The sequence below is a fragment of the Monodon monoceros genome, unplaced genomic scaffold (assembly GCF_005190385.1).
Source record: "Monodon monoceros isolate NGI ecotype Baffin Bay Population unplaced genomic scaffold, NGI_Narwhal_1 Super_Scaffold_18, whole genome shotgun sequence".
Classification (NCBI taxonomy): Eukaryota; Metazoa; Chordata; class Mammalia; order Artiodactyla; family Monodontidae; genus Monodon; species Monodon monoceros.
Window position 1 is genome coordinate 135,547,918 of NW_021703774.1, and position 142,235 is coordinate 135,690,152.

The window sequence follows — 142,235 nt, forward strand, 5'->3', positions numbered from 1 at the left end:
TACAAGATACCCAGTAAATGTGAATTTCAAATAAACAATTTTTAGTGAAAGTATGTCTCAAATATACCAAAAGGTATTTACCTTTTATCTGAAATTCAGATTTAACTGGGTGTCCTATATTTTTATTTGCTAAATCTGGCAATACTAATTTGGTGTATACTATTCCTGTCCCTAAGACTGATCATCAACATGGCTTATATCACCTTCATCTATCACTCAGGAGGTCTGAGTGGTTCCTGGGCAGCAGGGGAAATCTCCTAGGGGCTAAATCTTTGCCCCAAATGCTAAAGAACAAGAAGAGCAGGGACACCAGCCATATCCCCAAAGGTTGAAACTAATAAGATGAGCCTTGTAGGGATGGGGAAAAAGGAAACTCTATTTGGCAAGTACCTATAATATGTGGAATGAGCTGGTCTTTTTACATATATGATCTCATTTAATCTTCCAAAAAGCTTGTGAGTTATATCCTATTGTGTCCTTTTTTACAAATGAGGAAATCTAGGCCTTGACAAGAAAAATACTTGCCTAAGGTCACACAGCTAGGAAGGGCCAGAGCTAGGTCTTGTACCCAGGTCACTCTGCCTCCAGAGCCAGGGAAGTTTGAACAATGTGCCAAGGTTCCTTGGTTTGGAGCAGAGTTGGGACTCTGGAGAAAGGAAGGAGGCAAGTAACAGTTGATACTGCACACCTCTAGGTGCAGTCCCAGCTGGGTTTCTGTGGCAGCCCATACCATATCGCGAGCTCCCTGCAGCTGAATCCAGAGATGTACTCCCACCTACAGGTTTTAGCAACTCCAGATTCCAAGATAGGATCTGCTCTTTGTTCATTCATCCAATAAATATTCACTGAGCACCCACCATGTGCCAGGCCCAGGGCTAGATCTTGCGAATACAGTGGTGAACAAGACACAGACTCAAATGAACTTATAGTCTAGTGGGGGAAGACAGACCAAAACCCAGGACACTGGGGCTGTTATGCCTGGGTGTACACGGTGGCATGGGAATGTGAAAACGAGTCACAAATTAAACTTGGAAGAATGAGGAGAAGCTTACATAGAAGCATTGCTTAAGTCAAAACGGCTTTGTTTGTCACCTCTGTCTCCTAGTTCTGTGGGGACTAAGCCTTCACACTGATTTCCAGACCCCATTGGACTCTGTGTTGGTCTCTTCCATATCCCCCCAGTGCCTTGTTGCCATGGCTCCATTCAATTCCTAGGCTGAGTACCTGCTCAAAAGCCTTGTATTAGAGGCACTCCAAAGGGCTTACGTTTTTGAAGCTCCAAGATGGTGTAGAGGATGGTGATGCCGTCCAGAGCCTCCCGGCCAATCTCCTCATCAGGATCCCCGACGTGAATGATGAGCCTCCCCAGCGGAAGCCCCAGTGCCGGGAACCCCGAGGACATCTGTTTGTGTCATAATCTTAGGGATTGAGACTTATAGGTTTCATAAGGCTATACCGTAAATGGTGAACTGAGCTAGATGGTCTGGCCCTGAGAGTTGAGCCCTCTGAGGATAGTGGGGACCACCTGGAATCTCTGGATGGATGCACAGGCTCCCTCAGAGCTGGGAAGATTCTCCCTAGGAGTGCCCCTCCCCCCTCCCAGGGCCACTCACAAAGAAAGGCAGGGTCAGAAGCGTGTGGTTCAACACAGAGACATTGCTTTTCACAGCCCGTGCTCTCTCATGGGCCTTCCCAGAGTTCATCCAGGGCCCCAGAGGCTGTGGGGAAAACGGCAAGACTCAGAGCTACAAGCTGGATGCCAGCGTCTACTGCCTGGACGGGCAGGCCAGCCTTCACCAATCATCAGGAAGCTTCTAGGGAGACAGCATAAAGACAACCCACTGTAGCCCTCCTCCTTTTCTTAGAGCATGGGGAGACATGGGGTCCAGAAGCTGAGGACAGGACTGGGAAACCAGAGGGAGGACAAAGGTCAGTGAGGAGAGAGATGAAAGGTGGAGAGTCTCGAGGATAGGAGAGAGAGACAGGAACAGGAATTTGGAAAGCAAGGATATGGGGACAGCTGTAGCAGGAGTATGGGGGATAGGGAGAGAGTGAAGGGGCAGGAGTATGGGACGTAGCCTGTGAGAGGGGCAGGGAAGCAGAGACCTGGCACAAGATGACGTCCTGAAGTAAAATCACTCTTTCTGGGTCCAGTCCCCACCCCCAGATCTCCCGAGTCAATTCTCCATTGTCCTCCGCCTTTGGTCTCCTCCCGGCCTCTGTACCTCCAAGATGCTCTTCAGCCCAGCAGGAGTGGGGTCCTCAACAAAGAGGGCATTGAGAAGTGTCTGCAGGGCATCCAAGGTCTGACGGTAAAGTGTCTGTGGACAGGAGGAGGACCAAGCCACTAGGGAACCTCTGGAGCAGACCCCAGCCCTAGGCGACCCCTGGTGTGGGTCAGGGGAAGAAGGGGTACTCGGACCCAGGAGAGCTGCTTTCTTGTCTCGCCTCTTAGACTAACCTTGGTGTGTGATATTGGACAGATTACTCTCCCCCCATGGGTTACAGTTTCCTTATCGACAAATTGGTAATTATTATCTCTGTCCTTCTTGGCTTACAAGGGGAGGAATCAGAGGCCCCGCATTTACTGAAAATCTACCACGGGCCAGGTGCGTGCCTCGTGATTTGCACAACCATATCATTTTGTCCTCAAAGTGTTTTTCTCATTCTACCAATAAGGAGACACCTGTCCAAGGTCACAGAACAAGGAAGTTTCGGTTTGTGAGGAGCATGAGAAGATGGGTGGGAAAAAGCTCTGGAACCGTGAGAGCTAGATCAACGGACGACCAGCGTGACTTATATTACTGTCTCTGGGGAAGTGTTCTGATTCTTTTTTAAATTACTACTCCTAGATCCAAATAGATTTTCTAAGTTGCCCCTTCCAGGAGCCATCTCTCTTCTGCCCAGTTGTTTCTTCCTTCCTCAGCCACACCACAGTCCTGAAATTATCTTAGGAGGGTGCAAGCATTACGCACACACAAGGCTGAGCAGTGCTCTGAGACCCGCCCTCCCCTGCCTCCCCTCTTCCCACCGCTCTCCACATCTACCTTCCAGGTTGTCTCTGTCCAGGCTTCCTGAGTCTGTGCACACCAGGCTTACACTCTGCCACCACCAAGCAAGCCTCATTCACCGACCACCTCCTCCTTCCCTCCCGTCTGGGGCCCATCACTGTGAAGCACTGCTCTCTTCACACCCAGCAGGGGGTCCCCCCTCTCCTTTGGGTCTTCTCTCAAGTGCACCACCTCCGGGACTCAGAACCTTCACGCTGGGGCTGGTCTGGCCCCCAGGGCTCTCTCACCTCACCCTCTGGACTCCAGCCACACTGCCTCCTTATCGTCCTTGGTCACCATGTTCTCTCTGTCCTCAGGCTGCTCCCTCTGCCTGGCACACTCTTCCTTCTGCCATCCCCTTCAACTAGTTAGCTCTTCTGTAACCTCTCACCTCCAGCACCACGAGCCCTGACCCCCAACACACTCAGGCTCCGCCAATTCCAGGTTCTTCATAGTTTTCATAGCATCAAGTACTTCTCGCTTGCGACACGTACCACTGTTGTAATTTTGCATTTATTTGTGTGATACTTTGATAATCTGCCCTCAGCCCTACTGTATCCTTCCCTCGTACTTCTGGATTGGGCATCAGTTAGTATTTGCTGAATGAAAGGATGCGTACAAGTGCCTCACCCAGAGCTGAAATCCCTCTCCCTAACCTCCCCCACCGACCCCATCCTACATGAAGGGTCGCCTCTGATCACTCCTCCTGGGACTATCCTGCAAGGGTTTGAAGATGCTCATGGGAGCCCCTTGAGGTTCCACTTCCAGGCCTCAGCCCCAACTCGCCCTGTCCTCAGGCCTTTTCCTCTCACTTCTGGCCATCTCCTGAGGCCATGCCAACGTCTGCCCACATCCTCCTCATGGGGCAGAGCCCAAAGTGGACAGTGCTTCAGATGAGGGATTCTTTATTCTGCAGATTCATACATTCCCCCAATGATTATCGAGTGCCTACTCAGGCCAGGAGAGGGGAGGTGAACTGCCCAAGCTACTTGAGGAGCAGTGTGAACATCAAATCTACCTCCCAGGGGACTTCCCTGGTGGCACAGTGGTTAAGAATCCGCCTGCCAATGCAGGGGACACGGGTTCGAGCACTGGTCCGGGAAGATCCCACGTGCCGCGGAGCAGCTCAGTCGGTGCACCACAACTACCGAGCCTGAGCTCTAGAGCCCGTGAGCCACAACTACTGAGCCCACGTGCCACAACTACGGAAGCCCGCACACCTAGGGCCCGTGCTCCGCAACAAGAGAAGCCACTGCAATGAGAAGCCCACGCACTGCTACGAAGAGTAGCCCCTGCTCGCTGCCTCTAGAGAAAGCCCGTGCGCAGCAATGAAGACCCAATGCAACCAAAAATAAATAAATAAAAAATTTAAAAAATCTACCTCCCAGAACACCTTCCTTTCCCTGCTGGGAGTCCAGGAATGTGCCTCGCTCTGAGGACACCAGGCAGCCCCGAGACCCCACTGGGGAGGGCCCTGCCTCACCTGTATGGCCTCAGCCCTGTCTTCGTCTCTCTCCTGCATGGCCTGCACGGAGGGCAGGGAGAACACACTCTTCATGCACGTGTTCACCAGCTCCGACCGTTCCTGCACACCCAGGACAAGCTGGGAATGACTGAGGAAGAGACAGAAAGCAAGGGCATGGAGCGAGGCGGGGTGCGGGGGGGTGGGCCTGGGGCTGGAGGCAGGAAGCGAAGGATTCGGAGCTGGCATGAGGGCTAAGATTCAGATCTACAAAAGCGCGAGATGAGGAGGGAGGGTAGGAGGAGGGAAGTGGGGTGCAGGGCAGACAGCCCCAGCAGGCGCTGGGCAAAGGGAAAGGAAAAGGCCCGGGACTGGGCTGGGGCCCCACACAGCAGAGTGGCCCCAGAAGATACAGGTGGAGCCCGTGGGTAGAGGGAATGGGGAGGGGGTTCGGGGAAGGGGCCGTGGTCACCTCAGCTGGGTCAGGGTCTCCATGACTTGCTGGCGGACGGAGCTCAAGAGAGAATCCAGCGGCTCCTCCTGGATCTGCTTCTGGACAGGGGACCACGGAGGTGTCAATGAGGGCACAGGCCACCGCAGACCACCAGGGCTGAGGCCATTCCTCCTCATGGAGCAGGCCGTGGCAGCCCCTCGGCGTGGGCAGCCTCCACAGCCTGCCTGGCCTCTAGTGGGGGGAGTCAGCTGACTGCTCAAGCCCTGTCCAGAGCCCTAAGGTCAAGGCCACCAAAAACGTGACAAGCCCTACCCTGCTGCACGCCCCCCATGTAGGGCTCCGGAAGAACTGTTTCAACAGCCCCACGGTGGGGAAGTATACCTAAACCGTGGACCGACCCAATGCAGAAAACACCATGCTGGCCCTCGAAAGTGGTCCGGTTGAATTCCTTTAAAATGTCCTTCTAATTCCTCACTTTTGATCTAGCACCAACGACCTGTAGGTGCTCAATTAACATTAATTAAATGGAAGTATCAAAGGCAAGGATTTTTTCTCTCTTTATAGCTAAATATAATTCTGGAAACTTCAGTGGTTATCCCAGCACAAACATTCTGGTGGTTAACTGAGAAGTGACTGTATTTAGCAAAGAGAAAAGGAACGTTCCTTCAGAGGTTCCCCATCAGAAGGAATTTTGGGGGAAATAATGTATAAAATAATAACGACTGCTCCCAGGTGCCTAAGGCTTTACAGTGAACTAACCTTTGGGTTCTGTCCTCCCAACAAGCCAAGGACACAGGTTTTATCACAGTCATTTGTGAGGTATTAAGAGCGAGGCTCCGAGAGGGGAAGTGACTTGGCTGAGCTCCCCCAGGGTAGGTGGGGGGCAATTAGAGGTGGAGCCGAGACTCAAGCCCAAGTGTCTGTGCCTCGACTGTCCTCTGCCCATCGCACCCCACTCCAGCCTCATCAGTGGGTGGACTCGGGACGTCCACCCCCTCCCCACCAGGATGTCACAGACCTCAAGTTGCTCACACACCGTCATCTTCTTCTCTTCTTCCACGTCCAGCACATCCTGGCTCTTCTGGAGGCTGAGGGCATTCTCGACCTCGGGGGCAGCAGAGGGCAAAGCCGCAGGGTGAGAGCCACACTGAACCCAGCCCTCAGGGGCTGTCGCTACACCCCCCTTAGCCACCTGCCACCTGCAGGCAAGCCGGCCTGCTCCTCCCCAGCTGCCAGCCCCCAGTGTCAGCTCAACACAAGTGAGAAACCACAGGGGAACTTGAGGGGGCTGAAGACTTGAGAAGATCGTGGTGGCAGCGGGGAGGTTGGGGATAATCCCTGTAGGCTAGCATTTGGGGGAGGACCAGATATCAGGGACTGCAAAGCATTCTCTCCTCTCCAAGCAAGGGAGAAGAGGCAGGAGCCAATGGGACAGAAAGGGTCCCAGCACCTCAAGCTGAAATGCCATCATAAGTGATAAGAGCCTTCTAATATCTACCCTTCTTAAGGGCACACACTAGTCGGATTAAGGTATTCTGCAACCTGAGAGAGGGAAAACATTAACCAACATCTAATTAACCTATTAGTTCTCATTATCGTAAGGCAGAAGAAGAAAGAAACATGAAACAGATAAAATATATAGTAAAGGAAGCAAAACAAGAAAATCTAATGGACAGTGTGGTGGGTCAAAGATGCCACAAGCTCTTTCCCACCCCTCCCATCAAGAGAACAGGTTGCACGGCCTGGCCTGGGTGGGCCCCCTGCCTCCAGACTCTGTCCACCAACCAGGCTCACCCACACTCCGTGTGTCACACTCACATCCACCAGCCTGTCCAGTCTGCCCCCACTGGCCCTCACCAAGGCCTGTAGATGCTGGCTTTCTCTGGCCTCCCGAGGCCTGCTGCATGGCTAAGACCTGGGTTGGGCTTGTGTCCTGAAAAAGGTCATATCTAGCTTTTCTCCCCACCCCACCCCCTTTTTTTAAATTTGGCCACGCCACACAGCTTGCAGGATCTTACTCCTCCGACCAGGGATCGAACCCTAGTCCTAACCACTGGACCACCAGGGAATTCCCTTTTCTTCCGCTTTTAGAAACCCTCTCACAATTCATTCCATGGTTTAAAAAACTGTTATCGAGCGCCTAGGATATGCCAGGCACTGCTCTAGATGCTAGGAATGCAGCTGGGAATAAGACAAACAAAAATCCCTGATTTATGGAGGATGCATCCCAGTGCGAGAGAATAACAAGAAACAAGATAAACTTATAAAGCCTGTTGTGCTTCAGATGATGGGTACCAAGGAGGAGAGAAGAGCCAGGCAGAGAAACAAGGAATGCTGGGGGTGGGGTGGGCGCGGGGGGAGAGGGCATCCCAGAAAAGTCAGGTGGGTGTTAGCAGGAAGCATACCAGAGCCACTTTGTTGCCATCCTCTCTGCCCTGGCACCTTCACCAGACATGAGGCTACTTCATCGAAGGCTCCTGCGGGTCATAGTTCCATTGAGGAGAGGAGAGGGAGGGTAAAGATATGGTGTAGCAGAGTCCCTTCCCACCTCCCACACTGGGCCCCTCCAATCCTTACTCCGCCAGCAGCCAGACTGAGCTCCCATCCCTACAAGCCTTCAGGGGCCCCATTTCACCCAGCATAAAGCAAGCATCCTCGTTAGTGCATCCCTACAAGCCTTCAGGGGCCCCATTTCACCCAGCATAAAGCAAGCATCCTCGTTAGTGCCTTCAAGGCCCTGCCAGGTCAGTCTCCCCTGCCCACCTCCCCAGCCTCACCTCCCCCTGCTCTCCCCTCGCTCACCATGCGCCCACCACACTGGCCTCCTTCCAGGCCCAGCAAGCTTCCCCCTCAGGGCCTTTGCACAGGTAGTTTCTTCTACCTGGGCCGCTCCACTGCCACACCCCCTTGCCCAGGTAGAGCCCCATCCTTCAGGTCTTTGCTTGCCTGCCACTCCTCAAAGAGGCCTCCCCTGACCTTCAGGCTAATGAAAGGCCCACTGTGATCCTCTTGTGCATCATCCTATTCTCTTCTTTCAGTTGTTATCACAATTTATAGTTAAACTCTTATTTGTTATAGTAGATACATGTTATTTTGTCAGCCCCAAAGTTCCTCATCTTTCTTCTGGTGAAAAAGCCTCTGTCTTCCATGTAGGCTACTCATTCCATATAGCTAGGTGAAGCTGCAAATCACACCCATCATCCCTCTTCAAATAAGGGTGGGCTTTACACCTGAAACTAATATAATATTGTCAATAAACAAACAAATGAATAAAGGTGGACCTGGAACCCACGCTTGGCCAGTAAGAGAGTCCTGTGCCCCCAGACACAGTGATTGGTCCAGCTATGGGCTCTATTGGCTGAGCAGGGCCAATAGAGCCCTTGACTTAAGGGGGGCTGAGGGGAAGCCCAAGGAGAGAGACCCTGGAACTTCAGGGGTAACTTGGCCACCAGAGGCTACCAGAGGATGGAGTCAATAGTGAGAAGCGGAGACACCTCAATAGTAGTGAATAGAGCTAGCACCAAATCTTGGCTTGTAAGTACTAAAGGAACAAGTCTCCTTGGAGAAATGGCTGATTCTAGGACTTGGGCAGAGAAAGTGCAGGATGAGCCTGAGACATCTTGTACCAGAAAACAAGGAAGAGAGCCCAAGGAAGTATGGAAACACGTCAAAGAGATACAAAGCTTGCTCAAAAGGGATTCCTTGGTTAAACTCGGGAAAGTTTGAGTATCACAATAAATGGTGGTAGCAACAGATTATGGTCCATCGAGTAAACTAGGAAAACGTAAGTCCATACTAATATAAATAAGTAAATAGCTAAATTGAAAGTTTGATGAGGAATGGTATATTTACATAGTTTCAAAGTACCTCCTTAATATTTTTACATAATATTTATACATAATATTTACTAAAAAGGGGTAAATAATGACTTTACAGTGGAAAACCTCGGCAGCAACCGTTGTACTCAAGTGATCAAAGTGAACACCGCCAGTAATGGAGCAAATCAGAACCATGCACCACCAGATAGGATGCAGTGAGGAAAACCAAGCATCACGCCTGTGCTACTCCTGCCAAAGATGTATGACATGAATCTGATCATGAGGACACATCAGATAAACCCAAAATGAGGCACATCTTATAAAATAGCTGGCCTGTAATCTTCCAGTGTATCAGGCACATGACAGCCAAGGAAAGTCTGAGGGCTGGGGGAAACAAAACAGATGAGACAAAAAAGAGCAATGAATGATTCTGACCTGGATCGTTTTTTAATAAAGAACATTACTGGGACAATTGGTGACATTTGAATGGGGCGTGATGATTAGATGGTAGCAGTGTATCAGTATTAATTTCCTGATTCTGATGGTTAACTTTTATCTTTTATTGTAAGAAACACATATTAAAATTCAAGATGGGTAGGATATCATTTGGCAACTTATTATCAAATTATTCAGAAAAAATTTTTATACTGTACTTTCAACTTTTCTGCAAGTTTTTATTGTTTTAATTTTTTTTAAAGAATGAGGGATAAATAGAGGCATTTTCAGACAAAAATGGAAAGAGTCGGCCATCAGCAGAATTCACTAAAGCAAATTCTAAAGGATGCACTTTAGGCAAAAGGGAATTAATCCCAGATGGAAGGTCTGAGATGCAACAAACAAATAAGAAAAAGGTTAATATTTTGGTAAATATAAGAACATTAACTACATAAAATAATAATAATGTTTACAGGGTTAAGAAAAAGACAGAATTAATATACATTACCAGGAGAGCATATAAATTGGTGGTGAGGGGGAGATTAAGTGGGGTTAACATGTTTCTAAGTCTTAAACTGTCTGGGAGGAAGATAAATGCATTGATTAGTTGGACTTTGTGATAAATTAAATATGCACATTGTAACTTCTAGAGAATCACTAAAAGACTTAAAACAGTAACTTCCCACAAGTAACAGAGAAAAGAGGGAGGAAGAAACACCCCCAAAACCAAAAAAGGAGTAAAAAAGAAATATAGAGCAAGCAGAACAAAGTATACAAACATAAGATGATAGATATCAAGCTACCCATAATTGTAAATCAACTACATTTCAATTTAAAATTAAAAAAAAATTTTTTAACTATCCATAATTACATTAAATATAAATGGACTATGGGTTGGAAAACACAGTTTATACAGAAGACAATGCTACATAAATTGATTTATAAATTCAATGAAATTCCAATGAAAATCTAACAGATTTTTATTATATTTTATGGAAATAGACAAGCTGTTTTTAGAATCTGTATGGAAAAGTAAATCACCTAGAATAGACAATCTTGAGAAAGGACAAAGTTGGAGGACTTACAGTAATAAATATCAAGACTTACTCTAAAACACAGTAACTACGGCAATGGTTAAGGATAGACAAACAAAGGAACAGAAAGAGTCCAGAAATAAACCTATGCATATACAGTCACTTGACTTACCTCAAAGGTGACACTGCAATTCAGTGGAGAAAGTAGGTCTTTTCAATAAATGGTCTGGAGCAATTAGATATCCACATGGGGGGAAAATGAGCCTTAAGTCCCTCTCTCACACTGTTTTCCAAAATTAATACATGATGCATTATAAATTTAATGTGAACAAAAAAACAATAAGACTTCTGGGGGAAAATATGAGACTATTTTCACAACCTTTGAGTACACATATCTGGATTATATCAATATAAAGAACTTCCACAAATCTATAAGAAAAAGACAACCAAATTTTTTAAATGAGCAAAAGACTTGAACAGGCACTTCATAAAAAAGGATATACAGAGACTTCCCTGGTGGTCCAGGGGTTAAGAATCTGCCTTCCAATGCAGCAGACGCAGGTTCGATCCCTGGTCAGGGAACAAAGATCCCACATGCTGCAGGGCAACTAAGCCTGAACACCATAACTACTGAGGCTGCAGGCCATAGCTAGAGAGACTGTGCACCACAACTAGAGAGCCCGTATGCCACAACTAGAGAGCCTGCGCACTCAGGAGCCCACGTGCTACAGCTAGAGAGAAGCCTGCACGCTGCAACAAACAGCCTGTGCGCAGCAACTAAGACCCAACACAGCCAAAAATAAATAAATATATTCTAAAAAAGGATATACAAATTGACAATAATCATATTAAAAGATGCTTAACATCAGTAGTCATCAAAAAATGCAAATTAAAATCACACCAAAATATCATTAGACACCAAACAGAATGGCTAAAGTTTTGAAAACTAACAATACCAAACGTTTGTGAGGATATGGAGTAGTTGGAACTCTCACAGGTGAGATGGTAAATTAATTCAACCACTTTTGAAAAATTGGCAATATCTACTAAAGCTAAACATATGCTTATGCTATGACCCAGAAATTCCTCTTCTAGATAAATAAATGTATCTGTGTACCAAAAGACATGTACGAAAATGTTCAAAGTAACTTTATTTATAATATCCAAAATGTAGAAAAAATCCTAATGTCCATCAGCAAAGAATGGATAAACAAACTGTGGTATGTTCATAAGATGGAATACTGCAAAACAATAAAAAGAATCGACTATGATACATGCAACAATGTGGATGAATCTAAATGACATCATGGTGGGCTAAAGAAGCCAGAGTCAAAACAGTATATACTGTAGTATCCTATTGATAAGAAGTTCAAAAACTGGCAAAACTAGTCTATGGTGATACAAATCAGAATTGTTCCCTCTATGGCTGTTGTTAGCTGAGGGCAACTTGTGAGGGGGGATGTTACTACTAGCATCTACTGGGCAGAGACCAGGGGTGCATCTTACAACGCATAGAACAGCTCCCCACGCACCCACACTCACACAACAAAGATCTATCTAACACAAAATGTCAATAGTGCCAAGACTGAGAAACCCTGCCCCAGAAGAAGGGGTATTGATTGGAAAGGATCACAAGGGAAGGTTCTGGGATGCTGGAAAAGATCTGTGTCTTGATCTGGGTGGTAGTTACCAGTGTGTATAGGTATGTAAATATTCATCAAGCTGTACACTTAAGGTTAGTAGTGCACTTTACGTATTTTACTGATATATGTTATATACCTTGAAAAAGTTTTTAGAAGACAAATACAGTTTGAAAATACATTGCTTTTAAAAATCCAAATGGACAAAATGCTCCTATTAAAAAACAAAAATTGACCCTAAATAGCCAAAACAATCTTGAAAAAGAACAAAGTTGGTAGACTCATATTTTCTGATTCCAAACTTACTACAAATCTATAGAAATCAAAACAGTGTGGTACTGGCATAGGACAGACATAAAAACCAATGGAATAAAATAGACATAAACCCTCATATATATGGTCAGTTGATTTTTGACAAAGGTCTCAAGACCATTCAGTGGAAAAAGGATGCTCTTTTCAACACATGATGCTAGAAAAACTGGATATCCACATGCAAAAGAATGAAGTTGGACCCCTACCTCATACTACATACAAAAATTAACTTAAAGACTAAACTTAAAAGCTAAAACTATGAAACTCTTAGAAGAGAACATAGGGGGAAATCTTCATGACATTGGATATGGCAACAATTCCTTGAACATAACACCAAAATAACAGATAATAAACAAGTAGACAAATTGGTTCTCATCAAAATTAAACACTTTTATGCATCAAAGGACAATGTCAAAAGAATGAAAAGACAACTCACAGAGTGGGTGCCAATATTTACAAATTGTACATCTGATAAGGAATTAATATCCAGAATGTGTAAAGAGCTCCTAAAACTCAACAACAAAAAACAACCAAATTTGAAAATGGGTAAAGGATTGAATAATTATTTCTCCCTAAAAAGATATACAAATGGCAAATAAGCATGTTAAAATGCTCAACATCATCAGTCATTAGGGAAATGCAAATTAAAATCACAATAAAATACTACTTCACACTCTTTAAGATGGCTATTATAAAAATGTTCTCTAAAAAATGGAAAATAACAAGTGTTGGCAAGGAGAGATTAGTAGTGCAGAAATTGGAACCCTTGTACTTTAGAACCCTTGTACATTTCTGGAGGGAATGCAAAATTGTACAGCTGATATGGGAAATAATTTGGCTGTTCCTCAAAAAGCTAAACATAGAATTACCATATGATCCAGCAATTCCACTCCTAGGTATATACCTAAAGGAATTGAAAGCAAGCGTTCAAACAGATACTTGTGTGCTGATGTGTATAGCGGCATTATTCATAAGAGCCAAAAAGTGGAAACAACCCAAATATTTGTCCATGGACAAATAAAATGTGGTACATACATTGGAATATTATCCAACCATAAAAAGGAATGAAGTACTGATGCATGTTACAACATGGATGAACATTATGCTAAGTGAAATAAACCAGGTACAAAAGGACAAATGTATGATTCCATTTCATGAGTTACCTAGAGTAGGCAAATTCATAGAGACAGAAAGTAGATTAGAGCTTACGAGGGACTGGGGAGAGAGGAATGGGGAGTTATTGCCTATGGTGAGACCTTCTATTTGGGATGATGAAAAAGTTTTGGAAATAGATAGTGGTAATGGTTACACAATATTGTGAGTGCGACTAATGCCACTGAATGTTTAAGGGCTTCCCTGGTGGCACGGTGGTTAAGAATCTGCCTGCCAATGCAGGGGACACAGGTTCAAGCCCTGGTCCGGGAAGATCTCACATGCCACGGAGCAAAAAAGCCCATGCGCCACAACTACTGAGCCTGTGCTCTAGAGCCCGCATGCCACAACTACTGAAGCCCACGCTCCTAGAGCCCATGCTCCACAACAAGAGAAGCCACCGCAATGAGAAGCCCACACACCGCAACGAAGAGTAGCCCCCGCTCGCCACGACTAGAGAAAAGCCCACGCACGGCAACAGACACCCAGCACAGTCAAAAATAAAATAAACAAATTTATTTTAAAAAATGTTTAAAATGGCATATGTATGTTATATATATTTTACTACAATTTTTAAAAGATTAATAATATACCAAAAGCCATTGAGTTGTTCACTTTAAATGGGTAAATTGTATAATATGTGAATTGTATCACAATAATAACTGGACTCCACATGCAAAGGAATGAAGTTGGACCCCAATTTCACACCATATACAAAAGTTAACTCAAAATGGATCAAAGACCTAAATTTCAGAACTAAAATTATAAAACTCTTAGAAGAAAACATAGGCATAAATTTTCATGATCTTGGATTAGGTAATAATTTCTTACATATGACACCAAAAGCACAAACAATGAAAGAAAAAATAAACTGGACAGGATTGAAATTTAAAACTTTTGTGTTTCAAAGGACACCACGAAAAAAATAAAAAGACAACCCATAGTTTAAAAAATATTGGCAAATTATATATCTGATAAGGTATATATCTTATCTGGGGATAAGGGATATAACTTATATTTAGAATATATAAAGATCACTTACAACTCAATAATAAAAAGACATGCCCAATTTTTTAAGTGGGCAAAGGATTTGAATTGACATTTATCCAAATAAGATATAGAAGTGGCTGAGAGCATATGAAAAGTCGTTCAATATTACTACCCTTCAGGGAAATGCAAATCAAAACCACAATGAGATACTTCACACCCACTAAGATGGTTATAAAAAAGACAGACAAGTGGGAGGTACAAACTATTGGGTGTAAAATAGGCTACAAGGATGTATTGTGCAACATGGGGAATATAGCCAATAGTTTGTAATAACTGTAAATGGAGTGTAACATTTAAAATTGTATAAAAATAAAAGATAAAAATGATTTTAAGAAATTCAAAAGGATTCCTAGCTTTTTGTTAAAAAAAAAAAGACAGACAAACAATAACAAGTGTCATATACTGCTGGTGGGAATGTAAAATAGTTCAGTCACTTTGGAAAATGTTCTAAAATTGATTGTGGTGGTGATGGTTGCATAATTCTATGCATATTTTAAAACCATTAAATTGTACACTTTGAGTGACTTTTATGATATGTAAGTTTTATCTCAATAAAGCTGTTTAAACAAAAAGACCAACTTGTGTAAACAAAGTTCCTCTACATCATCGGCATCGTCAGTACAAAATAAGAATTGTATTAGAAAATGAGGTATGATTCATGGTAGCAATAAGAACTGTAAAGTACCTAAGAATTAACCTATCCAAAAATGCACTAGTCTTTTATGGAGAATTTTTAAAATTCTAGTAAAGGATATATCCCATATAAAGTAAAACTTGGGACTTCCCTGGTAGCGCAGTGGTTAAGAATCCACCTGCCAATGCAGGGGACACGGGTTCGAGCCCTGGTCTGGGAAGATCCCACATGCCGCGGAGCAACTAAGCCCATGCGCCACAACTACTGAGCCTGTGCTCTAGAGCCCGCAAGCCACAACTACTGAACCTGTGCACCTAGAGCCCGTGCTCCGCAACAAGAGAAGCCACCGCAATGAGAAGCCCACACACCGCAACGAAGAGTAGCCCCCACTCGCCACAACTAGAGAAAGCCCACGTGCAGCAACGGAGACCCAGCGCAGTCAAAAATTAATTTAAAAAATTTTTGCTTAAAAAATAAAGTAAAACTCCAATAGATGGATAGATTAATAACATTCCAATAAAAATGCCAGAAAGATTTTTTGAGGACCTAGACAAACGCATTTTAAAATGTATATAGAAGAACGAGGGTGTTCAAATAGCCTCCAGGGCATGGTGTGGATGCTGTTGTCCTCAGAATAGTTTTGAGAACTTTAAAGAGGGGTTTTCACCCTACCAGATATGAATGCATACTTGCAAAGCCATGGTAAATTTTTTTTTTTTTTTTTTTTGCAGTACGCGGGCCTCTCACTGCTGTGGCCTCTCCCATTGCGGAGCACAGGCTCCAGATACACAGACTCAGCGGCCATGGCTCACGGGCCCAGCCACTCCGCGGCACGTGGGATCTTCCCGGACCGGGGCACAAACCCGTGTCCCCTGCATCAGCAGGCGGACTCTCAACCACTGCGCCACCAGGGAAACCCATGGTAAATTTTTTTTAATTGCAATATGGTATTGGTGCATGAACAAACAAAAATATTTGGAGATATAAATAATAGGGAGAAGATCTTCACAACATCAAAAACTGGTGGGGGATTCCTTTACAGAACTCTTGCACATCAGAAGTGAGCCACAGGTTCCAGATTGGACCCCAAGGCTTCACTTAGGTGGGGACCTCAAAAACTCAAGCCTGCCTGCTCCACTGTTCAAACTTTGACTTGAGAAGACAGACCTGAAATTTCTCAATAAGGAAAGGAAGGTATAGTTAGTTAGTTGACTTGTAATTTGGACAGAATGAAAGTATGATTGTATGGAGATATTATATTACAGTTAAGAAAATTGAAACTCAGAGAGATTAAGTAACTTGTCCCAAATCACACAGCAAGCACTAGATCTCTCATGTATAATTAATATATTGCATGTTATTCATTGCATGCTGTCCCCTTCTCACGTATAGTTAATATATTGCCTGCTATCCGTTGCATACTCTTCCCTTCCTTTCCCCTCTCCTCTCCCTTCCCTGCCCTACAAGTCTGAATAGGGTTCTTCCAGGTCAGTGTCCTCTCTAGGGCTGGCGCTCTGGCCTTACTCACCCTGAGGGATGCTCTGGAAGGCTGTGGAGTCCTTGTTCATGGTGTCACTGGTGGGGAACCCCAGTGGGAACTGGCCCACCTCGACACTAGTCATCTTGCCCCAGCTCCCCGGATTCCCCTCTATGGGCGCTGTGTGGATGCTCTTGTCCTCGGAACAGTCCTGCTGGCTGCTCAGTGTCAGGGTGGAGGTGTCACTGAAGATGAGGCTGGAGACCAGGCTCAGAGTCTCATTGGAGCCCAGGATCGGGGTCATGCATGAGGGTGGAGAAGGGGTGGAGTTGGGTCCCTGGGTGCTGGAGTGCAGGCTGATAGCCCCGCTGGGACCAGGAAACCGGGTCAAGCATGAGGCCCGAGTGATGGTCATGTTCAAATCAGACTTGGGATTGTCATTTGAAGCCATGTTGATGGTTCCCTTGGAACTCGTGTTCCAGGCTGCACCAGAGGTTCTTTTTGAAACAGATCCAGAGATGTTATGTGAAACCAAAGTGATGGTCTCGTTCATGTCTGGCATTAGGGACCCAGGAGAACTTGGAGCTGCATTCAGGTCCAGCTTGGAGATGTTTCCTGAGCCCACACTGAGCAGCTTATTGGAATCAGGATCCAGAGAAGAGTTTGGGGCTGGAATAAGGAGAGTTTTTGAGCCTGGCCTGGAGATGCTTTGGCCCAGAACAAGGGTTTCTTTTGAATAAGGCCTTTTAAATGGGTTTGATTCAGGCCTGGAAGGATTGGAGTTACTCTGACCCAAAACAAAACTCTTGCTTGGGAGGGAGCTGAAGGCCTCCTCAGAATCTGGCCCAGAGTGGCTCCCCAAACTCAGACCCTGGGCTTCCGTAGAGCCAGGGCTCAGAACGAGGTTTGAGGCTGGACTTAGGGCCCTCTGTGAGTCAGCTGTCGAGATGTGATTGGAATCCAAACCCAAAGCTTCACCAGAGTGGGCAGTGGTGATCTGGAGGGAGGCTGGAGCTGCGGCCCTGCTGTCATCAGGTCTGGGGGTGTTATCAGATACCAGGCCAGGGGCCTCCTCTGAGACAGGACTCAGAGTTGGATTAAGGTCTGGAACAAGAACCAAGCCAGGACCCAGGGGTGGATTCAAGACAGGAACAAGGTCTGTATCTAGGTTGGGCCCAGAGATGGTGTCAGAGCCTAAACCAGGGGCCTCAGTGGAGTTGAGAGTGGGTATCATCTTTGTGTCTTCACGGAGGACCAGACTAGCCCCTGGATTCATGGCCATGCCTGGTCTGGAGTTCTCTCAATGCCACTGCTCCCTTCTGTCCAATAGCCTACTGTTGAGCTCCTGAGAGGGAGAAAGGCAAATTGAGCCTCACCTGTTGAAACCCTTCCATGGCTCCCCACCATCCTTAGCATGAAGTTTCTGGGGTGACTTACGAGGTCCTTCATGACCACATCCAGCCCACCTGTCCGGTCCTGTCCTGCACGGCTCTCCCCTGGCTCTCTCAGTTCCAGCCCCATCCCCTGTGTTCCCTTCTTTGACCACACCCTGCTCCCTTGCAGCTCACGGCCCTTACATGCAATTGCCTTGTCCTGGAACCTCCTCCTACTATCCTTGCCGATCCCACTCTTCTGAGCAAATGATTCATGGCACTTTATTCCAATGACTTGTTTAGTGGTCCAGCCCCTGCTAGAGATGAGCTCCCCACTGGAGAGAACTATGCATATCTTAGTGCCAGGGGCATCCCCAGCACCTAACACAATGCCAGGTCCACAGTAAGAAGTCCACAAATACTAGACCAATGAGGATCCCCCTTAAGGCAGAAAAAGGGAAGGGGGAGCCTCCTTACTTACCCTACTTCCAGCCAACCGCTAAGTTTCTAGAACTATTCTGTGAATGACTGTGGTTCTAGATTCCCAAAGCAGCCTTGACAGAGCTGCCCACGGCCCTTAGCAGTTTGCTCTGGGTGCGGCAGGCACCTGGGGCAATCAACCAAAACAGAGCCTGTCTCAGCCCAGCAATCTGACTGCTGGGTGAACTCCCCAATCCTCCCACTCTATCCTACCCCCATACCTGGGCCACCCTTCCTACGGGAATTGTAGGGACAGCTCACCTGCGTGCATGGTGTTCTTAAGCAGGAGTTGGTCCCTGGGAGGAGATGCAGAAGGAGAGCAAGTCAGGCAAGAGTGGCTTTTCCAACACGTACTGAGCAAAGTCTAAAGGCCAGGCATGCACATCTGCTAACAAAATCTCCCTGCACACACACACAGTCCCAGAAGTTAGGTGTGACTACTGCATTATATACTTAAGGAAGTGGAGGACAAGGGGAGGAAGATGACCCACCCCACTGGCCCTCAGGGCAGCCAAGACCACCTCTTTATGCCACCTGACTTCCTACCCTCAATGGCTTCCCATTATCTTCAGGACAGCATCCCCAATCCTTAGCAGGACCTAAAAGGCCCTTCTGTGTCTGGCCCCAACTCTCTTTTCTCCTTTCTTGCCCCTCCATACTCCCTCTATACCCCACCCCTTCATTCCAACATCCCTCAACTCCTTTGAGTTTCTCCGAAGAGCCAAGCTCCCAGGTTAATTCTGGCCCTCCATAGGTTGGGCACCCCCTTCTCCAGCTGCATTCCCTGACTAACACCCACAGTTTCACCCCTTCAGATTTCAGCTTATATGTTATGAGCCTTCCAGGTCCCCCAGACAGGTGAGGTCCACTTATAAGTTCCCAGGGCATCTTATCCACGTCCCCTTTCTTGGCACACAATATCTGGTTTCCTCACTAGACAAGAAGATCCCTAAGAATCTAGCACAGCACCTGGCACACAGTGAATTTTCAATAAGTGAGCTTGTTATTTCGTATTTTTATCTCTTCATTCATTCATCCATTCTGTCACTAGTTCATTTCAACACGTATTCATTTATTATTCATTTATGCACTAACTCATTCACTAAGTCATTTACTCATCCCATAAATTTTGCTGTGCATGTTTATGGCTTGGCTTTGGAAAAACATAGATCTGGAGTCATGTAGTCCTGGGTTCAAATCTCAGCTCATCCTCTTAGTAGTGTTAGTAAATCTGGGAAAGAGACACTCCCACTCTGGCTCTCACCCTGCTCATCTCTAATTTGGGGAGCATAAAACCTGCCACCCAAGAGTAGTTGAAGTCTCAGTGTCTGGCATGCAGCCCACGTGGCCCACTGAAGGTCTTCTCTAAATGTTAGTACTTGTTCTGCTGCTCTCTGCGAGGCACTGTGGGCAGAGGACAGTAAGGTGCTCAGAGCCCAGCAGGACCTGCCGTCACCCCCAAGCACGCAGTTCATGCAGAGCTTTGCAATCTGCCTCAGAGGAAGGAAGCGTTCACCTACCATCAGCACCAGAGGTGATTTTAACCTGAAGCTAATGAAATTGAAAATATCAAGGCTCCTTTCTCATATAGTTCTTTTCCAAAGGGACTGTCCTTAATTTTGTGTTCACATTTTGTCTTCTTCTACTTAAAGAGGAGCCTCCAAATTATAAAAAGCCTCAGGCTCCAAAAAACCCTGGATCACCCCACCCGAATTCTCCTCTTGTGAAACACACACACACACACACACACACACACACACACACACACACACAGGCTATAGTTAACAAAGGGAGGCATTTTCAACCTGGAAAAAAATATGAGTCAGGTACAGCCTATGAGGCAGTCAGCGGGATTTTGTAAGGCCTCACCGGTTTAGCCTGTGAAAGAGAATAATTTCTACCCCTCTGATCCAGCAGATGCACGATACTGGTCACTGGGCAGGAAGGCACATGTCCAAGCTCTGGCTGACCCTCCTTCATCCATGAGAAAAGAGTGATCTCCCCCACTTTCTCCTGTTCCCTCAGTCTTCCTCCTCCACGCTGCAGCAGACAGGCAAGGCTTCAGAGCTGCCTGACAGTGGGGGGTAGCCCACATCTTACCCTCCACCAAAGGGAAGTTGTACACTGGGAAGAGTGATGGCTGCTGAGGGGCTTGGGTGGGACCCAAGAGAGCTAAAGGAGGTCACTGCACAGCTACCTATTGGCCTTTGCCCCCAGGCTCTGGGGCCCCAAATAAGGGGAGTAGAGGGAGGCCACAAAACACCTAGTCCAGTCAGAGACCGACAGAACCATGGACCGATTCCCATCCCCTCTCCTCCACTTCTGTGAACATTTCCAGGCCCTTAACAGGGGTTTCTGGAGCTCTCCGGAGGAGGAACTATCAGTGGGTCTTCCAGTTCCTCTTTGAGAACACGTTTATCAGTCGTATAGGCCTGGAATGTGTTAGGCACTCATGTGAGTATGTGTGCACACACACCTGACACTGAGGTACCTCAGACCTAGAGAATCCGAAACAGAACATGCCAGCTTTCCTCCATATCAGACCCTCTTACTCTCCTACGTTGCAAGAAACTGGCACCATTACCCAAGCCAGAAAAAATATTATCCTTGACTACTCTCTTCTTCACTTGCTGAATCCAAATTGGGCCAAGCTCTGCTAATTCTGGCTCCAGAAAATCTCCCAAATATCTCCCCACATCTCCATCACCACCGCTAAACCCAAGTACAGCTCCCATTGCTTTGGGGCTCTGTCTTCGAATTGCCCTCTCAACAAGGGTCTCTGTGTGTAAGGGCAGCTCCCAATAAACCATTTTCCAAATTGAGCCACAAAGATCTTCCTTTAAAATTACATTCAATAATGTGCTACTGGCAAAAGGATAGACATTTAGGCCAATGGAATAGAACTGAGAGTCCAGAAATAAATCCATGCATCTATGGTCAATTGATTTTTGACAAGGATGCCAACTCCCTTCAGTGGGGAAAGAATAGTCTCTTCAACAAATGGTGGTGGGACAACTGGAAATCAATATCTAAAAGAATAAATTGGACCCTTTTCACACTAGATACAAAAGTTAACTCAAAATGGATTAAAGACCTAAATATAAGAGGCATAAATACATAGGCAAAAACATAGGCATAAATCTTCATGACCTTGAATTTGGCAATGATTTCTTAGATATGACACCAATAGCATAAGCAACAGAAGAAAAAATAGGTAAACTGAACATCAGCAAAATTAAAAACTTGTGCATCAAAAGATACTATTAGGAAGTGAAAACACAACTTACAGGATGTGAGAAAATATTTGTAAATCATGTATCTGATAAGAGTCAAATATCTAGAACATATAAAGAACTCTTACAACTTAACAACAAAAAGACAAACAACCCAATTTAAAAATGGGCAAACAGGCCTTCACTGGTGGTGCAGCGGTTAAGAATCCACCTGCCAATGCAGGGGACACAGGTTCGAGCCCTGGTCCAGGAAGACCCCACATGCCACGGAGCAACTAAGGCCGTGAGCCACAACTACTGAGCCCGTGTGCCACAACTACTGAAGCCCACACACCTAGAGCCCATGCTCTGCAACAAAAGAAGCCACGACAATGAGAAGCCCACGCACCGCAACAAAGCGTAGCCCCCACTCACCACAACTAAAGAAAGACCGCGTGTAGCAACGAAGACCCAACACAGCCATAAATAAAATTAATTAATTAATTAATTAAATTAAAAGAAAAAAAAGAAATCCATACCAAAATACATCATGAGTAAACTTCTGAAAACTAAAGGCAATGAAAAAAAAATCTTAAAAGCAACCAGAGAGAATTACCTATGGAGAACACCAATTCAAATCACAGCAATTTTCTCATCTGAAGCCATGGAGGCCAGAAAGAAGTGGTACACATTTTTTAAGTGCCGAAAAAAAAGAACTGTCAACCACAAATTCTATAACTGGCAAAGTTATTCTTCAGGGGTGAAGGAGAAATAAAGAAACTCTTAGATGGGACTTCCCTGGTGGTCCAGTGTTTAGGACTCCATGCTTCCACTGCAGGGGGCATGGGTTCAATCCCTGGTCAGGGAACTAAGATCTCACATATGCCTCACAGTGTGGTGCCCCCACCAAAAAAAAAAAAAAAAAAGATACTCTTAGATGAAGGAAAAATGCATGCAAATTCAACCATGCCAATCCCCTCTTAGAACCTCTGTGTGACTTCTTATGGCTCTTTAGACTGTGGGGTGTGGGTTATATTATATGTCCTAAAAGACAGATTCCCAGGCCTCACTCTTAGAAATTCCACTTTGCAGCCCTGAGGAGGCTCTGAGGGGGCCTTTTATCAAGCTCTCCCCCTCCAACCCTCCCCAAAGTGATCATCACATAGCTGGTGGACGGGCCACAAGGGGAGACCCTCTAATCTTCAGTCTGATGTCTGTTTCTTTTGCCAGGACCCTCAGCCCACAGGCCTTGCCCCTGCATCTCTCCAGCTACATCCATCCCCTTCCCCAGCCCTATGCTTGAGTCACTTTCAACTTCTCCTAGTGCTTCAAATGGGGCCTTTGCAAATACTCTTTCCTCTTCTTGTAAACTTCCCCAAGACTACTCACCTAAACCTCCATCACTTCCCCTGGTTAACATCTAGTCACTTTCCAGATGCCAGCTTAGGTGTTTTTCCTCCTGGAAGTCTTCCTGGGACCCTCAAATGTGGGTAAGGTGCCCACCTCATGTGATCACCCTGTACCAGAGGATTGCTCTGTTTACTTGTATGTCTCCACTTTAGAAAATGAGCTTGGTGAGTGTCTATTACCCCTGTTTCCCCAGGACATGGCATAGTGCCTAGCACACAGAGAAGGTTCAGAACACTTTAACGGAATAAGGGGATGAATGGATGAATGACAACTCTTCAAGACAGGTATCATTATCCTCATTTACTGGCATGTTAATTCAGACTGATCAGGGACATAAATAGATTTTTGCAAAGTCTCCAGAAAGTGGCAGAGGAAGGATTCAAACCCAGGTATTCTTAGCTCACAGTTTTCCCTACAAGATCCCAGAGATTCCCAAGGTACGAATCACTCAGCGAAGCCGCGTCTTCCCGTTTCCCCCATTCCCTCTGCCACTCTTAGGCCTCTACCCTAGAGGAAAAGTCCAGTGAAAACAACGCGCCTCTCCTGATGCCCAGTTATAATGCACAAATCCAGGGCTTTGGAGTCAGCTGGACTTGAATTTGAAACCTGCTCTGTCTCTCACCAACGGTATGAACCTGGGAAGGTTAGCCTCGCCACACTGCATGTCTATATTAATACTCAATCCACAAGGTAAGGTAGGGAATAAAATGTGATAATGCGCATAGGGATGATCGTAGCGTCTGGCCCCCAGCAGTTCCCCACATAAACGTCCATCCTCACCGTCCCTTCCTCCCCCTGGGTGATGGCTGGGTGGGGGCCGTGAGAAAAGGATCAAGTCTGGCTTTTAGCTTCTCAGCCTCCTCTTCCCCCCAGGCTGTGGTAGTCCCTCCTGAGTCTTCTGACTCTCCCTCTCCTCCCCCAGACTCCCATCCCCCGCATTCTCAGAACTTGATAGCCTAAACTCTTTGTCCACGAGCCTTAAGTGCTGATGTAAAAGTTCAATGTGTTACCTCCACCTGGGGCATCCACATGGTAACAGAAATTCAGCCGTTAGTCAAAGATATGAAGTTCTAACTGTGGAATTACAGCCAGAGCGGGAAGACTTTTACCCAGGGAGGGGGTGTCAAGGTGGTAACTGCCTTGTGGAGGCTGCCTCCAACCCTGGGACTTTCCCAGAGCCACACTGAAGCTTACCTAGGCTCCCCCCAACTCCAGGCAGTGTCGTGGTCTTTGTGAGGTCACCATGACTCAGAGTTTCCAGCCAATGAGGCCCCTTCTCATGCCTACACAGTGGGAAGAAGCAGGAAGATGTCCTTTCAAAGAAGGAGCTATCGGGCTTCCCTGGTGGCACAGTGGTTGAGAGTCCACCTGCCGATGCAGGGGGTGCGGGTTCGTGCCCCGGTCCAGGAAGATCCCACATGCCGTGGAGTGGCTGGGCTGGTGAGCCATGGCCACTGAGCTTGCATGTCCGGAGCCTGTGCCCCACAACGGGAGAGGCCACAACAGTGAGAGGCCCGCTTACCGCAAAAAAAAAAAAAAAAAAAAAAAAAAGGAGCTATCTTCTGACCCTCTACCACTACCTGGAAATGACCTAACTCAGGGACTTCCCTGGTGGCACAGTGGTTAAGAATCTGCCTGCCAATGCAGGGGGCATGGGTTCGAGCCCTGGTCCGGGAAGATCTCACATGCCATGGAGCAACTAAAGCCCGTGTGCCACAACTACTGAGCCCATGTGCCACAACTACTGAAGCCCACACGCCTAGAGCCCGTGCTCTGCAACAAGAGAAGCCACTGCAATGAGAAGCCCGCGCACTGCAACGATGAGTAGCCCCCGCTCGCTGCAACTAGAAAAAGCCCGCGCGCAGCAAAGAAGACCCAACGCAGCCAAAAATAAATAAAATAAAATAAATGAGTTTTTTTAAAACATGAAATGAGCTAGCTCAAACGAAGTCTGACTTCCTTGCCTGGCATTCAAGCCTCCCCATAAAAGCCCCTCACACTGTGACCTTATGCCTCCATTTATTTTCGGTGACAGACTGGTTCCAAGGAACAGGGCAGGTTTGGGGCACAGCAGACCTGAGATGGAATCTCATGGGTAGTGCTGTGTGTGCAAAGCGCTTGTAATCAGACAACCTGTAACTAGGAAACCAAGACCCACAGAGGGAAAAGATTAGCCCAAGGTCATGAGCTAGGACGCTGCATGTGTCCTTTGTCTCTCTCGGGCTCCACCCTGTTTCCGCAGGCACAGATAACAGTGTGGAGCTGGGGCAGGCCAGGAGACCCAGAATGTGAAACCTGGATCCTGTGATAAGGAAATGAAGACAATGCTATTATCTTCCTAAAGACAAGCTGCTTAACGATGAGCAATAACTAAGCTAACTAAGACAACTAGTGACTTCAAACTTCAAAACAGTAGTGGAACTGTCCTCTAAGCTCTATTCCCACTTACCCAGATCATTAGACCCTAGGAGAGTCTGTGTATGTCATGTGATGTTCTGAGTTCTATGGCCCGGAAACCTGCCTCCTCACACGTAGTCCCCACCCCCAGGTGTGTCAGCTCTGGAGAGTGGGTTCCCTTCTGTCTACCTAGGATCTCGCCTTTGCGGCCCCCTCCCCCCCCCTCTGCTTCCCCACTCCTGGCCCTGCACCTCCCACTCCCCCCCGCTGCTTAGCTGCTCCTCCACCTGTTTGTTTCCGTGGCCTCCCAACATGGCCTCTCAGAAAAAATCCTCCAGCAAACTTGCTTCTTTCCCCGCTCTTTACCTGCAGTGACAAGAACCCTTTCTGACTCCTCCGTCTCCTCCCCTGGCCTCAAGCACCCAATTAATCACCAAGTCCTTCTGCTTCCAAATCTGTCCTGTCCCTCCAACTCCATACCCTCCATCCTGGCTGAGGTCCTCATCATCATTGGAAACCCAGATTCTGGCCACAGTCTTCTGAATAAAATCCAGCTCCATCCTGCAGCTAGGGAGCATCCCTGACAACTCATTTCCCCTTAAGCCCTCCCACTTCCCACAAGGTCACATCCACACTCCTTGGTCTGGAATTGAGGCCCCTTCACAGTCTGCCTTTGCCTACCTACTTGCCTTGTTTCTGCTCCCTTTTCAATTTTTTAAGTGTGTACTGAAGCACCATATACATACAGAAAATTGCACATACCATGTCAATTTTGATGAATCTTCACCGAGTGGGCGCACCCACGTAACCGGCACCCAGATCTAGAAATGGAACCCACCAGGGTCCCAGAAACCCTCCAGTCACTATCCCCGCCCCGGGGAGGGTAAGTGCTATCCTGACTCCTAACAGTACTGTTTAGATTTGCCTGTTTCTGTACTTTATACAAATGGAATTCTCCAGCACAGACTCTTGCTTCTGGCTTCTTTGGTTCAATATTAGATTTGTGAGATTTTACATATTTTTGCATGTGTTGGCTGTTCCTTCTTCTAAATGTTGGCTCCCCTCTAGTCTCTTCCTGATCTTGATCTCTTTCCAGAGCCTTCAGGAAGTTAGTTGTTCTTCATATTTTGTCCAGAGTTCATAATTGCTATCTCTAGGAGGGTTGGTCTGATAGGAGCTACCTTGCCATTACCAGTAGAATCTGTCCTTTTTAATTTTTATCTTATTTTTCTTCCTTTTTCCTTTCTTTAGGATTACTGAATTTGCCTTTCTTCTCTCACTCCTTTTTTCCCCTTTTCTATCCGTATGGAATTTACATATTTTGTATCTATTCCTTAGGGTTACTCTAGCCATTTTAATGTGCATGCTTTACATAGAAAAATCTAAAATTAAGTAATACTGTTATCCTCCTCCAGAAAAATCAAAAAACAAAAGACATAAGGACCTGAGAAGAGTTTAACCCTAATCAGCCAACTTATATACCATCGTTTTCCTTTATTTTAGTCCTGTTCTGATTTTTAAATCCTACCAATTAGACATCATTGTTTTATGCAATCAGTGTTTGTTTAGATTTAACCAATATCTCACCAATATTTTGTCTGATCATGTAACCAAGCAGGACTCTATGGGGCCTTCCTAGACAGAACACCCCTCCTTTTCCTCCACCTGTCTCTTGTTTGTAGAAAAACTTTAGCCTCCTAGGCCTTCCCCAAGTTCTAAAGAATAAATTTAATCAGAGGAGTGAGAAAATGCAGAAGCAAAGGAAAAGAGTCAGAGTTAAGCAAGACAAAATAATAAGTGTAACCATTAAACAAAGTCAAGAACCTTTAGTTCCTCCTCAAGGGCCGTAGATAATATCCTGAGTCATGTCCTTTGAGCTGTTTTTCAGATACTGAAAGCCCCACCAGGTGGAAGATGTTAACGGTATACCACCCACAGCACTTAGACCTCAGACCTCTTGGAACCAGAAGGTTGATGATGTTGACTCCCTATTACCTCACCACCAACCAATCAGAAGAACGTCCACCAGCTGATCACACACCCCACAACCTCCCTCCCTCACACTGTCCTTAAAAACCTTTCCTTAAAGCCATCAGGGAGTTCGGATCTTTTAAGCACTAGCTGTGTAAACTCCTTGCTTGCCGCCTGCAATAAATGCTGCATTTTCCTTTATCACAGCCCGGTGTCGGTAGATTGGCTTTACTTCACACGGGCGAGCAGGTGGACCTATGTTTGGTTCGGTAGCAATCATTTTTTTAATTCAATCTCAGACCTTCCATCTGGGATCCATTTCCTTCTGCCTAAAGAATAGCCTTAAAAAAAAAAAAAAAAGAATAGCCTTGATAAATTCCTTAATAAGAGTTTACTAGTGATAAGCTCTTTTAGTTTTTGTTTACAAAAAAAATTTTGTCCTCATTCTTGAAAATATTGTCACTGCCTGTAGAATTCTAGGGTGTCTGTTATTCTATTTTAGCACATCAAAGTGAATATCCCACTGCTTTCTGGCCCCCATTGACGTTTCTAGTTCATTATTCCACTGGAATCATTCCCCAGTCTCATCTCCTACCATTTCCTCCTACACAATTTCTGCTTTAGCAACACAGTGTTTTCCCAGAACTCACAGTGATGTTTCTTGCCTCTGTGCCTTTTCTCATGCTGTTCCTTCCATGCAGAATGCTGTTTCCCTCCCATTCCTCCCCATTTCATCTGCATAACTCCTACTCATCTGTCAAAACCCAGTGGTATCTTCTCTAGGAAGTCTGTCATGAACCCCTCCCCACAGCTGTTTTAGGACTTTCTCCTCTGCTCTTGCAGCATTATTACACCTCATTACAGTGTGCTATAAATTTCTTGTAACTTGATTATTTCCTCCATTAATCTGAGAATGCTTTAAGAACAGAGATGTTGTCATATTCATCTTTGCATGCCTGGTACCCAAGGCCTGACCCATACCTGGTACCAAGTATACTTGGGTCAGAATTTCAATACTTCAGTAAGTATTTCCTGAAGAAATGTCTTATTCTCACTTTGGCCTCCTCCACCTCACTCCCTGCCCTGTTCTTAAACATTTAATCTCTGCCGCCTCCTCTCCACTGAGGTTCTGCCTCTGAGGCCATGGCTGACTTGAAAGGCTTGTCCTTCATCTTCATTCTCTGCCTTCTCTGGAACATGTACTTTACGATGATCCAAACTTAAGACTTTCTCCTTCCTTGGCCCCTAGGGCACTTCACTCTGCTGGTTCTCTCCCTGCCCCAGATTCTTTTTCTCCTGTGTCCTTTTCAGAGCCCCCACCCCCACCACTCCCTACATCTGTGTCCCCCAGGATTCTGGCTTTGGGTCTCCTCTCTCTCACTTGGGACCTCTTCCACACTCCTTGCTTTCATTATGGCATCCACGCAGTTGGCTCCTAGATCAGTCAGGGTCCAACCAGGAAAGCAAGAAACCATACTGAGTATTTAAAACAGAGGGAATTTATTCCAGGGACATGGCTCCACAGTGAAAGCTGAGAAGCCAAATGGGCAGTAGGAAGGGACACAGGACCCCAGGTTCCTGGGTCACCTGGCCGAAGTGGGTGCCATAGGGAGACAGAGCAATTCATTGCTGGACACGTTCTCTGAAGCAGAGGGAGAGAGATGACAAAATACACTGCCTCTCCCCTTCCACCCGCCATGCTCCTGCCAGTGCCTCCCATTGGCTGAAGCAGCTGGAAGGCAGTGAGAAGGGAGGCAGGGGTTAACGCAGTGCAGGGCAAGGGAAGAGCCAGGAGTGGATCTGAGATTAACACAGCCCCCTACCTATACTTCCTGCCCCAGCTTGGTCACAATTTGCATGCCCCACCACTTACGGGACACTTGTAACTCAGCATGTCTCAGCTGAATCTCCTTCCCACAAAACATGTTCCTCCACCCAGCGTCCTTCTATCAGTCGTCCCTGATTCTCCCAGAGGCAGGCTGAAAGCTTTCAGCAAGGCCTCTGACTCCTCCCTCCTTCTCCCCCCTCCTCCATGTGGTGTCAGTTTCCAGGTGCAAAAGGTTCTTTGAAGAAAATGCCCATACCCTCCCCCCTTTCCATTCTTACCACCCCCATTTAATTCAGATCTCCTCTTCTCTTGCTTGGCTTCTAACAAGAGCCTCTTCATTGGGTTCCCCGCTTCCATTAACATTTCCCTGAATCATCCTACACCACTGGTGAATCAAACATGACTCTTTCCGCCCTGCAGCCTTATGCCCTACCACTGCTCACTCAGACCTCATGACCAGTCAGTCTTTTTTCCTGTTCCCCTAGGGCGTCCTGTGCTCTCTCACTCTGAGCCTTGGGTCGTCCTGCCCGTTATCTGGAATGGCACTTTCTCTTTGCATCTCCTCCAGTGGAAACCCCACCCAGCCCTGCAGCTCCACATTGATGTAAATCTTTTGGAATGAAATTTTCTTTTTTATTTTTGGCCGCACCATTCGGTGTGTGGGATCTTAGTTCCCTGACCAGGGATCGAACCTGCGCCCCATGCAGTGGAAGAGTGGAGTCTTGACCACTGGACCACCAGGGAAGTCCCTGGAATGAAATTTTAACAGCAGATTCCAAAAGCCTTCAAAATGTGCTTACTCTCTGACCAAGCAATTCCACTTCTGAGGATCTGGCCTAAGAACATAATCAGGAATGTGGCCAGAGATCCTCACTGGAGCATTTGCCTGTTAGTAAAAGATTGTAAACAATCCAGGTATCCAACATGGAAGGCAATAGCTCCATAAACTATGGAAACAACCACTGAATGAGATTTTATGCATCTATTAAAAATGAAAGTTACAGGGACTTTCCTGGCAGTCCAGCAGTTAAGACTCTGCACTTCCAGTGCATGGGTTGCTGGTTCGACCCCTGGTCGGGGAAATAAGACCCCGCATGCCGCATAGCCCAGCCTAAATAAATAAAATAAAATTTAAAAATAAAATAAAATAAAAATGGAGAAGGCTGACTGACACTCAGGTTCAGCTCCTGAGCCCAAAATACAACACTGGGCTGCATATTAGACGACACTAGTAATTAAAAAAAAAAAAAAAGTCTGGCCAAAGACCAAAGGGGGGACAAAATGAAATGAAAATTACAATCGTATAGGGAAAGGCTCATATTATATATGTGAAAAAAAGCAGAATACAAACTCATATTTTTTAAATTGTATATACACGTGCAACAGCACATCATCTTTATCAAGCATTTGGTTTGTACTGGGTACTGTCCCGAGTAATTTACATGGATTTACTCATTTAAGCTTCACAACAGTCCTACAAGCTAATAAATGGAGAAACTGAGGCACAGAAAGCCCTAGATCACACGGCTCGTGGGTGTCAGGGCTGGAAGGGAGTGCAGGCAGCCCAGGGCCTGTGCACTTAGCCATGCTGCCCCCCACAAGGAGTGGAACCCCAAAGACTGAAAGGGCAGTAACAGCCAAACCTTGCCATAGTAGGTAGAATAATGGCCTCCCAAAGACAGTCACATCCTAAGCTCCGGACCTGTGACCGTGTTAGTTTATATGCAAAAGGAATTACGATTGCAGATGGAATTAACGTTAATAACTAGCCGACCTTAAAATGGGGAGATTATTCTGGATTATCTGGGTAGGTCCAATGTAATCACAGCGTTCCTTATAAGTGGAAGAGGGAGGCAGAAGAAAGTGAGACCGAGAGATGATAATATGCCCAACCTTGCTGGCTATGGAGATGGAGGAATGAGGCCAGGAGCCACGGGATGCAGGCCAACTCTAGAAGCTGGAAAAGGCCGGGAAACAGATTCTCCCCTAGAGCCTCCAGCCTCCAGCCATACCAACATGTTGATTTTGGCCCAGAGAAACGTATCTCAGACTTCTGACCTCCAGAACTGTAAGATTAAAGATGTGTTGTTTAAGCCACTAAACTTGCGGTAATTTGTTACAGCAGCAACAGAAAACACGCCCACCAAAAAAGCAAAACAAAGCAAAAGTTCCAGTAATAAATGTGCATTGAAAAAGATTGGACAGGTCTTCAATAGAATAAAAACAATCAGTTAAATCTGGTTGGTGAATCTCTTTATTTTTAAAGAATGATAATTTCTTTTTCCATATTTCCAAATTTTCCAATATCTTTTTTGTCCCATTTTTATAAGGGGAAAACTCTCCCTAAGCAATCATACCCATCCTTCAAGGTCCAGGTCAAATGCCGCCTCCCCCAGGAAGCCTCCCAGACACTTTACCCGTGGTTAGGGGTGGCATCTCTTCTCCCATGGCCTTAACACTACATCTGGATTCTAAATGCCTCAGGTGGGATTCTCCCCCGAGCTCAGGGGCCCTGGATAGTGCTAGGGGGGCCCTGGATTCAGGAACAATCAATCATTTTTCCTGACTGAGGTACTCAAGGCTGTATTTACCGACACTCTGATGGGATTCTGGGCGGGCAGGGTGGGGTTGTGTGGGGTGACACGGCCTCACAGAAGCTCTTAGGGCGCAGTGGGCAGAACTTCCTGCAGCACCAGCTCTAAAGATTCTAAAGACCGCTGCTCCATATCTGAAATGTGGGTGCTTCCTAATAACCTCTATTTTTTCTCCCTATCATATAGGTGGAGGATATAAGCAGATAGGTGAGGGCAGCCCCAGAGAAACAGAACCAGGCATGGCTTTCTTTTTCTTTTTCTTTTTTTGCTGTACGCGGGCCTCTCACGGTTGTGCCCTCTCCCACTGCGGAGCAGAGGCTCCGGACGCGCAGGCTCAGCGGCCATGGCTCACGGGCCCAGCCGCTCCGCGGCATGTGGGATCTTCCCGGACCGGGGCACGAACCCGCGTCCCCTGCATCGGCAGGCGGACTCTCAGCCACTGCGCCACCAGGGAAGCCCAGGCACGGCTTTCTTGACATAAGAGAAGCCATCTTGGCCTAAGCCATTTTGTGATCTAAGCCTGGCCACAATGCTTGCCCTTGAACAGGTCTCAGTAATCAACAATCTTAAGGGAAGTAAGGGAATGCAGGAACAAAGGAAAAACAGTCAGGAAACAGGCTGGGTCGCTTTGCTGCGTACCTGAAACTATCACAGCGTTGTTAATCGGCTATACTCCAATGTAAAATAAAAAGTTAAAAAAAAAAAAGAAACAGTAGTTCAGATAAAACAGAGTCCTAGTTCCTCCTCAAGGGATACAGTAACAATCTTTGAGTTCTGCAGGAACTAAGGCCCCCACCCAGGTGGAGGATGGGATGATGTTGACCTTTCCTGACCTTCATGACTTCAAACAGTTTAAGCTTGGACTCTGTTGACCTTTGCCCCAGTTCAATGCTGAATTCTCCTCTGCTCAAGCCCCTCATGAATATGCATGTACCCTTAGCCTAACACTCCTTTGGGAAAGCAAGTGTTCTCCTTGCTGCAAGTAATAAATCCTTCCTTCTCCAGATGTTTGGCTTGGTTGTGTCTTTTGACTTGACACCGACAAGAGGTGAACCCAGTTTTCAGGTAAGGGCAGGGGGATTGAAGTAATCAGGTAACAGAGGCTGGGCCTCTGTGGGCCTGTGGTTGTTCTGAGGAGAATGGCATGGGAAGTCTTGTGGCTCCATGCAGGGAATGGAGGGATGGGGAGGTATAGGGGGTGCTAAAACTGGATGTCCCCGGTGCTAGGGACAGTCAGGCCTTCTTCAGCCACATCTCAATACCAACTTCAGAATCATTCTCCAAAATCAAAGCTGAGCGTATCTCTCTCATGCTTGTCCCACAGGTGCCCTCCAGGTGCCAAGCTCTTTATCAGTGACCCAGCCCTGCTCGCCTCCCCAGCCTCCCCTCCCGAGCACCCCTGTCTCCCACCTGGCGGGATCCAGTCCCACTGCACTACTGCCCTCCCAAGCAAGTCCCTCTCCCACTTGACTTGCTCGCTCCGCACACGCTACCCCCTTGTCTAGAACATCCTTCCCTAGCCCAAGTCCCGCATGGCTCTCCAAGTTCTCCACGCCTCCCCTGAAAACCACCTGGCCCACCCAGGAGGTCGGGGCTCCTCTGCTGTGCTCCCAATCCCCTTGTGTCTCCTGATCCATCATGCCCCGCCTTGGAGGCCCTGCTATTAATAGCACATCTTTATAGGCTGTGAGCTGCGCTCCTGCAGCGCCAGCTGTAGAACAGCGGCTCCACCTCTCAGATGCTGGAGCCCCTGACAACCCCCGGGTTCTCCTTTCTTACTATATGTCATGGGGGGCCAGGGGGGTCCCCAGAGCTAGCACAGTGCCGGGCACAGAGTGGGGCATCCTTTATCTGTCTTATAAGAAGTGTCATGGGCAGTAGAGTCCTTTGCAGCCTGGAGTCCATCCCAGAGCTCTTCCTCCTGCCAAAAGCCAGAGCTGGATAAAGTTCCTCTTCTTCCAAGGCAGCCTGCAGAGGCCTCAGAGCCGAGAGAGGCAGCAAAGCTCAGTGCCTCCTAACTCACCAGCATCCTTCCCAGGGGCAGGCAACACACAGCCTGCTGGGCGGAAAGACCCAGGCTCATATCCCCCAGCTCTTCTGCTGACCCACTCCCGCTCCCTTATCTGAGAAGTGGGGGTGATGCTTCCCCCATAAGAGTGTCACAAAGACTAAATAAGCACACAATTCTAAAACGAGGGCTGTTTGTATGTGGAGAGCCCTGGTCAATTGTAAGAGCTAAGTTCTGGATTTTTCTTTCAAAAAAGAGATTTGTCCAGCATTGGCATTAGATACTGTAATCAAAAAGAGTGACGATCCCGTTGTAAATGGAGTCCGTGGACACTGCCCTCTCCAATATCACCGTTACTCTTCTTATTGTTGAATCTGGCAGCACCTTGCTGTCCTTATGGACCTCCATCTCCAGGCACAGATGACCACCCCTTTCTTCTCAAAGTGACCTTTCCATTGGCTCCCGGGACCCCTCCCCAACCTCTCGCTGGTTCTGTCCCACTATGCTTGACTGATTTCTCTTCCGCCATCATCCCTAAAGTCAGTGGTCTCCAAAGGTCTACCTCCACCCCGTTCTCTCTTTGCCTTGGGCAGGAAATGGTGCTCACACCTTCATGTTTGGTCCAGAGCCCCAGACCTCTCTATATCTAGTTCCTTCCTGGACAGCTCTTCAGGGATGACACAGAGCCCCCAGGACTCCAGGAGGCCTGAACCAAACTCCCTCCTGACCTGCTGCTTGCTTCCCAGATTCCCTCCATCTGCCCACCTGGGCATCCTTCCAGTCACTCCTACACACATACACTCGAGTCAGTCACCAGGGACCCTGCTGGATTTCTCTGTGCACCTCTCTAAGCCCAAGTCCCTGTGCACATTACAGGTGATTCTTGGACTCATTTAAACTCCAGGGTCCCTGAAATAGGGACAGTCTCTAACTGCCTTCCCACACTGGGGCCCACAGGACACCCTCTGTGCCAGGTGGTGACTCAGTCCCTTCCCTGTGGACTCAGGAGTGGCCTGCAGCAACCCAGGCCAGCATGCCAGGCCTATCCCTTTCTTTTCATTTTATTTTCCTACCAACTTCCCCTGCCTTTTTTCTTTTTTCTTTTTTTTTGAATTTTATTTAATTTATTTTTTTTATACAGCAGGTTCTTATTAGTTGTCTATTTTATACATATTAGTGTATACATGTCAATACCAATCTCCCAATTCATCACACCACCCCCCTTACCACCACTTTCCCCCTTGGTGTCCATACGTTTGTTCTCTACATCTGTGTCTCAACTTCTGCCCTGCAAACCAGTTCATCTGTACCATTTTTCTAGGTTCCACATACATGCGTTAATATACAATATTTGTTTTTCTCTTTCTGACTTACTTCACTCTGTATGACAGACTCTAGCTCCATCCACATCTCTACAAATGACCCAATTTCGTTCCTTTTTATGGCTGAGTAATATCCCATTGTATATATGTACCACATCTTCTTTATCCATTCGTCTGTCAATGCACATTCAAGTTGCTTCCATGACATGGCTATTGTAAACAGTGCTGCAGTGAACATTGGGATGCATGTGTCTTTTTGAATTATGGTTTTCTCAGGGTATATGCCCAGAAGTGGGGTTGCTGTGTCATATGGTAATTCTATTTTTAGCTTTTTAAGGAACCTCCATACTGTTCTCCATAGTGGCTGTATCAATTTGCATTCCCACCACCAGGGCAAGAGGGTACCTTTTTCTCCACACCCTCTCCAGCATTTGTTGTTTGTAGATTTTCTGATGATGGCCATTCTAACCGGTGTGAGGTGATACCTCACTGTAGTTTTGATTTGCATTTCTCTAATGATTAGTGATGTTGAGCAGCTTTTCATGTGCTTCTTGGCCATGTGTATGTCTTCTTTGCAGAAATGTCTATTTAGGTCTTCTGCCCATTTTTGGCTTGGGTTGTTTGTTTTTTTCATATTGAGCTGCATGAGCTGTTTATATATTTTGGAGATTAATCCTTTGTCCGTTGATTCGTTTTCAAATATTTTCTCCTATTCTGAGGGCTGTCTTTTCGTCTTCTTTGTAGCTTCCTTTGCTGTGCAAAAGCTTTGAAGTTTCATTAGGTCCCATTTGTTTATTTTTGTTTCTATTTCCATTACTCTAGGAGGTGGATCAAAAAAGATCTTGCTGTGATTTATGTCAGAGTGTTCTTGCTATATTTTCCTTTAACAGTTTTATAGTGTCTGGTCTTACATTTAGGTCTCAAATCCATTTTGAGTTTATTTTTGTGTATGGTGTTAGGGAGTGTTCTAATTTCATTCTTTTACATGTAGCTGTCCAGTTTTCCCAGCACCATTTATTGAAAAGACTGTCTTTTCTCCATTGTATATCCTTGCCTCCTTTGTCATAGATTAGTTGACCATAGGTGCATGGGTTTATCTCTGGGATTTCTATCCTGTTCCATTGATCTGTATTTCTGTTTTTGTGCCAGTACCATATTATCTTGATTACTGTAGCTTTGTAGTATAGTCTGAAGTCAGGGAGCCTGATTCCTCCAGCTCTGTTTTTTTCCCTCAAGACTGCTTTGGCTATTCGGGGTCTTTTGTGTCTCCATACAAATTTTAAGACTTTTTGTTCTAGTTCTGTAAAAAATGCCATTGGTAATTTGATAGGGAGTGCATTGATTCTGTAGATTGCTTTGGGTAGTATAGTCATTTTCACAATGTTGACTCTTCCAATCCAAGAACACGGTATATCTCTCCATCTGTTTGGATCATCTTTAATTTCTTTCATCAGTGTCTTATACTTTTCTGCATACAGGTCTCTTGTCTCCCTAGGTAGGTTTATTCCTAGGTATTTTATTCTTTTTGTTGCAATGGTAAATGGGAGTGTTTCCTTAATTTCTCTTTCAGATTTTTCATCATTAGTGTATTGAAATGCAAGAGATCTCTGTGCATTAATTTTGTATCCTGCAACTTTGCCAAATTCATTGATTAGCTGTAGTAGTTTACTGGTGACATCTTTAGGATTCTCTATGAATAGTATCATGTCATCTACAAACAGTGACAGTTTTACTTCTTCTTTTCCAATTTGTATTCCTTTTATTTCTTTTTCTTCTCTGATTGCCGTGGCTAAGACTTCCAACACTATGTTGAATAATAGTGGTGAGAGTGGACATCCTTGTCTTGTTCCTGATCTTAGAGGAAATGCTTTCTGTTTTTCAACATTGAGAATGATGTTTGCTGTGGGTTTGTCGTATATGGCCTTTATTATGTTGAGGTAGGTCCCCTCTATGCCCATTTTCTGGAGAGGTTTTACCATAAACAGGTGTTGAATTTTGTCAAAAGCTTTTTCTGCATCTGAGATGATCATATGGTTTTTATTCTTCAATTTGTTAATATGGTGTATCACATTGATTGATTTGTGTATATTGAAGAATCCTTGCATCCCATGGATAAATCCCACTTGATCATGGTGTATGATCCTTTTAATGTGTTGCTGGATTCTGTTTGCTAGTATTTTGTTGAGGATTTTTGCATCTATGTTCATCAGTGATATTGCTCTGTAATTTTCTTTTTTGTAGTATCTTTGTCTGGTTTTGGAATCAGGGTAATGGTGGCCTCAAAGAATGAGTTTCAGAGTGTTCCTTCCTCTGCAATTTTTTGGAAGAGTTTGAGAAGGACAGGTGATAGCTCTTCTCTAAATGTTTGATAGAATTCACCTGTGAAGCCATCTGGTCCTGGACTTTTGTTTGTTGAAAGATTTTTAATCACAGTTTCAATTTCATTACTTGTGAGTGGTCTGTCCATATTTTCTATTTCTTCCTGGTTCAGTCTTGGAAGGTTATACCTTTCTAAGAATTTGTCCATTTCTTCCAGGTTGTCTATTTTATTGGCATAGAGTTGCTTGTAGTAATCTCTTAGGATGCTTTGTAGTTCTGTGGTGTCTGTCATAACTTCTCCTTTTACATTTCTAATTTTATTGATTTGAGTCCTCTCCCTCTTTTTCTTGATGAGTCTGGATAATGGTTTATCAACTTTGTTTATCTTCTCAAAGCACCAGCTTTTAGTTTTATTGATCTTTGCTATTGTTTTCTTTGTTTCTATTTCATTTATTTCTGCTCTGATCTTTATGATTTCTTTCCTTCTACTAACTTTGGGTTTTGTTTGTTCTTCTTTCTCTAGTTCCTTTAGGTGTGAAGTTAGATTGTTTATTTGAGATTTTTCTTGTTTCTTGAGGTAGGCTTGTATTGCTATAAACTACCCTCTTAGAACTGCTTTTGCTGCATCCCATAGGTTTTGGATTGTTGTGTTTTCGTTGTAATTTGTCTCTAGGTATTTTTTGATTTCCTCTTTGTTTTCTTCAGTGATCTCTTGGTTATTTAGTAACATACTGTTTAGCCTCCATGTGTTTGTGATTTTACGTTTTTTTCCCTGTAATTGATTTCTAATCTCATACCATTGTGGTCAGAAAAGATGCTTGATATGATTTCAATTTTCTTAAATTTACTGAGGCTTGATTTTGTGACCCAAGATGTGATCTATCCCAGAGAATGTTCCATGTGCACTTGAGAAGAAAGTGTAATCTGCTGGTTTTGGATGGCAAGTCCTATAAATATCAATTAAATCTATCGGGTCTATTGTGTCATTTAAAGCTTGTGTTTCCTTAGTAATTTTCTGTTTGGATGATCTGTCCATTGGTGTAAGTGAGGTGTTAAAATTCCCCCACTATTACTGTGTTGCTGTCGATTTCCTCTTTTATAGCTGTTAGCAGTTGCCTTATGTATTGAGGTGCTCCTATGTTGGGTGCATATATATTTGTAATTGTTATATCTTCTTCTTGGATTGATCCCTTGATCACTACATAGTATCCTTCCTTGTCTCTTGTAACATTCTTTATTTTAAAGTCTATTTTATCTGATATGAGTATTGCTACTCCAGCTTTCTTTTGATTTCCATTTGCATGGAATATCTTTTTCTGTCCCATCACTTTCAGTCTGTATGTGTCCCTAGGTCTGAAGTGGGTCTCTTGTAGACAGCATATAGACGGATCTTGTTTTTATATCCATTCAGCGAGCCTGGGTCTTTTGGTTGAAGCATTTAATCCATTCACATTTAAGGTAAATATCTACATGTATGTTCCTATTACCATTTTCTTAATTGTTATGGCTTTGTTTTTGCAGGTCCTTTTCTTCTCTTGTGTTTCCCACTTAAAGAAGTTCCTTTAGCATTTGTTGTAGAGCAGGTTTGGTGGTGTTGAATTCCCTTAGCTTTTGCTTCTCTGTAAAGCTTTTGATTTCTCCATCTTATCTGAATGAGATCCTTGCCAGGTAGAGTAATCTTGGTTGTAGTTTCTTCCCCTTCATCACTTTAAATATATCACGCCACTCCCTTCTGGCTTGTAGAGTTTCTGCTGAGAAATCAGCTGTTAACCTTATGGGAGTTCCCTTGTATGTTATTTGTCATTTTTCCCTTGCTGCTTTTAATAATTTTTCTTTGTCTTTAATTTTTGTCAATTTGATTACTATGTGTCTCAGTTTGTTTCTCCTTGGGTTTATCCTGCCTGGGACTCTGCACTTCCTGGACTTGGGTGGCTATTTCCTTTCCCATGTTAGGGAAGTTTTCAACTATAATCTCTTCAAATATTTTCTCAGGTCCTTTCTCTCTCTCTTCTCCTTCTGGGACCTCTATAATGCGAATGTTGGTGCATTTAATGTTGTCCCAGAGGTCTCTTAGGATGTCTTCATTTTTTTTCATTCTTTTTTCTTTATTTTGTTCCATGGCGGTGAATTCCACCATTCTGTCTTCCAGGTCACTTATCCGTTCTACTGCCTCAGTTATTCTGCTATTGATTCCTTCCAGTGTATTTTTCATTTCAGTTATTGTATTGTTCACCACTGTTTGTTTGTTCTTTAATTCTTCTAGGTGTTTATTCTTTAATTCTTCTAGGTCTTTGTTAAACATTTCTTGCATCTTCTCAATCTATGCCTCCATTCTTTTTCCAAGGTCCTGGATCATCTTCACTAACATTATTCTGAATTCTCTTTCTGGAAGGTTGCCTATCTACACTTCATTTAGTTGTTTTTCTGGGGCTTTATCTTGTTCTTTCATCTGGTACAAAGTCCTCTGCCTTTTCATTTTGTCTATCTTTCTGTGCATGTGGTTTTTGTTCCATAGGCTGCAGGATTGTAGTTCTTGCTTCTGCTTTCTGCCCTCTGGTGGATGAGGCTACCTAAGAGGCTTGTGCAAATTTCCTAATGGGAGGGGCTGGTCGTGGGTAGAGCTGGGTGTTGCTCTGGTGGGCAGAGCTCAGTAAAACTTTAATCCACTTTTCTGCTGATGGGTGGGGCTAGGTTCCCTCCCTGTTGGTTGTTTGGCCTGAGGCAACCCAACACTGGAGCCTACCTGGCTCTTTGGTGGGGCTAATGGTGGACTCCAGGAGGGCTCACACCAAGGAGTACTTTCCAGAACTTCTGCTGCCAGTGTCCTTGTCCCCACTGTGAGCCACAGCCACACCTGCCTCAGCAGGAGACCCTCCAACAGTAGCAGGTAGGTCTGGTTCAGTCTCCTATGGAGTCACTGCTCCTTCCCCTGGGTCCCAGTGTGCACACTACTTTGTGTGTGCCCTCCAAGAGTGGAGTCTCTGTTTCCCCCCGTCCTGTTGATTTGCAATCAAATCCTGCTAGCCTTCATAGTCTGATTCTCTAGGAATTCCTCCTCCCGTTGCTGGACCCCCAGGTTGGGAAGCCTGATGTAGGGCTCAGAACCTTCACTCCAGTGGGTGGACTTCTGTGGTATCAGTGTTCTCCAGTTTGTGAGGCACCCACCCAGCAGTTATGGGATTTGATTTTATTGTGATTGCGCCCCTCCTACCATCTCATTGTGGCTTCTCCTTTGTCTTTGGATGTGAGCTATCTGTTTTGGTGAGTTCCAGTTTCTTCCTATTGATGATAGTTCAGCAGTTAGTTGTGATTCCGGTGCTCTCATAAGAGGGAGTGAGCGCTTGTCCTTCTACTCTGCCACCTTCCCCCCTGCCCTCCAGGCCTACCACTCTCAATCTCAGGTAGATAATCTATCTGGGATAGAAGGAAAATTCATATTCCTCAGGCAGATCTAATCTGTCCTTGTCTCCCACCCTTTCCTGACCTTTGTGACTCCCTGGGGCAGGGCAGAAAGAAGGAAGAACCATCTAGGTGTCTCCTTTTATGCAGGGGCAGAAAACCTCCAGGTCTTCAGGAAAGCAAAGTCAAGCTGGATCTAGATCCCTGGTCCCCCAACTCCCAGGCAGGGGCAGACAGGCAGCAGGTGGGGCTCAGTCTAACATCTTCTGCTGACTCTTAATGTGCTCAAAGGTCATTTTGAAGGTGGCAGGATTTTCTGCTTGACCCGTTAAGATCCTGGGAGAGAGAGAGGAGGAGGAGGAGGGCGGGAAGGTAGGAGGGACTTCGGGAACTGTCTTCTGGGACATTTTCCTGGCCGGCCAGGGGACAACTAGGTGCTGCTAAGGCTCCTGCCTCCCATCCGATCCTAGCTCTGAGAGCCTCAGGAGACTGCACCGCGAGGAGTGTGGGGCATTTCCCAGAGAGGGTCATCATGGCCTACAAGAAGGGGTGCTCGAAGTGGGCCCTTGTCAGCAGTGCCAGTGTGGCTCTGGTGTTCACCATCGGGATGATCCTGTGCTTCTCGCTGCAGCAGGGCATCCTGCCAGGTAGGAGCTTCCCAGTCATGCCATCTGGTCGGCTTCCCCCATCCCTCACTCCTTGCCCCCAGAAGGTTCTGTCCCCATTGACAGCCCTGATGGCCTCCTCTCCCCTCCCTACGAAGACTCTCCTCCATCCACAGCTCTACCTGCCCCTCCCATCACCAACCCCACCAAGACTTGATTCCCAACAGACAGTCCCATTAACATTCCCTTCCTTCTTTACCAGGCTTCAGTTACCTGAGGACCAATGAACCTTGGTCTTCAGCCCAGACCTCCTTCTGTGCCCCCAGATGAACATTCCTTCTTGGAGGGTCATGCAGGCATCTCATATTCAGCTGACTGAGCTAAACTTTCCCTCTCCCTTCTGCGCCGTCTCCTGGTGAAGGGTCCTCCATCCACATGGGGACCTGGGAGCAGCCTCCTCTCTTCCTCCTGCCTCATGCCTGTATCTTCAGTCCTGTGCCTCGAGGCTCTTCCTTCCCATCCTCTACCCTCCATCCCTGCCCACCATGACCTCTCAAGCCTCTGTCTCCTGCTGGACCCCTGCAGCAGCCCTCCCCCTCCCACACAGTCTCCGCTGCCAGCCTGCTCACACCAGCCCATGCTCGGTCTGCCACCAAGGAGATCTTTCCTTTTCTTTTTTTAATATTTATTTATTTATTTATTTTTGGCTGTGTTGGGTCTTCATTGCTACGCATGGGCTGTCTCTAGTTGTGGCGAACAGGGGTTACTCTTCATTGCAGTGTATGGGCTTTTCATTGCAGTGTATGGGCTTCTCATTGCAGTGGCTTCTCTTGCTGCGGAGCACAGGCTCTAGGCACACAGGCTTCAGTAGTTGCAGCACGTGGGCTCAGCAGTTGCGGCACGTGGCTCAGCAGTTGTGGCACGCGGGCTTTGTTGCTCCGTGGCATGTTGGATCTTCCTGGACCAGGGCTCGAACCCGTGTCCCCTGCGTTGGCAGGCAGATTCTTAACCACTGTGTAAGGAGATCTTTCTAAACATAAACCTAGTTTGCTGTCTCCAGCACACACCCAACTCCTTTGCTGGCGCCCAGAGCCATTTACAACTGGATCACAGCCCTCTTCCAATCTTGCCCTATTCCATTTCTCTGCATTCTGTACCAGGCCAATGGCCATTCCTTTAGGCAACCATATATTTCCTACAGTCAAACCTTTGCTTATACTGTTCTCTCTGTCTGAAATAACCTAGTCCCCTATTTTGGTCAAAGTTACACACCCATCCTTCTAGGTCTCCCTTAAATGTTCCCTTATCAGTGAACTTCCCAACATCTGCAGGCTGGTTCAGAGCATCATTGTGCCCAGGACCCCATGTATTTCTCCCTCTCCCAGCTCTGATGAATCTGGGGTCCACTGTCTCTGCTAGATGGTGTGCTAGATACTCCCTGGGGCCCAAGAAGGGTTAGTAGGATGTACGGATGAGAGTCTTGGTCTGAGGCAAGAGCTGATGTTGACAGTTCCCTTCGCCTTGATTGCAGGCTGTGAGCAGGATGCGGTCTGCCGCTCCGACGCGGACATGCTGGACTACCTGCTGAGCCTGGGTCAGATCAGCCAACACGATGGCCTTCTGGTCACCTGGTACCATGCTGCCAACAGCCAGAAGGAGATGAGGGCTGCCCTCAGCAGTAAGTCCAGTTGCCAGAACTGGGGCAGGCCGGGGCAGAGGTGGAGGCAATGGAGGGAGAGCAGAGGTGGGGCTAAGACAGCACTACCTATGAGGTGGCATTAGGATGGGTATCGCCACATTCTTGCCATCCTCCACTTGAGAAAGTGGGGGCTCAGGGGTTAAGTGACTGGCTCAGGTTGTGCAGAGATGTCTGGTTCCAAGGTCACATCCTGCCCTTCCTCCCAGGCCTTGTCAGGAGACAGCTTCCCTGCTAAGGAGGCCTTTGTCCTCAAAGTCTAAAGAGCCAGAAGATGTTTGAGTGCCAGCGCTACCAAAAACGAGCTGTGGAAGCCTGAGCAAGTTGTGTAACTCCTGAGCCTCTGATTCAGAATGATTACGGCAGCCAGTGGGCAACCACTCCCTGTGGGGACACACACTCACATTCCACGTGGGTCTCCTGGGACTACCAGCAGCCTGTTTTGTGGGTGCCATTCGACAGGAGAAAAATGGAGGCTCAGAAAAGTTAGGTAACTTACCTAACTTCACTAAGGTCACACTGTTTGAAAGTGGCTAAGCCAGCATTGGAGCACCCAGTGGTCAGCTCCCACGCTCTAAACCACTGCATTACACCTGGCCCTGTTCAAAAGGGAAGATCTCACTCTTCCAGGGCTATGGGGAAGCTCGTTAGATCATGTTCATGTATGTGCTTGTAAACTCTAAGGCAGTGACTATTCCAGATGAAAGGAAGGGTCCCCAGATTCGAGTGTGCTTCAGAAAACACATTGCTAGCCCCACCCCTGGAGTTTCAGATTCAGTGGTTCCGGGGTGGGGCCTGAAAAGTTGCATTTCTGATAAGTTCCCAGGTGACATTGATGTTGCTGGCCCCAGGATCACACTTTGAGAACCACTGCTCAACCAAAATCCCTCAAGTTTAGGAAAGTGAGATCCAGAGGGTCTTGTCCAAGGTCACACAGTAGGTCTGAAGCAGAGGAAGACCTAGGCGCCAGGCCTCTGGCTCTTACTCCAGCAGAGTCACCAGCAGAGAGCCTGGGAATGAGCATCTGGGAAAGGTTTGCTGAATGAATGAATGAGTCCTTAGGGAGACTTCCTGGAGGAGGCAGGCTTGGTGGTCAGCAGAGGAGAGGCCACCACAGGCTGGGTGGAGCCAGTTTGCTGCTGCTTCAGGATCGGGAGGCTAATGGCCAGACTTGGGTGATAAGAGGCCAGAGAACTCCCCGGCAAGAGGGAGGGCTCTTATCTGGCAGATAAGGCCTGAGGGAAAGCAAAGAGGATCTGCCAGCCCCAGGCTCATCCCAGGTCAGCCCTGGGGCAGCAGGTAAGGGATCAGGCCCCACCAAGTTGGGACCTTGGCCAAGAAGAAAGCTAAGGGCCCCAACCAGGCAGTGCCCAACAGCATGGAGCGTGCAGAGGCACCCCTTAGCATAGCTGCAGGGGTGTGGAGGACCCCAGGCCCAGTCTTCTCCCTGAGGGTCCTGCTAGGTCCCTGGGGTAGGTCTCTGGGAGGAGGGTGGCTCCACAACTGAGGTGGGGACCCTCGGGGGGAGCCAATGGTAGGCCAGGGTTAGGCCGGTGAAGTCACCTTGAACGTGACTGGACACCCATGTGGAGGGGAGGGGCCACAGCAAAGGCCTAGGAGGCAGACAGACTGGGTTCAAATTCTACCTTTTATCATTTACCAGAGGAGTGATTTGGGGCAGGTGACTTCACCCATCCCATCTGCAGCTCAGTTTTTCCCTCTGCAAAATGTGGGCTGGTAGGGTGACCATATCATTTATCATCCAAACCAGGGCACTTTTGATAGTGAAAGAGGTCATTATTAATAATTATGCTGAAACAACAGGAATACACCAGACTATCCCTGGCAAATGGGGACATGTGCTCACCCTAGTTAAGTGAGCTACTCCACGTAAATGATAATTAATACTTAGTGAATGCCTAACAAAGGATATTTTATTATTTACTTCTAGTAAACGAGGGGACAGGGAGCACAGAGAGGTCCAGCAACCTGCCCAAGATCACACAGCTTGCAGGGGTTAGAGCTGGGACTAGAAGCTAGCAGCCTTGGGTTCAGGATCTGTACACTCAGCCACAGCGCTCTCCTGCCCGACGTGATGCATAGAGCTCCTGGCATGTGGGGGAGGGGAAGGAGGGTCTGGTAACTTCCTGTGGGCTCCCTCTGGAGAGCATCACTCCTTCCCACCTGACTGCGCCCCTGAGGACAAGGACTCTTACTGTGGCTGCAGAAACCTCATCCTTTCCTCATCTCCTGTTCCTTCACACCCCCAACCAAGCGAGTTGGCCCCCCAGATTCAGCATCTGGAAGGCACACAACAGGTGTAAATGACAAGGGAGAAGACTTCGGGAGGAAGCTGGATCCAGGTGGCGATCGCAAGGAGGCAGGTTAGGTCCATCAGTCTTTAGTCCACTTCACTGAGCGTTTGCTGGGCGCCTACTCTGCACCCAGCTCAGGAGGAGGTTTAGAAATGAGTGAGATGTGGCACTGTATTCAAGGGGCTCACAGTGTCTCAAGGAAGGCAGCTGGTGAAAGTCAAGCAAGGCAGCAGCATCGGAGGTTCACCGGGCCTCAGAGACCTGGGTTCCAGCCCTAGCTCCCGCCCAGCGTGCCCCCACCCTCCCCAGACCGGAACTGGCTCCCGTTAGATGGGGAAGAAGACCCCTCAGTATCCATTCTCTTTTTTTTAAGCAGTTTTCTTTTTCTTTTTTTTTTTTGCGGTACGCGGGCCTCTCACTGTTGTGGCCTCTCCCGTTGCGGAGCACAGGCTCCGGACGCGCAGGCTCAGCGGCCATGGCTCACGGGCCCAGCCACTCTGCAGCATGTGGGATCTTCCCGGACCGGGGCACGAACCCGTGTCCCCTGCATCGGCAGGCGGACTCTCAACCACTGCACCACCAGGGAAGGCCAGTATTCTTTCTCTTGAACTACCCTCTTATCTGCCCAGCTGCCCCCTCGGGCCTGGCTTCTCTGGGCCTTGATGGGCCCCAAACTCTTTGGACCCCTCTCTTTGCATTCCCAGGTAACCGAAAGTTAAGAAAAGAAAGTGCTTTGTGTTCAAGCCATAAAAATAAAGGCTACCTTCATATAGCCCTTCACAGTTTACAACATGCCTTTATGTCCATGTCCTGTAGTCACGGTCCAGGGAGGCTCATCCCCATCTTGCCAGTGAGGACTCCAGGAAGTCCAGAGCTCTGGGCAGGAGGTATAATATGAGGATGAAGTGGGACAATGCAAAGTGCCTGGCTCAGTGCTGGGGACAGCCTGGCACTCAGCTTCCTCCCCCTCCTGGAAATCCAGACACCTAGATTTTAAAGAAATCTGCAAAAATTCTCTGCGACTTTGGGCAAGCGCTATCACCTTTCTGAACCTGCGCTGGTTGACCTTAACTTTTCTATCACCCATTCATTCAGTCTTTTATCATCCAACAAACATTTTTGAAGCTCCTTTTTTAGGCCTATTATTGTCTTGGCACTGGAAATCCAAGTGATGGGCAACACAGACCCGGACCCTGCTCCCTGACACTTACACTCAGGAAAGCTTGTGCTAAATGAGTGATTACATGGGGGCTGAGCACTCAGAGGAGAAGCTGGCAACCTAACTTAGACTGGATGTGTGGTTTAGGGATGGCCTCCTTGATATTTTAAGCCAACACCCACGGATGAGCTGGAGGTGGCCTAGTAAAGCTGCGGAGGGAAGTGTTGCCAAGACAACAGCCATGTGTAAGAGCCCAGAGAAGGGAAGACAAGATATTTGAGCATCGATACTCAAAGTGTGGGCCACGGACCAGCAGCATGGGCATCACGGGGGAGATTGTTAGACATCTTGGGCCCCACCCCAGACCTACTGAGCAGAACTTGCATTTTAACAGTTCCTGGGCGATTCGTGTGCACATTAATGTTGGAGAAACAGGAGTGGCTGGAAGCTAGAGATTGAGGGAGAGAGGGACTCGAGATGAGATGGGAAAGGCCTGGTCATGCAGGACCTCACAGACTATGGTAAGGCATTTAGCTTGGACTCTTAGGACAACGGGCAGGGACGTTTTGATTTTTTAACAGGAGTGACACGATCAGGTACGTGTTTGGAATACTCACTCTAGTGGCCGTGTGCAGAATGGACTTGGAGGGGAGCAGAGCTCAAGTCACGAGGCTGCGAGTGTCAAACACAAGAGGCCCTCTGATGCCAACTGTCTGTAATGGGGCAGGAGCTGAGAGCGACCCGCCTGCCCTCCACTCCATTCCTTAGACAGAGACCCTGGCCGGCTATTCTGGCCTGCTTCTCACTGAAAGGCCTCAGCTCCCTCCTGGACTGAACTCTCGGAGCAGGCGTCACACAGCCACCTGATGGAGTTAACTGTGTGCATTTAAAAGATAAAAATAACGATGCTCAGTGCTGTAAGTGTGCTGGAGATGGGCCAGCTTACGTATTTCTGGCAGGAACATGAGTCAGAAGAATTTTTCTAGACAGTAATTTGTTAGTATGGGCCTTAAAAACACCCTGCATGGCCCTGACTCAAATTCCTTGTCAGGATAAAAAATAATCAGAAAATCAGAATAAAACATGCATCATTATTTGTTAGTAGCAAAAATTTAGAAACTACTAGGATGTCTCAGGAATGGGAGAGTGGCTAACTAAAGCAGGGTGAGTGCCCTCAATCGGGTTTTTTGCAGCTTTTTTTTTTTAATGAAACATAGAAAAGATTGTAAAAAATGTGTCACTATTGAAAGAAAAAGATCAAAATTATAAATGCAGAGTATTCCCAACTGTGTAAAAACTATAAATAGATAAAAGTGGAAGAAAATACATCAAAAAATGAACTATGATGGAAATGCTTTCCTCAAGTCAGGATAAAAAATAATCAGAAAATCAGAATAAAATATGCATCATTATTTGTTAGTAGCAAAAATTTAGAAATGTGGGCAAATATTTCTTTCTGCTTTTCTGTATTTTCCAAATGTTCTATAATAAATGTGTAATACTTTGATGATGAGAAAAATTGCTTTAAAAAAGGAAATGATCTGGGAATTCCCTGGTGGTCCAGTGGTTAGGACACGGCCCTCTCACTGCCGGGGCCCAGGTTCTATCCCTGGTCGGGGAACTAGGATCCCACAAGTTGTGCAGCAAAAAAAAAAAAAAAAAGGAACCAATCAAGATGGAGTTTGTCCTCTTGCACAGGTGACGCTGTGGCCCTGGAGGCAGACATCACGGTAGAAGGGCTCGGCACAGTCAATGAGACAGGGGTCCCCATCATGGCGCACCCCCCAGCCATCTACAGTGACAACACCCTACAGCAGTGGCTGGAGGCCGTGCTGGCTTCTTCCCAGAAGGGTAAGGACCTCTCTCAACCCCTCCCCAGCTGCCCAGCCCTCTGGTCCTCAGGCTGCATGTGCAGAGGTCCTTCCACTAGGAAGCTAGTCCAGTGCTCGTCAGGAGTTGCTCGTTGCCTTGGCTTTCCAGCCCACCGCTCTAGAGGCCTGGGCTCGGGGAAGATCAGTGAGACGAGGGATAAAAAAGTGCAGGGTAAGCTGCAAAGGGCCAAACATGTTTGGGCCCTGAATCCATGGAACTGGATATAACATGCTCAAAAGCCAAATTCCACCTTCCCCTCCCATGTCTCTTTGCCAGTTATAGTCAGAATCCAGGCATCACCCTAATGTCTCTCCCTCATCCTCCACATCCGCTCAGCTGCTGCACCTGCCAATTCTAACCCTGAAGCCTACCCCCTGATCCAGTCCCAGTCACATCATCTTTCTCCTGGACCTCCTTCCTCACTGGCTTCCTGCTTCCAAACTCAGCCCCTACCTGAGTGAGCTTTCCAAAATGCCAGTTGTCACGTCACTCCCCTGCTTTAACCCTCCATGGCTCCCCATTGTCCTCAGGACAAAGTGTGATCTCCTTGGCCTGTCTTGCAACATCCTGCTCTAACTTCTCAGCCTCATCTCCTGCTGTTCAGGCTCAGGTGGCTTAGGACCCTCTGAGCCTGCCTGTCCAAGAATCACAGTCCCTTTTCATCCGACGCTTGACAACCCCTGAACCTGCCCCAAGTCCCAAGCCCTTACCCGTCATCTGCTTCCTTCCCTTGGTGATGGGGGACGGGAGCTCATTCCTACAGAGGCAAGTCCTTTCTCTCCAGGTTAGCTCTGCCTGTTTGAAAACCCTTCTTCACACCCAGCGAGAATCTGGTCCCTGTCTTCCCTCCCTGCCCCCAACACACATACCATACCTGCTCTCTCTGTCCCAGGAAGTCATGTCTTCTGTTTCCTTCTTCCTTGAGCATGAGGGACCAGTTCCCCAAGCCCTTGGCCCTCTCCCCACAGGCATCAAACTAGACTTCAAGAGCATCAAGGCCGTGGGCCCCTCCCTGGACCTCCTGCGGCGGCTGACTGAGGAGGGGAGAGTTCGGAGGCCTGTGTGGATCAATGCCGACATCCTGAGGGGCCCCAACATGGCCATCCCGATAGAAGTCAATGCTACACAGTGAGTGTTCGCCTCTCTGCCCCAGCTGTGTCCAATCCTCTTCCGTCAACATCTGGCACAGTAGGTGCTCAGGGGACCCTTGCTGAGTTTGCTTCCAGCCACACCATGTAGTCTGACTTCTGAGCCTTCACACGTGCTATTCCCTCTGCCTCGAATGCCTTTCCCCCATTTCCTGATGAACCTTTGCCCAGTCATTACCTGTCCCAGAAACTTCCCTGACATCCAAGGCCGCTGAGGGCCTTCACTCACACTTTCTCCTAACAGTCCTGATTTCGTTGGACTATCACCGTTGGATTACAGGTTTGTCACCCTTACTACAGTGATTATTCCTGGAGGGCAAACAGGGCCTGGTCCAGTGACAAGGGCAACACTTGGCCTGCTAGAAAAGTCTAAAGCACTGACTCCTTCCTTAGCCCCCCATGAAATCCCAGCACTGCCACCAACCGCCCTCATGTAACACCAGCTTCATGGTGTGCTCCAGTTTACAAAGGGCCACTTAAAAGGAGAGCATACATCTGAGTTAATCTTCACATAGCAATGCCAGGTTAGGAGCATTTTTTCTCACCATTTTGCAGATGAGAAAGCTGACAATAATTGAGGCACAATCTGTTGAATGTTTATTATGTGTCACAGGCACTGTTTTAAGTACTCTAGTTGTAGAATACCACTTAACTCTTACTTGAGAATGAGGTAGGTAATATTATTTTCATTTTATTAATACAGGAAATATCTCACTGAAGTTAAATGACTTGCCTAAATCTAGTAATTGGCAGAGGAAAGATTCAAAACCAGGCCTATCTGACTCTAACCTCCATGCTCTTTACCGTCCATCCATCCATCCATCCATCCATCTTTCCAGGCAGTCAGCCAACAATCCATCCGTCCAATATTTATCACGATTCTCAAACTGAGGTGCATTTGGAAAGCAGCAGTTTGAAAATGTAGTCAGTGGCCCAAGATAAATAATGGTTCACCTTCTTGGAGTGAAGAAAATTACTCAATAATTTGGGGAGAGGGAGAGGGTAACATTATTTGCCTATTAAAATTTGCATCAAGGCAAAATCTGAATGAAATTTTTAAATAAAATATGAAAGTTCAGAGACTCTCACAGCTGGGAGAACCCACATCCCACACCTGGGGCTTTAGATCCCCCCGTCCATGTGGGTATGTTTACGAAGGCCTGTCCTGCCTGAAAGGATGCCATCTTTGAGAATCAAAGGGGCTGGGTGAGCTGCCCAAGGTCACAGAATCAGGACCCAAACCCAGACCTCCCCAACACCAAAGTCCATGCCCTACTCTGGGACTTTGAGCAAGCCATTTCTGTTCTTTAGGACTGTGCCCTTATATCATAGATGCAAGAGATCCTGTCTCTTCTTAGCACTGTGATGGGAACCTGGGAGATGAGGAAGGGGCTCTAAAAGACCAGCATCTCTGATTCTCTGCAGGTTCCTGGCCTTGGTCCAGGAGAAGTATTCTAAGGCAACCCTGTCTCCAGGCTGGACCACCCTCTACCTGCCCCTGTTCCCAAACGGGACATATACCCGAGCCATGGTAGAGAAGATGCAGGGGCTGGTGGAAGGACTGCCGCAGAAGGTCACCTTCCCTGTGCGGGCTGTCATGGTACGGGCTGCCTGGCCCCACTTCAGCTGGCTGCTGGGCCAATCTGAGAGGTGAGGACTCCCAGGCCCCTGCCACAGCTCCCACTCCCTCCAAACCCGCTCCCAGGCACTGATGCCCCCAGAAGATCCCAGAGGCTCATGGCTAGAAGGATCTTATTGATCACCTGGTCCAACCTCTGCTGGTGCTCACAATGTCCCTGCTTTCTCCTTGTATGCCTCCGGTAATGGGGAGCTCACTAGCATCTGAGGCAGCCCGTCCATTGACAGACAACTCTCTGCCCGTTGGAAAGTGTCTACACTGAGACACAATTTGCCTCCCACAGCTTCCTCCCATGGAAGCCAGCTGTTCCCTGGGGCTACACAGATTGCACCTACAGCCTCTGCCCCAAGATAGCTCTGTAGGGATTGAGGAAGCCCCATCCCCACCCCTGCACTCTGTCCCCAGCTGCCCCACCTTCCTCAGCCTCTCCCCACTGGAGGCCGCCCCCTTCCCCTCTTCATACCTGACCTCTAGCCCCACCCCCTGCGCCTGTCTCTTCTGTCCTTGTCTCCTTCCTAAGACAGGACCCAGAAATAGACACTCCAAGTGAGGAGGCAGGGCAGTCCATCTCCCCTCCTTCTCAGCCTCTACTCTCAGTCATCGTTCCCGAGGCCTCTGTGGCTTCTTCTGCCCCCAGGAAGCAGGGTAGTGTTCCCCCCCTGCCCAGCTCGGGTCCAGCTCTGAGCACAGGAGTGGGGCTGAGGGCTGCTGGGCCCAGGCAGGCACTGAGCTGGCTCTCTGGACCCCAGGTACAGCCTGACGCTGTGGCAGGCCACCTCAGACCCCGTGTCAGTGGACGATCTCCTCTACGTCCGGGACAACACCGCCACCCACCAAGTCTACTATGACCTCTTCGAGCCTCTCCTGTCGCAGTTCAAGCAGCTCGCCAGTAGGGAGGGGTCTGGGCAGCGTGGGGAAGGGCGGTGGGGCCGGATTCTGCACAGGGCAGCACTTGGTAGACACGGCAGCAGAGTTAGGTGGGATGGGGCCCTGGAAGGGGAAAATCCTAGGAGGGATGGGGGAAGGGATCGTTTTAAGTGTCAGTTGTATGCCAGACCCCAGCACAGTATGCTAAGCTTTATAGATCTGTGAAGCAGGGATTCCATTTTACAGATAGGGAAACTGAGATTCAGAGCAGTTAGGTAATTTATACAAAGTCATTCAGCTTGAACGTGGCACAGCTCCTACTGGAACCAGCAAATTCCAAACCCCATGTGCTTCCCCTTGTAATACAGTTCCTCTAAGGTTTCCTCTAGCGTTTCAGAGAACGGCCCCTCCACTGTACCTGCTAATCAGTGATGCAGACGCTACCTTGTCCAAACATCCACTCCGCTGACTCCAAACCTAGGACAGCTGGCAGTTAGGCCATCTCAAAGGGGACCCATCAGACCCAACACTCCTGCCTTGGGAGCCATCTTGGTGAGGGGGAGGAATACCAGCTTTGGGGCCAGACGGACCTCGCTCCATCAGGTTCCAATCCCAGCAACCCTGCCTACTGGCTGTAGGACTTTGGGCAAATCACCTGTAATCTAGAAAACAGGGAATTACAGCTCCCAGGAAGCTTGCTGTGAGGCTTAGAGAGGATGCGCGGTGCACAGAAGGGCTCTGTGACCAGCGGCCTCTTCATCCTGGCAATTTGCCCCACAGTGAACGCCTCACGGAAGCAAAGCTACTACACAGGAGGCAGCCTGATCCCCTTTCTCCAACTCCCTGGGGATGAGGGGCTGAGCGTGGAGTGGCTGGTTCCTGACATCCAGGGCAACAGGAGCACAGCGACAATGCGACTCCCAGGTAAGGTCCACCTGCAGCCCCTGTGCTCCTAGCTCAACCACAAGTTTCCTACACTTGGGGAAGCTGCCTCAGATCTCCGTTACCATAGCAACACGGCTGCAAGGTAGGGAGTACAGCGCTGTCAAAAGTGCGGGGCTCCGGGCCTTCAGCACCTGTGAGCCCTCAGTCACATCACGCTGCAAGAGAGGCGGGCATGGGACCCAGGGCTGAGCCACAGGCAAGGGCCCAGAGCCGAGCTAGCAACTCACTGTATCATTCTGACGAGCCCCGGGCACATTCATAAAGCAGCCCTTCCACCTGGAACCCAGATCTGATCGACAGATCCCATTGCCCCGCTGCTGCCTCCATTGCCTCTTCCAGACAGAGAAGGCATGATCCTGCTGGAAGCTGGCCTCCTGGAGCCTGCAGCTGGGGACCCCGTGCCCATCATACGTGCCCCAGATGGCCGTGTCCTGACACTGGAGTTCTGCCTGCTGCAGCTGGCCACGCGCGCCAGACGCTGGGGCATCCATGTGCACATAGCAGAGCCCACGGCCCTCCGGCCATCCCTGGCCACACTGGCCACCCTCTCCACCCTTGGCCACCTGCCTAGGCCTGTGTGGGTCGGGGCCACAATCTCCCACGGGAGTTTTGTGGTCCCTGGCTACGTGACTGGCAGGGAGCTGCTTACAGCTGTGGCCGAGGTTTTCCCCCATGTGACGGTGGCACCAGGCTGGCCCGAGGAAGTGCTGAGCAGTGGCTACAGGGAACAGCTGCTCACAGATATGCTGGAGCTGTGCCAGGGCCTCTGGCAACCCGTGTCCTTCCAGCTTCAGGCTGGGCCGCTGGGCCAGAGCACGGCTGGAGTCGTGGCCAGGCTGTTGGCAGCCTCCCCCCGGGCCACTGTCACAGTGGAACACAGTCCTGGCTGGGGCAGCTATGCATCTGTGCGGGCAGTGCTGCTGGCAGCCAGGGCCGTGGAGAGGACCCGAGTCTACTACAGGCTACCCCAGAGTTCCTACCAAGACTTGCTGGCGGATGTTGGCAGAAAGTGACCACCCAGGGGTGCTGGGCTGGTGGAGCCACGGGGGTGGCAGGAAGGAATAAATGTCTCTGCCTCCCTCGGTGCCCTGCGTGTGTGTCCTCAGGGCCACATGGAGCGGGAGCTGGGCGTGAGGTGGCCACTGAAGATGCCTAGAGGGTCTGGAGGCTGGGGGCCAGATCGTGCCGGTTGTCCAAGAGGAACTGCTCACAAGCCTTGAAGGTGGTGTAGAACTCAGACGAGAGGCCAGTCACATTGGTGGTCACGTACTTGAGAAAGCCTGGGGTGGCCTGGTTATAGTAGGACACCTGCAGGATGGGAAGCCACACTCAGGGAGGCTGGGCAGTGGGAGGGGTGGGAGCTGAGCGGACATGAGGCGGGCGGGAGGCAGCCTTGTCGCCTGCTAGGAAGGCAGCAAATACCAGTCAGCACTTGAGGCCTTAGAAGACTGCGTGACTGGCGGGTGTGACCTCCTCCACCCCTCACCCCCACCCCGGGTGCTGACAACCCTGGCTTCCCTCTGTCACCACACACTACTGTCATCACGTGTCTCCCCTGTCAGCTGGGGGGCCCTGGAGGACCGGGGCTGGGTCTCCAGAGCCCAGCACGGAATCCCTTTTAAATGAAGGTGCTCTAGGGCCATCCGCAAGTTAGAATAAGCCCAAGGATTGCCCTGAGGAGCTTGTCAGTTTAGATGTGTTAAGTTAGCTAGCACTGTCCAAGTCCCTACCTGGGGGGGAGTCTCAGAGCCACTGTGAGCTGAGGAAGGGGCAGTGGGCATCCCCAGCCCAGCCACTCTCAGCCTTCTCCCCTACGCTTTAGTTAACACCGACTGCCCTGCTGAGTTTTATGGGCGCTGAGAGCCATATAAATCCTTCCTAGACAATAAGTAAATGAGGAGATAGAATTTTAGATCAGAACCCAGGGCCTCTGCCCTCTGTGTCCCGTGCTTTTTCCAAGACCCTGCAGTGGCCTCGGGCTTAGCACAGATTAGGTCTTAATGAAGGCTCATTTTCAGCCCCTGACACTCCTAGGCTCCCCTGAGCTGGAAGAGAGAGACTGCTGGCAGGCAGGGGAGCCTGAGTCGGGAACTGTCTGAGCTGGACAGTGCTGAGTTCTGGACACAAGTGTGGCTTTGGGGTGAATCTGGGTGGGAGGGGGAAAGGAGACACCCAGCCTCACCTTGGTCAACTGGTCCCCCTCGTGCCAGAAGCAGAAGCCTGAGCAGATGGTCTCCCCACGCCTGTACTCCGAGGTCTCGAGGTGCGTGGGCAGCGTAACTGACCTCATCGCAATGACATAGGGGTCCCTGGAATGGAGGAAGGGTGTGGAGGGGACACAGGAGAGGGTGAGGGCCTGGTTCCAGAGTCTGAGGCACACAGAGCCTGGCTCTGGGCCAAGCTGGAAAGAGGAGATGCCTGTTGGTTAGCAGCTCTGAACTCACCAGGAGCCAGCGTGACTGCACTGTGGACTTTCTGGAAAAGCCCCTCCACTGCAGACACTCAGGAAGCAGTGTTGCTCTTTGGGATTTTTGTGCTTCATCTTTTTGCCTGTCTCTAGCAGAAGTGATGCCATCTCTCTGGCATCCCCACCATGGCACAGCTGACAGCCTCACCACCCTTCAGCCAACACAGGGCCTTCAGAGGCTGGAGGCCAAGGAGTCAGCCATGTGAGAACTGGCCTGTCTGTGGCCTGGGACAAGGCACCCTCACTACCCCAGGGACAGAGACCACCCCGCTTTAGAGCATGAGTGACTAGAGGAGCCAGGCATCCCCATGTCCTCCATTCTACCCACAGTAAGACCACTGCGGCCAGTAGGAAGCAGAGGGCTGACTCTAGGCTGATGTCCCCTCCCTGGGGAGGAAGATGAGCCCTGCCCACCTCCCACCCCAGAAGGCAGGCACGCACCTGTTGTCACAAGGCTTCCGCCGAGAGGCCAGGATCACAAAATCCTGGGGCTTGGGGTCACCGCCGAGGGCGGGGCTGATGATGTGGTAGATGGCATCATCCTCGTCCACCTGCTGCACTAGCTCCACGCTCCTGTACAAAACCCACGGGCGCCACCCCAGCTCCTCGTGTGAGAGCAGATCTGGCCCAGGCCCCCCCCGTGCTTCAGCTGCCCTGAGCAGGTGCTTGGGGGATATTTCACCCCTAACACTGCTCAGCAGGGACCACAGGAGGGCAGAAAATAAGATAAACACGGGCACACAGACACATACACAAGCAAATGGACACACACACCCGTGGGCACACATGTGCACAGACGCATAGATAGACACCCACCGATGCACACACAAAACTATGGGTGTCTGTCTATGTGCCGGTGCACATACCCTACACAGATGTGTGATGATTTAGGAGTAGTGCTGAATATTTAGTGAGCGCCCACTGTGTGCCAGACACTGCTCTAAGAGCGTTATGGGTACTATCTCACTTAACCCCACATCAGCCCATGCAGTTGGTACTCTTAGTATCCCCATTTTATAGACGAGGGGGCCGAGACTCAGAGAAATAACTCACCTCCGGCCACAGAGCTAATAAGGAAGCAGGTGTGGGACGTGCTTGGGCTGTTGGGCGCCAGAGCTATGCCCCTCAGGCCCAGGCACACTGCACGCATGTGCCCAGGTAGACACACGTAGGCTTACACCAACACGCGCACACACACAAGGACATCCACGCAGAGACACACACAACCACGACCAGACCCGCCACATTTTCCTTGCTCTCCCGCCCACCCTGGAAGCTGCCTCAGGAACGGGGCAGCTGTGGGCAGGGTGGAGGAAAGCTGCTAGGGCCTCCCTTCCCCTCAGGACACACCCCCCAATCCCATCAAGCCTCAAGATCTGATCGGGCCTTCAAGGCCCACACTAGCCCGCCTCCTCCAAGAAGCCTTCCTACCACATGCCCAACCCCTTCTCCCCAACATCCACCACCAAATCGCCTCTCAGGCTTCCAGGATGGCATGGCCAGCAGGCCTGAGGCAAACCTAGACCAGGGCTTTTTAAAGCAACTCAGCCCTTCTTGCAAAGAAACCTTATGCAGAAAGCCTGTGTGTGAACAGCTACAAGCAGGCCTGCTTTGGTGAAGAGAGATGGGGAAAGGTAGGGGAAGGCCAATTTGCCAAATATCAACTCACCAAATGACCTGCTTACTGAATTTCCAAATGCACAGATCCTTCTTATGGATACACTGAGGAATATAGGCTCCTCTTAATAAGCCATTGGAGAAATGATCAAAGAACCCCCAAAGGAGGGTGTTGGCATAACAGAAAGTGACTTGAAAGGGATTTGAAAAAATACCAGTTTCAACTCTAACATTCCCATATTAAACACTGAAATTTTGGCTATTTTCCTAAGCAAAAACTTACATGGAGAGTCAATAAATTTGGGGAACAAGTGCATTTATAGGAACAACATTTATATTCAGGAACTCACTACATTAAAAAATAACATTCCTGTACACTCATGTACATATCCACATGAAGAACTGGCAAACTTGGTAAATTCAGCAAATTGGCCATTCTCTGAGTTACCATGAGTCTGGGAGGGGTTCCCACCCACCCCCTCCACTTCCAGCTACCTCCCCAAGCAGTCCCTGAGCCCCCTCTGGGAAGGTAGAACTCCACAGAACACGCTTTGAAAATCACTGATCTATCCCTGGGTGCAAATCTACAACCCACACCTCAAGTACCCATTTTAAGAGGAGGGAAACTGAGGCCCAGAAAAGACATGACTTGCCATGGTCACAGTTAGTTAGGCCAGGAACAAGACTTAAACCCAGGCCCCCGACTCCAATTCCAGGCTCACGCTCTTCCCTGAGGGCTCAGACTACCCTTGACTCTGATGCTCACCTAACACATAACCAAGTGCCCCACCCCCACCCTCCTTGCTAAAGGCTGGCAGGCGCTGAGCACAGTGGGGGGACGGCTCAGGAGGAGACACCTGAGGGCCCACCTCCGCACCCCACCCCGCTGCCCTCACCGGTAGTGCTTGTCCCATTCGGGCCTCCGACGGAGGTCTGAGAGCAGCAGGAAGGCCTGGGCGGCGTCCACGTGCACCAGCATCTCCATGTGGAAGGAGAAGAACTTGTCCTCCTCTAGAGTGTACAGGCGGACCTGCGTGGGCCAGAGGGCAGCCTCGTTCCCGTGCCTCCTCCTCAGCCTATGCTGGGGACCGGGGCTGGAAGCTCAGGGCTGCCACTGATTGCTGTGTGACTGTGAACAAGTGACTCAACCTCTCTGAGCCTCGGTCGCATTCCCATGAAAATGGGGAGATTCAGCACAAGTGGATAGGAAGGCGTCTGAAGGAGCAGTGACTGCACGCATAAGCACAGGATGGAATGGTACTCACTACGAAATGGAACAAACTCAAACAGGCACTCAACACGAGTGAATGACTTGTGCCAAGAGAAAGAAGTCAGATTGAAAGGTTATGTACTGTATGACTCTCCGTATTGGACATTCTCAAAATAGACAAAACTAAAGGGACAGAAAACTGATCCGTGGTTTCCTGGGGCTGGGGGTGGGAAGAGGCTTGACCACAATGGGGAATGAGAGAAACTGGGGGGATTATGGAAATGTTCTGTATCTTGATTATGGTAGTGATTCTGTAACTTTATGTGTTTTCCAAACTAGTAGAATTATACAGTAAAAAGGGGAAATTTTACTACATGTAAATTATACCTCAATTTTTTTAATGTGGAAAAATTTTGTTAAAAGGAGATAAAGAAGCAGGGGCCAACACAACAACAGAATGAATCCTCAGAGCCAGGTGCCATCCAGCCCCCTAAAGTCACAGGCAAAAGTGGCAGAGCTCAAGTCCTCCCTCAGCCCGCGCTTGCCCCAGGCCCCCATCCCAGCAGCGCGTCACTGTAGAAGGAGCAGAGAGAGGGAGGACGCAGTGAGGGAGGATGAAATGGGAGGCAAGAAGGTGGGTGGGCAGGAGAGGATCCGGAGGGGGGACCCCCACTCCAGGCCCTGGTGGGGCAGGTTTGCTTCTATAACTGGGCTGGTTTCATGACCTCATCCAGCTCCTTTTAAGGAATCTCCTTTTGACTGGAGTGCTTTGAGAAGGTTTTTATGTCTCACAGTCAGCCACCTCTGGTGGCTCCGAGGAGGAAGGAAAGCTGGGAGGGTGGGGTAAGCTACCTGGCTGATCTCTGAGGACAGCACCCAGTTGTCCCTGGCCACGAGCATCTTCAGGGAGGAGACATTGTTGTAGCTCAGGTACACCTGGACAGAGCACACAGAGAAGCCTCAACTTCCGCCTTCCTCGGGGGCTCCGTGCTGGGCTGCGCTGGGGTGGGGAGAGGAAACTGGACGTGAAGGAAGGAGCCCTTGGCTTTGGGAAAGGAGGCCGGGGCTTAGCAGACTCCTCCTCCTCTTGGGGCCCCAGCTCCCTCCTGCCAAGCAAAGGGACACAGGAAAGCCCTGGGCTACCTGTGCCAGTCTTGCGGCAGCAGTATCCTGTCCCCTCCGGGCCTACCTCTAAACCCGCTCACAAGAGGGGAGGATCGGGGATCCCAACAGGCCTGAGAACGGGCCGCTCAGAGCAGAAGGCCTTACCTGGTTGCTAGGGTCCCAGGGGACAGAGAGGGGCATCTCCGCCTGCTTACAGGACACGATGTACTTCCTGGGAGAGAGGGAAAACAACAACCTTGTTCCCTTGGGAGCCCATCTCTTTCCACAGACTTCACTGCTGGCTTACTGTGTGCCAGGCCCTGTGCTCAGCCCAGCGGCGTGGGAGAGACTCCTGTCTGGCCAGGGAGACTGGATGGGCACACAGAAAACAGCAGCTGAGGACATACACACTCAGAGGCGGGGGCGGGCTGGGGGAAAGGTGCAGACCCCCAACACCCTTGCTGAGCGACTTCACTCTGGCTAAAGCGACTTCACCCTATGCCTCAGTGTCCTCAGCTGTAAAATGGGATCAGTGGTCACACCTGCCTCCTCATGGGGTCGTCACAGGGAGAACAGTGCTTGGCACATGGTAAACCCTCCATATATGCACACTTTTCTTATTAACATCGGATGGTGAATCCTGGTGCGTTGACAGCCCTTTCAAGTTTGTGAAGTGCTTTCACAGCAGAGTCATTCACACCTGGATTTGCTTCTTAAGCAATTGCATCTCCTCTCAGAGCCTTTCTTTCTTCATCTGCCAAACGGGCATCAGAGTCAATGGGAGGAACACAAGAAGTAAATTTGGTCACACCTGGCCAGGTTCAAATTCTCATTCTGCCCATCATTCCTACCTGAGTGCCCGTGGCCACCTAATCCCTCTGTCCTCGCCTGTACAAGGGGCCAGTAAGACCACTGGGTCATGAGGCCAAGACCAGAGGCTGCCTGGATGTAAAGGCGCAGCCCAGGGGAAGCACCGAAGAAACACAAGTTCCCAGGGCCAGGGAGCAGACAGGGAAGCCCTAGAGCCGTGTCCACTCGCACCGCCCGGCCCCCACTTTCCTGTCCAGGCGAATCTTCTTCCTGGCACTGGCCTCTCGGTACCGCCGCTCGCCATCCTGGGGAGAGGAGCAGAGACAGACTGTGGTGCAGGAGGGACAAACAGCTTGCCCCCGCCCCCATTACTGCCTGCCCCCTTCCCCAAAGGGCCCAAGGAGACCCTCCCTGCAGCCCTAAAGTGAAGTTCAGATCTCACCAGGGCAGCCTGCCCAGGACAGTGCCCCGTCGCTGAGCTCCAGCCCCAGCTTCCCCTGAGGCTCCCTGAGTGACTTTGGGAACACCACCTGCCCTCATCGTACCTGCTTCCTCCTCCGTGAAAGGGGATCCCCAAAGTGCACTTATAATGCTAAGAACCCACATTTATTGAGTACTTGCTATGGGCAGACATGCTTCTGAAGTGTTTTCCATGCAAAACTGCATCTAAGCATTATGATAACCCTCTGAGGTTGGCACTGGTACTATCCCCAATTATTTTATTTCATTTCATTTCATTTCATTATTTTAATTGCCTGCACTGTGCGGCTTGCGGGATCTCAGTTCCCCCACCAGGGACTGAACCCGGGCCACGGCAGTGAAAGCCCAGAATCCTAACCACTAGGCCACCAGGGAACTCCCAGTACTATCCCCATTTTACAGAGGAGGAAACTGAGTCACGGAAAGGCTAAGTGGCTCAGCCAAGGTCACAGGGCTAAGGAGTGGGGACAGGAACAGAACCCAGATGGCCTGAAACCAGAGCCCACCCTCTGAACCACTACTTCTAACGTCTCCCAACTCGTGAACTTTAAGTGGCAAAAGCCTGAAAGGGCCTCGTGGACTGCCTACAGTCCCACCGCCTGCCAGGCTCCCTGCTCCTCCGGCCACCACCCATCCTGACTGCCCAACGCCCAGCCCTGGAGCAGGGGTCTTCACAGCCCATACTCAGTCTTGTAAGGTGGGCGGGCTGGGTGGGTGACCTTCCTGGAGAGAAGGGGCAACCTCTCCAAGGTCACTCCCTGGCCCCCCAGAAGCAAGACCGAGCTGGGCCCAAAGGAGGCACAAGGGAACATGGTTTAAAGCCAGCCTTGAACCCAGGTCCCTGACTCTCATTTCTACGCTTTTTGCTCCCCTGTCACCATAGTCAGAGCAGTCGCCACATACTCAGCCCGGAGCAAGGTCAGTATCTCCCCAACAGCCCTGCGAGGCAGGAACTGCAGATACACCCTCTTTACAGATGGGGAGTGAAAGCTCGCAGAGGGCACCTGCTAGAACGTGGCCAAGGTGGGGTTCCAACCCACCTCTGACCCCAAAGCCAGTGCTCTTACAGCTCTGCAGGCTCATGAATGCCTGTTAACACCCAGCACGTGGTCTGAGTTCTTCCAGGAAGCACAGGGTGCCTTCCTTGCACAAGGAGCATCCCCGGGGGCGGGTTATACCGGGGCACTCGGGGCTGGCTGTGCCCCAGCAGAAGGACAGAGCTGGGTCCACTCCCCAGTCCTATCACCCTGGGCAGAGAGGGAGGGGGGCTGGTAGTGGGGCACTCACCCCAGGCTGGGGCTGAATCCAGGGCAGCATCTGAGGCTGGTTATCTGCATCGAGGACCACAAAGGTCATGAAGGCACTGTTGATGTGCCGCCGCTGGGTCTCGGCCTCCTGGCGGTAGGCCTCCACACACACGCCCACCTCCATGCTGAGGGGAAAGGAGGGCTGGTCTCAGCTGGAAAGACCTTCCCGAGGCCACCCCCTCCCCAACACGCACGCACACATGCACAGAGGCACACACGTACTCCTGCAGTTCCTCCCACAGCCCAGATCAGAGTCCGATGGGCAGGAAACCCAGAACTGTTCCCTTTCAACAATGTTTACAGAGTGCCCACTGTACCCCTGACCCCATGCTTGTCACTGGGGTCACAGAAATGAATAAACCAGTCCAGTCCAGGTCCTCACGGGCTAACAGATAGGGGATGGGGCAACAAACGTCTATATAAAATACGTCACGTAAGCTGCAAAGGGTGATGGAAAGACATAAGAAAGGAGGTGGAGGGGCAGAGGCTAATTTGAGAAAATGTTCATCATACATCTAATTCACCAGCCCTCTAGCCGTAGCCACGCCCCTGACAGCTCGCCGCTGCTGTTTCTGTATCTCCGACTGTCTTTATGAATAATAAAAGAGCAGCCACCTCCATTCCCCCTCACCTAGGAAGGTCTGTGATCCCAGAATGTAGACATTATGCAGATGGGGAGATCAAGACCTAGAACAGGGCGCTAACTTGCCCAAGGTCACACAACAGTCAGGAAGGAAGAGAACCTGCAATAGGAACCAGGCCTCACAGCTCCTACCTAGTTCAGGGCTTTCCCCCTGCATGACAGTAGAATGTGTGATAGTCAGACTGTGAATAGTAGAATAATAATAATTATTTTAATAATAAGCAGCAGGAATGGCTGACCTTCACTGAACATTTTCTCTGGCATTCGACCAGTAACCCCTCATTGAATCCTCACAGCTACGAGGTAGTTGTGGTGAGCCCCATTTTATAAGTGAAAGAAATGAGACTCAGAGGGGTTAAGTAACTTGCCCAAAGTCACACAGCTGATAAGCCGTGAACCAAATCTGAACCCAGGCAGCCTGGCTCCAGATCCCTCACTTTTAACAACTACGCTATCATTGAAAATGACCAAATCTTTGAAATCGCCAAGAAGCTTTCATGGGGGTATCAGAATTCATTCCAAAGGTAAGGGCTCTGGGAACTAACTGCTGTTTTAGGAAAAGGGTAGGAAAGGGTTTGATAAACAAGGGAACACTGGCAAGAGGTGGCCCTGTGACCTGAGCATCCACAGTGTGGCATGGCAGGACCAGAGACAGGAGCCAGGGAGAGAGACAGAGACACACCAAGCACATGGTGTGACCTGTGACAGCGGCAGGCACAGGGCTCGGGAGGCCAGAGAAGGAACATCAGAGCTGAATCTTGGTGATGGTAAAGGGACCCAGCAGCCAGGCAGAGTTCAGATCTCATAGACCTCGTCTACAGGGGAAACAGTTCCTGCAGTTTTGCAGTAAGGTCCCTTCTTATGTCAGGAAGAGCCCTCAACCCCAAGAGGCCCCATCTCACCCATCCCAGCCCCATACCTGTTCTTGAAAGCGTTGTTCACGATGGCCTTCAGCACCAGACGGTCCCCAACCTGGGACGGGCCCCGGAAGTGGAACATCTCAATGGCCTTCAGCGTAGGGTGGGCATGGCACAGCCGGCTGGAAGAGGCGGGGGTCAGGGGGACAGGACAAATGCCTCCAGTGCTTCAGCCACTGGCTTCGGCCAGCCTTCTCCTGCTGCCCCCATCCCCAGACCCAGCCCAGAACCACACGTACCACCCTCTGGCCCACCCACTCCCACCCAACCCAGTGACAGCTCTGCCCAGAGGAAGAGAACTAAAGTCCAATATCACAGCTTAGAATACTGAGGTCTATGTGCGTAGCTGGAAAAAAGCTGAATTTGAGGTGACATAGGAAAGGGCAGGGCTCGCGGTAAACCTTTTCCTTCTAACTTTTACACCCTAGCACCTGCTTTTCCTACTATCTGGAAGCCCTCCCCTTACCCAAAGCTACTCGTCATCCAAGGCCCAGATGAAGTACTCCTCCTCCAGAAAGCCTTCCCTGACTATCCACACTCTGACCCTCCTCTGAGATCTTATTACTCTCATAGCCTGGTCTGCCCAAAATAGCATTGCTTATGTACTGTGTCCACAGGTTAAACACAGAGGAGGGGCCATTGGAGCTGGTCTCTAAAGGGTGAGGAAGAATTTGCCTGGCTGAGGAGGACGTGGGTTGGGGAGGGCACTCATGGCAGAGCGAACAGCAAGTACAAAGTCATGGAGGTATGAGAGTGTCAGTTAGTGAATGTCAGTTATCATAACTATAAAAACAAGCCCCGATACTTAGAGCAGAACAAGACCTGGACTGGCACAGAGGTTATAGGAAAAGGAAGTAATTATTTCCACCTCTAGGGAGAAGGAAACAGTGAAAGAGGCTTCATGGAGGAGATGGGCAGGATTTTAGCAGACAAAGAATACTGGAGTTGGCATGATGGGAAGCCAGCCAGGAGTGAAGGCGGGGGATGGGAGCATGGAGGATTGGAAGGGGAAAGGCAAATGGCTTGATTTGCAAGAAGTGTTAAGATCCAGGAAGCAAGCAAGAAGGGCCAGGGCAAGGGGAGGCCCTGGTGCCAGCCGGGGGGCTTGGCATTTCCCATGCCATGATGGGAACCACGGAAGGAATGGTGAGCTCACAGAAAATCATTCCTCTCTGGTTCTCTGGGTCTGAAAGAAGAGCCAAGCTTCTGAAGGCTTGAATGCCAGTACCAAGCTGGGGTTTCTCCCGCAGAGAGAGCTGGCCAAGGGAAGGAGGAAGAGAAAGGAGGGGAGGCACAGGCAGGGCACTTCCCTCACCTGGCTGCAATGGTGGCCACGTTCTCCATCCAGGCCATGATCTGGCCCCCGAAAGTATTGCCCTGGTGATTGGCATGTGGGGGCAGGACCAGCTCCACACTCTCCACTCGGGTCTTCTCGGCTGGCACCATGCGACTACAGTCTCTGCTCTCCAGATCTGACCAGAGAGGCGCAGAGGGAGGGAGGCGGGGAGGTGAGAAAATTCCCAAGGGCAGACCCTCCCCATGCGCAGCCCAGGACCCCCATGCCCACCAGTCCACCCCACACAGATTCTTTTATTTATTCAGCACCAAGGAGGTGCCGTGCATCTCCCATCTCCCGGGGGGGGAGAGCTCATCAGGGAAGGCCTGTGAAAGAGGTAGCCTTTCACCTGGCTTGCAGGCTGCTCAGAGATGCCACAGGCAGGGAGGAGGGGAGGTTGAAGGCCTGAGCCAAGTTCTGGAGACCAGACAGGCAGGACAGTCACAGGGAGCAACGAGGCCTTGGCTTAGCTGGAGCTGAGGGCAAGTAAAGGGACAGCACCAGATGAGACTGAGTGGTCAGCCAAGGGCCTGGATGCCAGGCTCAGGCATTTGGACTGACGCTTGGGTAGAAGGGCTGTCAAGACAGGAGGGATCTACAGGGGCTGCAGTGGGAATGGATGGTTCCCATGGGCCTTGACAACTGTAGAAAGAGCTGGGCCTGCCCAGCCACGGCCTCCGGGCCCAGCATAAATAACAGCACACGGAATTCAGAGCACAGCTCACTGCCTTCACTGGCGTTTGCCACTTCCGCCTGCTCTCTCTCCACTCGGGGCAGCTGAACTACCCTTGGTTGGTCCTAAAATTGCCTCCTTTATGTTTCAAGGATGACTCTGCATTCTAGTGTTCTGGACATCAGTGAACAAATCCAAGGTGACCCCTCTAGGCCTTTGCCCAGCCTGTGCCCTCTGTCAGAAAACCCTGCCTCACCTCTCCACCTGTCAAAATCCTCCCAGTCCAAAGTGGACCTTTGTGTGCTGGTACAGGACACTCTCCAAGATATGCTTTAAGGGGAGAGAAGCAAGATACAGAACAGTATGTACTGTATGTTTACTTTTGGGTAAAAAGAGAGGCAAACTGGTAGGTAGTGTGCTTAAATATGCAGAGAATACTTCTGGAAAGATGCCCCCAAATGACGAACAGTAGCTGCCTCTGGAGGGAGCCTTGGTTCTGGGGTAGAAGAGAGTCTTGCTTTTTACTCTATCTCTATGCCTACACCTATCTCTATCTACCTACCTACCTAGCTACCTATCTGTTTTTTGAAAAGTCCTAGGGTTTCAAGGCCAAGCTCAACACTACCTTCCCAAATACCTTGACTCCTAGAGACCCAAATGCATTTAGCGGATTAAAAGGGTTTTCTGTATGTCCCAGCTCCATCTTCATGGCTCCTGGGAGCTGGGCGAGATGTCCAAACGCTCCCTTTTCCCCAAAGGAACCTTGAGGCAAGAGGGCCATCCAGGCCTGAGGCCACCCATGGGTGGACATCCCAAGGGGATTCCCTTCCTCCCTCTGCTCAGTAAGGGCCCAGGACAGAGGGGGCCATGCAGGACATGGGCTGCCTTCCCTATGCATGGCGCTCACCATCCTGAATGACGCAGTTGGCCAGGAGGTCCTTGATGGTGTCTGTGTAGACCAGCCGCATGCGCCGGCGCTCGGCTGCCACGCTGTGCTCTGTCTTCTCCTCCTCGGTCCACAGCGTGATCTGCTTCAGCTTCACCTGTGGCAGGGGGTGAGATGGGGGGTGCTCAGGACAAGTTTCCTGGAATAGCGTGAGAGCCTGTCCCCCAAACAGCCATCTCACGCCTGGGGCTGCTGGATGGTTACAAGTCTTGCCCCCTCTTTGTCCCCATCTTCCATCTCCCTGTTGACTGATACATCACTTTCATCCTCCAGTGTCCCTGTCCCCATTCTTGGGCAAAGGCACTGTGGATGGGGGGTGTTGACGCAGGACATGGGAGGCAATGGAGAGAACTGGAGGATCCTGGGGTGCGAGGTGCACAGGGAGAGGTGGGGAAAAGCAGAGCGGGGAGGCGCCTGGGGTTCAACCACAGCACGGGGTGGGCCTTCTTCTGGGGATTCCCTGCTGTGCCTCCACCTCTACCCCTCCACCAATCCCCAGAATCACCACGTAGACAGGCACCCAGGTGGTCCGGCAGCATCGGGTGGTCAGGTGTAGCCACCTACCTTGGAGACCTCCCGGTGGGCCACAAAGGTGGCCAAGGCCTTGCACACGCTCCACTGCTTGTCAGAGCACAGGTCCTCGGAGGCCACCTGGATGCCCACCTGGAGAGGAAGAGCAAGGTGGACGACTGAGGAGGGAGGAAACAGAGCTCACCAACCCGAGGGCCTGCAGGTGGAGACAGCAAGTCCCACCCCAGGCCTGGCTTCTGATGCTTATGTGTCACCTACCAAGTCCAGGGGGCTAGAGACCTGGGGTAGGTTCTGATTCTGCCCCTGGCTCCCTGGGACACCTTGAGCAAGTCACTTCCTTTCTCTGGGCCTCAGTTTCCTCATCTGTAAAATGGGAATGATGGGGCCCTCTTCCAGAGCTCACAGAGCCCCGTGCATCCCCGAAGAGTCCTCCCATTAAACCTTCAACAACCCTGCTGCATAGGAATCATGTTCCCATTCTACAATGTGCAGACAGAGGCTGTGGGAGGTAAGCTAATGGACGGAAGTCTAGCGCCCTCCTCCAGACCACTGCCTTCAGGGTCAGGCACAGCGGCTATCTTCCCTGTATTCCTGAGACCACCTGGCTGCTGAAGAGAGGGTCTGAGACTAGGTGTGAAGACCCAGAAGGCTGGAAGTCAAGGCTCACATTGGAATCTACATGGCTTGGTGACCTGGGGCAAATCCCTTCCCCTCCCTAGCCTCAGTTTTCCCTTCTGTATTATGGATATTGGACATTGCCCTAGGATCCCCCCAACCCTGTCAGCTGTTTCAGAACTCTGCTGCCTCAATCAGGGCACTGTGAGTGTGAATGTGAGTGTGCCCGAGCTGGCGGCTGAGAATGAAGAGGAGGTAGAAACCCACCCACCCACCTGCTCACCTCCATACTGGAGTTGAAGGCCCGGTTCACCCTGGCCTTGATATTCACCACTTGTCCAACACTGAGGAGAGAAAAGCAGGAGGTAAGCTTTCCAAGAGGGGACAGAGGGAGAGAACAGGTGTCTCTGCTGAGAGGAACTGGCAGGAGAACATCATGGCATATGGAGCATATTCACATCTACCATGTCACTGAGTCCTCAAAGCAAACCGGCAAGACAGTGTTAGCACCTTATTCTACAGGTGGGGAAGCTGGGGCAAGAGAAGTGGCATGATGTCATTCATCTCCCCCTTTCTCCCGCTTCCCCTTGTCCAATGAATGCTCAAGCTTCTCTTTGCTCTCAGCTCAACAGTCCTTCCTAAGGAAAGCTCTCCCTACCCTCCCGGAGCCCCATAAGGTTCACCCTCCTAACACTTCTTCCAACAGATTGACCTCTGTCTCCCCCACTGTCCTTAAGCCCTGATGGGGCAAGGATCATGTCTGTTTTGCTCACCACTGAATCTTCAAGTCCTTGCACATGGCACAAGGTAAGCCATGAATAGTGGCCTACTGAATTAATGAATTCCACAATTATTGAATGCCTACTAAGCACAAGATAACTATAAACACAGGGTAGGAAGGGAAAGAATACCTACTATGTGCCAGGTACTTTGCACAACCTCATTTGAACCTCAGAACAAGTTTGGCAGGTAGGTTTAGGGGGGACTGAGTATCAGAGAGGGTAAGCCATTTGCCTAAGGTCACCCAGCTAAAGATGGACAGAGCCAGGGTTCTAGACTGATTCTACTGAGCACCCCAGCCCTGCTCTTCCCAGCTGCAACTGTCCCTCTGGAATGACTCCCAGGTCCAGATGAACATCAGAATCCCTGAGCGAGCCACTTTGCTGCCCTGTGCTGACTTTTTTTAAAAATTATTTATTTATTTATTTTTGGCTGTGTTGGGTCTTCATTGCAGCACGCAGGCTTCCTCTAGTTGCGTCCAGCGGGGCTATTACTCTTCGTTGCAGTACACGGGCTTCTCCTTGTGGTGGCTTCTCTTTGTTGTGGGGCACGGGCTGTAAGCACGTGGGCTTCAGTAGTTGTGGTGCACGGGCTTAGTTGCTCCGTGGCATGTGGGATCTTCCTGGACCAGGGCTCAAACCCGTGTCCCCTGCATTGGCAGGCGATTCTTAACCACTGCGCCACCAGGGAAGTCCTGACTTGTTCATTTCTGTTATTATTATTATTTTTTTAGTAGTTCTAATAGTCAGGTAGGGGACTATCATTTTTAGGAGATGCATGCTGACATATGGAGGGATGAAGTGTCATGATGTCTGCAACTTACTTTCAAATAGTTCACACAACAGTGATACTGTGGATTCCATTCCAGACCATGGCAGTAAAGCAAATATCGCAATAAAGCGATTCACACAATTGTTTTGGTTTCCTGGTGTATATAAAAGATATGTTTACACTATACTGTAGTGTATTAAGTATGCAATTGCAATATGTCTAAAAAGCAATATACATACCTTAATTTAAAAATACCTTCTTGGGACTTCCCTGGTAGCGCAGTGGTTAAGAATCTGCCTGCCAGTTGAGGGGACACAGGTTCGAGCCCTGTTCTGGGAAGATCCCACATGCCACGTAGCAACTGAACCTGTGCCCTAGAGCCCGCGAGCCACAACTACTGAGCCCGCGAGCCACAACTACTGAGCCCGCATGCCACAACTAATGAACCCCGTGTGTCTAGAGCCCGTGCTCCGCAACAAGAGAAGCCACCGCAATGAGAAGCCCGCGCACCGCAACAAAGAGTAGCCCCCGCTCATGCAACTAGAGAAAGCCCACGTGCAGCAATGAAGCCCCGATGCAGCCAAAAATAAATAATAAATAAATAAACTTATTTAAAAAAAAAAAAGCTTTCTTGCTAAAACATGCTAACCATCATCTGAGCCTTCAGCCAGTTGTAATCTTTTTGCAACAGTAACATCAAAGATCACTGATCACAGATCACCATAAAAAATATAATAATAATGAAAAAGTCTGAAATATTGCAAAAATTACCAAAATGTGACACAGAGACACTAAATGAGCCAATGTCGTTGGAAAAATGAGGTCAATAGATTTGCTTGATGCAGGATTGCCACAAACCTTCAATTTGTAAAAAAATGCAATACCTGCAAAGTGCAGTAAAATGAGGTCTGCTTGTGTTTATCCACATCCAGATAAAGCAAATTTAGCGAAGTGCTCATTATTAACTCTCAGTAGGGATGATCACAGCTTTCTATAATAATTTTGAAAGTTTTCATAATAAAAAAGTAGAAAAAAAAAACTTCCCTCATCCCCCAAGTAAAAGTAAGTCTATTTTTTGCAGTGCTAAAAAAAGAGAAAGAAGTTTATGACCCTTCCCCTTCCTCCTCCTCCCCTCCCCCTCTCTAGCCCTTCCGCAAAGCCAAGCAGTAACCCATTTGGACTCCCAAGCTTCTCTTCCTTCCTGACTGTCCTCCATCTCACAGCTCAGGCCAAAACTGGCTCCATCCCCAGGGTCATTGCCCAGCCTCCTTGGGCCCCCTTCAAGCTGCTAATTTCCCAACACCCCTCCAGAGGCAGCTCCAACAAACAAACATGACCCCTGTTCAAGCCCTTCCCCAAGACCAATTTACTAGCAGGGGACAGAGGAACATGTTAAATGACACCACAGTGATGCTAACAGCAAAACCCAGATGATGAAGAACTCTAGATAACCAGGTTTCTTCAACAAATAAACTTTGGGTTTCCCTGGTGGCGCAGTGGTTAAGAATCCGCTGCCAGTGCAGGGGACACAGATTTGAGCCCTGGTCCGGGAAGATCTCACATGCCACAGAGCAACTAAGCCCGTGGGCCACAACTACTGAGCCTGTGCTCTAGAGCCCATGAACCACAACTACTGAAGCCCACACACCTAGAGCCCGTGCTCAGCAACAAAGGGAAGCCACCACAATGAGAAGCCCGCGCACCGCAGCAAAGAGTACCCCCCACTTGCCGCAACTAGAGAAAGCCCGCGCACAGCAACGAAGAGCTAACGCAGCCAAAAATAAATCTATTTATTTAAACAAACAACAAACAAACTTCAAGAGAAGACAGATAGAGAGGGAGAGGGAGCGGGGAGGAGAGGGTAGTTGGAGAGGGTGTTGTGGGGAGATGTAGGACCTAAGGGTTAAAAAAAAGACTTAAGAGGGGGCTTCCCTGGTGGCGCAGTGGCTGAGAGTCCGCCTGCTGATGCAGGGGACACGGGTTCCTGCCCCGGTCCAGGAAGATCCCACATGCCGCGGGGCGGCTAGGCCGCTGAGCCTGCGCGTCGGGAGCCTGTGCTCCGCAACGGGAGAGGCCACAACAGTGAGAGGCCCACGTACCGCAAAAAAAAAAAAAAAAGACTTAAGAGGGAAGTCCCTGGTGGTCCAGTGGTTAGGACTCGGCACTTTCATTGCCAGGGCCTGGGTTCAATCCCTGGGCGGGGAACTAAGATCCTGCAAGGCATGGCCAAAAAAAAAAAACAACATTTAAAAGACCTAGCAATCAATTGCAACCTGATTTGCATCCTGACTTGAGCAACAAAAATAACTGTAAAGCAAAACAAAATTAAAAAACAAATTCATGAGACATTGTGGGCAACTGAATGCTGACTGGATATTTGATGTTAGTGAGAAACTGTTCATTTTCTTTAGGTGTGGTAGTGGTATTGATATTATGTTTTAAAAAGTTCTTATCCATTAGAGATACATTTTGTGATATTTTAAATTTTTTTTTAGAATTTTAATTAAATTAAATTAATTTATTTGTTATGTTTTGGCTACGTTGGGTCTTCGTTGTGGCGTGTGGGCTTTCTCTAGTTGCGGTGAACAGGGGTTACTCTTGGTTGTGGCACACAGGCTTCTCACTGCAGTGGTTCCTCTTGTTGCAGAGCGCAGGCTCTAGGTGTGCAGGCTTCATTAGTTGTGGCACGCAGGCTCAGTAGTTGTGGCACACAGGTTCTAGAGCGCAGGCTCAGTAGTTGTGGCACACGGGCTTAGTTGCTCCGCGGCATGTGGGATTTTCTCAGACCAGGGCTCAAACGCGTGTCCCCTGCATTGGCAGGAGGATTCTTAACCACTGCGCCACAAGGGAAGTCCTTTGAGATATTTTTAAATGGCAAAAGCAAAAACAAACAAAAAAACCTTCCCCAGCTTTCCTCAGGTATGACCAGGCCTTTCCTGGCCACCAATCACGCTCCAGGCCTCTCCCCAGCTTACGATATCCTCTTCCCAGGATCCTCTCCAGTTTTTCCCCCCACCCACACCCTTCTCTTCCCAGACTCACCTCCACTCCACTGGGTCCCGCAGCGTGTCCATCCATCATGTACACACCCCACCCCAGCCTTCTCTATCCCTTGCTCCTCCAAGTGCCAGATCTCGTGTTGGCAAGGGAGACCCAGAGCTGGCCCGGACACGGCTCCACTGGCCTACAAATTGTCACTACACACAGTACTGGAGCCAGCTCAAACACCTCCTCCAGGAAGCCACCCTTGACTACCCTCTGTGCCACTCACTATACCCACCCCCAGACATATAGGCAATGAGGCCTGTTTGTTAAGAACAAGGGCTCTGGGGCCAGACTGCCTGGCTCGTAGTATGTCCTGGGTTCTCCACCAGCTGTATGACTTGAAGCAAGTTACTTCACTTCTCTGTGCCTCCGTTTTCTCACCTGTAAAATGAGGGTACTAATAGCCACGACCTCATAGGGTTGTTCTGAGGACTTAAGTTAATTAAAAAGACATTACAAATAACGCATCAATATTGGCTTATTGTGACAGAGGTACCATAGGAATGTAAGATGTTAATAACAGGGAATCTCGGTGTGGGGTATATGGGAACTCTGTACTATCTACAGTGTTTTTGCAAATCAAAAACTATTCTAAAATAAAAGACATTTAGAAGAAGTATTACAAAGCACCCCTATGCAGAGATCATTATTACCCTGGAATTCACTGCTTTGAATTGAAATTATGTTTCTCTATCTGCCTCCCTGCATTCTGGGAGCTCCTGGGGCACAGGGACTATGTTCCAGTTGACTTTGTGGACCCCAAACCCAGCATGGGCCCTGGTCCACAAGCAGTGATGAATGACTAAATAAGAGGATACAGGGACTAGCCAAACTTTTTCCTTAACCACAACTTGTGGGGCACCAGGAAGTCCTGAATAAGTCCTTGGCACCTGATGTCCTAGGCACTGAGATGGTTTAAGAGCAGACCTGGAGGCCGAAGCACCATATGCAGCCCTGCAGCCTGTCCTGGGCAGAGGGCTCAGCATATGCTCCCTGGGTCCCAGCAAAGCTGTGCAGAGACAAAGCTCAGCACCGTGTAATGAAGAGTCTTCTAATCAGTACAGACAGTTAAAAAAAAAAAAACCCGAAAACCCAAAAAACCAGGAGGTAATGAGTTCCTCATCCCTGGGGGTACATAAGCAGAGGCTGAATGGTCCAAACTTCTGGGTCAGGCTCTGCCAAGGCACCTTATCTAGGGACCTCCCTACAGTCTGATGACCAATGACCCACAAGAATGTCCAAGCTCAAAAAGGAATTCACTGATTAAGTCTAACCCCTTCCATTTGGAAGATAAGAAAACTGAGGACCAGAGAGAGAGACTGCCTTCCCCAAAGTCACACAGCACCCCATGACACTGCCTCAGCAGCACCCAGCTCCAGGCCTGGCTGAGGGAGCTGCCAGCTACAGGGCAGCTGCCAGCCCACCGCCGTCCCAGAGACCTTGCAGACGAGACGGGTCACTGCTCACCAAAGGCTGCCCCCTCTCCATCTGCAGAGGCCCTCAGTCAGCTGAGGCAGGTTCCAGGCAGCACACAGGCTGAGCAGGCAGTAGATGGGGGAAGGGCTCTGGACTCGTGATGGGGAGGCCAAAAGGAAGGGCAGGAGGGGCCACTTACCTAATGGTGTGCTCAAAATAGATATCGTCCATGGAGGCTGTGACGCAGGGGCAGCCAGCATGCCTCTCCGCTGGCGTCAGGAGAAGAAAGCACGTGTTAGCAGCCTCCCCATGACCCAGGCCTCTGATCAAACGTCAGACCGCCTAGCTAAGGCCTGCCTCCTCGCCCGTGCTCCCACCCTTCTTTACTTTCCTCACCGTGATTACAACACCCTGACCCTGTCTTACGTATCTGGGTTTCGTCTGTCTTAGTGCCTCTCCCTCCTGCTAGACTGCATGTCACTTGAGGGCAAGGATTTTTGCCTGTCTTATTCACTGCTGTGCCCCAGTCCTGGAGCAGTGCCGGGCACGCAGGAGATACTCAATGAGCAGCTGTCGAATGAATGAATGATGACGCCATGCTATTCCACTTCCTGACCTCCTAGAGTGCCCGTACCCCTGTCCAGTCAACCTCACCCACCTTCGTCTCCTTGGCTGAGTCATTCTTCCTCTGAGGACTGTGCTCCCAGGCCTTAGTCCTCCTAGAATCCCTTCTCTGCCCCCAGGGCTGGGGCAGAGCCTCTGGTCTGTTCTCCCAGAGCCCTGCTTCCACCTCCCTTTCCCAGCTCCCATCAGACAGTGCTGGGGGGCAGTCAGTCTCCTGTCTGGCCCCCCCATCAGACTGTGAACTCCCTGTGGGCTGGAGAATACTGGGGCACCAAAGGCAACGAAATGAGCTCAATCCAGCTCCACTCAACTCTACTCAATGCCACAGGCTTTGCTCACAGCCAGCCTCGGAGCAGCCACGTTGAAGGCCGCGCTGTGTCAGAGCAGGGACCTTAAGTTATAGTACTCAGACCTCAGGTTATAGTACTCAGACCTCTGGGGGCCTCCGGGCAAGAGGCTGGGCCCGAGCTGAGCATGGAGAACTTGAAGAGGGCATCGCAGGCAGGTGGAGCAGCCTGAGCAAAGTCTGGGATGAGGGAGGAGGGTGGCACTTGGGGACGGCAACCGTCTCTGAAAACTGGGGCCTCTCCTCTGGGTGTGTGGTGCCGGGGCTGGGAGGGCAGCTGTGCCGGGCGCGGCCTCACCGGACAGGCAGGCGGTGGTGTCAATCCACTTGAGCAGCTGCCCGACGCTCAGCTCGCCACGCTGGTTGGTGTGGCAGGGCAGCACCAGCTGGCTCATCTGCACCTCCGTGGGGTTCCGGTAGCCCTCATCCTCTGCCATGTTGTTGTTCTCAGTGCGTGAGGCCGACTTCCGGGATGCACGGTTGGAGAACACGGAGGCCAGGCCCTGGGGAACAGATGAGGTGGTCAGCTCACAGCAGGGTCTCCCAGATCTGCCAGTCCCTGAGACCCCAGGGCCACCCGCCATAAGACCCCCGACTCCAAGAGTGGCCACCACCTTCCAGCCCAGGGTCTCAGACCCCCAGGGGCTCTCTGGATGCCCTTATGCCCAGCGTCCTTTTGGCCAACAATTCTGTGTTAACATAACCTTGGACCCGAAGGAGGGGGCTGGGAGAGAGGGATGCAGCCGAGAATTAATTCAGCTGGTGGGCCAGCTTATTCAAATTTTGCCTCAGATTCTCCTTCATTCTGGAAAGATTCCCCCTCACTCTTCAGGGAGGCCCAGTGAGCCCTACAGCAGTCAAGCCTGGGGATTTGCTCCTATTTCATCCTATAAGAGCCCCTTCCTTGGGCCCCTCATTCTTCAGATGACATCAGTAGCAGCATCTCTGCTGGGTGCGCATCCGTCATCAGCTCTACTGACTGGGAGGGCTCTGAGCGGTCACTGACCAGCTGGCTGATCCCGACCAGGGCTGGAACAGCTGCCAGCTGGAGAACCAGCAGAGAAAGTCCTCAAACTCATGAGTTAGAGGAGGAGTTTCTGCCCAGGGCCCAGCTTGTCTCACTCGCCAGGCAGCAGAGGTGGGGAGTGCCTAGCAGTCCCCTGGATGGGGCGGGATGAGGAAGGGCAGCCAAACTGCCGTCCTATCTCTCTCATGACACTGTGAACAGAGGTGGGGACGCCTGCCTGCGTGAGTAAAATGACAGGAGGGACGGGCATAGGGGTTCCAATTTTCACGGCCAATGCCAATTGTGGTGACGATAAGTCACCGCTAACATTTATAAAGTGCTTATTAAGTATCAGATACTCGTCTAAGCACTTTACAAGTACTAATTCAAATGTTATCCATACAACAAACCTCCGAAAGAGGTACATTATTATCTTCATTTCAAAGATGAGGAAACTGGGACTTCCCTGGCGGTCCAGTGGTTAAGACTTCACCTTCCAATGCAGGGGGTGCAGGTTCAATCCCTGGTCGGGGGGGGGGGGCGGGGGGCGGGGCTCGTGGCCAAGAAACCAAAACATAAAACAGAAGCAATATTGTAACAAATTCAATTAAAAAAAAAATAGTTGAGGAAACTGAAGCCCTAGTAAGTGCCAAGCCCAGCTGTGACCCACAGAGTCTGAGGTCCTACCCATCACAGTACACAGCCTGCAGGACCTCCTGGGGTCCGCGATGAGGAATCTAGGGCCCTGGATGCGGATTCAGCAGCAAAGAGCGCTGTGACCCGATGTTGACCCTGCCACTGCTGCAGGATGTGGGCAGTGACGGCTTGGGGCAAGGATGGGTCTCAATCTGGGAGTCTATACCCTTTGGATAACTCCCTTCACAAGGATCCCGTAGCTAATTCAGTCAATTCAAAACACACCGAGTTAACTTGTTTAGGTCACTGACCCCCTAAGAGGCAGAACTGGGATTTGAACCAAGTCAGTCTGACCCAGAACAGCTTGTGGGTTCCCAGACAGGCAGCTCATTCCCAAGAGTCCCTGGGTACCAGGCTCAGTGCTAGGGACCGAAAGGAGAGAGAGGAGGGCAGCTGCGCCAGGAGCTCGCAACCTGGGTGGGGGCCTGCGGGTGCCAGGCTGCCAGGCTGTTGCAGGCAGCTCCCAGGCCGCTGCAGTCCAAGCATCAGGACCCGTCACCATGGTAACCACTGCCAAGGCATTTCCGGCCGGGTGTGCACTGGGGGCCTGCTTGGATGTGGATGCGGGTAGCTGGCTTTCTGGGTGTGGGAGACGGTAGAGCAAGGAGGCAGGCAGACTCCGTTCACCCACACTCTTCCCAACCCCTCCCATGGCTAGAGGTTCTGGGCAGAACATTCCAGAAAGAAGCCCTGGAGAAAGCTAGGGCAATGGGGGAGGGAAAATGCAGAGGGTAAGGGGGCAGAAGAAAAGCAGAGCATGTGGAGTTTCTGGGTGGTTCTGTATGTGCACACAGGGAAGCCCCCCCAGCACAATGTCCCTGCTTTAAAAGCCTATTCTCATCTACTGCCTCACTGGATACTCACGAGGCAGGCAGAGGGTGAAAACCGTTTACCCCATTTTACAGATGAGGAAAGTGAGGCTGGAAAAAGCCCTAGACCAGCAGTCAGGACATCTGAATTCCAATCCTCTCTGCTTCCCACCTAGCCCATACCCACTCCCACCAGCCTCCTATTTCCTGTTGTGCAAAGCCAAAGTCCCATCCATTGGAGTCTACATGCCTGGAGGCAGGATCTTTGCCTTACCCATTTGTTCATTCATTCATTCACTCATTCATTCACCGAGCACCTCCTCTGTATTGGACCCTCCCCCAAACACTGAGCATATAATAGAAATTGGGCCAATCCTTTGCGAAGCTCCTACTCTAGTGCTTATGCTTAGAAGTACCTGGCACACGGACTTCCCTGGTGGTGCAGTGGTTAAGAATCCGCCTGCCAATGCAGGGGACACAGGTTCGATCCCTGGTCTGGGAAGATCCCACATGCCACAGAGCAACTAAGCCCATGCGCCACAAATACTGAGCCCGCGCTCTAGAGCCCGTGAGCCACAACTACTGAGCCCACGTGCTGCAACTACTGAAGCCCGCGTGCCTAGAGCCCGTGCTCTGCAACAAGAGAAGCCACAGCAATAAGAACCCATGCACCGCAACAAAGTGTAGCCCCCGCTCGCCGCAACTAGAGAAAGCCCGTGCGCAGCAGCGAAGACACAATGCAGCCAAAAATCAATCAATAAATAAGTTAAAATTTTAGGGCTTCCCTGGTGGCGCAGTGGTTGAGAGTCCGCCTGCCGATGCAGGGGACACAGGTTCGCGCCCCGGTCCGGGAAGATCCCACATGCCGTGGAGCGGCTGGGCCTGGGAGCCATGGCCGCTAGGCCTGCGCGTCCGGAGCCTGTGCTCCGCAACGGGAGAGGTCACGTCAGTGAGAGGCCCACATACCACAAAAAAAAAAAAAAAAGAAGAAGAAAATAAATAAATTAATTAATTAATTAAATTTTTTAAAAAAGAAGTACCTGGCACACAGTAGGACCTCATCAAAGGTTTGTAATGGAATGTCTAGAGGCAGACTTGAGTTCAAATCCTAGCCCTGCCCCTCATGTGCTATGTGATCCTGAGCAAGCCCCTCCCCTCCTGAACCTCATCTGTCACTCACCAGGCAGGGGCAGGGGGAGACTGCCAGTCCTCAAGATATCCCACCCTTGATGCCAGGATTCTGGGATCTAGTCCTGCAGGGCTCTGGCAAGGCCAGCTGAGCTTTCCAATGAGGAAGCTAAGGAGCCCGGTTACCTGTCAGGCAGGAAATACTGTACACTGAGCAGGGCTGAGCTCCCACCCCACTCCCCCCTGGCAAGCTAAGGAGCAAGCCCCACTGTGCTGTGCTCCCACTTCCCTCAAAGAGAGGAGTGCAGAGCCCCCGGGCTGGAGCGCGCGCAGGGAGGCAAAGCACAGCCTCTCAGACTACAACTCCTTCCTTGGGCTCCAAGGCAGTCTGCCACGTCAGGGCAGGCAAGGCCAGGCCTCCTTCTAATCCCATGGTGGGCAGGCATCCAGCCCGGGAGGCAGGGGCGTGTGTAGCCCAGGCAGGGTTTTGCCAATAGGGCCCCAGAGCCGAGCCATTCCTCTCAGGGCCAGTCACGGGGAGAGCAGAGGCCCTGGTCAGAGTTAGGGCCTGGGGCGGCCAGGCAGGCTGCGCCAAGACAGCTGACAGGGAGGACAGAGCCTGCACGAAGGTGGAGAGGGCATCTAAGGGCCAGGGACATGCGCTCTCAGACGGTAGCCATGCCAGGGGCTGGCTTCCAGCCGCAACAGACCCGGCCAGATTTGATAATCCCAGACTAGGCCCCAGCTGGCTACACTGTGGTCTCTGTGTCCCTGCTCCTCAGCCAGAGGCATGGGACAGAACTGCTGGGTCAGAGCAAGAAAGGCCACTTTGCTCAATCCCTTCACACCTGGGGAAACTGAGGCACACAGAGGGAAAGGCTTGTCCTGGTAAAGCCCCCTAGGCCAGGGCTCCTTCTGGGCAATTTAACAACAGGCTACACTACAGACTTAATCTGGATTTCCTCCCTCCCCCAAGTAGCCAAGTCTCAGTGACCCAACCTCCTTAAACTCTCAGTCTAGCCCCCCTGCCCTGATGTGTTCAGGCCCCCGCACTGCTCACTCACTGGGTTATTTCCACAGCCAGTCCACAGGCCTCCAGTAGCTCTCCACCTTCTTCCAGGCCTCTGTGCAACACCAGAAGGATCTTTCCAAAACCCAAAGCCACCAACTAGACAACCACAACCTACAGCGTCCTGCCTTGCAGGGAGGCTGGACCCAGCCCTTGCAACTGGGACTTCGTTCTGTGCCTTAGGACCACACAGACTTTTCTGAAGAGCAAGCCTGAGCAGGCATCTCCCCTGCTCAAGACTCCTCGATGGCTTCCTGCCGCTCTCAGGATCGAGGCCCTACTCTGTAGCTGCTGCCACTGTCCCCGCAGCTGCTCTCCCAGCTCCAGACCACGCTCGGTTCCTCAGAGCACGCTCTCACCCCACCTCCGTTCCTCTGCCACATGGGCACTGCCTCTGCCTAGGATCCCTTCACCTGCGCTACTTGCCGAGTGACTGCTTCCTCCTCCTCCCTCTTCAGCACCTCCCCCTGCCTTTTCCCCAGGGAGAGCTAGGGCCTCCCTGGCCCCCACAGCCTTACTGTCTCCACACGGCACTGACCGAGCTGTGCAGTCACTGATTCAGAGCCGCCTGCCCCAGCAGACAGGCATTCCCACAGAACAGGGATAGAGTCAGGCCTGGCACAGAGCAGGTGCCAAATAAACGCCTATGGGAGAGGAAAAGGGTGATGACAAGGGCGGCCTAGGAGCTGAGACTTGATGACGAGGACCATCTGAGGTACAGGGAGGACTACAGAACAGCAGAAAGGAGACGCAGGAACAGCTGGGACTCCAGTGATGGGAGTGGCCGGGGCAAAGGGAAGCAGGTGGGGAAAGTACTAGGTACCTGTTTGGGTGCAGACAGAGGGAGGGGCCAAGGAGTCCCCAGAAACCACGGAAGACCCCTGGAGAAGGGCGCAGCCTACAATGATTAGCGGGAAAACGTAGAGACCAGCCAGCAGAGACATCTTAGTGCCTTCAAGAACCATCTTGAAGGACTTCCCTGGTGGCGCAGTGGTTAAGAATCCACCTGCCAGTGCAGGGGACACAGGTTCGAGCCCTGGTCCGGGAAGATCCCACATGCCGCGGAGCAACTAAGCCCGTGCGTCACAACTACCGAGCCTGTGCTCTAGAGCCCGCGAGCCACAACTATTGAGCCCACACACTGCAACTACAGAAACCCGCACACCTAGAGCCTGTGCTCCACAACAAGAGAAGCCACTGCAATGCGAAGCCAACGCACCACGACAAAGAGTAGGCCCCGCTCACTACAACTAGAGAAGGTCCACACACAACGACAAAGACCCAAAGCAACCAAAAAAATAAAAAAGAATCATCTCAAAGAGCAGGCCTAGAGCAGAGGAGGCCCACCTACCCTGGAGGGGAGGAGCTGGCCTGGGCGACCGCTCAGCTCACCCACCATGACACGGGGCTGCACTTGGGCATCAGCCTGGCCTGGACCCAAGTCCGGTTCCACAAATAACTTGTGTGACTTCAGGCAGGCTGCTCAGCCTACCTCTGTGGACTACCTACAGTTCCCTCAACTGTAAAAATGGGATTATAATACCTACATCCAGGGTCATCATGGGGATGAAATTAAACTAGATCAAGTGTTCAAATCTAGCACACGCCTGCCACGTGGCTAACATTTATTGAGCACTTAGGTTAGCATTATAAACTGAGTTTGGGCTTCCTACAGAAATATAGCTGGGAGACACCTAAACAGAGCTCAAACCAGACTGTCTACATAGTACTTTCTCATGTATGAGTTCACCAGAGGCTCACAGCAACCCCATGAGGAGGCAAGACCAGTAGCTGATTTGAGAGGTTCTGTGAGAACTCAGAAAGCCAGCAATAGTGGAGCAGGGATTCAAGTGCAGGGTGCAAGACCCCACACGGCCTTGCTCCCCCCACCCCACTCTCCCGCCTGGCCTCTCCCCAGGGGGTGGGGACTGGAAGGCAGGCAGGCAGCAGGGAGAAGTGCCTTGGCCCACCGCCAGCCAGGCCTCATGAAAACCAGGCACTCCTGCAGTGTGAGGGAGCTGCCTCAGCTGGTGCCCTGTCCCCACAAAGGTGGCTCCAGGCTCTCAGAGCGACCAGCCACTTCCCAGTGGTTTTCTCACCAGCAAGGCAGGAGCATCTGTCAACCTCCTAAACACCCCTTCAAGTCTATTCCCTGTCTTCTTCCCAGAAAAGGCTCTGAGGTAGCCTGCGCATGCACACAGACTGCACACACACAGGGCTCCATAATGCAAACAGAGCTAAGGAACAAAATAAGGGAGGAGCAATTATGTTAGGAATCCAGGTGCACAAAGATGCTACCATAGAGAACTGCATTTGGCCTTGAGATTCCCAGTAGACAAGGCTATAAAGGACAGTAGTGGATGCACTCGTCCGTGACACCAGCTAGAGGACTGGGAGGACGTCGGTCGCCTGTTCCATAGGCTTTTTTTTTTTTTTTGCGGTACGCTGGCCTCTCACTGCTGTGGCCTCTCCCGTTGCGGAGCACAGGCTCCGGACGCGCAGGCCCAGCGGCCATGGCTCACGGGCCCAGCCGCTCCGCGGCATGTGGGATCTTCCCGGATCGGGGCACAAACCCGCGTCCCCTGCATTGGCAGGTGGACTCCCAACCACTGTGCCACCAGGGAAGCCCTCCATAGGCTTTTGATAGTCATATATATCAGATCATACCTTCATTCTAGAAGATAAATAATGGTCTCCAGCGCCCTATGCACACATCCTCATTTTACTTCTAGCTACAGGGTGTGTTGGCACTTGACATTTTTCAAGATTTGGGGGTGAGGAAGGTAGAGAATTAAATCATTATTTTTTACTAAGCACCTCTTATATGTCATTCATTTGGTTAGCACTTATTGAACACCTACTATGTACCAAGTTCTACGCTAGGAGCTTCCATATGTATTATTTCAGTAATTCTCATATCTATCCTACAACACACTGTTATTCTACCCATTTTACTGATGAGGAAACCAAGGCTGAGAGCCAGTACATTGCTTCTGAACACCTGAGAAGTGACAGAGTTTAAGACAATCCCAGGGCAGTTCCCTGGTGGCCTAGTGGTTAGGATTCTGGGCTTTCACTGCCATCACCCGGGTTCAGTCCCTGGTCAGGGAACTGAGATTCTGCAAGCCACGCAGCACGACCCCAAAAAAACCACAAACAAACAATCCCAGACCTACCAGCCAAAGCCCACATTTATATCTCTATAGCACTTCCATAGGCCTCGGAGATGGAGAAGGTGGAAGAAATTCTTCAATCCGAAACTCAGAGAGGGGACGCAAACTACCCCACATCATACAGCCGGTCAGTGACGGAGGAGAGAACAGAGGCCAGTGCCCTGAGTCCCCACCCAGAGCCCACAGCCTGGGGTAGGCTGCTCAGGCGCTGGGCACTCCCCTTCTGACAGCCAGCTCTTGTGCTCTCCCAGTGTGGACAGAGGGGGATGGGAGGGTCTCCAACCTTCTCATCTTGCCCCTGACCCTAAATCTGTTAAAGAAGGGAAGTGGGGTTGGGGGCATAATTGAAATTCTGAGCTAAGCCTGCCTCCTTTGGAGGTAGAGCTTCATGAGGCATTTCCAGTTCAGTGCCTTCCTATAAAACTGAATATAAATGGAATTTGTATCAGCTCATCACCCCCAGGAGACATTGGATGAGTTATTTTACCTTCCTGTGCCTCAGTTTCCTCATCTGTCAAATGGAGCATTTAACTAGAGAGTCTCCAAGACTCTTTTCAACCATGAAAGTGTTTGGCTTATGGGAGGACTTTCTTGACAAGACCCACGAGGCCCGCGGCAGATCGCCGGCCACGCCTCCAGTCTTGATCACACCCGTACCGCCAGCCACACTGGCCGTCTCTCAGTTCCTCATACCCATCAGGCCAGTGCCCACTTCTGGACTCTTCTCACGGCATCCCCTCTGCCTGGAGCAGTCTTCCCTCTCCTCTCCACCTCTGTAAGGCCTTCTCATCCCTCAGCTCCATTCTCTCTCCCGCCATCCTCATGCTCCTGGCCCCATGAACCTCTGGTCTAAATGCTCTCCATTGTGACAACATTCATTTAATTGTGGGAGTATTTGGTGGACATCGATGCGAAGATCCACCAGGTAGGAGCCCTCTCTCTCTACACCTGGTGTCCACCGGGCCCAGCACGGAGCCTGGCTCACCGTGGACCAAATGAATGAGTTTGTTCAGAGGGTCTCCAATTCCCACTGATGTCACCCTATGTAGGCAGGGAGAATACAGGCCATGAGGTCAGGAGAAGTTCTCCACTAGAGGCCCTGCCCCTTCACCCCACTCTATTTTTTTTTTCTTTTTTTGGCCACGCTGCAAGGCATGTGGGACCTTAGTTCCCCGACCAGGGATCGAACCTGTGCCCCCTGCAGTGGATGCACGGAGTCAACCACTGGACCACCAAAGAAGTCCTTTTTCTCCCTCTCTTTTTTCCCCCCTTCACCCCATTCTAGAACAGAGAGTCTGAACGTCACCTGCCTCCATCCACTCCCCGAGGGTAAAAATAGCTTGTCTGAAATCTGATACCTACCCTCAGCTGGGTCATCTGGAGAATTCCTCCAGCCCCACTGAAGAGCCAGCCAGGGGCCAGAGAGGGCAGGGAGGGCATTTCCTGAACGCTTAACCATTCCTATCTCATCTGATACACAGGAAACATTTGAGGTGTTATCATTGGCAAGGTACACAGGGGACCCAGAGAAGTCCCAAGTCCAAGGTCCCGCAGCTCTAAACCACAGAGCCAGGGCTTAAGTGCAGGCCTCCTGCTTCTATCTGCAAGGTAGCTCTTGCCTCCTCACCACAAGACTGAAAAGGGCTTAGAGATTAAATACAACTGCCTGCTGGTATGAACGGGGAAACTGAGGCAGTGGGTGCCGTCTGTCCAAGGTCTTAAGTGAAAGGGCCTGAAGTGGGGCAGACCTTGAGTAAGTAATTGAGAAGGTGAGGACAATCCCCATCCCATCTCCATCCAAGACTTGTGAGGGTTAAAGGAGATCCCGAAACTGAGGGCACCCGACTAACTGTGAAGCGCTGCCAGATGTGACGGAGGCTGGAGACGACGAAGCAGTCGGGCAGGATCAGACTTGTCTTTCCCCCAGCAGCCTTCTCACTCCTGGAAACCAGAATGTGGAGATGGGAGGAAATGTATGGAAAGTGCCTTGTAAACCACAGTGGCTCAGCCCTCCTTTTATTCCAGCACTTCTTGAGTCTGCGAAGGGCCTGCCCACAGGGACAGGACAGCCCGAGTGGATCCCCGCACAGAGCAAGACAGGGGTTACCTGGGAGACACTGCTATGCAGAGCGGGCGCAGCAGGGGGCCTGAAAATGAGGTGGAACCTGCAGGGACTGGCTGTGTGGGACTGGGATTCAAAGTAGCCTCACCCTCAGCTCTGCTTCTCTGCATTGTTTGGGCACTGTCCCCACAGAGTGTTGCAGGGCTACGACCGATGGGACGTGAGCAAGTTTTTAAATGTCTCTGGCCCCAGCTTCCTCCTTTATAAAACTGAAAGGGTAGGTATGCAAGTGAGAATGAAAACAATCGTGCTCCCTTGTTTAATTATTTAATATGTGCCAGGTGTGGTGCTAAGCATTTTCTGTGCCTTTTCTCTTTCAATCCTCACACAGCCCTAATAGTCAAATGTTGTTGTTATTCCCATTTTACAGATGGGAAAACAGAGGCTCAGAAAGGGTATGGTGCACGCGCGTGTGCGCGCACACACATACACACCCATGCACGCACACACACACACACAGCCAGTAAAGGGCAGAGTTGGGACTTGAACCCAAGTGTGTTTAACTCAAGGGCTGAGTCTGCTTGGGTACTTTGCTGTAACTGCCTCTCTCTTGTCTGACAGGCAGGATAGTTATTGCTGCATCCCAGGCATCAGTGCCAGGCACAGGCCCTTCCTTACCCACACATGCCAGGCAGGGCCCTCAGGGAAGCTCTCCTCCCCATCGACCCCCACATCCTCTGCAGGAAACAGTGATGGTATCAGGAGCTCCTCCCAGCACAGTCCAGGGTCCGGGCACTTGTCCTACTGGATGCTCAAGGCCAGCAGCCTGTGAGGGAGTGAGATGCCACCACCAGTGCAGAAACTGCAAGCTGTCTGTCAGCGGAAAACTGTACCTTCTAAATCCTTAACTTTGGGGAGTGGGAGGAAACCTCATGGACAGCTAGATAGGTCCCTCTCAGACGCAGGCATGTCCAGCTACCCCTGCCCCTCCACCACTGACAGCTGCCTCCCTGCAGCTTCCTTCCTTGGAGCTGTTTGCCACCTCTCACCCCCTACGTCCAGCAGACCCCAGAAAGTGGCAGGAGGGGTCTGCACACAGGCAGTCTGACCCCAAGTGTGACTGGCCCCTCGGGCAAGCCCCTCTGATAGTATCCAGCATGGAACTCACATTCACGGGGAACCCCCCGCCATGCGAGCCCCTGGCAGTGGGGTGAGCCCTTCAGGATCTGTGAAGAATAGGGCCAGCCACTCTCTTCATCAGAGCCCTTCATGCCCTGTCTGCCAGATAGCCAAGGCTGCTGCCTGACACCGCATCTGAGTCACCATGGCAACGGGTGGCCAGGTGATGGGCCAGGTCTGGCCATCCTGCAAGCAAGTCCATTTACTTTGGAGCTGGAAACAGTTACAGGGACCACAGGAGAGCACGGGGGAGAGGGAGAGAGAAAAAGAAGAGGGGAGGGGGGAGGAGAGAGGGGTTACAGAGAGAGAAAGAGGGAAAGAAGGGAAAGAGAGAAAGGGAATAGAAAAACCATGAGGTCAAAGAATAGACGCTGGTAGGGAACAGAGCAAGTGGAAGAGAGGACACACACACACACACACACACACACACACACGAGAGAGAGAGAGAGAGAGAGAGAGAGAGAGAGAGAGAGAGAAGTGAGGGAGGCAGGAAAGGGCCCCCTCCCAAACTCCCCCACTGCTCACATTCCTCAGGCTGGAGCTGCTCTCAGCCCTTTGGGATTCTGGCCACAGCTGGGACTTCCTGCCCCAGGAAGCTGGCAGCCCCGTGGCCCCTTGGAGGCCCCAGCTGCTGCTCCAGTCCCTGCAGTCCCCTCCACTGAGGGATGGTGTCTGCCCTCCCCAGCAGGTGGGGCCCCTGCCCCAACCCCTCAGGCAGCACCTACAGGTTCAGTCCCCTGCTTGGTCCCCACACTGCCCCAAGGCCCCAGCTGGTCACCGGTCACCAGTTCTCCCGTCCTCTCGCCCAGTTCCCCTCCCCTCATACAACACACCAACTTCTTTCCTCCAAAGTGTTCAAGAAATCATTCCTAAGCAGAGCAGAGTGGCGAGAATGGGTGTGACTTCACCCACAGAACGCATTTCCTTACTCCGCAGGAAGAGTGGGCCTCAGGAGGCCCAGCAAGGGGACACCAACCCTCGAGGGGCTGCTTCTAAGGCCCCGAGTCGCCAGGTGGAAGGCTGGGACCCAGAGCTGGGCCTGGCTGCTCCCTGGCAGGGGCTGCTGAGCTGAGCAGATGTGCCAGTGGTTCTCTGCTGGGCACTCACCATGTTCCAGGGCCTTCCTCGGCCTCAAGCTCTCTGGCTGCAAGGTGGCCTTATCATTCCTGTCCTAGTCCCACTCCCACCCCCATGTGCCCTAAACTGTCTCAGAGGAATCTGAGCCCACAAGAAAGGCTTGTTGAAGAGGTGATGAGCAGGGCAGAGAGAGAAGAAAGAAAAACAGGAAGGCATAGGGGGCTGGCAAGGGGGACACAGCCTGCATTGGAATCCTGGTACCGCCTCTGTCTCCCTGGATAAACTTAGTCACTTACTTAAGCCACTCTGAACCTCACTTTCCACATCTGTAACATGGGAATAATAATATCATAGTGAGTATTCAATGAGATTATATACAAAGTGCTTAGACCAGTATCTGACCTATAGAAAATGCTTGAAAAGTATCAGCTCTCCATGTTGTTAAAAAGCCAAGGCATGGGGACTTCCCTGGTGGTCCAGTGGGTAAGTCTCCACGCTCCCAATGGAGGGGGCCCGGGTTCAATCCCTGGTTGGGGAACTAGATCCCGCATGCATGCCACAACTAAGAGTTGCATGTGGCAACTAAGAAGCCTGCGTGCCACAACTAAGAAGCCCGCGTGCTGCAACTAAAAGTTCTGCATGCTGCAACAAAGATCCCGCGTGCTGCAGCTAAGACCCGGCACAGCCTAAATAAATAAAAATAAATCTTTAAAAAAAGAAAAAAAAGCTGAGACATTTATATCATTCTTTTAGATTCCATACAATACATAAATAGACTCGTAGACATAGAAAACAAACTTATGGTTACCAAAGGGGAAAGGGTGGGAGAGGGAGGGATAACTTAGGAATTTGGGATGAACAGATACACACTACTATATATAAAATAGATAAACAACAAGGATCTACTATATAGCACAGGGAACTATATTCAATATCTTGTGATAACCTATAATGGAAAAGAATCTAAAAGAATACATATATATATATATACACACAAGAATACATATATATATATATATATATATATATATATATATATATATACATCACTGAGTCACTTTGCTGTACACCTGAAACTAACACAACAATGTAAATCAACTATACTTCAATTAAAAAAAAAAAATGCCAATGCATTGTTGAAGGACACAGGGAATCATCCTAACCTGGAAGGGCCTGCACTGGTCCCTGGGGTAAGAGATCCCCGCCGTGACTGGCCAGGCGGCCCTGGCAGAGCCCATGCCAAGCTTGAGGACGAGGACCCAGGCTTCGGGTGGACAAGAGAGCTGCGGGAAGCTCCCAGTGGTGGCAGACAGGCCTTTCTACCCAATTCCAGGACAGACACTTCCAGGTAAACACGCCAAATGTCTACCACCAGGGCTTCATTTCATCCATGGATCAAGATGTTGAACAGGCTGGAGTCTGTGGTACTCCAAGGAGGCCTCCCACGGATGATCACTCACAGTCTAGCCAGACTCAGCAACTTCTCATCTCCCTGGACCCTGAAAGGCTCAAGACGCCTCATTAAGGAAATGGCTCCTTGGAATAGAAGGCAGTGATCGCAAGAAACCAGCTCGGGTTCACAGGGAACAAGGCATTCCAGGCACAAGGCAAGAGCTCACTGGGGCAGGAATAGACATATTTTGCGTTTGCACAGATCCAGAACATTGTGGGTGCGCAGTAGACATGAGTTAAATTGAACCTGGGAGCTGTCTCCCACATTTGCCTGCTCTGTTCAACTTTTGGTCAAAGGGCTTGAATGAAGACACACCTGGTCATGGATGGCCACCTGAAAGGTTGTAACTTTTAAACATAAAACCAAGCAGATGAAAATGAACACGATTCACACTGTCAGGCTGCATTTAAGTTTTTCTGTTGCCATCACTTTGTTCTATGTGTGCTGGCGTGGCTCTAGCTTAATGGTTGTTTATGCAAAAATGGCCTCATGGTTTCCCGTAACCACAAGCACAACAGTGGCAACTCCTGCTGCATCCAAAAGGGGCCCTGTGGTTGCTGAAGGCCTCTGAGGAGGTGAGCGGTGGGGACGTGTTTAGGGCAGGAGTGATTGGGTGGCAGGGAAGAGACAGCCTCTAGCTGAGGCACGGCAGGCAGTGTGAGGCCCAGCTCTGTAAGGGGGAGACAGAGCGGACAGGGAGTGGCACAGGATGGACAGCCAGGGAGTAGGGGCGACAGCGAGGGGGCCAGGCTACTTGTGGCTTGGGTGACAGCCCTCTGGCTGCAAATGTGAGGGCTGGCGGGGTCAGAGGACAGGAGGGTCCTGGTAAGGAATAAAACCAAGACCAAACAGGAGTGGACAAGGTTAGAAAGAGGCTAATTCTGGCCGGGGATCAGCATCAACATTTTTAAAGACTCAGACTCTCCACTCATGAATAGACAGTAAACAAAGGAATGAGATTGTTTTAGAGTGAAAAGTACTGTAAGAAGGAAAACAGTGGCACTATTCACAATAGCCAAGACATGGAAGCAACCTAAATGTCCATCGACAGAGGAATGGATAAAGAAAATGTGGTACTGTGCTCGCTTCAGCAGCACATATACTAAAATTGGAATGATACAGAGAAGATTAGCATGGCCCCTGCTCGAGGATGACATGCAAATTCGTGAAGCGTTCCATATTTTTCCAACAAAACATTGTGAAGCAACTATACTCCAATAAAAATTAATTAAGTACTTTACATAATTATTTTTTAAAAGAAAATGCAAAGTATTTCCTAAAAGAAAAAGAAAGTCATGAATCGAAGTATATTTCAAGTTACTGGCATCACCGCATGGAAAAATAAGAAACTGACTTTAAAACTCATGATTTTGACTGTATATCCTTAGTGGGACTTATCCTAAGAACAGAAAGGGGGCTTCCCTGGTGGCGCAGTGGTTGAGAGTCCACCTGCCGATGCAGGGGACACGGGTTCGTGCCCCGGTCCGGGAAGATCCTACATGCCGCGGAGCGGCTGGGCCCGTGGGCCATGGTCGCTGAGCCTACGCATCTGGAGCCTGTGCTCCGCAACGGGAGAGGCCACAACAGTGAGAGGCCCGCGTACCGTAAAAAAAAAAAAGAAGATATGGTACATATATACAATGGAATGTTAGCCATAAAAAGGAAAAAAAGAATGCCATTTGCAGCAACATGGATGGACCTAGAGATTATCGTACTAAGTGAAGTAAGTCAGACAGAGAAGGACAAATATCATAGGATGTCACTTATATGTAGAATCTAAAGAAAAAAAATGATACAAATGAACTTATTTACAAAACAGAAATAGACTCACAGACATGGAAAACAAACCTATGGTTACCAACAGGGATGGGGGAGGGGTGGGGATAAACTAGGAGTTTGGGATTAACATATACACACTACTATATATAAAATAAACAACAAGGTCCTACTGTATAGCACAGGGAACTAAATTCAATATCTTGTAATAATTTATAATGGAAAATAATCTGAAAACGAATATATATATATATGTATAACAATCCCGTTGCTGTACACTTGAAAGTAACACAACATCGTAAATTAACTATACTTCAATTTAAAAGAATTTTTTAGAAAGAAGAAAAACAGCATATGTGATAGAGAGAGAAGTGGTGGACCTGAAGGAACTAATTTAGGTCGAGTAATCAAGGAGACTCGTGGCCAAGATCTGAATGAATGACAAGCAGGAGAGATTGGGCAAGGTTCTGGGGGCACAGGGTCCCAGGCAGGGGAGCAGAGGGTGCAAAGAGCACAAGGAGGAATGGGGACAAGCTTGGCTGCCAGAGGAAGAGCAGGGTGGCCAGAGTAGCCAGGGCAATGTCAGGGAGAAGGGAAGAGACCGGGAAGAGTCCTATGTCACCCAAGGCCTAAGGTCTCAGTGGAGTTTGGATTTTACTCGAGGTGTGATGGGAAAAAATGAAGTCTATGAGTGGGGAGAGAGTGATCTGGCCTGCATTTTAAGATCACTCTGCTGCGGACTTCCCTGGTGGCACAGGGGTTAAGAATCCACCTGCCAATTCAGGGAACACGGGTTCGAGCCCTGGTCCAGGAAGATCCCACATGCCGTGGAACAACTAAGCCCGTGCGCCACAACTACTGATCCTGCGCTCTAGAGCCCTGCAAGCCACAACTACTGAGCCTGCGCCCCTGGAGCCCATGCTCCGCGACAACAGAAGCCACAGCAATGCGAAGCCTGTGCACCACAACGAAGAGTAACCCCCGCTCGCTGCAACTAGAGAAAGCCCGCGTGCAGCAACAATGACCCAACGCAGCCAAAAGATAAATAGAATTAGTAGTATAAATAAATAAAAAAAAAATCTTAAAAAAATAAAAAAGATCACTCTGCTGTTGTGTGGGGGCAGATTGCAGGGTGAGAGAGAAGAAGCAGCGAGACTCCTCCGTGGGCCCCTGCAGTCCGAAGAGAGATGATGGACCCAGCAGTATGGGAGGTGGAGCCAGTGCAACATGCTGAAGGCTTCCATGTGTGAGAGTGAGAGAACAGGAGGTCGTGGGGAGGATCCAGACTTTGGACAAATGGCTGGTAGATGGTGGTGATGGTTACTGAGTTGGGAGAGACCAGGGGAGAAATAAGTAGGGGTGGAATCAAAAATTTTTGAGATCCTATGAAACACTTAAAGAGAGATGTCAAGGAGGATGAATGTTCAAGTTTGGAGTCCGCTGGAGAAGAGGCTGGACCTGGGGACATGAGAATACTTGGGCTTTTAAGATCCACAGGACTCTGCAACCTTGTGGTCGGTCAAAGGAGGCTGCCAATTCTTTCCTACTCCTCCTTAGACCCCAGGTTGGGTCTAATCCCCTCCTCTTGAATCTGGATCCCCCTTAGTGACATTTCAACTGGTGACTTCTTTTTTTTATATGTGTTGGGTCTTTGTTGCTACACGTGGGCTTTCTTCTAGTTGCGGCAAGCAGGAGCTACTCTTCATTGCGGTGCGTGGGCTTATTGCGGTGTCTTCTCTTGTTGTGGAGCATGGGCTCTAGACACGCGGGCTTCAGTAGTTGCAGCACCCAGGGCTTAGCGCACACGGGCTTCAGTAGTTGTGGCACACGGGCTTAGTTGCTCCATGGCATGTGGGATCTTCCCGGACCAGGGCTGGAATTCGTGTCCCCTGCATTGGCAGGCGGATTCTTAACCACTGTGCCACCAGGGAAGTCCTCAACTGGTGACTTCTGAGGCCAGATCATGAGAAGCCTGGCAGCTTCCACCCAGGCCTCTTGGAACTCTTGCTCTGGTGGAGCCCACTGCCAGGTGGGAAGTCTGACTTCCCACTGAGACCTTCATATGGAAAAGGCCCCATGTGGCTGCTCAGAATGACAGTCCCAGCTAGAACCAACCTTCCGGCCATTCCCACCAAGGGGCCAAATACCAGTGAAGCCATGGTGGACTCCATAGTCCAGCCCATCCACTGGCTGAACACCACCAAGTAACCTCCATCAACACCACATAGAGCAGAAGAGTCACCCAGCCAAGCCCTGCCCAAATCCCTGACCCACAAAAATCTCAAGATAAAATAAAACGGTTCTTGTTTTAGGCCACTAAGTTTGGGGATAGTCTGTCACACAGTCATAGTAATAGAACAGACATCATCCAAGGAGAGAGCAAAAGAGGTCGGCTAGGAAGGAGAAGCCTGCAAGGGAGCCAGAGAAGGAGCCCTGAGGTGGGAGGATCTCCAGGAGGAGGGGCGCCTGTGGGTCCAAGGTCAGAGAAGCTCTAAGGGGGCGGGAGGAAGGGCGAGAGAAGAGCCCATTAGAGTGTATTAGGAAAAGGATGAGAGGAAAGAAGTGGAAGCAGGGACCACAGAAAACTCTTTCAGATTCTTGTGGGAATGGGGAGCAAAGAAACAAGGGAGTATCTGGGAGGGGACATGGGGACAAGGGAGGGGTTCTGTTTGCCTAGAGGCAGGAGAACAAAGAGCTCGTTTGTCTGCTAATGGGACAGAGCCAGTTGTGTGCCTGAGAACCGCCTACAGCACAGGGACTGCCCAAGAACTGCTCTCCCAGAAGCTCAGAAAATCCCTTTTTAGAAATCTATGGCTGTCATTTACTGTGCACCTACTATGTGCCAGGCCTAATTCTTGGGGGTCCTTTAATTCTCAAGTCCACCCTGAAGCAGGAGCCCTCATTTTACGGTTGAGGAAAAGGAAACTCAGGGAACAGGGAAAGATCCACTCAAAGACACATGACCAGTAAAAGGTAGAGCAGAGACTGGACGTGGGCTCTTCTGACTCCAGAGTCTGGCAGGGGTGCTGCAGGGGGACCAGTCCTGGAGGGAGATCAGATCCCCCAGCCTACGGGACTTATGAGACAGAGCCTGGCACTTGGGAGACCCTCCATCGGTTTCCTCCCTGCTCTCCTGCCTTCCAGGTGATACAGAGAAAGAGCTGGACGGGAGTGGTCCTTGGCCAGTCCATCCCCCACTGGGCTGTGGGGATCTCACCACCACCCACCATCACCATCCCCCCATGCCTCTGCAGAGGGCCTAGCAGGCTCAGAAGTCCCTCCCAGTCTCCTGTTTGCCTCCCTGAGAACCAGTCTGAGCAGGGGTGAGACACACCTTCTCTTAGTCTTGCAGCCTGAAAGCTCTACTTTTATCTTCCGAAGTAAGGGCAGGCAGGTGGGGACCAGGTAATCGCAGTCCCAAGAGGCCCTCAGGGTAGGGGTGGAGGAAGCAATGCTGTACTTGGCCCTTCCCTTGCCCCAAAGTCATTCAGTCCTTGGGCCCCTTCCTCTCCCCAGTCCCATGTGTCCCACGTACCCCACTGCTCTCAAAGCCTGTAGGCAGGCCGTCCAATCTCTATGTAAATGCATCATGACACTAACCTCCTTGGCACAAAGCAGGCTCAAATGACAGGGACCATTATTACCCCCGTGTCCACATGTTTCGGATGAGGAAACTGAGGCTGGGAAAAGGTAGCCGCTAGCCGCTAGCCCAGAACGAGCCGGAGCCTTCTGACTCCAGACCACCATCCCTCCCACAGCTCTGGGGGCAGTATCCCCAGAGAAGGAGAGGAGCCGGGTCTCTCCATACCCTCCTTAAGGGATCAAATGGAAATTGAGACTCACCTGGTTTGGCCCAGCCCTGGAGTGTGCTGGAAATCTGAGGCTGCTTTAGGAAGACTTGAAGGCCACTCCCCTTCCAGATCTCTGAAAGGATTTCAGGCCTAGGAGCAGGGCCACACCTGGCTGGGCCGCACCCCCAGGGCGGATCACAGCCTGTTCTAGAGGTGGAGTTCAGCACTGCCACCAGCAGTGAGCATCCCATTCCAAATGATGGGCCTCTGTGTGGCACCGCAGAGGTGCTGCCAGCCAGCCTGCTGACTCCCTGGACTTTTGAACAGCCAGACAAGGCAAAGCACATACAACCACTTTCTAGACTGTAAAGTGGGTGTACATATTAAGGAGATAAACTCCTTGAAAACGGGAGCCAGGCCCATGTCTCTCTAGAGTCCCAGGGCCTCACTATTTTTTTTTTCCAGCTCTATTGAGATATGGTTGACAAATAAAAGTTGTACACATTCAGGTTGCAAAACACAATGTTTTGATATACGTATATATCGTGAAATGATTACCACAATCAAGCTAATCAACACATCCATCACCTCATTTTTTTTTTTTTTTTGCGGTACGCGGGCCTCTCACTGCTCTGGCCTCTCCCGTTGCGGCTCCGGACGCGCAGGCTCAGCGGCCATGGCCCACGGGCCCAGCCACTCCGCGGCATGCGGGATCTTCCCGGACTGGGGCACGAACCCGTGTCCCCTGCATCGGCAGGCGGACTCTCAACCACTGCGCCACCAGGGAAGCTCACAGTTACCCTTTTTTGGGGAGAGTGGTGAGGATGCTTGAGATCCACATTCTTAGCAAATTTCCAGTACATAAGGCATTATTGTTAGCTACAGTCACCATGCTGTATTTTAGGTCTCCAGAACTTATTCATCTTATAACTGAAAGTTTGTACCCTTTGACCAACATCTCCCTTTTCCCACCCCCTATCACCCCACTATACTTTTTTGAGCACCTACTATGTTCCAGACATTTATATACATTATATAATGGCTTCGTATCCATAATACCATTTAATCCTCACCAAACCCTGTAAGGGACAACTATCCCTCTTGCACAGAAAAGGGAACTGAAACCGGGCTATCTGAGGGCCACGTTGCTCTGGGTGGTAGAGCTGGGATTTTTGCTTTTCTCACTACCACAGTTCTTTCTACTCATTCACTAGGCTTCCTCTCCAAAAGAGGTGCTTAATACTTACTGTCTACTGCCATTAATTAATTAATGTCTGATTTGCTGAGAGAAGGTTATTACTATTGAAGAAGGCCCAGGCAGGATACATGCGTTACATGGGCAAGGGGGCCAGGGAGAGACACCTCAAGGGGTTACTGCCAAATGTTCTCCCTCTTCCTTGCGGAAAGAGCTTTTCCCACATCTCACACACAGGTGCCTCTGCCGGGACCATGCTTCCTAACCTGGAAAAGTTTTCAAGGCTGAGCTACTCCATCACCTCTTCCAGGGAGACCGCCCTGTTCCCTAGGCTATGAGGGGCCACCTCTGGGCTTCCCTCTGTCACAGCCTGGCCACACTGTGCTCTCATCATTGGTTTTTACCACTCTCTGTCCCCCCATCAGCTTGAGGGAACCTGAGGACAGGTCCGGTCTGACTCACCCCTGTGTTCCCAAAATGCCAGACTCTGGTCCTTTCCATCACTGCCCTTGTGCCACCTCCTACCCACAAGGAGGCTGCTTCTGGGAGTGGCAGGAACACACAGGTCTGCAGCCAGGGAGCTGGCAGAGGACCCAGCCGGCAGCACCATCTGTCCCTGGAGGCACAGGACAGAGCAGGCACAAGGCAGAGGTGTCAGTTCCTCAGCTCAGCCAGGTCAGCCCAGGACAAGGCCCAGCTGTAGCTCAGGGTCAGCCGAGACTTCGAATTCTCTAACTAGCTCAAAGTGACTCAGTGCCAGAGCCTTGGTTTTCTTAGCTGTAAAGCTAGCTGGATACCAGCAGCCTTGCAGAGCTGTTGGGAAGTTTAAACACACCTGACACTCCGTAGGTGCTCAACAAAAAGCTAGCATTTACCATCTCATCTGACCCACTGACCCTGTCATTAACCCACTGAGGAAACTGAAGTCCGGATGAGATGGAAATAAAAGAACCAATATTTACTGTGGCCAGTTATGTGCCAGGATCTACACTCCTCCACTGTCTTTAACAAGATCTGCAGGAACAGACCTGGTTCACAGATGAGGAAACAGTTCTACAGGGAGTGAAGTGTGTGAGCGTCTCTAAGGCAGTTATCTGGACTCTTACCACTGTCCAGCTCGGACCCACCTGGACCAGGCACAGGTGAAGGGCAGGGGTGCAGCCTCCCCTAGGCTCTAGGAGGTAGAGGCAGGAGGTCAGCCCTGAATCTGCATTGTCAGTGTGTGAAGGTGGGCAGAGGAGGCTGGCATGGGGTGAGTCTGGGTGTGAGATCGAGGCCACTTTCTCGGTGGCCAAGACAAGGGCTGGAGAAGGGGTCCCAACCTAGCAGCTGGGGGTTCCGAGTCTCTCGCCATTGGTACAAGCCCAGGCACATCCTCTCACTTCTCTGTGCCTTGTCTGCACCAGGGCACTGATCCTATGGCCCACCTCCCTATTGTGAGGGGTCAGAGGTGGATGGGAAAGCAGTGGGGACCTTCATGGCGCTGGAGGAGAGGAACTCTGATGATGTGTTCTCTCGGGTTGCTGAGCTCAGTGTGCAGGGACTGCACACCTTGGCACCGAGACTGAGGACCAGAGATTCCACAAAGAGTACACAGTCTGGTGGGCAGAACAATAGGGCCCACAGCACTCCAAACCCCAAACCCTGCCTCCGGGGTCCAGGCCCCCAGCCTGCAGCACATCGTAGCCATGTCTCAGCCCCTTCCAGCTGCTCTGCCCTCACTCACTCCACTCCAAGCCATGCCAGCCTTCGTTCGGCAGCTCAGATGCACCAAGCTCCCCCCACATTGGAGCCCATAAATGAATACTATTCCCTCTGCCTGGAACGCTCTTCCCCCATCTCCTCCCATGGCTGCCTCCTTCTCAGCCGCTGGGTCTCCGCTCAGTCGTCACCTGGTCACAGAGCTCTCTTGTGACCTCTCTCATTATTCTCTAACAGTTCTCTGTTCTCCAGACAGCCTGAGTTTAATCTCAGCAGTGCCACTTACTAGCTGTGTGACCTTGGGCAAGTTACTTAACCTCTCTGTCTCAGTTTCATCTTTAATATGGGCATGGTACCACTATCTACTTCACAGAGTTGTTTTAAGGAATATATGAATTAATGCATGCTTGGCACATAGCTAGCATTTATATGACATTTATTATTACTATTCACAGCTCTTATCACAGATTTTCATTGTATGTTTCTTTGACTACCTTTTCACTGTGTCTCCCTCATTAGCTGTCAGCTCCACACAATAGCCTGGGCTCATCACTGAGTACTCAGCGCTGACACAGGCTAATCCCTGTAGATAGAACAACTGAGGCCAGTATAACATCCCGAGGCAGCACCATTAATTCTGGGAGCAGCAGGATGGGGGTTTGAAGGGGAATGATGGCTGAGCCAGGTTTTGAAGGATGAAGATGAGTCTTCCAGACTAAGAACACCAAGGCTATCTGCCCATGGCTGAGACTGGGGTTCAAATGTGGCTCCCAAACAGGCTGAAGCTAAGTGTCTGAGTCTCATCTCCTCCTCCAGGAAGCCTGCTGGGACCCCTTCAGCCCACTCTGGGCTCCCATGACCGCTCATTTGTTCACAAGTTTTTGTGTTCCTGCTACATGAGAGGCACATTATTTTACGTCTAAGGGTCTCCCTTCCTCCACCACACAGCAGGGTCCTTGAGGGAGCTGGGGCCCTACTTTTCACTGTCAGGACCAACCTCAAGGTGGTGCACAAACCCTTCACACACATCCAGACCCCCAGGATGTCGAGGCTGATGGGGACCTCAGAGGACAACCAGGGAAGGGGAGCGCGTGGCCCAAGGTTACATGTCAACGATGGGGTGAAGAAGAGATTCTAATCCAAATGGTATACCCTAAGCCTCCCCACACTCTGAACTAGACCCTGACGGAGGCTGGCGCCGGGGGGGTGGGGAGCAGCATCTCCAGCTGTCCTCGGGTTCAAGGTGAAGCAGGGGGATCGCCACAGGGGGTCAGGAACAACGTGGAAGTCTGTGGGTGCGTGAACACATGCACAGATGCTCACGTCTGTTTCTGACCTTCAGCCACCCTGTTGGCAGCACTACCCGGGTGCAGAGCTTCACAGGGGGAACTGGGACAAACAGCTCCATCCTCATTCCCAGAGTAAATGAAGTTCCTGGGCCCCCTTGGGAGCTGCCCGGACCAGGCTAGAACTCAAGCAGAGGTTCCCAGCCTCCCAGGGTACCAGCCCAGGAGTGCGGGACTCTGACAGCTTGCGTGGGGAAGAAGAAGGGTCTCCACTGAGAGAAACAGGACAGGTGACCCTTCCAGCACCACCACACAGGCACTCAATGCTCCTCCAACCTCCCCCGACCCCACCCCAGCCTGGCAGGAGGCTCACCACCTCATTCATTCACTCACACGTGCCGAGTGCTTGCTGGGTTACCCAGTGATGGGTGAAAGCAAAAACCATCCGACTCCAAAATGCTCACTGTCTGCCGTGCCATGGGATACTGACAAGGGCCCCCAAACCCTGTAAAGCAGGGCATGTGGGTTATCTGAGGCCCTCCTTTAACCCGGTTTTCTTTGTCCCCAGTGAAGAGTTTGGTGGGTGGGTTTGCTTGCTTTTCATTAATAGCAGCTTTGGTAACAACCCAGAAAATGGTCTCCTCCTGTATTCCAGGGGAATTTGGAGAATTCAGAAGGAAACAAGGGGAGTCCAAGGAGATCTGCCATGCAGGCAATGATCCAAAGGTGGTGATCAAGGCCAGTTATACAGATAGAGGGAGGGGGTGGAGAAGAGATGTCTTTATTTGCCCCTGCCCCTTTTAAAAGGCTTTTCCCAAAAATGTCTTCAGAGGATGGTAGCTCTACACCCAGCATAGCACGTCTGCCACTCTGTCCTGAACGCTTCTCCATTCCCCAGATCAAAGGCTCCCGACGGGGACCGCTGAGCACTTGGGTCTGTCTGGTGCCTCAGCATCTAACCTCAGCTGCAAAGTCCCTGTTAGGAGGTTCCAGGGAAACGTTCTCTGCGAGGTCACCTTGCAGAACACCTTTCCAACAGCCCTCATTTGGTCCTGCACGTGCTCTCCCAAAGAGGTCATTGTCCCCAAGAACCCTGGCTTCAGCCTGTCACACTCACTCACACGCACACCCTTAGCCTGTATCTTCTAGCAGCTCCGTGGCCCTCAAGCCCTGAATTCTAAGAGTTAAACACTACAGAGCCACAGAGCTCAGCCGTCAGGCAGAAACCAGCACAGAACTCCATGGGGAGAGACACACACCCCCAGAATAGAATTCCAGACGCAAAGAACCTGCCGAAGACGATTCCACTCAACATAGCCAGCCCTCCTAACGGCCCCTGGGGCTTGTTTGGGGATTGTTGCTTATAATAAACCAGCCCAGGAGTTCTGTGATTTCTCCTTGCAAAGACAGCTAGAAAATGGCCCATGGAAAATGAGAGAGAAGATGTAGGACTTCTGACTTAAAATGGAAACTTCAGGTCTCTTTCGGGATCCCCAGCCTCCAGTCCCCTCCCCTCTGCCCCCCACCCCCCCCCCGCCCACCCTCCATACCCTTCGCAGGTGATTTCCGACATTCTGGATCATTGCTGCGACACCCCGCTAGCTGTTCGCACCCTCCTCGGAGAGACACTGGTCACCTGAGCGACAGCCCGGCTCCAGCTCCAAATGAAGCCGGTCCGCCTCTCCTCGCACTCCTCCCCGGCTCCCGCCCCTCCTGAGCCAGCCGTTATCAGTTATCACCGTGTCCCGGCCTTTCCTCAGACTGCCCTCGGGCTGCCCTTCCCGTAGCGCCCCACACGGAGGCTCCGAGCCAGCGCGCCTGCCTGCCCAGTGCAGAGCACGGAGGGAGGCTGCCAGCTGGGCCACAGCCATGTCAGGGGGCCCTATGCCCACCCACTGCGCACCCAGCTGGACACTCACTGCACCTCCAGCCACAGCCAAACTTCATCACCCCCACTTCCAGCCCCTGACATCCTCCCCACAGGGACTCTGGCTCTGGGATGGCTCCCGGCCCCAGCCAGTGACACTGGCAAAACAGGCACCGGCTTTCCATCCGTCCACAAGGGGTCAGGCTGGAAGGTGACAGGAGTCTGGGGAGCTGCCAGCAGCCTCCCAGAGAGATACCAGACCCACCTGCTAGGACTCTTCACCCTTGAGGTGCCGCCCAACGCTCCAGCCCACCGGCATCCAGCAGCTGCAGGCCGGCGATGGGGCACACGCCCCTCACTTCCTTAAAATAGGTGGCGTGGCTTCTCTAAAAGTGACACCTGCCAAATTCCACCCATCCGCACCAGAGTTCATCCCCCTGGGCTCCCACCGCAGCCCCTAAAAGACTAAAAGACCGTCAGGACTTTCCCTTCTCCCTCTCACTTCTGCAAGGCACATGGTGAGGCAGCTTTGACACTCACATTGGATTTCTCACGACAGGGCAATAAAATCAAGTGCTTGGTGTTTAAGAAAAGAAGGAGGGGAGTGGAATGCAGGCAGGGGAGCTGGGACGGACAAGTGGATGGCAAATAATAATGAGCACCTCACAATAACCCAGCACCCACTGTGTGCCAGGCCTCACCATGTCCTCATTCCAACCCCACCTGAAGGTCGCTGGGGGAGGGTAGGTGAGGTGCCCCAGGTGGCCCAGCTATTGAGTTCAGAGCTGTGCTGGAACAGAGGTCAGTCCAATTCTGAGGTCTCTGCCCTTTCCTCTGCCCCTCTAGTTCACTCACCACATCCCTAATAATGTCTCCTCTTGGGCCTAAGACAACTGGTTTCTGGGCCTGTTTCTTTCACTAATGTGCTATGTGACTTTGGGCAAGTTTTCTCCTCTCTCTCGGCCGCCCTGTTCTAGGAGTCAAGGACTCTAATGTCCATCACTGTGAGCTCAGGCCTTACCTTCAAAGAGTTTATGGTCTGTCAGTACTTCAGTGTCTACAAATGCAAAATTAAAGTCACGCCTTAAAAATGGCAAGATGATCCAAGGATGGCACTGAGGACTGGGGCAAGCTGGGAGGCTCTGTGGAGGAGGTAGTGCTAGAGCCGGACGGAAGACTGAATAGGCTGACGAGAGGGGTGAGGTGGGAGGCCTAATGGGAACAGAACAGGGTGCAGTCATAGGCAGTGAGGGCCCTCATCTTGCAGGAAAAAGCTGGGAGTCTATCGTGGAGGACCTTGAATGCCAGGCAACAAGGTTTAGGCATCAAGGAGCCTCTGAGGTTGAAGAACACGCTCAGTATGATAAAAGCCATGTGAGGTGAAGAGGACAGGTGTCATGAGACCTTTCTGGACAGGTAAGAAAACTGGCCTAGAAAGGGGAGAGCTCAACTCACTGGATCCCCAATCTCACTGGGTAAGGCATGCAGTCAGGACCATTTCAGGGTCTTCACTATGCAGATGAGCGGATAGAAACCCAGAGAGCTTCTGGTCCCCAACCCTACCCTCTCTCCAGAGCTGTCTGGACTCAGACTCACTGGACTCAATCTAGTGTCCCCGTCTTACAGATGAACACATCGAGACACAGGGATGAAAAGTGAGCCAACCAAAGTCATAGAGCAAGGAAGTTGTGTAGAATCACCACTCCTGGCCTCAAGTCTAGAGTCCTGTCCACGCCACACCACAACAAGGCATAAAATATGAAAGACATCATTCAGTTAGACTTATGAGAAGACTTCCAGCAAGGCTGAATCAAGATACTATCAGGAACTAGATCTTTCTGCAGAGGCTCCTCCAGCCCACAAAGGTCTCCCTCCCGTTTGCTGTTTATTACAGAATTGACTCTTGTGTCTCTTTAGCAGCTCTGTTTGGTCTGTTACTCCAATGAATATTTCCAAGGGTGTCTGTCTCCCCTTTCCAACTCACTTGGGAGCCCCCTGACGGCTGATATCACATCTTACTCATCTCTGTGCCTATACCACGAGCTACCAGACCAGGGCCCTAAATGCAGAAGGGAAAGGCGAATCCAGAAGAGGTCTTAAGTGATCGCTAGTCAATGGTTCTCCAACTTCAGCCTGCATCAGAATCACCCAGAGGGCTTTTTTTTTTTTTTTTTTGGCCGCTCCAAGAGGCATGTGGGATCTTACTTCCCTGACCAGGGATCAAACCAGCACCCCCTGCGGTGGAAGCGCAGAGTCTTAATCACTGGACTGACAGGGAAGTCCCCAGAGGGCTTATTAAAATACAGATTTCTAGGGCTTCCCTTGTGGTGCAGCGGTTGAAAGTCCGCCTGCCGATGCAGGGGACGCGGGTTCGTGCCCCGGTCCGGGAAGATCCCACATGCCGCGGAGCGGCTGGGCCCGTGAGCCATGGCCGCTGAGCCTGCGCGTCCGGAGCCTGTGCTCCGCAACAGGAGAGGCCACAACAGTGAGAGGCCCACCTACCGCAAAAATAAATAAATAAAAAATAAAATACAGATTTCTAGGACCTACCTCCAGCAGAGCTGCAGTAGAGCCCAAGAATTTGCAACAAGATCCCAAGTGATACTGATGCTGCTGGTCCGGGGACCACGCTTTGAGAACCAGTGAGCTAGGTCAGTCCTCCCATTTTAAGCTGGGGAAGATGAGGCCCAGAGGTTTTAAAGGCAGCAGTTGACAGTATATCACTATCATCGTCGTCGTCGTCACTGTCATTTTAGCCCTGCTCACCTGCCCGGCACTGTACAAGCACTTCATGTTTGTTACCATCTCTGGGCCTCACTCTAAGAGGACAGTATTATGATTAATATTCTCCTGCAAAGGAAAGAACAGAGGCAGAGTCATCTGTCCAAAGTCACACAATTGATAATAGTTAGCACCACAGCTTGCACTCTGATCTAGGTCCAGAGCCCAGAAGCTTAACCACCACTCTACATAACCTGCTTACAGCTTATGCTGACCAAGGAATTATCTAGAGGTTCTCAAATCCAGCAGGCTCATTTCCGGTGAGGGATGAGGTTGTGGTGCCCTCAGTCCAAAGGCCTGGTTCTCGAGCAGTCCATGACTGGAGGAAGATTGCCTCTTAAGCCCCACGAACCCAGAGTATTTTCTCCCTCAAACACTTCTTTTCCCACATTACATCCTTCATCTGGCCCCACTGATGGGGCCTTCCTGGCTGGAGGACAGATATCTGCATTAATTCTTCAGGTCCATGTCCCAGCTCTACCTCCCACTCAGTGACAAAACACAATAAAACAGTCTCCATTCCTACGATGATACTGGGTTGTCACTGTCAAGTGTGGGTCTGCTCCCCCATCAGACTGGGAGCTCACAGGGGCAGAGACCTCATCTGAGTCCTCAGCCCAGGATCTGCCCAGACCAAGGGTTTAGTGACTAAGTGATGAATGAATGAATGAATGGATGATTGGGTATAGGGGCCAATGAGGGAATAAGTGAGTGAATAAATGACCAAACTCCCAGGAATTCCCTCTGCTGGACCTTCTAGCCTTCCCAGATAGGACCACAGACTCTCTAGGTGGGAGGGGACTTCTGACATCATCCACTCCAACTCCCACTTTCAGCACTGCCCTAGCCGAACCCCTCCAGGGGCCAGAACCTGCAGCCGTCCCATCTCCACACACAGGCCTAGTGTCCCAGCCTCCATTTACACACCTCGAAGACTGAAGAACTCACTCCATCTAAGGTTGCCTGGACGATTAAAGAGCTCTAATATCCACAAGGATGTTACCATTATCCTTAGCCATGAGGATAAGGCCATTACCTCATGACCAAGGCTCTGTGACACCCAGAACAAGGCTGCTCCCTTAGCCTGTGACAGCTGGCAGAGACATGGGAGCACATGGCCTGTCCTCTACTGGCCCTAGTCTCCCTGTTCATATTTCTTCTTTTTTTTTTTTTTTTTCGGTTTTTTTTGTTTGTTTGTGGTACACGGGCCTCTCACTGCTGTGGCCTCTCCCGTTGCGGAGCAACAGGCTCCGGACGCGCAGGCTCAGCGGCCATGGCTCACGGGCCCAGCCGCTCCGCGGCATGTGGGATCTTCCCGGACCGGGGCACGAACCCGTGTCCCCTGCATCGGCAGGCGGACTCTCAACCACTGCGCCACCAGGGAAGCCCCTCTTCTTTTTTTTTTTAATCTTTAAAATTTTTAAAAAAATTTTTGGCTGCACCACACAGCATGTGGGATCTCAGCTCCGTGACCAGGGATCGAACTCGAGTCCCCTGCAGTGGAAGCATGGAGTCTGAACCACTGAATCGCCAGGAAGTCCCAGACTTATTTCTTCTAATCCTCTCAAGTCATGAACAAAGCTTCCCACTGTTCCCTCACACATCTGGATTTTCCCTTGTTCCTGCTATTCCATCTACTCTGATGCCCTCTAATAACTCAACATCCAAACCCTCCCCCCAGTCAAGGCCCGGCTCAAATGGCATCACCTCCAGGAAGTCTTCTGGGCTCCTCCTAAGTGGAAATTACATCCTCCTCCTCTGTACCTTCACTCCCCATACATAAACACACAGCCGCAGTTCACAGCTCTTTATTTCTCTCTCACATTGCTTTTTCTCTTAAATTGGACTGACTTGTGCTCATTTCTCCTTCTTGACCTTGAACAAGCAGGTAGAAGGGATGGTGTTGGTTCCTCAGAGCATCCTGCCCCTCTCCCACCAAACACTCAGTTACTGGAACACAGTCAGAATGAGGGAGCGAGTAATGGAATGGGAAAGAACAAGGGAATGTGTGAGTGAATGGAAGTAAATCCATGTGTAAATGAATGATCAAATGAGTGAATGAAAGAATGTCATGCTCTCCTGTTCTCCAAGCTAAGACTCTCAGTTCCTTCTGGGGGCCCCTTGGGCTTGGCATGGCAGAATAAAGGAAGCTGTGGGATAAATGGGGAGGGGGCAGAAGGGAGGAACAAAGGAAGTAGGTAGTGATACCAGCAAGAGAGGAAGTAGAGATGACTTCATCGTTGCTTCAAGGCCAGGCCCCCCCTTAGAACCACAGCCATTTATGGAGAAGCTGGGCAAGGAGAGCAGTGAGAAGCCCAGTGAATGGTCCAGAGGGGAGAAGATACAGCATGGTGGGGATGGAGAGGAGGGAATGCCTACAGGGCGTGGAGGCCAGATTCAGGATGTGTAAGCGGAGTACTGGACTTGCCCAGCCAGCCCTGAACTCTCTCCTGCCTAGCGGCTCGAGTGTGCTCTCCCTCTCTCTCTCTCACCACCTCCTCCTGCAGGAGCTGAACCCCCTCCTTGGCCCAGCTGCTGCGGGTCTGAAACCAGTCCGACTTCCAGGATTGGACCCTTGCCAGGGAGTGGCTCACCCACGGGCTGGTGCTCCCCCCACCCCACGGCTGGCCTGAGTGAGTCAGCATTGGCTGCACCCTCTGGACTGTGAGTCTTGTGGCCCTAGGCACTGTCAAGGGCCAGCCTCCCCATCCTCGTGAGAGGCCTGCCCATCCCAGCTCAAATCCCAGGATGCCTCATGCCCCAGCCTGCCCACGCAAGAGCGCTGCCAGGCACCACCTGGCTTATCCGGATCCTGCCCCTGGGGCAGAGGCGGATCTGCCTGGAGAGGGCGCTGGAGTCGAGGAAGAGCCAGCAGCAGGAGGATCTCAAGGAATTGGGCCCTTCCGAGATGGGGAGGTGGTGGGGGGGGCCTGCGGGCGGCACGGGTCTTACCCAAGTGGTGGGGCGCTCAGGACCTAACAGCTCGCAGAGCCGCGGCCGGGGAGCCTGCTGGGGACGTCGGAGAAGCAGGTCCGTGGGGCGAGGCTCAGCGACTGTGCATCCGAGGTCCTAGAGCAGACCCTGATGGGGGAGGCTGCGGGAAGCTGGAGGGAGGCGCAGGAAGCGGGCAGAGGCCCAGGCAGGAGCGGCCCAGGCCAGTTCCCAGACGAGTCTGGTCCCCTCCCCTCCCCTCGCCAGTGCGGGTGAGGCGGCCCCGGGCTGCCGAGCAGAGCGCCAGGGCTGCAGGACGGGCGCCAGACACTCCGCGCCGCGAGGCGGCAGAGGCGGAAACGCCGGTGGCCGGACCTGACAGGCTAGAGGTGGAGCCAGGCAGGCGGCGGGGTGCAAAACCCGTCTCCCTGTCATTGCTAAACCAGCCCCTCACAGTTTTGAAAAGTAACACCTGCTAGTCGTTCACACCTTATTGAGCACCTGCTGTGTGCCAAACACAGAGCTGGGTGCTGGGATGAGGTTTTGAGCAGGACACACTGGCCCTGGCCTATGGACAGTGGTAGAAAAAAATGAGAATGGGCAGTTCAGAAGAGAGCAAGGAAAATGAATACCACTGATGATCTCTTCACTCAGAGAGAATCACTGTTAGTATCTTCCGGGTATGTGCTTCCAGCTACACTAGAGCTGAAAGAGGAAAATATGCTGACAGGGAGAGATGGGGACTCCCCTCCCCCTCCCCCATGTGTAAGTACATATGTTATGTTATATAATATGATGTGATATATGATGTGATCACAGGCATGAAGGAGCCGCCTAGAAGAATCTCCGTCAGTAATCACATTTGGGATACGGGCTCATTGGCAGACTTGGAAGAAACCTGACAGAGGATGCTGGTGGTCCCTGAAAGACAACTGTCACAGGAAGAGGAACTTGGTCCACACCAGGACCAGAAAGTGGGAGGGATCAGTCATTCCAGACACCTCACAGGGGCTGGTGGTTGAACTCACCCTGCCCCAGACTCTCTCAACAAAGAGAGTTGCCATGCTGAGCTCACCACACCTGGGGCCCAAGCAGACCTCTGGTGGGGACCCCTGGCTGGGTAACAAGATGAGGGACTTCCCTCATCATTCTGCTCTTGGAGCACCCTAAGGTGTGAGTGTCAGGACAGGAATGGTGGGCACCCCATGCATGGGGCTTTGGCAGCAGCCTGGGCAATAACACAGGCCAACCTCTGGCTCTGCTAGCGGCATTGATGCAGGAGCCTCAACTCAGCAGGGGCCCCAGGTGCCAACAACAGCAAATGACTTCGAGACTGCTTTCCAAGTGCAGTGAGACACATTAGGGAACACCCAGAAACATATGGGACAGGTGGACTTTGCAGGGAAAGGGAATTCCCACACAGGCAGGATGGCTCTGGGCTGACATAAACCGTGGTTTAATTTTTTTTTTTTTTTTGTCTGTGTTGGGTCTTCATTGCTGTGCACAAGCTTTCTTTAGTTGCAGTGAGTGGGGGCTACTCTTTGTTGCAGTGTGCGGGCCTCTCATTATCGTGGCTTCTCTTGTTGCGGAGCACGGGCTCTAGGCATGCAGGCTTCAGTAGTTGTGGCACATGGGCTCAGTAGTTGTGACTTGCGGGCTCTAGAGCTCAGGCTCAGTAGTTGTAGCACACGGGCTTAGTTGCTCCGCGGCATGTGGGATCTTCCCAGGCCAGGGCTCGAACCCATGTCCCTTGCATTGGCAGGCAGATTCTTAACCACTGCGCCACCAGGGAAGCCCGCGTGGTTTAATTTTAATGAGACATTATTTGTAACCAAATGATGAATCCTGTAGATATTCAGGTTATCTAAAAAAAAAAGTGACCATACTGGATATACTGTTTTGTAATCTGCTTTTTTTTCTTTCAACAATTATCATAAACATCTTTCCATAATTTTTATTGCTACATAGTATTTCTTTCCTTATGGGTCTACTCAAATTTATTGCTTTTAATCACTTTTAATTTTTTTTTTTTTTTTTTTGGCTGCGTTGGGTCTTCACTGCTGCGCGCGGGCTGTCTCTAGTTGCGTGGAGTGGGGGCTACTCTTCGTTACGGCGCACGGGCTTCTCATTGCAGTGGCTTCTCTTGTTGCGGAGCACAGGCTCTAGGTGCAGGAGCTCCAGTAGTCATGGCTCTTGGGCTCTAGAACGCAGGCTCGGTAGTTGTGGCTCAGGGGCTTAGTTGCTCTGCGGCATGTGGGATCTTCCCAGACCAGGGTTTGAACCTGCGTCCCCTGCATCGGCAGGCAGATTCTTAATCACTGCGCCACCAGGGAAGTCCCTACTCGAATTTATTTAACTAATCTCTTCCTGCTTGCTTGTGTAAGCTTTATTGAAATATTACATACAATAAACTGCGCATATTTAAAGTATACAACTTGATGAGTTTTGTCATATATGTAATATATATATATTTATGACAACATCACTACAATCAAGGTAATGAACATATTCATCACCCCCGAAGTTTCCTGATGGCCCTTTATAATCTCTCCCTTCTGCCCCGCACTGCCCCTCCCCCACACCCCCCAGGCACCAAATAATTTGCCTCTGTCACTCTAGATTAGTTTGCATTTTCCAGAATCCTGTATAAATGGAATCATATACTATGTGTTCTTTTTTGTCTGGTTTCATTCACTTGGCATAATTATTTTGCAGTGAATATATACTGTTGCACACATCAGTAATTTGTTCCTTTTTATCGCTGAGTAGAATGTTATCTTGTGGATGTACCACAATTTGGTTATTCATTTACTTACTGATGGACTTTGAGTTGTCTCTAGGTACTGACTATTATACAGATAAAGCTGCTATGGACATTCATGTTCAAATCTAGGTGTGCACGTATACTTTCATTTCTCTTAGGTATTTACCTAGGAGTGGAATAGTCAGGTCACATGATAGATGTAGGTTTAACATTTTTTTAAACTGCCAAAATTTTTCCAAAACAGTGGTATCATTTCACATTCCCACCAGTAGTGTATGAGAATTCCAGTTCCTCTGTATCTTCACCAGCATTGATTTGGTCAGTCAGTTTAATCTTAGTCATTTCAGTGGATTCATAGCAGTATCACTGTGGGTTTGAGTTCAATTTTCCTGGTCATTGATGTTGTTAAGGATCTTTCTGTATTTGTATTTGCCATGATCCTTGTATCTTCTTTGGTAAAATGTCTATTCAAATCTTTCCCCCTTTTAAAAAGTTGGATTGCTTGTCTTATTATTGAGTCATAGGAGTTCTTTGTATATCCAAAAGAATTGAAAGTAGGCTCTCCAAAAGATACTTGTACACCCGTGTTCACAGCAGCATTATTCACAACAAGCAAAATGTAGAAGCAACCCAAATATCCATCAACTGATGAATGGATAAACAAGAAGTGGTATATACATACGATGAAATATTAATCGGCCTTACAAAGGAAGGAAATTCTGACACATGCTACAACATGGATGAACCTTGAAGACATTATGATTAGTGAAATAAGCCAGACACAAAAAGACAAATACTGTATGATTCCACTCTATGAGTTACCTAGAGTAGTCAAATCCACAGAAGCAAAGTAGCATGGTGGTTGCCAAGGGCTGGGGAAGCGGGAAATGAGTTGTTCTACTGAGTGTAGTGTTTCAGGGTTGCAAGAAGAAAAGTTCTGGAGATTGGTTGCACAACAATGTGAATATAATTAACACTACTGAACTGAACACTTAAAAATTGTGAGGGCTTCCCTGCTGGCGCAGTGGTTGAGAGTCCGCCTGCCGATGCAGGGGACGCGGGTTCGTGCCCCGGCCCGGGAAGATCCCGCATGCCGCGGAGCGGCTGGGCCCGTGGGCCATGGCCGCTGGGCCTGCGCGTCCGGAGCCTGTGCTCCACAATGGGAGAGGCCACAGCAGTGAGAGGCCGGCGTACCGCAAAAAAAAAAAAATTGTGAAGCTGGGGAATTCCCTGGCCGTCCAGTGGTTAGGACTCTGCACTTTCACTGCCAAGGTTGGGGGCTCAATCTCTGGTCAGGGAACTAAGATCACGCAAACAGCGTGGTGTGGCCAAAAAAACACAAAAACTCATGAAGTTGGTAAATTTTGTTACGTATATTTTACCACAGTTAAAAAATGTTTTAAATAAGAGTTCTTCACATATCTAATAAATACAGTCAGCTGCTCCATATCTGTGAATTCTGCACCCGAAGACTCAACCAACTGCAGATCAAAAATATTCAAAAAAAATTCCAGAAAGTTCCAAAAAGCAAAACTTGAATTTGCTGCCTGCTGACAACTATTTACGTAGCATTTATATTGTATTAGGTATTATAAGTAATCTAAAGATGATTTAAAGTATATGGGGGGGGCTTCCCTGGTGGCGCAGTGGTTGAGAGTCTGCCTGCCAATGCAGCGGACACTGGTTCGAGCCCTGGTCCAGGAAGATCCCACATGCCGCAGAGCAACTGGACCCGTGAGCCACAACTACTGAGCCTGCGCGTCTGGAGCCTGTGCTCCACAGCAAGAAAGGCCGCGACAGTGAGAGGCCCGCGCACCGCTATGAAGAGGGGCCCCCGCTTGCCACAACTAGAGAAAGCCCTTGCACAGAAACGAAGACCCAACACAGCCAAAAATAAATAAATAAATAAATTTATAAAGTATATGGGGGGATGTGCCGAAATGTAAAATCCTACGCCATTTTATATAAGGGACTTGAGCATCCACAAATCTTGTTATCCGCAGGAGTCCTGGAACCAGTCCTCTGAGGATACTGAGGAGGACCATATTGTCAATTGTCTTTCATATCGGTCTATTGCTAAAATTTCACATGTGCTGATGCTCCTTCTTTCCAGCCTTTTCATTATTGTGGGTTTGTACCTGTTACTTCCTTTACTGGCATTTTAATGGACTCTTGTTAATGAGGGGACATTTTAAAAATAAATTAAAATGGTCAGTCCACCATCTCAAACCCTGAGTTAGCAATAATATTATTAAAATATCCTAAGATTATGTTTTTGTTGTCTTAAAAAAAACATGGCATTACACTGTTGTTTCCATTTGAGCTGACAGCCAACAGAAACTCCTAGCCCTATCTGAATTCCTATTAATCTCTGCATTCTGTTTATAAGGTTGATAGCTGGGCACAGACCATAGGACTTTACTTTTATTTCATCATGTTGGATTTGTCTGGGTTCTAGTCCAGGACCTATTTGTCTTTGATTAACTTGTTTGTTTTTTAATAACTCTCAGATGTGCAGAACTGGATTAATGATAATACTTGGCTCAAGACACCATGGCTATCTTTTATACGTATTTATTATTCATTTATTCTTCATTTGTTCATCCATTTATTTTTTAATGAATAGACTATTTTTTGAGCAGTTTCAGATTTACAAAAATATTGAGCAAAAAGTACAAAAAATTCCCACCTGCCCCCTCCCTCCCTCAGTTTTTTCCCACATTATTAACATCCTGCATTAGCAGAACAAGTTGATGAGCTAATACTGATAAATTATTATTGACTAAATTCCACAGTTTACATTAGGGGTCACTCTTTGTGTTGTACATTCTGTGGGTTTTGACAAACATCCATTTGTCTGTTTGTTTACTTATTTATTTACTTTAAGACTTCTTGGGAACTTCCCTGGTGGCGCAGTGGATAAGGCTCTGCACTCCCAATGCAGGGGGCGTGGGTTCGATCCCTGGTCAGGGAACTAGATCCCACATGCATGCCACAACTAAGGAGCTGGCAAGCCGCAACTAAGGAGCCCACCTGCTGCAACTAAGACCCGGCTCAACCAAATAAATAAATAAAAAGACTTCTTAAGAGCAGTTTTAGGTTTACAACAAAATTGAGAGGGAGGTACAGAGATTTCCCATACACCCCTATCCCCACACATGCATAGCCCCCTCCATTATCAACATCACTCACCAGAATGTACCATTCTAGTAATGTACCATTTTCACCAAGGATGAACCTACAATGACATATCATAATCACCCAAAGTCCATTGTTTACCTTAGGGTTCACTCTTGGTGTTGTACCTTCTATGGGTTTGGACAAAAGTATGATGACATATATCCATCATTAAAATATCATACAGAATATTTTCACTATCCTAAACATACTCTGTACTCTGCCTATTCATCTTCCTACTCCCCAGCCCTGGCAGCCACTGTTTTTTATTGCCTCCATAGTTTTGCCTTTCCTAGAATGTCATATAGTTGGAACCATACAGTACGTAGCCTTTTCAGATTGGCTTCTTTCGGTTAGTAATGTGCATTTAAGATTCTTCATGTCTTTCATGACTTGATAGCTCATTTCTTTTCAGTGCTAAATAATATTCCATTGTCTTGATGTACCAGTTTATTTATCCACTCACCTACTGAGGGACATCTTGGCTGCTTCCAAGTTTTGGCTATTATGAATAAAGCTGCTATAAACATCAATGTGAAGGTTTTTGTGTGAACATAAGTTTTCAGCTCCCTTGAGCAAATATCAAGGAGCATGATTGCTGAATTATGCAGTAAGAGTATGTTTAGTATCGTAAGAAACCAAACTGTCTTCCAGAGTGGCTGTACCATTTTGCATTCCCACCAGCAATTGATGAGAGTTCCTGTTGCTCCACATCCTCCCCAATGTTTGATGTTGTCAGTGTTTTGGATTTTGCCAAATCCAAAAAAGTCTTTGGATTTGCCATTCTAATAGATGTGCAGTAGTATCTTGTTGTTTTAATTTGCATTTCCCCGATGACATATGATGTGGAGATTCTTTTCACATGCTTATATGCCATCTGTATTTCTTCTTTGGTGAGATGTCTGTTAAGGTCTTTGTCCCATTTTTTTAATGAGATTGTTTTCTTATTGTTGAATTTTAAGAACTCTTTGTATATTTTGGATAAGTCCTTTATCAGATGTGTCTTTGGCAAATATTTTCTCCCAGTCTGTGGCTTGTCTTCTAATTCTCACCAATTTATTTTTAATAATATAATCAAGACCTGTGAACCCACCACCCAAATTTTAGGACATTAGTGATAACTTTCATCTATCTATATTGTCTTCCTCATCCCATGTCCCTCCCCAGCTCATGGAATCACTATCCTGAATTTTTTTTTATTAATTAATTAATTAATTTTTTAGCTGCACTGGTGCTGCACGCGGGCTTTCTCTAGTTGGGCCGAGTGGGGGCTACTCTTCGTGGCAGTGTGCGGGCTTCTCATTGCAGTGGCTTCTCTTGTTGTGGAGCATTGGCTCTAGGCACGCGGGCTTCAGTAGTTGTGTCACGTGGGCTCAGTAGTTGTGGCTCACGGGCTTAGTTGCTCTGTGGCATGGGGGATCTTCCCGGACCCAGAGATCAAACCTGTGTCCCCAGCATTGGCAGGCGGATTCTTAACCACTGCACCACCAGGGAAGTCCCTACCCTGAATTTTGTATTTATCATTCCCTTGCTTGGAGGAGGAGGTTTGTTGTTGTTTTTCTATTACAGATTGCTGTTATGAATATTCTCCTACATGACTCCTGGTGCAATACAAGGAGTATATACCTAGGAGTGGGTATATACCTGCTAGAATTGCTGGGGTATAGGGTATGAAAATGTCCAAAGTTACAAAATAATAATAACTTGTTTTTCAAAGTGGTTGTATCAATTTGTGTACTCACAAGTGACACGTAAGCAATCCCATGATCCACACTCACTCCAATCGTCAGGCTTCTGATTTTGGCCAATCAAATGTTGTAAAATGACATTTTGTTGTTGTCTTGACTTTTGTTTCCATGATTACTAGTAAGTTGAGCATCTCTTCAGTTGTTTATTGGCCATACGTGTTTCCTTCTCTAAGAAATACCTAGCCATATATTTATTTCGCTTTTTTTTTTCTTTTTTTGCGGTACGCAGGCCTCTCATTGTTGCGGCTTTCGGCCTTTCCCGTTGCGGAGCACAGGCTCCGGACATGCAGGCTCAGCAGCCATGGCTCACGGGCCCAGCTGCTCCGCGGCATGTGTTTCTTTCCCATTTTTTGATTGGGCTTGCTTCTCTTTCTTACCAATTTTGCATGTTCTTAATACTTATCTTTTAGCTACTATATGTATTGAAAATATGTTCTTGTGTTTGTAGTACTTTACTTCCTTTAAGATTTCTTTTGAGAAAAAGGAGTTCTGGGTTTTAATATAGTCAAATACATCAGTGTTTTATGGTTAGTGTTTTTTAAAAAAATTTTTTTAATTTATTATGTTTTAAATTTATTTAATTAATTTATTTTTAAAATTTTATTTATTTATTTATTTTACTGCATTGGGTCTTTGTTGCTGCGTGCAGGCTTTCTCTAGTTGTGGCGAGTGGGGGCTACTCTTTGTTGCAGTGCACAGGCTTCTCATTGCGGTGGCTTTTCTTGTTGCGGAGCACAGGCTCTAGGTGTGCGGGCTTTAGTAGTTGTGGCACGCAGGCTCAGTAGTTGTGGCTCGCGGGCTCTAGAGCACAGGCTCAGTAGTTGTGGCGCACGGGCTTAGTTGCACCACGGCATGTGGGATCTTCCCAGACCAGGGCTCGAACCCATGTCCCCTGCTTTGGCAGGTGGATTCTTACCACTGCACCACCAGGGAAGTCCCATGGTTAGTGCTTTTGAGGTCTCTTTAAAAAACTACCCCAGAGTCAGAATGATGTTCACTTACATTTTCTTCTCAATGTTTCAGTGTGTTGCTTTGGACCTTTAAGTACCTAACTCATTTGAAATTGACATTTTGGTAAGAAGTTGGGTATGAATTGTTTCATTTTTCCATATCTACAACTAAGTTGTCCACTTCCACTTATTGAATAGCCCCTCTTTCCCCCCTGGGGAAACTGAGGCCAGAGACATTCAGCAATTTGCCCAAGATCACACAGCTAGTAAGTGTCAAAGCCAGGATTCAAAGCCAGGCAGCCTGGCTCTGGAATCTGCCATAGTCTGAACCACGCTGGTAACTGCCTTTTGCTTCCGTCATGCACATTAAATGCAGAGGAGTTCTATGTCAGGCTCTCAATTCTATTTCACTGGTCAATTTGTCCATTCCTGAGCCTACCCACACTGTTTTAACTATTAGAGCTTTATAACAAATACTGATACCTGGTAGGGCAAGTCTACCTACCTTATTTTTCTTCAGAAAGGGCTTGGCTGTTTTTTGGATCTTTATCTATATCTATATCTATCTATATATATAGATAGATAGATATAGATAGATAGATATAATTCCACAGAAATCCCTGTTTGAACGTTAGAGGTGCATTAAATATATTTATATATTAATATATTGATTTGGGGACAACTGATACCCTTATCAATGTTAAGTCTTTGCATTTAAGTAGTCTTATATGTCCCTTGGTTAAGTGTTAAAAATCTTTTCCATGTTAGTCTTACATATCTTTTTTTCCTTAGACACTTTATTCCTTAGATATCTCTCTTGCTACTAGGGTCTTTCTTATTACATTTTCTTAACCTGGGGTCCATGGTCACCAAGGCATGCATGGCTGAGCTCCAGGAGCTCTGTGAAACTTCTGAAACTGTATAGGCATTTTGTGGATGTACATAACTTCCATCAGATTCCCAAACAACCATTGCGAAGAGTTCTAAATGCTTCTTACGTGCCAGGCACTCCCCTGAGCACTTTACAGGTCCCACAACCACCCTGGGAAATAGATGCAGTTATTCCCCCACTTCACGGATAAGGACACTAATTCTCAGAGAGGTTAAGTACTTTGCCTGAAGTCACACAGCTAAGAAATTAATGGCCAGCATTCAAACCCAGGCTGTCTGACCCAAAAGCTATACACTGAACCTCCGTAATCTGTAACTTCCAAAGAGGTTGAGGACTTCTGCTCCAGGCTAAGGTACCTGGTCCCCCTGGGTTCCTGTCTGTCCATCTATAAAATGGGTAGATGAGGGTTACTGCTCCACCTGCTTCTCAGGGCTGTTTGGAGAGACAGCTGAGGCCATGGATGGGAAAGAGGCTCTGTAAACCGCAAAATGCAGCACATGAGGCAGCAGGGGTAGTAGAGAAGGCAGGGGCTCAGGCATCTCTCCCACCACCAGTCACCTTCCCAGGTGGCCTCTTCCCAGGAGATGGAGGACACCCCGGCTGAGCTGGGGAGGGGCTGTCCTGCCTGAGCACCCACTCTGCACCAGGCCCTCTGTTGAGGTGGGGATGCAGAATCAGATGTGATCCCATGGTGGGGAGGTCCGACCATAACAGGTGATGACAAGTGGTGAAAGTGCCGCGGAGGAGTTAGGCCTGGGGGTGACATAATCACAGAGAGGCGCCTGGTCTAGCCTGGGGGAGCCAGGGAAAGCTTGCTGGTGGAAGTGCCTATGAGCTGTCCTTGTACCACCCTGGCCAGGTGCCCTCCTCTAGATGACCATCCCCTGGCTTCCCTTAGGGCCCCCTCCACTGGCCCCTTTGGAGCAGCCATGTCAGCTTCTGAAGATGCTCATTCGTGGTGCCACGTCTCTGCCTAGGCCCCCTCAGGGACCTCCGCCACTGTTACCACAAAATCCGTAGCCCTCCTGTGGCCTCTCCATCAGGCACCTGCCCCCACTTCCTGACCTCACCCTGATGCTCTTCACACCCCAACCCCACTGATTTTTTGCAGACTCACCAGTTCTTCCTGCCTCCTGACCTCAGGGCCTACAATGTCCCTCCTCCACTCTCTCCCTGAAGGGCTCATTCTCATGCCTCGGGTCCCAGCTTAAATGACACCTCCTCCGAAACACGTTTTCTGACCACCCCATCTAAAGAAGGTCTTCCCTGGGCTTTCTAGTCTCTGTCTCAACCCCTAGTTGATTTCTTTCATAGCTCTTATTATAATTTCCAATTATTTTGTCCATTTGTTTTTCTCTCTTCTCTCCCTCCTATTCCTTCCCATTACAAATGCGTCATGAGGGCAGGGGTCGTGACTGCCTATTCTTGGTAGTCTCCTCCGTGCCTAGCTACAGCAGGCACTCAATAAATATTTGTTGGATGAATGAATGACTTAGTAAACAAATAAATGAATCAACTAGATCTTAAAAGACCTAGAGCTGTGCTGTCCAATACAATAGCCACGAACCACTTGTGGCTATTTAAATGTAAATAAATTAAAAGTGAATAAATTTAAAATCCAATTCCTCAGTTGCACTAGTCACATTTCAAGTGCTCAGTCTCTACATGTGGCTCGTGGCTACTGTATGGGGTATTTCCATCATTTCAGAAAGTTCTATTGGACCGCGCTGCTCTGGACGACCTTAAAGGCAGAGAAGGTGGACAAGGGCATTTGGAGCAAAGGGCACAGCATGTACCCAAACCTACAGGTGAGAGAGAGCATGGTGACGCCGTGCTCTGGAATGAAGAAGGGGGCACATGGCTCCATCTTTGCACAACCCTGTTTGCTGTTAGAAAGTTTGGCTTAAAGTAGAGAAGAATGTCAGAACTGGGAGAGTCCTAAGAGACAGCTGGTCCCATCCATTTCTCTTGGAAGTGGAGACTGTGGCCCAGAGAGAAGAGACTTACCCAAGGTCACAGAGAAAGTCACATGGATGGGGCGGGAACCCAAGCCTCCTGACTCCCAGTGCCTTAGGAGTCAGTTTCCCCTGACCAAGTTCATGGACCCCTCTCCCCTCCTTCCTGGCCCCTCTCCCCCACCACAGCCAGGCCACTGAGCCTGGAGAGCACCCCAGGCCCGTCCTGGTCCTTGGCACTCACACTGGCTGCTTTTATTCCTCCTTAAAACATCACAAACCCTTCCCCCCCCCCCCCCCGGGTCTGACCCCTAGAAATTTTAGACATCCCAAGGAGAATAGCTGCTTATAACCATTTGCTAATTACGTGTATGGATGTCAATTAATTCATTTAGCTAATTACCCACTCGATGGGCACCACGCACCAAAGAACTGTAAAAGACAGGCATATGGTGAGAGAGGGGGGCGACGGTGCTCACTCAGCATGCAGGGGTGGGGGAGGGAGGGCACCAAGGCTGCAGCAGCTCCCCACCCCCAGATGAGAGGAGGGAGGCAGCTTAATGGCTGGGGGGACGGAGCTGCTGCTGCCGCTGCCATAAAGCATACTTACGGCTTTCCACTAATAGTGCTGGGAAAACACACGCACACACCCACACACACTCATGCGCACAAAGAAGCACACGTTCGTATATGCACATTTCTGTTTACACACACACTTACGTGCTCACAAACACAGCATGGACATACCCATAAGCACAGTACACGTGCACACACGTGGACACATGGACACGCGGGGTCATGTGGAATCAATGCACAGACATTTTCTTCAAGTCCTACCTTCATTGGAGGCTGGAGGGTGGGAATTCTCTCTTGCTGCACCCAACTTTAATGGAAAGCACTGTGCTCAGCCCTTCCACATAAGTTATTTCATTTAATCTTCACATAACCTCACAAAGAATGAGTTATCTTCACTTCACAGATGAGGAAACTGAGGCTCAGAGAAGCCAAGACACTTGCCCAAGGCCACACAGCTGGTAGTAGCAAAGGTGAGGCTAATCCCTACACCTCCATGACCACATGCAGCAGGGGTCAGGGGAAGGGAAAGGGGGGTTTTCTTTCTTTTTAACATATATTTTAAATTTTTTTTTATTTTTTAAATTTTATTTATTTATTTATTTCGGCTGCTTCGTGTCTTAGTTGCGGCATGTGGGATCTTTAGTTCTGGCACGCGGGATCTTTCAGCTGTGGCATGCGAACTTCTTAGTTGTGGCATGCATGCTGGATCTAGTTCCCTGACCAGGGACTGAACCCTGGCTCCCTGCATTGGGAGCGCCGAGTCTTACTGGACCACCAGGGAAGTCCCAGGCAAGGGGGGTTTTCATCTGTTTGCAATTGGTGGAAACAACCAATTGTTTCTTGGGAAAACAACCTCTTTTAGGGGGACCAACTGCTTAAGGATTGAGGAGAACATTTGTGCCACAAAGATGAGAAGAAAAATTGAACACTGATGAGAAAGAGCATAGATGGGAGGAGAGGGAGGCACACACTTGAGACTCTACCACAAATGTCATTCTCACTGGGAAAGGGATCTCCTGTCATCCTCAGCTTCATCCCATGAGTCTGCTCTGAGGCCACCTCTGTGCCAAGCCTGGCATTCGGGACACAAGGTAAAGATCTGAGCTCACAGCTCGGTGAGGCAGACAGAGGGACATAGGCTCTCACCAGAAGAGCAAGCATTCAACCTGGCTTTCTGGATCGAGAGCCCAAACTTTCCCCATGTTCCACGCTCCCTCTTTCTTCCTGCATTCCAGGGGCTGGGCCCCAAAGCGTAAGATGAACCCCTTGACTCCCTGCAAAGGACTCTTGCCTCCTCTCTCAGGCCTTCTCCCTGAGGTCCTGCCCTGGCCCTTCACACCCTTCGTCATCCTCATAATGATGGCAGGGTTTGGCCACCCCACAAAACAAGAATGAAAGTCTCTCCAATTTTAGGGAAAAACAAGAAAATTCTCCAACACCCCTCTTCCAGGGTCTCCGTTTACCAATTCTCATGTCCATTGACCAAAGTAATAATAGGAGACCACAGTTAGGTGATTCATTTATCCACCTATTCGATAAACACTTCAGATAATTCCTCTGGGCTAAGACTATGGTTTCAAACGCTCTTTTAAGCCAACAAACAAACAAAACTTGCAGCTTCTGCAATTTCTATCAGTTAAAAGTCTTTCTGTTAGGGCTTCCCTGGTGGCGCAGTGGTTAAGAATCTGCCTGCCAAGGCAGGGGACATGGGTTCGAGCCCTGGTCTGGGAAGATCCCGCATGCCACGGAGCAACTAAGCCCGTGCACAACTACTGAGCCTGTGCGCCACAACTACTGAAGCCCAAGCACCTAGAGCCCGTGCTTTGCAACAAGAGAAGCCACTGCAATGAGAAGCCTGCACACTGCAACAAAGAGTATCCCCCGGTCGCCGCAACTAGAGAAAACCCACGCGCAGCAACGAAGACTCAACGCAGCCAAAAATAAATAAATAAAATAAAATAATTTTTTTAATGGTTAAAAAAAAGTCTTTCTGTTGCAAGTGACAGAAAATCCAACACAAACAAATTTCAGCAGAGGGAATATATTGTCTCGGATACAGAGAAGGCAAGGGGTACCGCAGCTTCAGGCACAGCTTGACTCAGGGGTTCAAGCAACATCGTTAGGAGCTGCCTCTCTTCGTTTCTTGTTCTTAGTCTCTCCCGTGTGTGTGTTGGCTTTGTTCTAAAGCTGCGCTTGGTGATAAGCTCCTCTTCCTCTCAGATTCTAGTCCACCACGAAAGAGAAGCTTTTCCAAGAGCTCCTACAGAAGCACTGGGATTGGCTGTGCTTGGATGGGCTCAGGCACATGCCCATCTCTGAACCAGTCTCCACAGCCAGGGGGATGCCATGCTCAGATTGGCTGGATCCAGGGGTGGAGCTCCAGCCAAACCTCTTGAACAGAGTAGGGACAGGTAGAGCCCCAAATGTTGTCAGAAGAAGGGGGAATGGACAGAGGACTAGATGGCAAGCTACCAATACCCACTACAATGTTCTTCTAAGCCAAGTGTCCCCAGCCCCTGGGCCACAGACTGGTACCAGTCCATGGCCTGTTAGGAAACGGGGCCACACAGCAGGAGGTAAGCGGTGGGCGAGCAAGCAAAACTTCATCTGTATTTACAGCCGCTCCCCATCGCTCGCATTACTGCCTGAGCTCCACCTCAACTCAACATTATGGTAAGTTGTATAATTATTTCATTATATATTATAATGTAATAATAGTAGAAATAAAGTGCACAATAAATGTAATGCGCTTGAATCATCCTGAAACCATCCCCCGCCCCCCCTCAGTGGAAAAATGGTCTTCCACGAAACCAGTCCCCGGTGCCAAAAAGGTAGGGGACCGCCATTCTAAGCATTCAAGGTCGGAAGGGTAGGAAGTATCAGCCTCGTCTTGGAGCTAAGGAAACTGAGGCTGAGAAAGGAGATAAGCCTAGTAAACATTATCCAGTGAGTAAGGGATTGAGCCAGGATTTGAACCAATTCCTCTCACTTCCTCCTTGAGCCCTTCCCCCACAAACAAGCACCGGGCAGCATTCTCCAGGCATCCAATCTACAATGAATTACCTTCCTCTGTTCTGCTGTCCGCCAATCAGGAGTCTGGGCCACCAGGGCCTCCCGACTGCCTGGGAAAGGCCTCCCAGGCTGGGGACTCCGTGAGAGGCGCCTGCTCCATCCATGGGCGCCCCCCTCCATGCCCCTTTGCACTCACTCCAGGACAGGCAGAAAGCCTCAGCGCAGCTCTCCTCAGGCTTCTCTCCACCCAGGTGTGGTAGGGGACAGTCCAGGAGGGCACGACAAAGTGGGGCCTGTTCTGGCCATAACACGCCCTTTCCTGGCTGCCTTCCCTGCCCTGTCTCACTCCCCTGCTCCCCTCCCTGCTTCCTGGGGTCACCTCTCAAACAGGCTTGCCTTCAAACCCTGGTCTCAGGCTCTGCTTACAGGAAAATACAACTTAAGTTACCCCCATTCTTCTATAAAATTAGGGTACAGGACGCCTGAGGGGGTTTGGCTAAATCAATGATTGTCAAATATGTTTTTAGTAGATTGGCTTCTTGTCGAAAACCCTCGCTGTGTCTACATATCCTTTCTGATAACATAACTCTGGCCTAAGTATGCTACAACAACTCTTGTGCCACTCACTGTGGAAACCTGTACAAAACCCTCTTACATTACCCCAGAGAGTGCCATGCTGAAGGGTCCAGGCTGGTTTCTCCCCCATCTTCCTGAAGGGATGGGAGAGCTCTATCTTTCTGTCTCGTTTAATCGGCCTCCCCACCCTCTCCCTCTCAAGGATCATCTTCCCATCTTCCTAGGGAGTATTTGGAGATAGAAGTTATCCGTTATCATATGCTGTGTAGCAAATCACACCAAACTTAGTGACCCAACACAATACTTTATTATGCTCCCAAACTCTCTGGGTTAAGATTTCGGGACGCTGGGCCATTCTCACTTGGGTCTCCCACGTGGCTGCAGTCATCTGAAGGCTTGACCAGGCCCAAGGATCCACTTTGGAGTTGAGCTGCTCCCGCGGCTGGCCGGGAGTGCTGGCTGTTGGCCCACGGCCTCAGCTCTGCCCCATGTGGGCTTCTCCACAGCCTGCTCGAGTGTTCTCACGGCCCGGCAGCTGGCTTCCCCAGAGCAGAAGAGCCAAGAACCCAAGGCAGAAGTTGCAATGCCTGCTGTGATCCAGTCTCGGGAGCCACATGGTCACTTTCATCTTATTCTGTTGGCCACATGGGGCCAGCCCGGATTCAGTGTGGAAAGAACCGCACAGGAGGTATGGGTCAGCAGGCCATCTTGGAGGCTGGCTACCACAGGATGCTTCACTGGAGGCCTGTCCACCCCCAGGCGGTCTACACTGCCTGCTCCCTGAGTTCTGGTCCCGCCCCGATGCACCCCTCCCTCCACAACCAGCACCCTGAGTCCCCGGACCACGAGACTGTGGTGTCTAGTAATGTGTCCTCAGGCAGCAGAGGCACACGGGCCAGAGCAGGAAACGGCTCCAAAGCCCACGTCAGGCATCGCTGTCGTGAAGCTCATCAGCCACCCCCCTCGGCGTTCCTCCCTCAGGCCGTGCTCCTCTTACAAGCCCACTGGGCTCCTGGGGCAGGGAGGGGAGCCCCGTCATCACCTGCTGCCCTGTGGGGACCAGAAGCCCCAGGAGGGCCAGAAGCAAGACTCAGTTTACTGCTGGGGAGGCAAGATTGGGGAACGGGGTGGGGGGGGCCTTCTACCTTCCCCTACTTGTGGGCAAGATGATCCCCCTCCCATCCCCCTAACAACCACCGGAAAAAAGGAGAGAATCTGCCCCAGAGGCTGCCTGCATTCCACCTGAGGAGATCCTGAACAAGAACTTCCCAGAATGTGATGCAGAGAACCTGTGAGCAGAATACAGGGTTGCTTTATGCCACTTAGTTAGGGGATAATTTGATATGCAGCGTCAAACAGCCCACTCCCCCGTCTCCAAAGACACTGCATTTTAAAGCGGTGATTCTGCCCCAGGCTAACCAGGTCCGCGCATGTCAGGCTCCCCGCAATCATATTATTCGGATGGAGCACCCCTCCTCCCATGCAACGTGGAACAAGCAAGAGGAGTGGAGAGGGAGGCCAAGAGTGTTCGTTCCAACACACCTTCAACCTCAGCTGCAAGGGGAAGTGCAGACAAGAGGAGACGCTCCTGCAGCCCACGCCCACACACCTGGGCCTTGTTTTTCTCCACCCCTGTGCCCAGCTGCCCATGCACAACCCCAATTCCTGTTGCTTTTTCAAGCAATTGAGCCCTTCCTCCTCTCCCCTCCACCCTCGCCCCAGGCCTCCATCTGCAAATACGCAGGGCCTGGCTAAACGAGAGCCTTCCACGCAGCTTCTGCTCTTGGCAACACAACGGACCAGCAGAAGCTGGGACGTTACAGCTTGTTCCTGAGCTTACTGAATGAGAGTGGCAGACCACCCTAGGAGCCAGCCCTGGCAGTGGGGTGAGGGGTATAGGCTGGGGGGGGCCGCAGGTTGGTGGGGAGGGGGTAGGAATTTTCTATTCCTTGAGTTTGACCACACCTGGAAGGAATAGCATCAAACTATTTTTAAGCCCAAAAGGGGATTTCTTGGGAGGTCACCGGGACAGCCCACGGAGAAGGTAGAATCTTGGCAGGGGCCTCGGGAACCAGAACATAAGCCAAACTTTTAAGAATGAGGATGTCTGGGGAACAGGATCGTGGAAGACATACTTCCCCCATATTGTTTGGATTTCTTTCTCAGTACTCATGTATAATCAACAAAAATAACACTTCCATTTAGAGAGAGAAAAGCTTTGAAGCAAAAGGAGTGGGACGCCCAGAGCCCCACAACCTGTGCCCCGACTCAGCCCCCATCGCGGGGCCTTGGGGCACCACCACTGCCTGATGGCTCAAGATCCCCCAGCTCACACCTACTGTCAAACACTAGAATCTGGACCTGCTCGGGGTCTGGGCCCAGCCTCACCTGCCCCAACCTAGCCCAGGATGGCAGCCAGAACCTCGGGGCCCCACCAGCACCTCACGTGCACAGACCTGGGCCCCACTGCTGATCTTCTGCCGACTGACAAATGATCCTGCCCTTCCCACGAGCTGTGACTCCTGAGCCCATCCATCAGCTGCCCAGCCGGTGCAATCGGAGTGTAATGACGTCATGACAGGAGTGATTACGATTGTTAATTACCTTCCAGCCATCAGCAGCTCTGCAGGCCCTCGGCCATGCGGCGGTACCACGGCCACCCCGTGCCTGCAGAAACCTCTCCTGGCCTCGTCGACTACCCCGCTGTGTTCCCAAAGGCCCTGGGATATGGGGATGGGCATTTCAGAGGAGGATTTCAAGGCACCAAGGTGTCCCCCAGACCCTGGCACTCCGAAGGCCTGAGTGCCTTCCTCACCGGTTTAATTTATCAGAGTCCTGAAGGGAAACACTGACCACATCACTATATGCTCGTGGTCAAGGGCTCCTCACTGCCGCAGCATAAAGTCTAAACCCCTTAGCTTGGCATTTAAAATGTTCCACCAAGGAAGGTTCCTGCCTTACTCCCATTACTCAGCTCCACACACCCCACTCATAGAAGTGCCAGCCACGCCGCATACTTTGCCAACGCCAGGCCTTTGCCCACGCTGTCCCTTCCACCCAGAAAGTCCTTCACCCATGGCTCCATGCATTCAATTCCTACCTGTTCTTCGGGGCCTGCCTCATGCTAACTCTGCAGGATATGGTCCAGATCCTCCCTCCCACCCCAGGCCCCAACCCCAAGTAATTTTGGCCTCCTGGGATCTTCAGAAGCACTTCGCCTGACCCTCCTTTCCCACACATCGACTCCCCAGTGTAAGTGAGGTATGTGTCCATGTCCTGTCTCTCCCACAGCAGTGAGCACCTCAGGGCAGGGCCTCAGCACCCAGCGCAGGGCCTGGCGTGGAGTAAGGGCTCAGAATCAATGGATGGGTCTTAGAGCTGGCCCAAGAGGGAGGAAATAAAAATGGCCCAGAGAAGGAGGCAGCATGTGCCACAGCTTCCTCTTCAGGGGCGCTGTGCCCACGTCCAGGCCCTCACCACCTAACACAGGAGTAATGGGCCCCTCCCTGGTCTCCCCGTAGCCCACCTCCACCTCCAGCAACCAAAGCAAGCCTTCAGCTGTGAATCAGGGTCTGCTACTCCTTGGCTTAAACAACCCCTCGAGGATAAGTCCCTCAGTTTAGCCTTCAAGGATCTTCACGGCCATAGCAGGTACTTTTAGCGCTGCCTGAACAGCTCACTGCCACCCCTCTCCTCTGAAGACTACACCTCCACACACAGGCCAAGGCCATGACCACCATGTGTGTCCCTCACACTCTCTCCCCCAGTCACAGGTGACAGGGCCCCACTGGACCTACCTGGTCCAAACTCAGCCAATTAGATTCTCTCTCTTCCCCTGGGAACTGAAAGGTATATAAGTGCTTCAGAGCCATGAGGAGGTTATCGTCCACTTGGAGCCCAGAGAGGACAAATGAAAGGGAGGAGCATGAGGAAGGGGCAGATGAGGGGTTCAGAGAGACAAAAAGATTCCAGGAGGCTTTGTAGACCGCGCCCATCCCTCCCCCAGACCCAGTTCCATTGGGTTCCAGCAGAGGCTCCCATCTCCTTAAGCACTGACCTTTTTTCTCATGCTGGTTTCTGTTAAATGTGTAAAAGATGGAGGAAAGTTTGCTCATCCAGACATGTACAGTGTGGAACAAACATCATATGTATTTGGAAGAAATACTCTGAAAAGCCATCTAGGGAGCAGTAGGGATAGGGGTGGTGGGGATGCTGCCCCCTGAGCGGCAGGTGAGAGCATCTTGCTGCTTCTAGATGCAGTCTGCAGTAGGGGTTCCAGAGAACCAACCACCTCCATTTCAACCCCAGCCCTGCCACTCACTCACGGTATAGGACTGGACCAGCTCTCTCTAGCTTCAGTTTCCTCATCTGTAAAACGGGCATGCTGATAATAGCAGTGCCTACCTCAAGGGGGTTTTGTGAGAATTAAGTTAATATGTGGAAAGCACATGGTAGTGTCTGTTTAGGGCAAACACCAAGTGTTAGCAAAAGTGGGAGAAGGTGTGGGTATAAAGTGCCTGGAGTCCTGAGGTCAACTCAGGTGTGCAAATTTAAGCCAGGATCTGGGGCACAGGTGAGTTTGAGAAAAAAAGAGCTTAAGTGGATTGTTCACCACTGCGTTCCTGGGGGTTTCCTGGGCACAGAGCAGCCCAAGTCCCTGCTCTCACAGAGCTTCCATTCTAGAAGGGGACAGGCAATCAGCAAAGGCCCTGCAGATGAAAACTACAAAGACAACAGAAGCCAGGAAGGCTGGGGGGGGGGGGGGGGGGGCGGGAGCGGGGTGGCTGGAGGGCTTCCCTGGATCAGGCCGGGACTGAAAAAGGACTAACCACTCCAGGCACCGGCCATGCAGAGGGAAGCCGGCAAGGAGGAAACAGCAGTACCAAGGCTGGTGAAGGTGAGTAGGCCATCTGTGAGAGGGCAAGACAGGGCAGAGCCCCCGGGCAGGCGGCCGGGCAGGGGCATGGGGAGCAGAACATCTAGTATGGATTCTGTTAGGCTCTTTGCTATAAAGCAGGAACAGAAACAGCCTCGTCCATCTCTGCCTTAAACTTCAGTCCATCCCACTTGCTTATGAACAGTTTTGGGCAGTTCAGTTCTCTTTCAGGAAATAGGGGAGGTTCTGAATTGAGCGAGGGACAGAAACCAAGGCAACAGGGGCAAGGTACCCAGTAGTGGGGCAGGGCCCTCCAAGACTCTCTTCCTCCAAACTCAGCCCTTCCTAAAAACGCTTCACAGAATCCCATATTCACCCAGAGCCCAAGTCTGGTTAACGTGCTGCAAGAAAGAAGCTGAGGGCTTCCCTGGTGGCGCAGTGGTTGAGAGTCCGCCTGCCGATGCAGGGGACACGGATTCGTGCCCCGGTCCCGGAAGATCCCACATGCCGCGGGGCGGCTGGGCCACTGAGCCTGCGCATCCGGAGCCTGTGCTCCGCAATGGGAGAGGCCACAACAGTGAGAGGCCCGCGTACACCAAAAAAAAAAAAAAGAAAGAAAGAAGCTGAGAGAACTCACCTTTGTCCTGTTTTCAGCAGGTCTGCTCCCTCAGTGACCTCTAGTGAGGAGAGGCAGGGGCACTGGTTTGGGAGTCCAGAAGACTGGGTGTCAGTCTTTGCTTGGCCACTTGTGTGCCAGATGCCTGGTCAAGTCTCTCAACTGCCCTGCTGTGGAAAATTGGGGTGACAGTTCCTGGGGAAGAAGAGCGGGCCTTGCACACCATGCCAGAAGGTATCTACCTCAAAAGACCCATGCTAGTCGTCCTATTTTCCCTCCTAGGGGACAGAGTCAGTGGGACAGCATCTTCTCCAAAGTGAAGAGCAGTGATAGCTACCCCTTGATGAGTGCCTTCTGGATACCAGGCACATGCTAAAGAAAAAAAATAGCAATAAACATGTTAAAGAAAAAAAAAAAGATGAATGAGTGCCAAGTGGAAGTTTTACCACTGAGCGGGTCACCCAATCTGGCACAGAGTCCAGGCTCTGAGGGATTGCGTCTTTGGTGAAGGAGAAACAAATCAGGTATTTTTGGGGTTTTTTAAAAAATAAATTTATTTATTTTCTTTCTTTTTGGCTGTGTTGGGTCTCCATTGCTGTGCACGGGCTTTCTCTAGTTGTGGTGAGCGGGGGCTACTCTTCGTTGCAGTGCACGGGCTTCTCATTGTGGTGGCTTCTCTTGTTGTGGAGCACAGGCTGTAGGTGAACAGGCTTCAGTAGTTGTGGCACGTGGGCTCAGTAGTTGTGGCTTGCGGGCTCTAGAGCACAGGCTCAGTAGTTGTGGCACACGGGCTTTGTTGCTCTGTGGCATGTGGGATCTTCCCGGACCAGGGCTCGAACCCGTGTCGCCTGCATTGGCAGGCAGATTCTTAACCACTGCGCCACCAGGGAAGTCCAGGAATTAGGTTTTTTAAAGCCAAATACCAAGCACTGCTTGCCCTGCGTGAGGAAAGCAAAGCCCCTGAGCTGCCTGCAGCCTGGGCTTGTCAGCAGGCATTTGCCGCGTGTGAGGGGCCCATCTCAGGATCATGGCATCTGCTGTGCACGGGGCATACCGGGTCCGGGTTATGTAGCCCAGTAGGTCTGCCCCGCTGTCAGCAGGCCAGGTGGCCAAGGCAGGGTTTATCACCCTGTACACAGCTCTTCGTGCATTATCACTGATCCTCAGTGATAACCCCACAAAACACAGCTTCTTATCCCCATATTAAAATGGGAAATTCAGGCTCAGAGAGGTCAGGGATTCCCCCCCCCAAGGTCACAGGGGGGCTTAGATTTGAACCTAGATCTGTCTGGCTGCAAAGTACATAACTGTCACATCAAGCCACAGAAATGCCAGCTCTGTAGGGATGACAAGCAGACAGTAGGCAGGCTAAGCTCAGAATCCTCAGAAGTTTGAGGAAGAGGGGCAGGCAGGGAGGAACCAGGCCAGAATGCTGGGGCCAGGGTTCCCTCCCAGGCCCCTGGGTCGCTGGGAGGTGCACCAGGCTGGCCCAGGGAGAAATGTTGGATTGCTCCCGGATTGCACCAGCCTCCCGCCTCCCCTCAGCACGCCCCGCACCCCGGGGTGAGTTTTCAACCCGGACTTTCCAATCTCACCCCTCCCCGGGCGGCCAGACGCCCAGACCCGCACAGCCCACCGCCAGCCACCCCTGCCTCCCTCCTGGAGCGGCTGGAATCCTGCAGTCGCTCTGCAGACACCCCCTGGTGGAAACAGCTCATTACGGGATGGGGTAAATGCGCTAGAACATTAGCTTAATAAATCAAGCGCTTCCGGAGCCCGGCAGCCGCCGCCGGGCAAGGCGGGCCCCCGCCCTCCCCCCACCCGCCTCCACCCCACCCCACCGCCCGCCGCCCACCCCCGCAGGGTTGGAGGACGAGGAGCTGAGAATCCTGGATGAGCAGAGGGCTTGGGAGCTCGGCGGTCCTGGATTTGAATTCCAGGGCTGCCACGTGGTAACCTGCAACCCAGAGCCAGGGAGGGCCTCCTGGAGCCTCAGTGTCATCATGTGGACAATGAGGCAGTAATGGGCCCTATTGACGGAGGGCTTCTATGAGCAGTGCCCTCCATAACGCACTGCAGCTGCGTGAGATCCAAGAGGCCGTTTCATTTTTCAGAATGGTGAGATTTAGAGCACGTGGCCGGGTTATTTCCAGTCCTGCCAACCCTCTGCCCAAGGTCACTACCAACCCCCTGGCACCCACCTCTGCCCATAGAGGGTACTCTACAATGAAGAGAGACCTGCAAGGTAGCCAGGTCCTGCAGGGTGGCTGGACCTGCAGGGCAACAGGCATCACCTCCTGGGTGCCCAGCAGCCTGGCCACCCTACTAACTCCACGCCCTCCCAGACAAGGAAACCCCAACCAATGGTAGAGGGACTGCCAGGGACCAGGAGCCCCAGGTTTCCTGTAGCCTGCTGCCCCTGTGTCCCTGCTACACACCAAGGCCTTTGCAGTCTCTGCTCCCCGCCACGATCCTGGGGCAGTTCAAGGGCTGGCCCCAGTTGCCTTCCCTTCTAGTCCTAGCTCAGATGTTAACCCACTTAGGGCCTTCAGAGAATCCCTCCCCTCCCTGGACCTCAGTTTCCTTCTCCGTGCAAGGCTTAGCCTAGAGGACCCTAAGAAGGCTCCTGCTTGCCACTCCCCTCTCCTCCCCGCTGGTCTAGGCAGAGAAGGCAACACCAGAGCTCCTCAGCAAGGAAAAACCACTGTCTAGAGAGCTAATTCCTCCTGCTCTCTGTGGGGTGGAGAAAGGGCTAGAGCCGGAAAAAAAAAAAAAAATTCAATTACTAGACCATCTATCTGTCAACTCCTCCCTCCCCATTGACTTAATTTTCTCCAGCCAGACCCAGAGTCAGAGGAGGCAGAAGGAGTGAGCCCACAGGCCCAACAAGGGAGGGAGAAAAGAGAACTGCAACTGCAACAGGGAGAGGGAAGAGGAAGCCTACAAATGGACACAGGATCAGCCTAGTTGATGCACATCAAGCCAGGAAGCCTCATTTGGGCCAAGAGCAAACAAGCAGCACCAGAGATGAGGAATAATATTCCTGTGTGTCAAGCCCTGCCCAGGGACTCAGAGCAGTATCGCTTCCCCCAGGGAGCCTTCCCAGATCTCCCAGTCTGGGTTAGGAGCCCCCCTGGGCTCCCACACCCCTTTGGTTCCCCCAACACCATGCTGATATGGTCTGTTAACTTTCATTTATACAACAAATATCTGTGGAGCATAGTACGTTACGGGCTAACTGCTGGGGATAGAGCAGAAAACAGAAACTACAGTCTACCAGGAAAAACTGATAATAAAATAAGTATAAACCCGTTTGGATTATCTATTGCTGTGTAACCAATCATATCAAACCTTCCCGGCTTAAAATAACAGCAGTCGTTGGCTTCCCTCTCGTGACTTCTGTGGGCAAGGAATTTGGAAAGGGTACAGCTGGGCTGTTCTGGCTCAGGGTCCCCCATGTGATGTAGTTAGACAGCAGCTGAAGACGGAACAGCAGAGGGCTGAGCAGCTGGGGGATAGCCAAGCACCCTTCTCTGGACTTCTCCACATGATCCCTCCACATAAAGAGTTTGGGCTTCCTCACAACATGGCAGTTTTAGGGCAGTCATGGTAGCTGACTTGCACCACAATGAATTCTCCAAGAGAACAAAGCAGACATGCTTGGCATTTTTATGACCTAGACTTAGTCATAAAAATAGTGTCACTTTTTTTGCTTTTTTAAGATTTAAAATTTATTTATTTATTTACTTTTGGCTTCATTGGGTTTTCATTGCCACGCACGGGCTTTCTCTAGTTGTGGCGAGCGAGGGCTACTCTTTGTTGCAGTGCGCGGTCTTCTCCTTGCGGTGGCTTCTCTTGTTGCGGAGCATGGGCTCTACGCACGTGGGCTTCAGTAGTGGGCTCAGTGGTTGCAGCATGCAAGCTCTAGAGCGCAGGCTCAGTAGTTGTGGCGCACGGGCTTAGTTGCTCCGTGGCATATGGGATCTTCCAGGACCAGGGATCGAACCCATGTCCCCTGCATTGGCAGGCAGATTCTTATCCACTGTGCCACCAGGGAAGTCCCCAATAGTGTCACTTCTGCCACACTCTGTTGGTCAAGGCAGTCATCAAGGTCCACGCAGGTTCAAAGGAAGGACACACGGACCCCATCTCTTGATTTGATGTTAGGAGGGTCAAAGTCATATTAAAAGAGGAGCATATGGGAGGGGATTATATTATTGGAATCATTTCTGGAAAATACAATCTGCTAGAAAACCCTCTTCGAATTAGATAAGATCCGCCTCCCACCCTCCATTCACCCTTGGAACTCCTCCACATTTCACATTTCTGCACGTACCCAGGGACTGACTTGTATTGCCATGGTCACCCGATTCCAAATTCTTGCTTTGGCTGTATTTGCTCAATTTTTGGACTATCTCACTGGCCTGTGGGTGCAGACTTTTGTCATAAGCCATGAAACTTGGCCAGAAACTCACCTGCTGCCTCCATGTCCACAAAACACTCAGCCACAGCAAATGAGGACATGGTGGGCTTTGCTAAGGGTGAGGGAAACCGAGGAGTAGTTCCAGTGACTTGAAATGGAACATTAGACATCCCGGCACAGGAGGGGACGAGATTTATGCTTGGGCCTCTTCACTCTACAGACCTCACCCTATCTCTTATCTCCTCTCCCCTCTTTTTCTTTTTTCTGCCACACCGCGCAGCTTGCAGGATCTTAGTTCCCGGACCAGGGACTGAACCTGGGTCACAGCAGTGAAAGCCCAGAATCCTAACCACTAGGCCACCAGGGGCTTCCCTTCTCCTCTCCCCTCTTCTCTCTTTCTCAGTCCTTCCTCACAACTCCATCCCTCTCCCAAGTTTTCCCCAGGTAAGCTAAGCAGTTCTCCAAGACCCCTTGCCCTAAACTTGGCCCCAGGCATCCTTTTGGAGGCCCAAAGGACCTTCCATTTTCAGAGGTGCCTTCCCTAGAAGGTAGCTGTGGATTCCATGATGCAGTGATGAATTTTTCCTCCATTACCCAAGCCAGGACCATCAAGCGGGACAGGGGCTCTAACAGGGAAGGACTTTATATGCAGCACCTCATTTCATCTTTGGAGTAAGTCTCTTCTGCCTAGTCTGCTTCCCTCACTGCACCATGAGTCCTTAGAAGCAAGAGCAGCACAAGTTGCTTGGGTCCTTGGAGCCCAAACAGGGTAAGCACTCAAGGAAGACTTATGAAATGACAGCAACTGGATGGCAATGCCACCCGGGACCAAGGGCAATGGTTTGCCAGAGCTCAGGCCCTTCATGCCAACCTGACCTCCCCATCCCCAGAGGACAGACCTGCTCTGAGGCAAGTGCTGTAGGCTGTCCTCAATGCTGGCTGTGGAGCCCCTGACAGGAAGACAGACCAGGAAACCCAGCAGAAACATGTGCGAAGGACACAAGTAATTTCCAGAAGGAGAAGCCCAAATGGCTGACAAGTGCGTGAAGAGCTGCTTATACTCGCTAACAACGCAAGAAACACAAATTGAAGTGTGGGCACCTTACATTCATCATAGAGGCAAAAATTAGAATGGTGGGTAATACCAAGTGCTGACAGGCATGCGGGAGGTAGATGCTCTCACATGCTGCTGCTGGGTCATCCTAGAAAGCAGCCTGACAATAGTTAGTAAAGTCAAGTAGGCGTGTGTCCTGTAAGGTAGCAACTGCACCCCTGGTGCACCCTCGGGTATGCCAGGGAAATGCTCACACAGGTCCACAAGGGACTCATCCATGATGTATACAAGGGTGTTTGTCAAGGAATTATTTATAAGAGGGAGAAATTCAAGGCAATGTAGGTGTCCATCACCAGGGGGTAATGAATGAGTAAAATGGGGTGGATTTATGCTCAGAAAGCTATAGAGTAACAGGAGGCAACAAAGAGCTCTTCAAACATGTAGTGTTGAGTATGTGCGGGGGGGGGGGGAAGGAAAGACACAGAATGAGACCTCTGGCACCCAAAACAACTCTACAAATTTTACAAAGATACATATATATTTAGGGTCATATATGGAATACACTGGAGTGGGTGCTCATGGAAAGAAGAGTCTGGGGGAGGGGACTGAGAATAGAGGGTGATAAGAAGGGAAAAACCCAACACATGTTCTGTATTTACTGTGAGCCAGGCCCAGTATTCAGAGCTGTGTATGTATCATCTCATTTTATCTTTGGAATATTCTATGAGATAGGCACTATTAATAGCACCATTTTTTTCAGATGGGAAAACTGAGGCTTAGAGAGATCGTTATATTGTCCAAGGTCACACCGCTGTGGAAGCGAGTAGAAGGGCCAGGTTTGGACCCCAGGCCTTGGCCAGAGTGTTCGCCTCCTCCCTGCCCTGCCTGCCTTCACCCCAGTCCATGCTCTGCTGAGCTCTGAGTTCAGCTCCGTGAGCCCGGCCCGGCTCCTCCACCTGGTGCTGTGGCCTTGGGGTGTGAACTAGGTTGCTGGCATTCAAACCCCAGCTTCCTTCACACCCTGCCTTTCTTCTATGTGTCTCCATACCTGGGACTCCCCCTCCCTCCAGCTCCGGCCCCTCCAAATCCAGCCTCACATGAGCTCGCAAACAACACCCCTCGCCCCCCTCCTCCAAGAATGGATTCATTCCTCCAAGAAAAGCTCAGGTCAGCACTCTCTAGAAGCCAATGGCTCCTACTGCCTGTACACTGAGTCCAGCTCTATCCGGGTGTTCAAAGCCCTCCACGGTCGGACCCCGCTCACGTGGGAGCCTCATCCCCCATTATTCCCCTACGCTGGCTCCACATCGGACCAAGCTTCTGACCTCGACGTGCCATGGCCTTTCATGGCCTTTCACACCCACGTTCAATGTCTTCGCTCAGCCCTTCTCTGCCAGGGGGACCCCGCAATCTGTAGGAACCACCTTCTCCTGGTAAGCCTTCCTGGGGCCTCCTGATGGCTTAGTGGACTAGAGTGATGGCAGACCAACAGGGCTTAGAGAGAGACCACATGGCCCTGCCTCTCACCAACTGTGTCCCCCCTCTATCTCTTTGGTAATAACAACAGCAAAACATTTCTCAGTCTTTTCAGACATGACAAATATGTGCTCTGGCTGCTTTCTTTTTTATTTTTAAAAATTGATGTGTAACTTACATGTACACATTTTAACTTCAAAAAATTCAATGAGTTTTGACAAATACCTTCATCAGTTTGATAGTTTCCCTCCCTGAGTCACAGTTTCCCCATCTACAAAATGGGGTAATGTCAACCTTATAGGGTTGTAATAAGAGGGAACAGTAATATGACAAGTGACCAGCACAGTGCCTGGCACACAGCAGGCAGTCAGTAAATGTCTGTTACTACTATTCTTCACAAGCAGCTTGTACCCAGTCTTCAACCACAAAAACTTAAATGAGCATCTACTCTGTGCCCTGGGGATGTATGACCTAGAGGCCCAGCGGAAATCAGAAATGGAGGCTACCAGCCTCCTATGGATTATTAAACTATCCTGAGATGGGTGCTGTGATTAAAAAAATAAAAAACAAAAAAGCACAAGGGACAATGGGGTTTGAAAGGAGGAACCCAGTTCAGTTTTGGGGATCAAATAGGGCTTCCCAGATGGAGTAATGCCTGAGTGGCATCTTGAAAAAGTTAACAGTTGGACTTCCCTGGCGGTCCAGTGGTTAAGACTCCACACTTCCACTGCAGGGGGCACGGGTTTGATCCCTGGTCAGGGAACTAGGATCCTGCATGCCACATGGCCCAAAAAAGAAAAAGTTAACAGTTGAACGAAGATAGGATTCCAGGCAGAGCCAATGGTATGGGCACTGCTCTGATGGTTGGATGGAACACAGTGTACTGGGGGGACTGCAAATAACTCAATGGGCTGGAGTAATGGGAGTGTGAGGGTTGGGCTGAGATGAGTTGGAGAGGCCAGCAAAGGCCTTGAATGCCACGCAAAGGAGAGGGCTTGCCCCTCAGGACACCCAGGAGCCAACAAAGAGGTTAAGAGCAGGGCCACTAAGTGTGTATTTTAGGAAGTCCTCACTGTGCCGTCTTCATTCTGCCTTGACCCGGTTTATTCTTTTATTTTTTATTTTTTTGCGGTACATGGGCCTCTCACTGTTGTGGCCTCTCCCATTGCGGAGCAACAGGCTCCGGACGCGCAGGCTCAGCGGCCATGGCTCACAGGCCCAGCTGCTCCACGGCATGTGGGATCTTCCCGGACCGGGGCACGAACCCGTGTCCCCTGCATCGGCAGGCGGACTCCCAACCACTGCGCCACCAGGGAAGCCCCGGTTTGTTCTTTATCTACCTTAGTCTACAAACTCCTTGAAGGCAAGAACCATATCTGATTTTTCTTTAGATCCTTTCTAGAATGAGGCAGGTAAATAAAAGTAGTCATTTCTGCACTCCCAGGGCCTGGTTTCAAGAGGGAGGGTGTTCGCAACGTGCAGTCCAGCCCAGGGCTCAGAAGCCTCTTGGGGCTCCCCAGAGACTGCACATGGAAATCACGGCTCCTTAGGCCAGCACACAAGGACCACCTGGATCTGGCTTCCTCTCCAGCCACATCTCTCCCCACTGCCCTCTCCCCTTACATTTCAGCTACACCATCTTCAGTTGCATTAAGGGTCATGCTCTCTCAAGACTTGTGCTTGCCTGGGACTTCCCTGGTGGTCCAGTGGGTAAGACTCCACGCTCCCAATGCAGGGGGCCTGGGTTCAATCCCTGGTCAGGGAACTACATCCCACATGCATGGCGCAACTGAGAGTCCACATGCCGCAACTGAGACCCGGCACAGCCAAAATAAATAAGTAAATAAATAAATAAATTAAAAAAAAAAAAGAGACTTGTGCTTGCCCATGCTGTTGCCTGTTCATGCCTCTCCTTGGACTGTCTTCTCCCTTTGCCTCTGTGTATCTGACCAATTCCTACTTCTCCATTGGGACTTAGCACAAGCATCACCTCCTTCAGGGAGCTTTCCCTGATTTCCCTCCAGGTTGGGTGAGGGTTCTCTTAAGACCCCAACAGTCATTATACCACTGTGCTTCTGTGTGCTCTCTGCAGGGAAGGGTGGTCTTGTTCACCTCAGTATCCCCAGCGTCTGGCAGGACCTGACAGTGACAGCCTGTGCAAGTCCAAGGAACAGGGCAGGCTCCGGAAGTCACATGCAGTATTTCTAGGACACAAAAGATGCTCAAAATGAGACTGTCAAGGTGGGAAGGCCCAGATCACAGAGGGTCTCACCAGCCTGGGGTTCATCCCCAGGGCAACGGAAGGCAGGGCATGGACTAAAGCAGGGGAGGATGCGCTTTGTGGCTCGGAAGGCTTCGTGCAGGGGACAGTGTGGAGGAAGGCTCAGAGGGGCCAGTTTAGAGCTCCCTGCAGACCAGCAGGCCGGTAGATTAAGGTGGTGGCTGAGGGACGGGGAGAGAGAACAACTGGGAGAAAGGACCAGACTTGGTGCCTGATTGTTCGTGGGCGACAAGGGAGAGGAGTGGAAATGACTCCTGGTGCAGCTCCCCTCATCTCTAGGGAGAGAGGAAGGAGGCTAGCAGCCAGCTCTGACACCAGTCACCTTGGACACAAATAACCCCCAGGGACCCTGCCCCCGCTGCGCCGAGCTGCAGCCTCTGACAGTGCCCCCCCTCACCCTATTTTCCCAAGGGGTTGACTGGACGCTCTGCTGGCTCCTTGCCCACAGTTCCCTCCCGAAGTCTGCTCTGTGCCTGCCTGGAGGGGAGGGGCGGCTGCAGAGGCCCTGCTGGGAGGGAGGACGGGCGAGCTGAGGAAACCAGCCCAGCAGACCCCTAACTGAGGAGCAAGGAATAGCCAAGAAGAGAGGGCGTGACAGACAAAAGAGGAGGAGCAGTACAGCGGCACCAAACACCGGAGACACTAGATGCCTTCCTGATCCTCTTGCCCACCCCCCATTTTAGAGATGGGGAAACTGAGGCCCAGAGATGGCAACAGTTTAGGAGCCTAGAACTCAAGTTTCAGCAGACCCACACTCTTCTGTTGGAATCCCTCGGCCTGGAGCAGCCACCTCCACTCTAGTCTGGGTATAGAGCACCACAGCCAACCCCTCAAGTGGAGGGCTGGCCAGCTAGCTGAGCCTATGATTCAGTCCCCCTGAAGTCCCCATGGTATAGAGGGCTGGACTGAAAGACAGGGGGCTTGAGTTCTCACTCTGCTGTAGGACTGATTTCTCATCTGTAAAACGCCCTATACTGCTTCTGATAAACCTCTCTACAAGGAGCCACTGAGGGATGAAGGAAGACTTTGTGAATCCAAAGAAGCCACAGAACCCCAGGAGGATTGGGCAAAAAGCCATGTCCCTTAGCAAGTCGCTCCCCTCTCCTGGACTCACTTTCCCCAACTGCTCAAAAGGGTGCTAGATTCATTGATCTTAAAGGTCCAATCCATCACTGGAAGCCGGTAGGACGCACCCACTGTATGCCAAAGTTTTAAATTCTAGAGCCAACATAAAACCTCACGACCGCAGACTGGCGCTTGGAAGCCCACTTCAGGCCTGTCACGGGTCACCAGGGGAATCACTGCCACCCCTGCCCAGGTACTACTGGCTCCGTCCTCAAGGCCCCTCGCCACCCCGGCTGCAAGCCTACTGCGGTGGCCCCTAGGGGGCAGTGTTGCCCCGAACTTGGGCCGCCGCGGCTGCTGCCCCCGCCCCAACGGGCGCCGGGAGAATACTTGAGTTCTGGGAATGTTTGACACCCCCCAGCACACACACCGCCCCCCGCTGCCAGCCCCAGCCCCGGGGGCTCCCGCGCCGCTTGCAGCCCCGGTGCGGACTAGCTGCTGGCTCTCCCACATCTCCCGGCAGAATACACTTCGCAAGGACAGGGCTTTTATTTTTGTTTTCTCGCAGGAATGGGGTGGGGGGCAGGTATTGGTCTCAGGCTGCTCGCACGGACTAGGATGTCTCTGTGCTCAGAGATCCGAAGGAGAAATTTGTGGGGAGAGGGGGCTTGTTCTCCTAAGAACCTATCAGCTTCTTCCCCCATCAACCACGTATCCCTTTGATAAGGGGTTGGCGGGCATCCACCTCCTCCCCCAGATTCTTCTGCAAGGATCCCCCAACCCCGCCAGGAAACTGCCCGAGGCGGAGGGTCGGGGCTGCAGGGTCCGATGTACCCGACCCCACCACTAGCTTCGCCTTCCCCAGCTCAAGCCCAGGGCCAGGGGCCGGGACACAGCCCGCGTCGGAGGGGCTTGGTTTGGGGGGGGTGACTTCTGCTGCTAAGTACCGCCACCCCCCCAGCCCCAGCTGTGAGCAGCAAAGTCAGGGTCTGGAGTGAAGACGGTAAACGGGAAACGCAGGGAAAACCCCATTCAAGTTTGGTCCAACGGTTTAATGGAGGTGTGGGGGGGGAGTAGGAAGAATTTAAAAGCCCCGAGCCCACGAAACAGACTTTTTAAAAAATTATAATTGAAAACATCTCGAAGTAAGGGCCGCCAGGAGCGGGCCAGCTCCCCCCCCGCCCCATCCCCCTCTCCTGCTCCCCGGAGTCCGATGAAGTCATGATAAGTAGGCTGCAAAAAAAAAAAGTGGGGGGGTGGCTTGGAGGGGCTGGGGGCACCGGGGTCCCAGGCTGGGGCCCCGCACGGACACAGTTTCGATACTATGGTTACGCGATCCGACCCAAACAGCGAAGGCGGACAACAATAGCGGCCGCCAGAGGAGGAAATTCCTTCCGGGGTGGACGGCGCGGGGGGAGGGGCGCCTGGCTGGAACGCCGAGGCGGCGGCTCGGCCAATCAGCGCGCGGCCGCCGGCGGTTTCAAGGTGCCCCGCGCCGCGCGCCCCCACCCCCTCCCACCCCCCTCCCACCCTACCCCCCCGCGCGCTCCGCTCGGGCGCTGGAATTGCTGAGACGTTTCCCTGCACGCGCCCGGGTAACCCTGCGGGGGCTGCTGCCCAGGCCGACCCCCTCCCCAGCCCTTCTCCCCGCCCCCCTCCCGGAGCCCACCGCCCCGGGAAGACTGAGCGTTCCGCTGCTTGAGTTGCTTGCCGCTGAGGGAGGTGGGGGAAAAAATCCCTCCAAACTACCCCTTTCTGTGGGGTTGGTTCCTGCACAAGCCTGTTTTCTATTTTAAAGCATAGAAAAGAAAAAATGAGAGAGGGAGAAAGGAGAGAAGGAGAACGGGGAGAGCGAAGATCCACCCCAACTCAAGAAGCCTGGGAGGCTCTGACCCCTGCCTGCCTGGCCGCAGGGGCTGTTACATAAGTTGGGTTATTGATATTGGCGGCCCTGGCCGGGCATCTGGCATGCAGAGGTCCAAGGGCAAGGCTGGCATTTAGAAAAGCCCCCCTCCAATTACTGTTACCTGCTTTATACTGGACCAGAGGAACCAGGGGCTCCTCTCGGCCGGCGTCTGGGTTATTTATGTGGTGCCCATGAGGTGACCGTGCCCGCTTCTCCCCCCATCTACCAGAGGGATTCTGTGCCCAAGTCCCCCTCCTTTAGAAGCCCCGGGCTGGCTCCCGAGCCTCTTTCCCCGCCGCCAGGCCCTCCGCGGTGCCTCCTGCTCTCCTGCCAGCTACCCAAAGCCGGTGTCCTGGGCACTACGAGCACCGAGCTGGTCCCGTTCCTTTTTTAAACTGAACCAGGTTTCTGCTTTCTGGTGCTTCCTGAGCTCGGAGCAGCACTCGGATGAGGAGAAGATGCCTTCTTATTCATTGCCTACTGAGAGATTCACTTCTCTGGAAGGCTCTAACGCTTAAAAAGTATTTGCCTCTCTCCCCCACTGACTGTCTCCCTCTCTTCATATATAATGGGGATAGCCCTAATTCTCCAGTTCCTCGCGTGTCTCTTTATAAATAAATAATGAGATTTTATTAATTATGCACGTATAGTATCTGCAAGCAGATTGCTCTGTCTCTTGATGCTTAATAATGTTTTTTTTTAAAAAAGGAAAAACACTCCACACTGAAGCTGGGTATTTTGGTGTTTTTTTTTTTTTTTTTTTCTCCCTGCAAGCAAAAACTTCAAGGGGCCATATGTCCTCCAAGGAGGGGAGAGGAAGGCAGAAGTTGGGGAGTGCATGGGGTAAGAAAGGGAGGGATTAAAGGGGGTCCCTTTGCAGATTTTCAAGGCAGCTGAAGGCGAATTTCAAGTAGCCTGCTCATGTTTGTGATTGAGCTGCTGGTCTGAAAACATACCACGGTTCGCCTGGGCGTTTGTGTGCTAGGCTGGATGGGCAGCTGTTAATAGTAAACAGGAAACCAGCAAGAAGAGAGCTGGCTGCAGCCCAGTCCCTCTCCCAAATTCGTGCCCCACCTCAGAGCCCCCAACCCCCCGAGCTCTCAAAACACATTGGGTTTCTGCGCACTTGTGGATCAGTTTTTTCCTGGGTGCCCAGCGCAATCCCTGGCACATAGTAAGGGCCCAACAAATATTTGCACGTTGAACAAATGGAGCTTGGAGAACATACCCGGGTGGGGAATGGTTGCACAGTGGCCAGGGGCTAGGTCTTGGGGCAGTATGCCTTGAAGGCATAAAAGTTGGGGCTTTAGTCCTCAGACAATGGGGGAGGGGCTTGCCCCTCCAGATTTCTGGTCCAGGAAGTGACAGAGCAGAGCTGAGCATTAAAAAACTAATCTGAGCGAGGGAGACCAGAGAGAGGTGCAAAGATACAGGCGTCATTAGGCGGAGTCAGTATGGCTAGAGAGAAAAGGATACAGGGGTAGCTTCCTACCTTTAGCACATGGAGATGAGGGACTGGGAGGGGTCAGAGGTGAGCTTTGATTCAAAACATTCTGGTTCCAGTTCTAAACAGCAAGTCTATATAGAAAGAGAGATTTGAAGGGTGCAGAGATGAAATGCAAGGACTGCTATAGAAGAGTCACCTTAGACTGAAATTTTAAAAACAGAAAAAAATAGAGACCCCAGAGGAGGCACATATAATTAATTGCCCATCAGGTTGTTTGTCCAGGGAATTACCATTTGGGACGCAGTGACCCCAAGAGGATCAGGGGCTAGTCGGGGGTCCCACAGCCAGACCGTAGCCCAGCTATCATATCACTCCACATTTTTTGTCTCCTTCTCAAGTAATTTGCACTACCCGCACCTCATAGGAGAGAAACAGTTTTCTCACCCAGCCCAGGGCAGACCAAGCTTCGCGACAAAAGGGTTAATTAAACTGGGTGTGTGTTGCGCAAGTTCAAAAATATTTTATTTTCAAGGGAGAAGTTCTGGATGCCATTTCTCCTGCCTGTGAGAGGTCTATATATCACCAAGGAGTTAAAACATAAAAATAAAATTGTGCTGGCTGAGGTTACCACAAAGCTATCAAGCTGGGTCTTGTTCCCGGAGTCCTGGCATCTGCTGTGTAATTTGGGGAGCACTGACTCTCCCAACCGTGGGTGGGGGCTGTCTGACTCCTCTCTTTGTATCCTCCTAATTAAAAGGGACCAGGATCCCTTACCACATGTGTGAAAGGACGTCTCTTGTGCCAAGGAAAGGCGAGGAGATGCAGATGCTATAGGCACTTGAGATTTGGGGAGGGGGTACCCGGATCCAGCATGAACCCACCCCACCACTTCCCACCCATACCCCTGGACCGGATGTGTCATGACCTGCTGTGTGACCTGGAGCAAGGCTCTCAGTTTTCCCACAAATTAAGTTGAGGAAGGGAAAGGAGGTTGGTTGAAGATTAAGGATCCTTCTCGCTCTCTGCTTCCAAGATATGGGTCCAACAGGACCTCAGGGCTATCTTCCCTCGTGGTCTGTTGGGATGGAACCTCTGCCCCCATGCAGTCAACATGCCTGTATCCTGCCCTCAGTTCCAGTTGTGGGCCAAGGCCCAAAAACACAAACCACCTTGAGACCACAAAGGTTCCCAAATTGTAGACATGCCCAAGCTCCAATAGACAGTGTCTCCCACACGCAATTGCAGCAAAACCCTAGGTTCAGACACCATCTAGGCATTGATAGGTCACCAAGCCCAGCTCACCTGGGATGCACATAAGCCCTCTACAACATCCCAGGCTAGTTGTGTTTGTCCAGCCCCTGCTTGAATGCCTTGCGTGACAAGGAACGCACTATCGCTTATGAACCCCAGCACAGGGTACCACTTACTGCTCCTGTCCACCACGAGGTCCTGCTAGTATTTCACAGCCAGCAGGTACCAGGATTGAACTCTTGATGTTGTCCTCGATAGACCTGGTCCTCTTCCACTTCCTCCCACGTATCCTGGCACAGGCAACTGGCACCACAAACTAAAAACTTAGGACTTCTTCCTGATTTCTCATTCCCCCTCCAATTAGTCAGTCCCCAAGTCCTGACATTCAGCCTTCTTACTGTCTCTCCAGTCAGCCCCACCTCCTCATCCCCACTGCCTCCTTATCACTCACCTGTATGGTCGCAGCTGCTTCCTAGCTGGTCTCCCTGTCTCCTG

The 142,235-nt window shown here is 50.3% G+C and overlaps 3 protein-coding genes and 2 non-coding genes across 6 annotated transcripts in view; 3 read left to right on the forward strand and 2 right to left on the reverse strand.

Moving 5' to 3' along the window:
• Positions 1-17,800, reverse strand: part of MROH7 (maestro heat like repeat family member 7) — a 43,469-nt gene extending 25,669 nt beyond the window's left edge. The window contains 9 exon segments of the mRNA XM_029230296.1: positions 1,267-1,402; positions 1,614-1,718; positions 2,226-2,321; positions 4,534-4,663; positions 4,985-5,064; positions 5,985-6,071; positions 7,372-7,396; positions 7,398-7,443; positions 16,570-17,800. Coding sequence (XP_029086129.1) covers positions 1,267-1,402; positions 1,614-1,718; positions 2,226-2,321; positions 4,534-4,663; positions 4,985-5,064; positions 5,985-6,071; positions 7,372-7,396; positions 7,398-7,443; positions 16,570-17,800 — 1,936 coding nt within the window.
• Positions 17,801-41,363: 23,563 nt separating this feature from the next.
• FAM151A (family with sequence similarity 151 member A) lies at positions 41,364-54,155 on the forward strand. The gene is made up of 8 exons (XM_029227000.1): positions 41,364-41,478; positions 42,968-43,114; positions 48,305-48,457; positions 49,447-49,606; positions 51,052-51,276; positions 52,015-52,154; positions 52,913-53,056; positions 53,417-54,155. Exons 1-8 carry the CDS (start codon positions 41,364-41,366, stop codon positions 54,088-54,090), a joined length of 1,758 nt encoding a protein of 585 aa, XP_029082833.1. The 3' UTR covers positions 54,091-54,155.
• Positions 48,156-48,227, forward strand: TRNAE-CUC. Its single transcript has one exon. It is a non-coding gene; the product is annotated as a tRNA-Glu (tRNA).
• On the reverse strand, positions 53,055-105,924 carry ACOT11 (acyl-CoA thioesterase 11). 2 transcript variants are annotated; one of them, XM_029229637.1, is made up of 16 exons: positions 105,717-105,924; positions 75,014-75,218; positions 73,945-74,014; positions 68,017-68,077; positions 67,152-67,250; positions 66,549-66,684; positions 64,948-65,104; positions 63,635-63,754; positions 62,053-62,197; positions 60,531-60,590; positions 59,641-59,703; positions 59,224-59,307; positions 58,058-58,191; positions 55,986-56,117; positions 55,260-55,386; positions 53,055-54,385 (listed from the first exon to the last, which is right to left on the reverse strand). In XM_029229637.1, exons 2-16 carry the CDS (start codon positions 75,150-75,152, stop codon positions 54,230-54,232), a joined length of 1,683 nt encoding a protein of 560 aa, XP_029085470.1. In that variant the 5' UTR covers positions 75,153-75,218; positions 105,717-105,924; the 3' UTR covers positions 53,055-54,229. The 2 variants fall into 2 exon arrangements, with proteins under 2 accessions (XP_029085470.1, XP_029085469.1); XM_029229636.1 differs by lacking the exon at positions 105,717-105,924 and adding an exon at positions 99,667-99,806.
• Positions 89,446-89,552, forward strand: LOC114900207. Its single transcript, XR_003794810.1, has one exon. It is a non-coding gene; the product is annotated as a U6 spliceosomal RNA (small nuclear RNA).
• Positions 105,925-142,235: the final 36,311 nt, after the last annotated feature.

Excerpts from the sequence above, each read along its gene's own strand:
- FAM151A (XM_029227000.1), top strand. The coding sequence starts at position 41,364 with ATGGCCTACAAGAAGGGGTGCTCGAAGTGGGCCCTTGTCAGCAGTGCC. Across the intron at positions 52,155-52,912 it reads GCAGTTCAAGCAGCTCGCCA|TGAACGCCTCACGGAAGCAA; the intron begins GTAGGGAGGGGT and ends TTTGCCCCACAG. Across the intron at positions 53,057-53,416 it reads AGCGACAATGCGACTCCCAG|ACAGAGAAGGCATGATCCTG; the intron begins GTAAGGTCCACC and ends TGCCTCTTCCAG.
- ACOT11 (XM_029229636.1), bottom strand. The coding sequence starts at position 99,699 with ATGATCCAGAATGTCGGAAATCACCTGCGAAGG. Across the intron at positions 59,704-60,530 it reads AGATTCGCCTGGACAGGAAA|TACATCGTGTCCTGTAAGCA; the intron begins GTGGGGGCCGGG and ends TCTCCCAGGAAG. Across the intron at positions 54,386-55,259 it reads AGGGGGACCAGTTGACCAAG|GTGTCCTACTATAACCAGGC; the intron begins GTGAGGCTGGGT and ends CCCATCCTGCAG.